Below are 144,179 nucleotides of genomic sequence, written 5' to 3' on the forward strand. Positions count from 1 at the left end.
AATATCAATTAAGTCCATCTGGTCTAATGTGTTATTTAAAGCTTGTGTTTCTTTATTTATTTTTATTTTGGATGATCTGTCCATTAGTGCAAGTGGGGTGTTAAAGTCCCCTACTATTATTGTGTTACTGTCAATTTCCCCTTTTATGGCTGTTAGCCTTTGCCTTATGTATTGAGGTGCTCCTATATTTGGTGCATAAGTATTTACAATTGTTATATTTTCTTCTTGGATTGATCCCTTGATCCTTATGTAGTGTCCTTCTTAGTCTCTTGTTTATTTTCAAGTCTATTTTGTCTGATATGACTATTGCTACTCCAGGTTTCTTTTGATTTCCATTTGCATGGAGTATCATTTTCCATCTCCTCACTTTCAGTCTGTATGTATCCCTAGGTCTAAAGTGGGTCTCTTATAGACAGCATATATATGGGTCTTGTTTTTGTATCCATTAAGCCAGTCTGTGTCTTTTGGTTGGAGCATTTAATCCATTTACATTTATCACTTATCAATATGTATGTTCCTTTTACCATTTTCTTAATTATTTTGGGTTTGTTTTTGTAGGTCTTTTACTTCTCTTGTGTTTCCTGACTAGAGAAGGTCCTTTAGCATTTGTTGTAAAGCTGGTTTGCTGGTGCTGAATTCTCTTAACTTTTGCTTGTCTGTAAAGATTTTAATTTCTCCGTGACATCTGATTGAGATCCTTGCTTGGTAGAGTAATCTTGGTTGAAGTTTATTCCCTTTCATCACTTTAATTATGTCCTGCCACCCCCTTTAGGCTTGCAGAATTTCTTTTTTGTTGTTGTTGTTAACATCTTTATTGGAGTATAATTGCTTTGCAATGGTGTGTTAGTTTCTGCTTTATAACAAATCGAATCAGCTGTACATATACATATATCTCCATATGTCCTCCCTCTTGCATCTCCCTCCCCCCCTCCCTATCCATCCCTCTAGTTGGTCACAAAGCACTGAGCTGATCTCCCTGTGCTCTGTGACTGCTTCCCACTAGCTATCTATTTCACACTTGGTAGTATATATAAGTCTATGCCACTTTTGCACTTCGTCCCAGCTTATCATTCCCCCTCCCCATGTCCTCAGGTCCATTCTCTAATTCTACATCTTTATTTATTTTTCCTGCCCCTAGCTTCTTCAGAACCTTTTTTTTTTAGATTCCATTTATATGTGTTAGCATACGGTATTTGTTTTTCTCTTTCTGACTTACTTCACTCTGTATGACAGACTAGGTCCATCCACCTCACTACAAATAACTCAGTTTCGTTCCTTTTTATGGCTGAGTAATATTCCATTGTATATATGTGTCACATCTTCTTTATCCATTCATCTGTCAATGGACACTTAGGTTGCTTCCATGTCCTGGCTATTGTCAATAGAGGAGACTTGCAGAGTTTCTGCTGAAAGATCAGCTGTTAACTTTATGGGGATTCCCTTGTATGTTATTTGTTGCTTTTCCCTTTTTGCTTTTAATATTTTTTCTTTTTAATTAATTTTTGATAGTTTGAGTAATATGTGTCTGGCATGTTTCTCCTTGGATTTATCCTGTATGGGACTCTTTGTGCTTCCTGGACTCGGGTGGTTATTTCCTTTCCCATGTTAGAGAAGTTTTTGACTATAATCTCTTCAAATATTTTCTCAGACCGTTTCTCTTTCTCTTCTTCTTCTGGGACCCCTATAATTCGAATGTTGGTGCATTTAATGTCGTCCCAGAGGTCTCTGAGACTGTCCTCAATTCTTTTCTTTCTTTTTTCTTTATTCTGCTCTGTGGTAGTTATTTACACTATTTTATCTTCCAGGTCACTTATCTTTTCTTCTGCCTCAGTTACTCTGCTATTGATTCCTTCTATTGTGTTTTTAATTTCATTTATTGTGTTGCTCATCATTGTTTGTTTGCTCTTTAGGTCTTCTAGGTACTTGTTAAACATTTCTTGTATTTTCTCCGTTCTATTTCTGAGATTTGGGTCATCTTTACTATCATTACTCTGAATTCTTTTTCAGGTAGACTGCCTCTTTCCTCTTCATTTTCTTGGTCTGTTAGGTTTGTACCTTGCTCCTTTATCTGCTGCATATTTCTCTGTCTTCTCATTTTGTTTAACTTATTGTGTTTGGGGTCTCCTTTTCACAGGCTGCAACTTTGTAGTTCCCGTTATTTATGGTGTCTGCTCGCAGTGGGTGAAGTTGGTTCAGTGGCTTGTGTAGGCTTTCTGGTGGAGGGGATTGGTGCCTGTGGTCTGAGGGGTGGGGCTGTTTCTTGTCCTGTTGGTCAGCAGGGCTGCATCCAGTAGTGTGTTTTGGGGTGTCTGTGAACTTAGTATGACTTTAAGCAGCCTCTCTGCTAATGGGTGGGGTTGTGTTCCTGTCTTGCTAGTTGTTTGGCATGGGGCATCCAGCACAGGAGCTTGCTGGCCATTGTGTGGAGCTGGGTCTTAGTGTTGAGATGGAGATCTCTGGGAGGACTCTCGCCAAGTGATATTACGTGGGGCTCTGAGGTTTCTGGTGGTCCAATGTCCTGGACTCGGCTCTCCCACCTCAGAGGCGCAGGCCCGACACATGGCTGGAGCACCAAGGCCTTGCCAGCCACACAGCTTGGAAGAAAAGGAAGAAAAGAAAAAAAAAAAGAACAGATAGAAGCCCAAAACAAATAGTAAAAGCAAAACTAAACAGACAAAATCACACAAAGAAAAATACACACACACTCATAAAAAGAAAATCAAACAAAAACAACAATAACAGAAACTAAACAAAGAAAAAACCCCAAACAGACAGAACCCTAGGACAAATGGTAAAAGCAAACCTAAACAGAAAAAATCACACTAAGAAACACACACACACACACTCAAAAAAGAGAAAAAAGGAATAACAATAATAAAAAAAATTTTTTAATAGGAAGATAGCAACCATACCAATAAACAAATCCATCAATGATAACAAGCACTAAAAACTAAACTAAGATAAATATAAAACCAAATATATATCAGACGCAGAAAGCAAATTGCAAGTCTGCAGTTGCTCCCAAAGTCCACTGCCTCAATTTTAGGAACATCTGTTGTCTCTTCAGGTATTCCATAGATACAGGGTTTATCAAGTTGATTGCGAGGATTTAATCCACTGCTCCCGAGGCTGCATGGAGAATTTTCCCTTTCTCTTCTTTGTTCGCACAGCTCCTAAGGTTCCGCTTTGGTTTGGGCCTCACCTCTGCATGTAGGCCACCCCCAGGCATCTGTTCCCCACCCAGACAGGAGGGGGTTAAAACAGTGGCTGATTAGGGCTCTTTTGCTCACTCAGGCCGGGGAGAGGGAGGGGTACGGTAGTCACAATTGGAATGCAGGGGAGCCTGTGGTGGCAGAGGCCAGCATGACATTGCAACAGCCTGAGGTGCAACTTCTCCCGGGGAAGTTGTCCCTGGATCACGGGACCCTGGCAGTGGCAGGCTGCACAGTTTCCCAGGGAGGTGTGGGTAGTGACCTGCGCTTGCACACAGCATTCTTGGTGGCAGCAACAGCAGTGTTAGCGGTCCATGTCCTTCTCTGTGGTCTGAGATGGTGGCCGTGGCTTGCACCCATCTCTGGAGCTCGCTTAGGCAGTGCTCTGCCATCTGTGGGCACATGGAGTAGGAATCCCCTCTCTTCGTGCACCCCAAGACAATGGTCTCTTTCCTCTCCAGCAGGTCCAGAATTTTTCCCAGACTCCCTCCCAGCTAGCTGTGGTGCACTAGCCCCCTTCAGGCTGTGTTCACGCAGCCAACCCCAGTCCTCTCCCTGGGATCTGACCTCTGAAGCCCAAGCCTCAGCTCCCAGCCCCCACCCACCCCTGCGGGTGAGCAGACAAGCCTCTCGGGCTGGTGAGTGCTGGTCGGCACTGATCCTCTGTGCGGGAATCTCTCTGCTTTGCCCTCTGCACCCCTGTTGCTGTGCTGTCTGTCCTCCTTGGCTCTGAAGCTTCCCTCCAGCCCACCCCCATCTCCACCAGTGAAGCGACTTCCTAGTGTGTGGAATATATATATATATATATATATATATATATATATATATATATATATATATATATATACATATACACATACACACACACACACGCACACACACATTTTTAAAGGACTCCACATATAAGAGAGATCATATAGTATTTATCTTTCTTCTCTGGCTTACTTCACTTAGCTTAATGCCCTTGAGGTCCATCCTATCCGTAGAGTTGTCATTTAAGTACTTATGACTGCTTTTGTACTACAATGGCCAGGGTCTGTTTTGCAACAGAGACCGTATGTCCCACTAAGCCTAAAATAAAATCTTTACTATCTGGCCCTTTAAAGTGAAAGTTTGCTGACCTCTGCTCTAGATCTAAATAGTTTAGAAGAAATATAGGGGACAAAAGAACATGTTAAGCAACACCATGGAGATGCAATCAGCAAATTCAAAATGTGGAAAATTCTATAAGATTAACAACTTAATTTCTTAAACAAATAAATGATAGTAAACATTTTTTAAAGGGTGGGAGAGAAAACCTATACCACTTATGAGACATATGAATTTAATGCAATGTGTAGTCCTTTCAGAAAAAAATGATTCAAAAGTCAACTTAAAAATATGTATGTAACAATCAGGGAAATTTAAATACTGACTGTATATTTGATGGAATTACTACTAATTGTTAGTTTGTAATAACAGCATTATTTTTATGTTATTCTTTTTTTTTAATTTTTATTTATTTATTTATGACTGTGTTGGCTCTTCGTTTCTGTGCGAGGGCTTTCTCTAGTTGCGGCAAGTGGGGGCCACTCCTCATCACGGTGCACGGGCCTCTCACTATCGCAGCCTCTCTTGTTGCGGAGCACAGGCTCCAGACGCACAGGCTCAGTAATTGTGGCTCACAGGCCTAGTTGCTCCGCGGCATGTGGGATCTTCCCAGACCGGGGCTCGAACCCGTGTCCCCTGCATTGGCAGGCAGATTCTCAACCACTGTGCCACCAGGGAAGCCCCTATGTTATTCTTTTAAAGAGTCCTTCCCATTATAGGGGTTTGGGAGTAGGGAAAATGGGTATATACAAAGTAAAAATGGACAAGAAATAATAGTTAATTTTGTTATTAACTGTCATCATAGTTACCTATACTGATGGGTAAGTGAGGGTTCATTAAATTAGTCTCTCTACTTTTGCATATTTTTGATATTTTTCTTATTATAAATTTCTATAAGAGCAAGAATTTTTAAGGAAATTATAAAAGTTATTGAGAGACATTAAGAAGACCTAAAAGGAGAGATATGCTAGTTTGTAGGTTGAAAGACTCAATATGGTAAAAATAAAAGTCAGTTTTTCCCAGTTGAGGCCCAGTAGGGCTCACCCCAGGGAATTCAACAGCAACCACCCCCACCTCCACCCCCCAATAGCTTTCCAGCAAGTTTTGTCAGCTTCCCAGTGGGGATTTTTGGTCCCAAGCAGCAGTTCCCTGCTAACCAGACTTATCCTCCTGATTGTGAACAGCTCTGTCTTGGGCAACCCAGAGAACTTCATCACCAACCACTTGGCTGCAACCACACTCTCTCCAGTGAGGTCTGAATCCCAGCCTTGGCTCCAGGAATTCCCTTCCAAGTTCATTTGTTTCCTAAATACTCTTTTTCAGCCTTTGAGTATTCTTTTGAGTTTTCTTTTATGCCCTTTTAGTAGCTAATTCCTAAATAATTTTTTTTAATATTGAATAGTCCATATTCAAATTTCTGTGTGGTTTGTCTCCTGAGTGGGACTGACGCACTAGTAAAATTGAAGTTGTACATGTATAACATATATGACCCTGCAATCACACGTATGTGTGTGTTTGTGTGTGTGAGAGAGACATGCCCACGTGTGGGAAAGTACAAATACAAGAATATCCATAGCAATGTTGTTTAGCATAATCTAAAACTGAAAACAAATACAATTGTTTGTCAACAGGAGACAGATTGGCTGCAGGATGTGAGAGAAAGAGAGGAGTCAAGGATACCTCTAAGGTTTTTAACCTGAACAACTGGAACATAAGAGTTGCCATGTTCTGGGATAGGGAAGTCTGCAAGGGGAACAAATTTTGACATTTGCTGGTAATATCAGAAACCAGTACTAGACTTAAGCTTGAGATGACGATTAGGCATTCAAATGGAGGTGTTAAGTAGGCAGTTGGAAATGCAAGTCTGGATGAGCAGCCTGGGTTACCACTGAACTTATACATTTGGGGGTCCTCAGTGCACAGCGTCCTTAAAGTCAAGAGATTGAGTAACGTCACCAAATGAGTAAGTGTGGACAGAAGGAGAAGGGGGCCAAAGGATGAACATGGGGGCACTCTTCTCAGATGACTGTCATAGTCTTCTCGCTCCCCCTGCTTCAGTGTCATGACCACTCTCCATCCCCACCTCCAAAAGGTCATCTTCTCTCAGCATCCAGAGTGACTCGGATTAGATAACACCATTGTCTGAGTCTCTTCAGTGGTTTCCTGTTGCTCATAAAGTCCAAACTCCTCACCAGGAGTATCTGGCTCCTCCCCATGCCTTCACCTTACTTTATTCTTTCTCTCCTTTGTTCTCTACAGACCAGTTCCTCTATGTAGTGCTGTTTATTCCTCAGATACATGTATCTTTCTCATTTCAGGTCACTTGCACTAGCTGTTCCCTCAGCCTGGAGGGGGAAACCTATCTTTGCAGGGCTGTCTCCTTTTCATTCAAATTTCAGTTCAAAATACCACCTCTTCACAGAATTTCTTCCTGTGCTCACTAGTCACTCTAACAAGTTACTCCGTAGCACTTTTTCACGGCACTGATATTTGACATTATCTTATTTATTCACACATTGACTGTGAATCTCAGCTCCCCCATGGCAGTGACTGGCCGTGTTTACTATTATATATTCCCAGCGCCTCAAAGAGTGATGCCACCTGTAGGCAGTCAATAAATATTTGCTGAATAAGTGAATGAATGACTTATAGGATTTTTACATACTTTTAAGTATCTTTTTTAGCTTCCAAATTCAGGGAGGGAATGCTGGGCTGCCATTTTTCTTTGTCCAGGCTTTATCTTTCTTTATGTCCACCTTTTACTTCTTCACCAACTCCCCTGTGTCACAAAAGCCCAACAGTGCTATAAAGATATTAGAAAGAATATTTTATTCCGCAGCCTGTGAATCAGAGGATTGTGTAAAGAAGTTACTCCAATCTGAATGCCTCGACACAGTGACGCGTTGGAATGTGCCCAGTGACTCCAGAAGGGGACTGACTGACACTCCTCCAGAGCAGTCACGCTCGCGCCTGGAGGCTGTGAGGGCCCCAACCAGGTCCAAAACAGCATCTGCTGCGGTGCCATCATGGGGGAGTTTCTGGAACAGTTCTTCATTTTTGTAGGGCTGCTGGTGTGCCTGGTCCACCTGGTGAAGTGTGTGAGATTCTCCAAATGTATTTGCCTGCACTTCTGGAAAGTTTCGCCAAGGTCTTTCTTGAGGTCAATGGGACAGTGGGCAGGTAAAGAAAGTTTTCCATCTCTTGTTTTTTTGTTGTTCTTGCTTATTATCAGTTAGATCTCAAAAGATATATTGCATCTTTTCCTTGTGAGAGCAAAGATGTAATTCCTTTGGGTTATTTTAATTTGGGGGGCTGGAAAGCATGAATGAAATTAGGATTGTCTGAGAAATGAGACGTGGGGCATCAGGATGGTAATTAGGGAACAATGTGACTCAGTCCTTGCCTGTGTGCTTCTCCTCTCATTCTCACTAGTTGGGTTTTCTTATTTTGGGAGTTTCTGATGATACAAATAATAGATGCTGCAGAAAATTATGTATCCTCTTCTCCAGATTTTCAAAAGCCCAGGGTGCTTTCATTTTCTTAAAGGGTGTTTCAACCTTCTGAAGTCCAATAATTTAAATTCATTTTATTAAAAAAAATTTCTCTGAGCCCTTTCAAGAAGTGAGGGTAATACAAAATCAAGGCAATAAAGATCTCTGTAGAGACATGTTTTTAAAATGGTTATATATGGAATCTGGGTCTGGTTTGTGTCCCAAGTAGATTGATTAATTGCTGCCTCCCCATGGGATTTAGCTCCTGGAACTGCCATGCAGAATTTCAGCTCCATACTGAGTTTAAGGTGAAGGACGTGAGGCTATGGTTTCAGCATCTCCTTGAATGAAATGCTAAGTTTGCATTTCAAAGTTGGTGTTATGTGCTGGTGTCAGTCTATCAATAACCAATATTGTGGTCGGGCTGGCCCTTGTGGTTCTTACTGTGATTGCAAGATTGCAAGATAACCATCAGGACACTTTAAAAAAAAATAAAGGTTTATTACTTTCAGGACCTGGAAATTATGCAGGACACCTGGTGCCACATAGCAAGGTCATGGGCACAAAGAGAGAGAGAGAGAGTGAATGGGCCTGGAGTTCTGCTTTTATTTTATTCTGGGGTGAGGGCCTAGGGTTTCACAGGCACACTCTTTAATGGTGAATTTAAAACATAAGAGCAGGAATTTAAAGCACAGGAAGAGAAAAAAACAAGTGGTCCAAATGGTCAGTTATTGAAATCAATCAAGATTTTTAAAACAAAAGAACCTCATTTGGGGGAGATGGCCTGGCTCTTTACATGATCGTGTGGCCAGCATAGCTTTTATTAGAAATCACCATCTTTAAAGTTGATGCCTCTTTGAAGTTGATGCCTCATTAGCAATCAAAGTCAGGCACTTGTATTACAAAAAAGAAAAAAACAAAAACAAAAACCCAACTGTCAGGTTTTACACTACAGTTGGGCACCAAGAAATCCAATGATTTAAAAAAAAAAGTAAGAATTTGTGTGGCTTTAGAAATACAATGCCAGGCTAAATAGGAAAGATTGTAAACAACCTTATGGGGCTGCCAGATAAAATACAGGATACTCAGTTATATTTGAATTTCAGATAAATAAAGAATAATTTTTGACACCCCCAATATTATGTGGGACATTCTTATACGAAAAAATTATTTGTTGTTTACCTGAAATTCAAGTTTAACTAGGCATCCTGTATCCTTATTTTCCAAAGCTAAAAAAATTGCTATATGAAAATTGTTTGGCATGAAAAAAACGCATTTTTAACTGTTGCTTGTTAATCTGGGGAGAGAGAGAGAGAGAATATGTGTGTGTGAGCACTCCCTCTCAGGGCAGTATGATGTCTCCAGTGAACTTGCTAAGCAGTTTGAACTTGAGTGTTTTGGATCCAAATACTCTGCATCACACAGATCCAAATGCCTGTGCTCTGAGGGGCTTAGAACTCTGCCCATTAGTGTACGGCAAAGCCCTTCTGAGAACACACATTCTAAAAGAAGTGCATATGCGGTCATATGTGGTTGATTTCCTAATTTTGTCACTGGTATTCTTTTTTTTTTTTTTTTTTTTTTTGGCAATGCTGGGTCTTCCTTGCTGCGTGCAGGCTTTCTCTAGTTGCTGCAAGTGGGGGCTACTCTTCGTTGCGGTGTGCGGGCTTCTCATTGTGGTGACTTCTTTTATTGCGGAGCACAGGCTCTAGGCATGCGGGCCTCAGTTGTTGCGGCACGTGGGCTCAGTAGTTGTGGCTCGTGGGCTCTAGAGCGCAGGCTCAGTTGTTGTGGTGCACGGGCTCAGTTGCTCCGCAGCATGTGGTATCTTCCTGGACCAGGGCTCGAACTCGTGTCCCCTGCATTGGCAGGTGGATTCTTAACCACTGCTCCACCAGAGAAGTCCCATCACTGATATTCTTTATAGATTTGTGTCTCCAAAGTCAGAGCCTGGGTTCAAATCCTGTAGTCATCATTTTTAGCAGTGTGGCCTTGATTGGGTTAATAACTTTCTCTCCCTTAGCTTCCTCAAGTATAAACTAAGGAAAATGATGTTCCCTGAATTATAGACTTGTTTTGGATATCAGATGAGACAGTGGCTGTGGGGTTGCCCATCCACATGCTCTTTCTGCATTTCTGTAAGCCAGACACGGAAGAGCTTTATTGGATGTACAATGCCTATTCCACTTTCTCCCTGAATTCCAGCAGCCTCATCGGTCACCCTCACTTAGACAAACTGATGCTTTCACATTCCCACCACCCACCATGAAGAAGCTGCTAGTGGAAGCCCTGATGTTCTGGGGTGTCAGAGCCAGAACCTCATTTCTGGCTTGGAAGCTGTGTTCCGAGGCCTGATCTGGACACTGGGACAGAGGCAGCACTGAAGACTTTGCTACACACCGAGGAGGGGGTGGAGGTGGCCAGGAACCTCAGGAGCCAGCTTCCTCCCCTCTTCTCCCTCCTGTCCATCTCACGCTGTGTAATTTAACTTGTAAATAATAAGGTCTAAGTGACTAAAAAAAAAACCCAAAAATATAGTGCACGGCAAAAAGTAAACACTCAGTAGGTACCAGCCACTTATTGACGTTATCTTGACTATAGTTCAGGCCTTGTACTGGGTGATTTTGAGGATGCCTGTAATGGAGGGGAAGGTGAGGCAGAAGACAACAACCCTGAGCAAAGTAGCTCTACAGAGTAAAACAAGTCATATACGTGGAGTCACTTAAAAGTACCCAAATAAACAAGTGAAATCACTGGTAATTATTAAAATGAGGGTGCTTCTGCCAGTGTGCTGCCTGAAGCTTTTTCAGCTTGGCCTGCTCTCCCTCTCAAGTAAACTAAATGTATACATAGCTTTTGTGCACACTTTTGGAAAGCATGTCCTCCGATTGTTGGTGCAAATGTAAACTGCAGATATGTATATACTGAATTGTACTGTTTTGAAATTGTGACGTTCACACGAATGAAGTTTACCCTAGAGCTCAGTCATTAAATATGTATGTGCTGTTGTCTATAAAAGGACTAGAAGGTCCATCTCATTGTTATCTATTAATCAATAGATCCAGTGAGCACAGGTTCTTTAGGTTCCTTCATGTCATTGCGTCCTCTTTTTGTATTTCTGTGTTCTCCTCTTTGTTAAGTTCTCTATCTTCAATGGGCTTTGATTGCTGCTGTCCTGTGAGAGTGAGGATAGGAAGTGGGGAGAACTCAACTTTTAGTAAGAACCTTGAAATGTCCTTACAGTGATAATTGGGTGTGTGGGTAGAGAGATAATAGCAAACACTGCTTGTCCTTGATGAATTAAGGCTTAGAAATACACTGCTTGTCCTTGATGAATTAAGGCTTAGAAACGTCTAAACCCTTATGGGGTCTGAATAAAATGTTCCCTGGCTAATGTTCTTTGTTTCATTTTGGAACATGTTTTTCATAGCCTCACCAACCCTTCCCCCTCAACCCCATCCAAAAAAAAAGAAAAAAAAAAAGCTTCATTTTGAACATTTAGTGAAGGGAGTCAAGGCTGGAAACTTCACAGTTGAGCGGAGTAGGGCTGGAGAGCAGAAAGGCAGTACTTTAGAATATTGTGTCCTAGAGAGTAGGCCTGCAAGAACATGTAGCCAGCAAGAAAGGGGTTTAAAGATTAATTCTATCCTTTAAAACCATTTCTGCTTTTTGCAGTGATCACTGGAGCAGGAGATGGGATTGGGAAAGCTTATTCATTCGAGGTAAGTTGTGTTCTTGGAGACTTTCTCCTCCCCTTTTATTAAACACATCATAGTCACATGACTCCCACCCCAAACACTAGTTTTCTGATTATAAAAGCAGTGGACATTCCCTTATGAAGGAAACTAATTTTTATAAAAAAGGAAATTTAAAAATCATAATGTCACTGCCTGGCTACCTTTTAAAAAAAATACAATGATATTCAAAGGTGGCAGTATCTCCCCTTAGGAGTTGTTTTAGGAATTTATGGGGGCACTGTTATTTTCTAGGGTAATTGTACCATAAGCATTTATATACTTAAAGCAATAAAAAAATTATAAACTACTTTCCTTTTATTTACCCTTTACATTATAGCTAGGGCATATGTTGATTTAAAAATCATTTGTGTAGGTAGGATATATATATATATATATATATACAACTTTCCCTTCAAGAAGATTAATGGCATTAAAAAATATAATATAAAGAGAGAATCTGATAGGGCTGAGAGTCACTGGAGTGTGATTAGAGTCCTTGAGTGTTTCCTTCCAGGGTTTTTGTTTCTCTGTAGATAGATAGATAGATAGATAGATAGATAGATAGATAGTAGGTAGCTACACTTTTCTAAAAATGTGTTTACAGCATATGTAGTTTTGTATGCCATTATTATTAGTATTATTACAAGTTCGACATTTTCACTAATGAAGTATTGTTTCCTGGAATTCCTATATATTTTCTTTCTTCCTTGTGCCTATCATACTAACCTATAGAACCATGTAAAATACAGTAGAAGAAATAGAATCCTAGAAATTATGAGAATGGCTGTTAAAAATCAACACCTTAAAAACATAATGAAAATCACTTCAGTTATGAAAACTACATTCAACAATAGTGTAGTACTCATGTGTTTTCTTGTTCCTAAAGGCCTATGTCATGAGAGAGGTCAAACTGTCTTCTGTGAAATGAACATTGCAAGGTATATTGGAGATACCTGATAGAAACTTTTGGTTTTCTTTTTAGTTAACAGAGCTGAACCATACCACTTAAAAGCTCCTAGTGTTGGTCTTTTGGGTCTACCCCCCATCCTCCATGCTCTGAAGATAATTCCTTTGGTACTGACATTCTACTTCAACTCTGTTTTTGTTTTTGTTTTTTTCTTCCAGCTAAAGAGTTCATCTTTGCTCTTATCCTAATTTGTATATAGCAACTTTCTGATGATCAGTAATGCCCAACACTCAGTAGATGAGTGGTTATATTTGAGTGTTGAGGTTGGAGAGACCATGTGCCAACCCCTTTCCAAAGCCTTGTATCTTCCATACCCCAAATCAGAAGGAAAGCTTTTCTAGCTATTTGTGTTAAAACTATATCACCTCTTATATAACTGTTTTTTCACCTTAGACCAGTTTTCTGGAAAGGGTCTTATCTTTCATCCACAAGACCCAAGGCCTTACCTCTCAGTTCTCTGGAGAACTCAGGTTATTTCTTCATGATTTTCCAGATTCTTTCCTCAAATTCATGCTGACCTGATATACCTGTGGCCCCCTTGATATCTTAAGACTCAGATACTTTTCTTTCTTCTTAGAGGAGATGCATGTGCGGATTCTCCTTAGCAATTCATTTCCTTACTCTTTCCAAAAGCAATGGCCTGGGGGTCAGGAGCTATGAGTTCCAGTCCTCATTCAGACACTAACTGTCTGCAGATTTTGGACAAGTTATACATCCTTTCTGGGCTTCCAGGTCTTTATGAGCACAAAAGATGTCTCCTAAGAACCTTCAAATTCTAAATTCTATTTCTCTTCTAGACTAATTCTTGCTTTGCTCTTCTTGTAGAATCTTATTCTTTGTTTCCTTTTGTTCTTTTCTAAGGCTGTGTTAAACAATTTTCTGGGATCCCTACCTTTCTTTCATGCAGGATTCCCTCTCTCCCAGAAAGCCTGTTCTTGTCTCCCTGCTAATTGCTGCTTCAAGGAAAGCAGTTCAGAGTCTGGAATGCTATGGATTGTAATGGTTAAGAATTCGAGGTTGGGAATGGATCAGATGTCTGTTCAAACTCTGCCTCCAATATGCTCACTGCAGAATTTCCACATCAATAAACTGGAGGTGATGATAATTCCATCTGGGCTTTTGTAAAAGTTAAATGGGATGAGACAGGCAAAATGCTTTGCATAGAGTAAGCTCTCCAAGTTTAGCCACTATTATTATTGGATATTTAATCTGTGTTTTCTTTCCCATATATTGCTTGTTTTTTCTCTTTTTGAGAAAGAAAATATGTTGTACTTACCCATATTTTTACTCTATTGTTCTTTCTTCTTCCCTGATGTTCCAAGATTTTTTCTTTTGTTATTTCCTGTCTGTTTAGAGAAGTTCCTTTAGTTGTTCTTTTACAGTAGCTCTGCGGGTGACAAATTCTTTTTGCTTTCCTTCATCAGAGACTATAAATCAGAGATTTATAGTTGACAATCCTTTCCTTTCAGCACCTGAAAAATGTTGTGCCACTTCTTTCTCGCCTCTATGATTTCTGATGAGTCTGATGTTATTCAAATCATTTTCCCCTATAGGTAAGGTGTTGTTTCTCTTTCACTGCTTTCAAGATTTTTTTCTTTGTGTTCAGTTTTCAGAAGTTTAGTTATGTTTCTTAGTGTGGGTTTCTTTGGGTTTATCTTGTTTGAGATTCACTCAGTCTCTTGAATCTGTAGGTTTATACCTTTTCACAAATATGGAAATTTTTCATTCATTCTTTCTTCAAATATGCTTTCTGCCTAGCTGCCTAGCCCTCTTCTCTTCTTCTGGGACTCTAATGACACAAATGTAAGACCTTTCTTATAGTCTAGTGGGTCTCTGAGATGCTGTTTATTTTTTTTCAGTGTATTTTTTCTCTGTTTAGATGGGTAATTCCTGTTGTTTTACCTTTAAGTTCATGGATTCTTTCCTTGGTCTCTCCATTCTGCTATTGAGCCCATCCGTTGAGTTTTTAATTTCACTTTCTGTATTTTTCAGTTCTAAAATTTCCATTTCATTTTTCTTTATATCTTCTATTTCTTTGCTGAAATGTCCTATTTTTCATTTATTTTAATTGTGTTTGCTCTCTGAAGCATTTTTACGATAGCTGCTTTAAAATTCTAGTCAGATAATTCTAACATCTGTGTCATATTGATGTTAGCATTTGTCCATTGTTTTTCTCTTACTCAAATTGAGATCATCCCTATTCTTGGTGTGATGAGTTTTTTTTTTAATTGAATCTTGGACATTTTTGGTTTTATGTTATGAGACTCTGGATCATATTTAAATCTTCTGGTTTAGGTCTGTACTGACATTGCTTCAACAGGGGTAGGAGGGGGTGCTTTTTCCTACCAGGTGAGGTAGAAGCCCAGGTTTTCGACTTGGCCTCCTTTGGGGGGTGCTGCCTCCTTGTTACTGCTGGATGGATGTAGGAGTTCTGGCTTCTCATAAGCCACTCTGGATTTATGGGGCAAGAGTGCATCCTTACTGCTCCCCACAAGCAGTACTTGGAGGAGGTGGTCTCACTATCATTGAGGTGATGGTATAAGTCCTGAATCTCCACTAGGCTTCCTCTGTCATTATCCCAGGGGAAGGAAGAGGGGAGAGAGCAGAAGGGGTGCTCTGGCACTGTCAGGTGGAAGTGGAAGTTCAGGTCTCTGCTGACATGGTGGGTGGGGTGGCTGGGATGAAAGTCCCAGCTCCCTGCTCATCCTTCTCTGATGCCAACCAGGCAGGAGGTTAGAGTCCTTGTTAGGACTCAGCCTCACCAGAGTGGAAGTGTCAGCTCCCCACTCAGCCTTTGGAGGCAGGGGTGGCAATGGGAACATAGATTTTTTTTTTTTTTTTGAGTTGTTTGTCTGGAGTACGACAGTTATTGTCTAAAGTTTTCTGCCTTGCGAGGCTGACATTTTTTGGTTCTTTGGTTAGAGAGAGCAGGCTTTTATTGGGACTTTTTATGTCTGCACTGTTGGTGTTTCTGAATATCCAGCTTCTCCAGCAATAAGTCTGGGATATATGAGGCAAAAAGAAAACCCAGGAAACTCACCACCAGTTTCCTCAGGTCTCGAGGCCCATAGCTGATCTTCTCACTATCTTTTGGAGTCTTCTTGTATTTATTTTATGTATTATGTCCAGGTTGCGTGTTTTAGTTGCATTTCATGGTAGAAATAGGGACTTTTACTCCAACTTTCCAGTAGCCTATTCTATATTACATTTTAACCTAATCTGTATTTGTATTTAGAGTGGAAATAGTGACTTTGCCACCTTTTAAAGGAATTTCAAGCATTATTGGAAGCAGGTGAAAAAAATTGTGGAGAGGGATGGGCTGGAGGAGGAAGGACAAGAATGGGCCTGTTCTTCATGCCTCTGAAGCCTATGCTTCACTCTGTATTTCACACCATTTCCATTCTTTTGGCACCTGAATTCAAGCTCTTTCTTTTATTTACTGCCACACAGAAGAAGCCCTGTCTTCCCTGGCATTCCCACCACCTGTTATAGATTAGCAGCAACAAGAACCTTCCTTGACCTAGGCCCTAACACACAGTAGAAGGAAAATGGTCTATTCATCACAGCAGCAGCCATTCTTCTTTAGCACAGTGCCTGGCAGGGAATTCTGGGAGAGGGTGTGCTTCTGGGGCTTAACTCCCTGAAGGGGGTTGGTGGCAAAACCCACGTATGGAGCCTGTCAGCCTGGACATTCTAGAAAGAAGATTGAGCCCTGCTCAAAGGGACAAAGGGAACATGCTGGCCCAGACAACCAAGTGTTCTCCGTGCCCCCCTCCTGGCTCAGACCACTTCACATGAAACCTTTAAAAAGTCTATGGCTCTTGAGAGAAATGGCACAATTCAGGAGAGGCTGGAAGCACACAAGGCAGAGAGCATCCTTTGTGTTGAAAATGCAAATTGTTTTCCATTTAATGGACAATCTCCCCCTCGGGAGGCTGATGAAGTGAATTGTGAGACGAAGGTGCTTAATTCTTTAGCCATCCTTTGATAGATTCCCAGACTGAAAATGAGGGCTGGAGGTGGGGGTGAGGAATTTTCCAGGAGAGAAAGAGAAGACTTCATGATATCACTAGCCTTAAAATGGGACAGTTCTTATTTTTTTTATCTTTTAATTTTCTATTTATTTTTAAAGTTGTAAGATAGACTTTATTTTTTAGAGCAGTTTTAGATTGACCACAAAATCTTGCAGAAGGTACAGCGAGTTCCCATATACCCCTGTCTGCACACACACCCCAGAGTGGGAAGTTTGCTACAGTGAACATACACTGGCATGTCATTATCACCCAGAGTCCATAGTTTACCTTGGGGTTCACTCTTCTTGGTTTAGTTTTTCCGTGGTGGTTGTTTTTCAGAGGAAAGTGTGTTATGGGCCCAGCTGAAGATGAGTTTCTCTTAGGGAACCTGCTTCCCACCTTCTCCTTTGCTCAGTCTGGTCTTAATGAAGCTTTCTTTACCTAGGGTAAGTCAAAATTGACACAAAAGTCTTTGAGACATTTTCTGTGGCTTATTTCTTTTCTAAGCTGTGTTCCAGCCAAAATGTCTGAGTAAACTTCTTTTTATGTCATTTAAAAATATACTAGGAAATCAACTATTTAAAGGAACAACAGATGCAGAATATCACCCCTAATTACATTCTATATATGTCTAGATATTGATTGATTGTCTTTTTACAAAGTGAAACTTCACTATATAGGTTCCAGGCCAGGGGTGGGACTTGTTATAATACTTTATGGCTGAAGATCAGCTGTTAGACTGAATATAATTTACTTTAAAATACTTCAGCATGCATAATATGATACGCACGTGAATCAGTTTTTTATTTTAAACAGCTTGTTGAGATATAATTTATGTACCATAAAATTCACCCGTTTTAAGTGTATGGTACAATGATTTTTAGTAAATTAACCAAGGTGTACACCATCGTCACCATCCAGTTTTAGCACATTTCCATCATCCTAATAAGAACCTAATGAGATCACTTACAACTGGTCACAGTTAATCCCCCATTCCCATCCCTAGTCCTAGGCTGCCACTAATCTTTTCTGAACATTTCATATGAATTCCACCACACAATATGTAGCCTTTTGTGCCTGACTTCCTTCATTTAGCACAGGATTGTTGAGGTTCATCCATGTTGTAGCATGTGTCAGTGGTTCTTTCATTTTTATTGCAGAATAATATTCCATCGTATGGATATACCACAATTTGTTTATTCATTTACTAGCTGATGAATGTTTGGGTTGTTCCCATTTTTTGGCTATATAATATGCTGCTGTGAACATTCTTATATGCTTGTTTTCATGGACATATGTTTCCATTTCTCCTTTTTTTTTGGGCTGCATTGGGTCTTCGTTGCTGTGCATGGGTTTCTCTAGTTGTGGCGAGTAGGGGCTACTCTTTGTTGTGGTGCACAGGCTTCTCATTGCCGTGGCTTCTCTTGTTGGGGACCACGGGCTCTAGGCGCACGGGCTTCAGTAGTTGTGGCACACGGGCTCAGTAGTTGTGGTGCATGGGCTTAATTGCTCCACGGCATGTGGGATCTTCCCAGGGCTCGAACCCATGTCCCCTGCATTGGCAGGCAGATTCTTAACCACTGTGCCATCAGGGAAGTCCCTCCATTTCTCTTGGGTAGATTACCTAGGAATGGAATACACCACCACACCAAGAGGTGGTGTGTGTTGAGTTTCTTCTACTTGCCCCTCGGGATTCACCCTCTGCCCTTCCTCGCCCTGCTGTATGCCCTAGGAGGCTGCCCTGCACCAAGGGCCTCAGATGGCTTCTGGTTTCAGTGGGGTTTGGTGGGGGTTGGGGGATACTGGCAACAGGTAAGAGAGAGAGAGGAGTGTGAGGTTGGGTTCCTTTCTGCTCTCTCCCTGTGGGCTGGCTGTATCCCTCTGCTGAAGGCCGCACCTCTGTCAGGCAGACCTCTCCACCCTCTGGTTCTGGTAACTGTTCATCCTCAACCCTTTCAGGTTCACAGGTGACAACAGCTCTGCCCTTATTAGCTCCAGAATCTCGTGGGTTCTCTACACATTAGTCACACTTTGTAAATCATCCTTTTATTAAACTCTCTTCTAGTTACCCAATTTGAGTGTGCTGTTTTTGCCAGGACCTTGGCTAAATCCAGGTTTTAGTTAATTTTTAAAGATGCTAAATTAGAGTTCATCTATATCTGTGCTTTAGCTAACTTGACTTTCATTAGAGGGTTTGCCCCTTAGCCTAAGAGAGGTTATAAATAATTTTCCTGAGGAAGTGCCTTCCAAGATATGAGGATTAGCTAGAAATATTGTACAGGCACTTCTGCCCTCCTATGAACAAGGATGTAATATCTGTGAGCATCGCAGAGTGGTGTTCTTGGCCTTTAACTGATTTGGCCCCATGTCCTGCTGATAGTGGAGGATTCTGTCACCCTACCAGCTAGAAGTTTGACTGCACCCTGCCCCCAGAACATTATCATATCTACCTGGGATGAGCCTTCACAGAGTGCCTAAGGGACAGAAAGCTGGGACTCCACTGAGCTATAAGAATAGGTTCATGCCTAGGGGTAAAACAGGAATAAAGACACAGACCTACTTGAGAATGGACTTGAGGATATGGAGAGGAGGAAGGGTAAGCTGTGACAAAGCGAAAGAGAGGCATGGACATATATACACTACCAAACGTAAGGTAGATAGATAGTGGGAAGCAGCCGCATAGCACGGGGAGATCAGCTCGGTGCTTTGTGACCGCCTGGAGGGGTGGGATAGGGAGGGTGGGAGGGAGGGAGACTCAAGAGGGAGGGGATTTGGGAACAGGTGTATGTGTATGACTGATTCACTTTGTTATAAAGCAGAAACTAATTAAAAAAAAAAAGAATAGGTTCATGACTATTTTGATGCCAGCTTACTAATGAATGTTTCTGTTGGTAGGATTTGGTCTGAGCCTTGTTTAAATTTTATAACACACCATCTGCTGGCTGGTTGTTGGGGAGGAGATCTGTAGCCAAAATCTATCTCTAATTACTGGAGGCAACAAGAAAACCCAGTGATTATGAACAACCAAACAGGCTTAGGTCAGAGAAAGACATAATATTTAATGCCTCCCAGGGTTCCAGTCATTCAGGGTTCTAGTCAGCTCTGCCCAGTCCTTAGGAGCATGTGCAGCTGCTCTGGTCTGTACAAAAAGCAGCCCAGCTGGCCCCAAGCAGTGCCAGCCCCTCTGGCCTCATCTCAGCCCCAGCTAAGCACCATACAGCCCCATACAGCATCTACTCACTTCACATCCCCAATTCTCTTTTAAAAAGCACTGTTACCTAATTTTCCTGTATTTATTTAGCTTCCTTTAGCTTCTTTTTTAAAATTAAACTTTTAATTTTGAGATAATTGTAGATTCATATGCAGTTGTAAGAAAGAATACAGAGAAATCCCATGTACCCTTTACCCAATCTTGCAAAGCTATTCTACATCACACTCAGGATATCCACATGGATATAGTCAAGATACAGAACATTTCCATCAACGCAAGGATCCCTTGTGTGGCCGTTTTATAAACACCCCCACCCCCTCCTTCCTTCCTTCCTTCCTTCCTTCCTTCCTTTCCTCCTTCTTTCTTTCATTATTTCTTTCTTGACGTATAGTTGATTTACAATGTTGTGTTACTTTCTGCTGTTCAGCAAAATGATTCAGTTATACATATATATACATTATTTTTATATTCTTTTCCATTATGGTTTATTACAGGATATTGTTTCCAGTTTTGGGCAATACTTATAAAGCTTCTATAAACATTTGTATATAAGTTTTGTGTGAACATAAGACTATTTTTTCTGGAATAAATGCTCAGGAGTGCAGTTGCTGGCTGGTGTGATAGTTGCATGTTTAGTTTTTTAAGAAACTGCTAAACTGTTTCCCAGATTGTTTGTACCATTCTCACCAGCACTGTATGTGTGGTCCATTTTCTCCACATCTTCACCAGCATTTGGTGTTGCTATGTTTTATTATAGCCATTCTGAGAGCTGTGTAGTAATATCTCATTGGGGTTTTAATTTGCACTTCCCTGATGGCTAATGATGTTTATGTATACATTTTTAATTCAAAGAAGTGTAAGGAAGAAAACAGCAAAAAGGCCATCATCTCTTTGCCCAGATAATTCCTGTTAAAGATAAAGTAATACAGGCATAAAATTAGAAAACTCAAGCAGCACAGAAAAGCATACAAAGGGAAATAAAGACCTCTCCTCCCTCACCCCTGCCCTTACCTGGCCCTTCTCTGTAAAGGTCACCAGTGTTCACAGTGTCTTGAGATTCCTTTCAGAAAAGGTAAAGGAAAACCATGGCTATATTCATACTTACATGTTGACATGGATGTTGATAGTACAGAGTAACTTCAGCGTAGCAATCCAGAGACTTTCCTGATTAGTGGGTGGCTCCGTCCAGTTCCTTCTGTCTTGCTTCTTGTCTATCTTATAAGCCTTTGTGCTACTCTTCAAGGTTGGAGCTGGGTCATAAGCACATCTGTGTCCTGCAGCCCACTGACAGCACTCAGTCCTATGGCCAGACATAGGGCAAGAAAGGCCAGGAGTGTCATCTAGTCACATGCCCAGAAAGAAGGAAAGTAATTTATAGTCTCCTAGCAGAATTTACACCTGTATGTTTAGTTTTTGCCCACATGAGCACAGATGGGATCCTGCTTCACACAACCATAAACCCTCTTCTAAACTTTGCTTTGTCCATTAAATAATGTAATATGGAGATCTTGCCACAGCAAAGGCATACAGATGGCCTTCATTCTTTTTAATGGTTTCAGGGTTATCCTATCCCAGGGATGTACTATGTCTCTTTTATCGGCCTCTTAGGGATGGGCAGTAGGGTTACTTTTTGTTTTTGTAGTTACAAATAATGTTTCAAGACACACCCTTGAAGATGAACTTACACATATCCAAGTATACATCCCTAACAGTAAGATTGCTGGCTCAATGGGTATGTGCATTTAAATACTGGATACCATTGCCAGATTGTCCTCTATATGATTGAACCAATTTTAACCCATCTTATATTACTATAAATTTTAATACTGATATACATATATATTTAAACATTTTAAAACTTACTTTTTGTCACTTTAACATATATAAACATACATTCTTGGCTATTAATGCCTACAGAATGCTAGAAGCAAAATATATGACTAAAGATTATCTGGTTTAATTTCTCCATATCTGGGCAATTCTAGTGCCACCCCCAATGTCTGGGATGGTATGGATGCTACAAGCTCCAGTGTGACAGGCAAGGTAGTTAGAATGCTTCTCAAGACAGTGCTCCTGTCAGTTACAGGTAATGGCACAGTGTGGCCCCTTGGATTAAAATCCCTTGGCTCAGCCCAACCCAAGAAAAACCAACTGCTTTGCTCTATTCTTGAGTATTATCACACATTTACTGTCAATATATGATGGTGTCTTATGCCATTTCAGCAAGGAAATTCTTCCTAATGTCTAAATTACTCTAGTCTAAATTACTCCAGCTGCACTCTAAGCTTATTCTCTTTCATCTTCCCTTAAATGAAAGCATCAGCTTTTAATTATTTTTATGTTTCCTTGGATTCATTGCTTTGTTCCTTTGTGTCTTCACTTCAACCCTATACTTTCTGAACCAGGCTTTAAGTATCCTAAATTCATTATAGTATGTCATGTTTGTATGTGTGCGCACATGTGTGTGTGTGTGTGTGTGTGTGTGTGTGAGAGAGAGAGAGAGAGAGAGAGAGATGTACCAAATAAGAGTGTACATAATATCTAAGTGTGGTTACAAAAAAAATTAAAATGAGTACCGTATCTCTTATCACCAAGCTTAAGAAATAGGTCATCACCAGTTTCCTTGAAGTTTGTCATATAGGCACATATGTCATGCCTTTGTGTTTCCCCTCCTCACTCCCACAGATGTAAGCACTATCATGAACGTTGTGTTAATAATTTCCTTACTTTAAAAAAGTTGTTACACATGCGTGTATCCCTCAACATTTGGTTGCATCACTTGTTTTGAACTTAATATAAATTGATTCATATGTCTTCATGTAATCTGCTTCTTACTGATCAATATTGTGCTTTTGACATTCATCCATGCTGATGTGTGTAGAACATGGTTCATTCATTTTCAGTATTGTATACTATTCCATTATATAAGTTGACCCAATTTAGTTATCCATAGTAATTTAATTCACAATGGCAACAGATAAACATAGGATATTGGTGGCAGGGACAGCTAAGTTTTCCCTCAAATCCCTATTCTCCCATTGTATAAAGTTGTAGCTAGTAAGTGGCTATCCAGCCAGGGAACTTCCCACACTCCCTTACATATAGCTGGGGCTATGTGACATGTTTCCAATGAAATCAGGCAGAAACGATGTGTGTCATTTCTTGGTCAAGGTGGTTGAGGGAGGGGATATATCTTCTCTACCCTCTTCCGATCCTTGCACTGGCTGGATATCAACAGCCAGGGCAATCTTAGAAACCTAGTGTTGAAGGTGGCAATGCCTTTCTCAGCTGTGGGTCCTGAAGGACTATGTGGAATAGAGTCTGTTATACAAGACAAAAACCAAACTTCATTGCGTGAAGCCACTGAAATTTTGGAGTTATTTGTTACAGCAGCTTAAGTTATCCCAACTAATGCAAACTAACAAGAAATGTCCAAGATTTACATGAAGAAACTTCTAAAAGTTTTAGAAGAATGCATAAGATTTGAATAAATAGCATATTATGGATGAGATAACTGATTACTGCAAAGATGTGACTTTTCACTTAAATATCTCTAATTTCAATATAAAACGTTAAAAAATATAATCTTATCATTTACTTGGAAAATTAAACTAAGAAGATAGCACAAGAACATTTTGAAAGAAAATAATAAATCATAGAGACTTCCTCTGTGAGACACCAGATATCAAAGCCTATTATAAGATTATCAGAAGTGGCACTGGCACAGAAGTTAACAAATAGGCCAGTGGAAGAGAACAGATAGATTAGAGACAGGTCCACTTACATATAAGAACTTGGCATAAGCATTTCACATCAGGAAAAGATGGACAAATAGAAAAATGTTGCCAAGACAATGAGCCACCCATTTTGAAAAAAATAATGCTAGATGATTTCAACCTCACTCTATTCTCAAAAATAAACAACAACAACAAAAATTAAAAAACTACAAGTGTTACAGGAAAATGTATTTATATCCTTGAAGTTAGGGAAAATCATAAAGGAAATTCTAAAAAAAATAAGGAAAATATTCACAAACTTGGTAACATTAAAATTAATATTATGTAATGTATGGAAAAGACACCATAAACAAAGGAGAAAATAATTACTGTATATATAGTAGGCAAATAATTAATACCAAGTATATGTAAAAATAAAGCTCCTACAAACTTATAAGAAAATGACAACCCAACAGTAGAATGGGCAATGGGTATATTCTGGTTATATCCAGACAAAACTATAATTCAGAAAGATACATGTACCTCTATGTTCATAGCAGCACTATTCACAATAGCCAAGACATGGAAACAACCTGAATGTCCATAAACAGATGAATGGATAAAGAAGGTGTGGTACATATATACAATGGAATACTACACAGCCATAAAAAAGAATGAAATAATGCCATTTGCAGCAACATGGATGTGTCTAGAGTTGCAACATACTAAGTGAAGTAAGTCAGAAAATGACAAATATACGATATCACTTGTATGTCTAGAGTTGCAACATACTAAGTGAGGTAAGTCAGAAAATGACAAGTATCATACGATATCACTTGTATGTGGAATTTAAAATATGACACAATGAACCTATCTGTGAAACAGAATCACGGGCATAGAGAACAGACCTGTGGTTGCCAAGGGGGAGGGGGTTAAGAGAGGGATGGATTGGGAGGTTGGGGTTAGCAGATGTATGCTTTTATATACAGAATGGATAAACAAGGTCCTGCTGTATAGTACAGAGAACTATATTCAATATTCTATGGTATGTACCATGTCTTCTTTATCCATTCCTCTGTCAATGGGCATATATACAATGGAATATTACTCAACCATAAAAAAGAACGAAATAGTGCCATTTGCAGCAACATGGATGGACCTAGAGATTGTCATACTGAGTGAAGTAAGTCTGACAGAGAAAGACAAATATCATATGATATCACTTATATGTGGGATCTAAAAAAAACGGTATGAATGGACTTATTACAAAACAGAAATAGAGGACCTCCCTGGTGGCGCAGTGGTTGGGAGTCCGCCTGCCGATGCAGGGGATACGGGTTCGTGCCCCGGTCTGGGAGGATCCCATATGCCGCGGAGCGGCTGGGCCCGTGAGCCATGGCCGCTGGGCCTGCGCATCCGGGGCCTGTGCTCCGCAGCGGGAGAGGCCACAACAGTGAGAGGCCCGCATACCGCAAAAAGAAAAAAAAAAAAAAAAAAAAACAGAAATAGAGTCACAGATGTAGAAAACAAACTTATGGCTACCAGGGGAGAAAGGAGGGTAGGGGGGGATAAATTGGGAAATTGAGATTGACATACACACATTACTATATATATAAGATAGGTAACTAATAACGACCTACTGTATAGCACAGGGAACTCTACTCAATACTCTGTAATGACCTATATGAAAAAAGAATCTAAAAAAATAGTGGATATATGTATATGTATAAATGATTCACTTGCTGTACAGCAGAAACTAACACAACATTGTAAATCAACTATACTCCCATAAAAATTAAAAGAATAAACATACTTGGAAAATTAAAAAAAGAAGATGCACTTAAAGGTTCATTGATGATGGATGAATAAACAAAATGTGGTGTATGCATACAATGCAGTATTATTCAGCCTTGAAAAGGAAGGAAATTCTGACACATGTTACAATGTGGATGAGCCTTGAGGACATTATGCTAAGTGAAATAAACCAGTCACAAAAAGAGAAAAACAAAAAACAAACGAACAAAACATTCTATGATAAGCCATAATGGAAAAGAATATAAAAAGAATTTTTATATATATATATGTATAACTGAATCACTTTGCTGTACAGCAGAAATTAGCACAAAATGCTGTAAATCAACTATACTTCAACAAAAAATTTAATAAAAAAGGGTATATGCTGGTAATTCACATATAAACATACAAAAAAAAATCAGTCCCACTGATAGTTGGAAAAGTGCAAAGCAAAACAGTAAAGAGATGTAATTTCTTGACTTTTAGTTTGAAAAATTTGCTAATATAATATATGGGCCAGAGTGTGGAGAAGTAGAAACTGTATTTTTGATGGTACAGTTTGAAGGGAGGATATTTTGCCAATACTGTGAAAATTTAAAAAGCATGTACCTTTTAACACAGCATTTCACTTCTCCTTGGCTATCTACTCTAGGAATTAATTCACTTGTATATACAAAGAGCAGTATTGAAGGGTTTTCACTGTAGCAATATTAGTAATAGGAAAACTTCAAAACAACTTAAATGCTCACCCAAAAGTGAACTATAGAGCACTATGAGGCAATAAAAATGTGGCTCAGCATGGACTGACATAGAAGTAGATACAATACTTAGAGATAAGACACATCATTAAGTTAAAAAGACAAGATTATAATGCCATTTATAAAGTGTGAAAAGAAAGAAATCCCACAAAACAAACTTCCATTTCTGTATGTACTTATAGACACATGTAGATGCAGAGAGAAAGTTAGAAAGGAGGATCAACACCAAACTAAAGACAGCGGGAGCCTAGCGGTGGTGGGGAAATGGAACCGTGGGTGTGGCTTAGTGACAGCTTTTACAGTGAGAATGTGCTTGTGTATTTAATAGTATAATTTAATAAATCAAAATAGAAAAAGATGTAAATGCTGAGGCTTCAGCTCCAGAGATTCTTAATTGGATGGTTTTGGTGGGAATTGGTGTTTATTTTTGACATCTTCCTGAATGATTCTGATACCACAGGTTTGAATATTGGCTATTGGAGACTATATAGTAAAGTCTTCAATTCAGCTTCTTATGTGTTTTCTATAATATAACTCCTTGTTAAAATCTGGCATAGTGCTTGTTTTGGCAGCATATACACTAAAACTGAAGTGACACAGTGAAGATTAGCATGGGCCCTGTGCGAGGATGACACACAAATTGTGAAACATTCCATAATTGTGAAACATTCCCTATAGGTAAATTTTATGTCATGTGTATTTTACCACAATTTAAAAATATAACAGTTTCATTTAATAAAACCATAGAGAAGGATTTCAATTAACTGGGCCCTTTGTCACTAACTCAAATGTTGTCTGTCTCTATTTTATTTTATTTTTTAAAATTTTTTGGTCTTTTTTTTTAACATCTTTATTGGAGTATAATTGCTTTACAATGCTGTGTTGGTTTCTGCTTTATAACAAAGTGAATCAGTTATACATATACATCTGTTCCCATATCTCTTCCCTCTTGCGTCTCCCTTCCTCCCACCCTCCCTATCCCACCCCTCTAGGTGGTCACAAACCACTGAGCTGATCTCCCTGTGCTATGTGGCTGCTTCCCACTAGCTAGCTATTTTACGTGTCTCTGTTTAAATGAACATTGGTTTTTCCATTTGTCTTCAGGCAAAGCTCTATCTTTTCTCACCTGTAGCATTTTTGGTGTGAGGAGTCTGGGCCTGTCCATGACAACTCAGCACACTGCGTTTACCTGTCTCCTATGCTATGTTCAAGCACACCACTTCTGCACACTGTCGCTCAGCCCCCATGAGTCGAAGCAGTGTCCAATCTGAAGAGAGCTCCTTCTGATCTCAGGGAAGCATCTATTTACCCTCCAGTTTCCTATTCCATTTTCTGTCCTGTTGGGAGCCAGAAAACAGAAAGAAAGGGCTCAGGTCCATGACTGTGCCCAAGTGAATAGAACCACAGGAAGAACGTTCTTGTGAATAGGAAGCAGCTCACAAGTCACTGCAGAAATATTGTTTTTTATTATGGGATGCTACTCTAGACCCTGTTACATAAATTATAGTATAAAATCCTCCAAATTCTGAATTCCACCACACATCTGATCATAGGTGGTTTAGATAGGAGGGCATTCAGATTGTGGATCTGTACAAAAAAGCACTTAGAATAATAGTTCCTGGCACATAATAAACACATGCAAATAAACTACTGTTATGTCACATTTAGCCTGGCCCAGTGTGGCTGTTTTACTCATAACCCAGAAACCTTTGTCACATTCTGCATATTTAAACTCAGGAGAAGCAAGCACATCACCCTGTGACCAACTGAGTGATGCCCCAACTCACCTTTAATGTAACAAGCCTTCCCTGTCTGCTTATCATCTCCTTTTTGGTTTTCCTGTCCCTACCCTCAGTTAGCAAGACAGGGACTCAATGTCGTGCTTATCAGCCGGACACCGGAAAAACTACAGGCCATTGCTGCGGAGATTGGTGAGTGACCCCAAGAAATAAGGGAGATGTTTGTGGAGCCCACCAGCCAAGTCTGCTCCTGTCCTGCCCATAGAGACATCTGTCAGCATCCCTACGTCTGCTCTCTGGAGGCTGGGGTACCAGCCTCCTTAAGGGAGCCCAGTTTACAAAGTTAAGTGCAGGATATAAGTGGCTTTAGTTCACTTCAGTTTAGTTCACCAGGGGCTCTTCAGGCTGCATGAAGCAGGGGCAGACTCACCCCACAAATAGGTCTGCTCTCTTCTTTGGTCTAACGTCTCCATATCTAGAATCAGACCCCCTCATCCAGGGGCCTCAGCTGTCTGATTGCTTCTGCTACTCCCTTCAAAAGCAGGATCTGTGTTTGGGACTTCACTTCCCTATGTCTATGCTGTGCTCCTTGCAGTAGAGTGAGGGACAATGCTTACTGCTAGTTGTTAGATTAAAAAAAAAAGATTTGATCCAGGGCTGCCATGTATGGTTTTGAAAGTTGTACACTATACAACCCCAAGAGACAGCATTTATATTATAAGGCTTTATTATTATGATCCACTCTGACATGTTCTTAGTTAATAATGATCATCATATCCCTTTCTGGGCATTTGCATTTCAATAATAATTACTAATTTAGTAATTGATAAATTCCTTAACTCAAAGGAATGAGTCTTCAACTATGAAGACTCGTGAAGACCATAGCAGGCTATCTGGGGGAGGGCCTTATTTCTCTGGAGAGAATTTGGGCTAAGAGAAGGCCGTGGGAGGTGTGGGGTTGAGCAGTCACAACGAGGAGGCTCAGTGCCCTTGAACCAGTGAATTCTGCTTTTGTTTTCTGTCTGGATATCAGAAATAACTTTGACCCAGGACTAGGACATTCTTCAGTGTTTCCCTTACAGTGCTAAATTGTACTTTTCATCATCCTTTTGAAAAGCAAGTAGTGTCTTTGAACTGCCCCCAAACTTTGCCTTAAGATCACTTGCCCCAGAAATATTGGGTCTAATTCCAGAGCTAAGCAGGCAGCAGTTGGGAGATCTGTCCGTTGCTTTTATATCTAAGAGAGAGCTCCTGCACAGGGCAAGTTCACATAAAACAGTGGAAAGAGGATTGAACTTGGAGGGAGCAGAGTTTGGGTGCCCTTGGTCAAGCTAGTAAGCTTCTCTGAGCCTTAATTTGCTCCTCTGAAAAATGGAGAAAATACCTACTTTACAAGGTTGTTGAGAGGGTTAAAAAATATATTGTGCATGTAAATGTTTTATAAATGCTAAAGTGTTGGACAAATACAAAGGGTTTCTGAGTGTATGTGACGAGGACCTGACACTCACTGAGCAGAGGCATTGCACTTTGCTCTTACAGCCCTTAGTCCAGGGGTCTGAAACTTCAGCATGCACCACAGTCACCCCGAGCACATGTGAAAACAGATCACCAGGCCAACTCCCAGGGTTTCCCGGTTCAGTAGGTCTGGGGTGGAGCCTGAGATTTTGTGTTTCTAACAAGTTCTCAGTGATGCTGATGCTGTGGTCTGTGGACCTTGCTTTGAGAACCACTGCATTAAATCTGTTATAATGTCTTTACTTGTCACTGTAGTGACTTTTAGAATCACACAGAAACCATCATTCACAAATCTTTTAACACATCCCAGCATTTATCCGAGGCTATTTCTTGTTTCTCATTAAGGTGATGGGCTTGTGCTCTTAAGTGTCTGTTCAGGTAGTATAGGAGCATTGGGAGAACATGGGGGATTTGGATTCCTGTTCATTAAAAAATAACTGTTGTCTCTAATGCAGAGTGGACGATAGGAAGTAGTGTGAAGATTATACAAGCAGATTTTACCAAAGATGACATCTATGAGTATATTAAAGAAAAACTTGAAGACTTAGAAATTGGAATTTTAGGTAAATAAATTACAAAATGCAAAGCTTGTTGTAATAAGTCAGTGAAACAATTATCTTAATGATACTTGATTATTCAATAGTAGCTTAAACTTAACCCATGACTGTAAGCTGTAACATTAAACCAAATATTAAAGTTCAGTTCTTCAAGAGGAATTACTGGATTAACAAATTTGTATATGACTTTGGAATGTAGCAAATCTACATATTTCAATCTTCCCAACCATATTTCCTAGTATTAAAATATTTTTTGGGCTCCCCTGGTGGTGCGGTGGTTGAGAGTCCGCCTGCCGATGCAGGGGACACGGGTTCGTGCCCCGGTCCGGGAAGATCCCACATGCCGCGGAGCAGCTGGGCCCGTGAGCCATGGCTGCTGAGCCTGCGCGTCCGGAGCCTGTGCTCCGCAATGGGGAGAGGCCACAACAGTGAGAGGCCCGCGTACCGCAAAAAAAAAAAAAAAATTTCTTTTTCTTTCACTGAACTGATATCGACATTTGGCAGAAAGAGGGAAACTTTGGCCTAAAGGAATTAGTTTAGCAAACAAACATCGCTGCAATTGATCCATGAAATAGTGAGTCAGTGTGGTTATCTGAGGACTGACTTTCTCATTTGGGAAATGAGATACAATTTTTTTCTGAGATAATTTATAGACAATCTGTTTTGTAACCACATCACAATACTGTGTTTGTATTGTACATAGAAAGAAGATTTTGATTTCTAGAATAATTACATTTTTACTAATAAAAGTGTAAAACGTGTTGCAGGAAAACTGGAAATAACAGATGAGCATGTAAAAGAGCTATGAATTTCTTGAAATCCTGACAGCCTGAGATAGCATCTTGGTATATATCCTTCCAGATACATACACACATATTTTCAAAATCAGGATTAAACTTACGTACTGTTTTGCAACATTTAAAAAAAAATCATACATCACTAATGTTCTCCCAGGTTTTTAAAGCTCTGAGCAGTCATAGTTTTGAATGACTCCACTGCATCCCACCACCATGATTCATTTTATGTGCATTATTATAGGACCACAATTTCTTTCTCTCCAATTTCCTCACTGTTATCAAATGATGTTGCAATGAACAACCTTGTATATAAATCTTTTGTACATGTTTCCTTGGAAAACTTCCCAAGAATTCCTGGGTTGAATATGACAATTTTTAAGGCTTTCAATAGACATTTGCCATGGGCTCTTCTGACATCTTTTTGTTTTGCCTCTTTTGGTCAGTCAACAATGTCGGCATGCTTCCGAACCTTCTCCCGCGTCATTTCCTTAACACGCCGGATGACATCCAGGTAGGCCTATACTCTTCTGTGGATGTTTTCCTCTCATGTGGTCCTGAGCCCCCTGGCTGGTTAATCACCAGGGCCGGGAGGGGATAATGGGATTGTATTCTGTATTCCAGGTGGCTGACTGGAGGTCTCCCTTTCTTTTCGCCTGAGTACTTGATACACAGTCAAGGGTACCGCTGTTCATGACTATCTCTAGGATAAGGACATCTTCCCTCTTCTCCACACACCAAAATTTACCTATGCCAGTCTTTCGGGGCTCTGCACTTTGCTTTCTAAGGGGGTAATTCTGCCTGACAAATTCATAGCTTTGTATTCATGGCTTTCTTTGTCTTCCCAGGTAATAAGATTCGTTCCACTTTCAGTGTGATAGAAGCCCCTCGCACAGACTCTGTGGTTGGGGTTGTTGTCAGTTCAGCCAGCTTGACTTGGACCTATGACTGCCCTTGCTGGCCATGAGCAAATTTACTACGCATTTAACAGTCTTCGAAGGCACTATATTTCGACACTTCCCCAGGCCCTGACCTTTGAAGTAATGGGGTTATAACAATTCTGAACAGGCTAGCATGCTTCTACTCCCCGATCCCACAAGTATTCCTAAGGTTCTGTGTAGGTCCCACGTCTACTGCATGGACAAATAATGCCAGATTGCTTGGACCCTGCTGAACATCCTCACGGGCCACACGTCTAACTCCACGGTCCCTGTTTCTGGCACAAGTTGGTGTCTCTCCATTAAGCAGGTTCCGTTCTTGCTTCTCTTTATTTACGTCTGCATTTGTACTTGTCTATGTGTCTGACCCTCTTTTCCTCTCTGTCTGTCTTGGGTGATTCTAGCAGTTTCTTTAACTGCCCTCTGTAGCCCGGAACCTGTATACCTTGTGTTATACAACCATTCACCTTTCTAATCTCTATGCTATTGTCTTCTAGACCACATATACTAACCTCCGTTCCTTCAGCTGGAAATTAACCATCTCCCTTTGAAAAACTGTTTCCCTATTCCTGCCGAAATTTTCAAGGAAACTCTTAATTGACTTCTATTCGAGATCACATTCTTATAGAATCATAGTGTGGATGTCAGATGTTTCCCCGTTCTAGTGCATTCTGAATATCAACTAGGAGCCTGATTTGCAGGCTGAGGCAACCACTCAGACACACACTTTTGCCCGCTTCATGGTTGTTTAGCACTGAATACTTTTCAAGAGAATTTCTCAAATGATCTGACTGATTCATGATTGTGATTATTTATTACAGAGCCTCATCCACTGTAACATCACCTCAGTAGTGAAGGTATGTGATCAATGTATGTGCTCAGTGCATTAAAATGTAGTAGCTGTTGGATTTGGCAACTCAGGAGAATTGGCCCCTTCCCTGTAGATGCAGAATTCTTTAAAATTGAACTGTACTTTAAAATTGAACTGAGAGACCATGTAGTAGCCTTTTAATTGTCTTGTCTGTTTTCATCAAGAAAATACAGTGGATTCACTCTCCCTAGCATCTGAATCCTTTTTCTGCATTCAGTTTTGTCATATGTCAGAACATATTAGGCCTGATGATAATGAAACTTATTCAGGATTCCAAAGCAACTTAAAACAAATTAGTATCTTCTTGTGATTTTAGTCTTTGTAAATAGAGGAAAGCTCACTCAGTTTGGAAAAAGGACAGAGGGTGTGGTTTGGGTTTTATAGACTCTTGTTGTTCAAAAACTATTTGTTGAAGTGAAGTTCAAGTTCATATGTATTCTGATCCCAGATCAGTTACTGGACAGCACTGGGCATGCTATTTAGCCCCTTTGAACTTCAGATTCTTCATCTGCTATTAAAAGAGTATTGAACTAATTGATGTGTCAGGTGCCATTCAGCACTCAGGTCCTTTTATTAGAATTTACTGCATACGCGTTTATAGGCATGAGTACCACAAAGCTATCTTATGCTGTGTCTTTGTGTGAATAAGGAAAAGGGAGACAAATTGTCTGGGCAGACAATTTGGAGAAAGGTGCTGCTTAAGAGTGGACATAGCCCAATGCTTGGTGAGTAGATGATGCTTTTGTGTGAACACAATATTTCCCTTCCCTCTGAATGATGAGAGCCCTCTAAATGGCTTGTGAGTGAACCCTGGGCTTTCAGCCCACACTCACCCCCACAGCTGGGCACCTTGCTCAGTACACAAAATTCACAGCTGTGCCTGGCAGCCCTCATAACCACTCTGGATGGTCCAATGGAACTTCAGCAATGAATCAGATATGACTGATTTCATGGAACTGGGACCCTTATTGGGGAGCAGCAGGGGGCTGTCTCGTCTTCACAGCATGGACTGGCGGGGAGAACTGGTTTCCCAGGGGAAAATAGGTTCCTATCAACATAAAAAGAGGAGATGGACGTTGAACAGACCAAAAAAATTTTTTTTCATGTGGCTGCAGTTGAGCTGACAAAAATTATTTTCATCATTGGTTGTTTTTTTTTTTTGTAAGTATACTAGTATTTTATAGTTTCCTGCTCAGTGTTTATTGGTACATACATTCTTTTTATGCTGAGCAATCAATGGCTTTTTAAAATCCCCAGCTGATGTAATTGAAGGTTTTATATGTTCCACTGTTGTCTGCAGTCTTACCACTAAAATCTTTCACATTAATGGATACATTGATCTTTCAGTCTTGGTCCATTTGATCACAGGGTTTCCCGAATGTATTTGACAACCCTCTGACTCTTTTAGCAGAGAAATGCTTTGATTTTCAAAAAAATTATTTTATACTTTGTAGACACTAACTTCCTTAAGTAACAAAGAAAACAAATTGAAGTTTAGCTTCTAAGTATGCAATGCCCAAGTTGGCCACGCTGGTTGGAAGCATGACTAGTATCACTTAATTATTCCAAAGGAACCATCTGGAAACACTAGAGTTCTCTATCAAGGGCAGAGATGGGAGAATGAGTTTGAGGGCAAAGGGAACGTGGGATAAGAGACTAAATACTGGAACCTTTGAGACAGGGACCCACAAAGTCCAGTGTTGTATCTCTAATTGGGATCATTCACCCAGTCAGGCTTTTGGGAGACTGAGAAATGCTGTCCAACAATGCTCCAAGTATATCCTTAATGAAGTTGGGAGAAGCAAGGAAAGGGTGTTGACATGATCTAGTCCTCATCCATCTCTCACCTCCCTCAAAATCCAGGGTTTCAGAAGGCAGTCCAGTCTAGGAAGCCCTCACCACTCCCACCCCTGCCGCTTCTCCAGAGCAGTGAAAACATTATCTGGAGGCTCCCAGGGATGAGCTTAGGGGCCTTCCTAGGAAATGCAGGGCCCCAGACAGCATGAAAAATTAGGCAAACTTGTCTTCTGGTCCCCAGTGTCCTCTATTTCTCTGCCTCTCCCCATCTGTTTGGATCCTCTTTGTCTCAAACCTGCTCCCAAGACAAGGCCTGATTCCACTCAATTGTACTTTCAAGAACATTTCAGTCCATGGGTTTGCCTCTTTCTTAATTCTTAAAATGGGTGCCTTAAAATTTGACATGAAAAGCTTTCTTAATGAAATATTTAAGCTCCAGAACTGTCAGGGAGGACTTCTTCCAGGGACAGTGGGTTGGGGTGGGGAAGGGATTTTTCAACGCTGTTGTAATTCCAACAGACCAGCAGACATGTTGTGTCTAGGGAGCTACTTCACAGACCACCTGCAGGCTGCCAATGAGGCTGCTGTTGAATTGAAGAGATGTCCTTCTCCATCTCATACCTTGTATGTGAGACACTCATGGACACTTGTTAGGTTTCCTGACAGTCCCCTAATTCTAACTCCTGTGTGAGTTTTGTAATGGCCGAACTACTTTTGCCTCTCTCCCAGAATGAAGGGTATCTGGGGAGCCTCATGTTGGTCCCACAGACATAAGCCAATTTCCATAGTTTTTCATTCCCTTCATTTTCCAGGAAGACTTCAGTTTTATGAAGAAGAAACCAGAGGCCTCTGAACTGTTTGCCATTTGTCTAAGTTGCCTTTTATGGATTCCAACCAATCTCTAGTGTCAAAATTACCTCCAATGAGTGTCAGCAGATTTTCAAGGCCATCTGAGAGGATGAAGCTGTTTCTCCAGTTTCCTCCAGCACCTACTTCCTAAGTCCCCACGGCACATTGCTACGTAGTTCCTTTGTCAGGGCTTAACTTTGCCCTTCTCTTATAGATGACGCAGCTGATTCTGAAACACATGGAATCAAGGTAAGGTCTTTCATTGGAAAAGCCATGGTCTGCCTGGCCTGGCAATCAGCTGACTTGAGGATCAGGGGGATAGGGTTCATCTGCTGCTGCTTTAACAAATGATAAAACTATGATGAAAGGACATGGAGATTATGGTTGGACCAGGCCAGCTTTGCAAGCAGATAAGCATATTTGCAGGTCAAATGTAGCATATACTGGAAGGAGGAAGAGAACAGCAGTTTCAGCAGACATTGTGTTAAAAAAATTAACTCACAGTGAGTATAAAAGAAACTTCAGAAGTTGGCCTGAGACCAAGACCATCTCTTTGTTATTATGCATTTCAGCTCTTATCAGAATGAATACTCCAGTTTTGGGGTAAAAATCACCACCCCATCAGTGTCTCTATTTATTCCATGTTTTAAATCACTCTATTACAATGCCCATTTGGGAGCTGGTTTTTCTCAGGTGGTATTCACTAAAAGCAAATGGTTAATAGTTTTATCTTACCTAGAGAAAGAAGGGGCTTGGCCTTGTATTCCTATTTGCAGTTTCTTGATTTTTCTGGATTGAATCCATCTAGTTGGGAAGGATTAAGGATATTGAATTTCAAAAGGGTAAGTAAGAATCCCAGAGACTTGTGTAGGAGTGCCTGTGTGAGCAGATGATGGACTGTCAGATTCCACCCAAGACAGGATTCTGCATATGACACCTGTCCTGTTGTGGGTCATCTTTATGAGTCAGAAGGGACCTTGAGCTCATGTGGTCACATTTGAGAGAGAAGGATCACTTCCCCCTTGAGTCTTGTCTGAGCTGAGTTGGTTCTCTGCATTTTGGTGGTGGATCTTTGCTGTAGCAGAGCCCCTGTTTCCAGTCACAAGCTCTTGAAGTCAACTGACTGCCGAGTGGCATCACGGTGTGGTGTAGTTCATGACTGAGGTGAAGTTCCACTCACAGTTCTTGAAAGCAGAACACTTAGCACACATGGAAACCTAGAGAGGATGGAAGTTTCCCAGCGTTCACATGAGCCCCTTTATTTTTTTCCTTCTCAAGGTGTAATCAGGCAGCAAAGCAATTGAAACTTTGTTTCTTGCCCTTTAGGCGGAAAGGTCTCATCTTGAACATATCTTCCGGGGCGGCCCTCTTTCCCTGGCCTCTGTACTCCACATATTCGGCTTCCAAGGTGAGTGACAGGTATAGTCCAAGCCTCCTTCTCCTTCTTCCTTTTGTTTTTCCCATTTAGCATTTTCCTTTGGATCATCTGGCAAGGCGATGGACTGATTTGCCTAGAGGCACTCTCTAGCTAGTATCTGGGTGCAAATTGGAAAAAGATGCTGCCCCTGGGCTTATCAGCCTTGCAGCAGCACAGCCAGGCAAGCGCAGCCCCCATGGAATTCCAGCTCCCACTCACTTCCTTGCCTGGGAGCCCTGTGCTCCTCTGGCTAGCAAGTAACATTGTAGTTTCCTTCCATCCCAGAGGCCTCATCAGGTGTCCTCTTGCCCTAGCCATAAAACAAATCTTTGGAACTGTGGGTGCTCTAGACAAGGCAGAGCTTCCCCCGGGAAGGGTATCTATATGCAGTGGCCCTAGGTATGTATTTATTACAAAACTTATGTTCCTTCTCATTGTGGGAGCTCTTCCCAGACCAAGAAATGAAGTTCTAACTCACATCAAGACAAACTGCTGCATTTTAAGGTGAAGAAGATAAGCTCCCTGTGGTGTCCTTTGAAATCTGAGTGAATTGGCTCTGACAGAGAATCAAGTCCTTAGGTGTTTCTCCTTCTTGCTCCAGGCTTTTGTGTGCACATTTTCCAAGGCACTGCAAGCAGAATATAAAGAGAAAGGAATCATTATCCAGGTGAGGTCAACAGTTCTGAGTCCGTGGGAATGGGAACTCTGGACCCCCATGGAGCCTGGGCCACTGCTTCCTGCAGGACAGGCTGTGCATGTGTGACCAGGAGAGGGGGTCTGGCTGACACCATGTGAATTCCTATGACCATAGAGGTGGCAACGGAGCCACCGTGGTTCTGCCTGCTGCTGCCCTCACCATGCTCTGGGTGCTGGAGAAGGAAATGGGGTGGGATGAGTGAGTGCTCAGAAACACTTGCTACCCAATGCTGCATCAGGACAGAAATAGGTTCTTGTCTAAGCATCCTTTACTCTCCGACCTAGAGAGAGGAGACAGGCTCATGTGGGAGGAATTGTGGAGAAGGAACAAAAGAAAACTGGGCACTTGGTCCATGTTGGAAGAGGGGAGAGGGTGCTTCACTTGGGGGCTGTTCATCTGTGATGGAACATAGAGATCTCCACTCTTTGGTTCTTGAGCACTTGGGGAAGAGGCGCTCTGCTCTCCATTTCCCCTACAATGGCAGAGTGGTCATGGAGTTGACCTTGTCCTAACTGTAAACAAAGCTGGGTTGTCACTGCTGTCTGTAGGCTGAGCAATAGGACCTGCTTCCTTCAGCAACACAATTAACTCTAAATGGTTTCTGGAACCTGGAATAAACAGTTTACAGAGGTTTTTGGTTAACTGTTTGGGAAGAAGTTCGATGACATACTATTAGGAGTGAAAAAGGCACACTCAGTTATATTTTTTAAATTACTGCTGCACATACTGATTTTCAATTAAAATACCCAGGTGAGAGTATCTCAGTATAAATTAACCAGCAACAGGATGAAGCTTATTCAACAGGCAGATATGAGTTAATAGTAGGAACTTTGTAAATAACATCATCTTCCCAGCTGTAGTGAGTGATTGTAACAGACTTGTCACTAGACTACAGTCCCATTCTCTGCCCTGCTGAACTAAAGTCTCACCTAAAAGAGACTCTTCCCTTCTATCCATTCTCCAACTCCCAGGTGAGGACGGATTCCTTTTGCAACAGCTCCACCTTATATATGCTAAGTTTTCTGCAGTAAAAAATAATCCCTAGGGCTTCCCTGGTGGCGCAATGGTTGAGAGTCCGCCTGCTGATGCAGGGCACACGGGTTCATGCCCCGGTCCAGGAAGATCCCACATGCCATGGAGCGGCTAGGCCCGTGAGCCATGGCTGCTGAGCCTGCGCGTCCGGAGCCTGTGCTCCGCAACGGGAGAGGCCACAACAGTGAGAGGCCCGCGTACCGAAAAAAAAAAAAAAAAAAAAAACCCTAAAATCTCATTGGCTTAAAACCACAAAGATTTATTTCTCATTCATGCTACACATTCACTGTGAACTGTCAGAGGGGATTAGCTCACTGTAGTGACGCAGGGACCCAGGCTGATGGAGCAGCCGCCATCTTGGATATTGTCAGTTGACATGTCAAAGAAAAAGTGGCAGAAGAGTAGCCCCCATTCGCTGCAACTAGAGAAAGCCTGTGCACAGCAACAAAGACCTAACGGAGCAAAAATAAAGTCACATGTCACTTTTGCTCATACTCATTGGTCAGATCTGGTCACATGGTCCCACCCAACCATAGGGACCCAGGAGGTACAATTCTATCATGTGTCCGGAAGAAAGAAGAACTAGAAATATTTGGTGAACAACACTAAATATTAGTGTTGAGTATCAAGTCTTAGCATCATCTCGATCTTGATAATTGAGGGCTAGAGATGCTGTAGCTGCTAAGTTAGTGGGTTCTGTGGGGCAGAAGGTGTGGGAGGAGGTGAGGAAGGGGGAGGGAGCCCCTTCCCTCATGCAGAAGCCTCGGAGCTGCTCCAAGTCCTGGAAGAGACGCTGTGACATTCTGAAAACCAGCTGGTCTCTCCAAACACGCATGTAATTGGTGCTCAATAAATATTTATAAAATTCCTGAGGAAGTATGTACTGTACTCTTGGGTTTGATTTTCAAATCCCAGTGCTGCCATTTATCATCTGAGTGTTTTGGACAGCCTGCTTAAACTCTGTGAGCTTGTTTCCCCATCTGTAAAAAGAGGTTTATAATAGCTGCTTCTCTGGGTTACTGTGAAGATCTAATGAATAAATAAGTATGCAAATTTAACCAATATTTATTGAGCCCTTGTTTTATACATAAAGGTGTTTTGTCAACCAAAACTCACTGTAAGGATGGAAACACTTTTTATTATTTCCCTATCTGAAAACTGGGTTTGAAAATACAAGCTTCTTATATTTTTCTAAGAATACACTTTGAGATCTTTGGAAGAAAAGTGTTATGCAAATTAATAACTGCATTCATTTCCATGAGAACCAATTAAATTGAATTGACTGACATACATTGGATTAAATTATGAAACAACGTAATTTCAAGTGTGATGAGGAAAAAAAAAGTGATGTGACAAAAATTTCAAAGGTGATGTGAAGAAAAAGAAAACAAGCATGGATATTTTTTCCTTTCCCTAAAGATGCCAAGGCCTCTGTGTCTGGGAATAAAGTAAGAAACACCATTATGAAACCTCATGCCAGGCCACAAGGTGGTGAGACCACCAGTGGAAATATGGTACTGGGTTTTCAGGGTACAGTGTGCTGTTGTTTATTTTTCTTACCATGACAGGAAAGATTATGAGGTATGTGCCACTCCTGGCTCCTAACCGAAGTGTGAAAGTGGGAATCCAAAGTACCTGAAAATGCTCCAATTTGGTTATATGTGTTAGAAATAAACTTCTGTGATAGGGTTGCCAGATAAAACACAGGACATCCAGTTAAATTTGAATTTCAGATAACAAAGAATCTTTTGAGAATAAGTATATCCCCTGCAATACTTGGGATATAATTAAACTGAAAATTTTTCCATTGTTTATCTTCAAATATAACTGGGTGTCCTGCATTTTCACTTTCTAAGTTGGGGAACCGTGCTGTAAGACAGAGCTCCTCATTCACCCTGTGTGCATTTGAACCACTTGGTGTTGTGTGGCTAAGGCCTCATCTTGAGTTAGTTGCCACGTTAAGCCAGAAACTGGCCTTTTTGATTCCCAGCTCTGTGCTCGTTCTATACCTTTAACTGTTCTATTATCATATAGTATCCTGAGACTTTTTAGGGGGAGAACAGAGTTGAAACATGAAGGGATGGTAAAATGGGTATTAGTTTCTCAGGGCTGGGCAGACTGCTCCCGTGTCACGGTCTTTATTTCCCATTGTAGGTGCTCACCCCATATGCTGTTTCAACCCCAATGACGAAGTATCTAAATACCAACATGATAACCAAGACTGCTGATGAGTTTGTTAAAGAATCACTGAATTATGTCACGATTGGAGACGAAACCTGTGGCTGCCTCGCCCATGAAATCTTGGTAATTGATAACTTCTCCTTTCTTGAAGCAAGAGAGGACAGACAAGCAGGGGGCCCTAGCAGGGCTTAGCCAGCTCTTCCTTGCTGTTGGAGCTTTCAGCCATTCTCGGTCACGTAAGGATAGTGATGCCAGAGGTATGCTGCTGAGGGTAATCCAGCCTGTGAAAAGGTGTATCTAGCAAGGGGAAGGAGAAGCTGAAGCGCTGGGTGCCCAGCCTATAGATAACTCTGAAGTTGGCAAATCTCACCCTTGGCTGCCTCACCTCTGCCCTCAGAAAGAAAGGCGGCTCCCAGAGCTTTGTGAAGGTCAGGCCAAAACACAGGGTGCTTCCCTGTAGGGGCTGTCGATGTCCTTGGCCCTCTGTGCCAGTAAATGTTTAACTATCCAGGAAAAAACCAAAAATAAAACAAAACACCTTGATTTGTAGCGTTTGCTGATTTCCATGACTGATGTTAAGCTACCAGTGTGTTGTGACTGCACATGAATTCAGGAGGAGAGCTCACAATTGGCTCTCGTGAGAAAGTACAAGCTGGTTCCTGTACACCACGGACTTCATCAAACATGGAAATAAAGTCTGAAGTATATGGCACAAGGAGTTCTTACCATCCCTGGGCTGCTTTTAGGAAAAAACACAAACATGAAACAAAGGTAGACTTGAGTTTCACACTAATACTGAAAACAAACAAACAGTGTCAGGGTAGTTCTGTTTCCATCATCACCAAAGAATTTTAGACAGATCTTTACCTTCCCTTCATATGTCAACTTTCTCCTCTGCCTCATATGTTTTTCTACCATGGGAATTAGGCTTCTTTATTTCTCTCTTTCTCTCTCTGATGCTAGAGAGATTCATGGGTCACTGCACTAAATCCTCCCAAAGCATTCAGCTGTCTCCTGGGACTCAGTACTGAGACTCTGGCAAGAGATACTGAATTGTCTTAGCTGATTACTTGCTACTTTTACTGTAGAATCTCAACAATGTGAAGAATCACCATTTGAACACACAGTGCAAAGTGGACAAGCAGAAAGAATATAAGATCTTTATTTTGCCTATTGCTGATCTGGTTTTTCTTCAAACCACTACTTGCTGTGTGGCACGAAAACAAATTAGTGGAATGTCTAATGAGTTTAAACTTAGCTTGATCTGATAATCTAAACTGTCCATTTAAGAAATATGCTGTCCATTATTTAGAGAAAAATGTTCAGTCTTGCCTGAGTGTCCCTTCTTCTGGCCTCTCTCACTAAAATGACACTGGGGAGAGTCCCTATGATCTCCTGCTGGTCCTTAAGTGTGTGTGGCTGATGTCCCTAATCTAGCTGATGGTTGCTCACCTTGCTGGTTTATGTCTGTGGGGGGTGTGGGGATAACTCCTTCTGTCCTTTTGGCTAGGCCAATGCATTCCCCAGCTACTGATGGCTGAACACGCCTGAATCTCTGCTACCTCCCTCATCCAGCTAGAGGCCAGCTGTCCATCTGCAGCTTTGGTTCACAGAGGCCCTCTGGCTCTCTACTCTGCATCAGCACCAATTTGAACCTGAGGGATGCTGGAAAACCAAGTCTCAGCACTTACCTCGCCACGCTGAGATAATATTCTGTGGCTGAACTCCAGAAGAGTGGAGGCAATAAACCCTCCTTTGCTGCCATTACTTATTTATCACACTTTCTTATCCTTCATCCCAGGCCCCCAGCCCTCCAGTGTAAGCTCAGAGGACACACATATCAGAGGACACACATCTGGCCACGTCTTCCTCTTTCTCTCTTGTACCTCCCACCATCTTCAGGGCAGAAAATGTACAGGCTTTTTGTATGCTTTCCCAGGGTCACATCTTGTTCATCTCAGAGGGATTTAGGTAGCTCCAGTGGATAAGACATCCTCTCCTCCCCTTAGCAGAACTCTTTACTTTTAGTCCTCCAGGATATTGATGTTTTAAATGGAATCCATTAGCATTTAGGAAATGTTTTCTTCAGACAATAGCATGACTCGCAAGACTATTGTCTTGCTACATACATACTTTAATTCAATTCTAGATGTCGAAAGTTGAATTTTTTTTTTTTTTTTACTTTTCTCTTTGATTTCTTATGTAACAAATGCTAGTCTTTACTGGTAAACAGATGCCAAAAACAGTAGGAAAAAGTCTTTGTGCCTGGTGAAGCAAAAGAGAAAACAAAGGAAAACACATAAATCATTAAAACCATTAAAACCAATTTTGAATTTGCCAGGGTTTAGAAGGATCGTTGAATCTAAAGTTATGGGTAATCGAGTGGAATCAACCAGTAAACAAACAAGCAAGTCTTCCATTTCAAAGAGGTGAGGCAAAGACAGGATGCTCTCTCTACCCTCAAGGAGTTTTGGGGCAGCAGTTGAGGTGGGACTGGAGCCTCTACCTAAGAATCCGTGTGGAACTTGGGGCTTCATAGTTACCTCATTTGATTCTCCTAAACATCTTGTGAGACAGAACATTTGGCTCCCCTTTTACATTGAGGAAACCAAAGCTCAGAGCTGGATCAGATGGCCCAAGACCACCTGGCTGGTAAAGGTGATGCAAGGGTTTAAGTCCATTTTTGCCTGATGCCAAACCTTTTCTGTTTCCTTCTACATGGCGTCTCCAGGTTGGAAGAAGGTAGATAAAGATGGGGATGGGAGAGGGGGCCTTTTAAAACATTTTCTGGGGACCTGGGATTTCAGTTTATTTTATTTATGGCTGACTTCAGTAAGCCAAAACATTTAGTTCAAGACAAAGCTAATGGAAGGGCTTGACTTTGATGTGAAATTAAAAAAGCTCTGTCTGGGAGAAAAATGAAGTTCTTGAAGATGTTGCATTGATTCATAGACTTGGCCAGTGGAAGAAGAGCTCTACTTTGGCTCCCAGGAACCACCTTTAGTTTCCTGCTTTGGGATACCTCAGAGGACTGCAAAAATCTGAAGGTTCAAGCTGCCTACAAGGCTCAGGTTTTCCTCTAGTTGAACTTCTGTTGTTTGTAGGTAGATTGAGGAATGTTGGATTAACCGGATCACACTGTGGACAAAATGATTACTTCTGGGGGCCTGGACCTGCCTTATAGGACACAAGTGTAATTTGAGGGCAAGAACCTTCCAAGGCCTGTACCTCTTGCCTGAAAAGCATTAGGTATTTGTGCCTCAACTTGAGGCTTCCCCTCCTTTTCAAAGCAAATACTCCATGATAATAATTTACACCTTGCTATGACTCATTTCCATTCATTAACTCTTTAAAAGAATTTTTTCTTCCAGTTTTATTGAGATATAATTGACATACAGCATTCTATAAGTTTAAGGTGTACATCAAAATGATGTGACTTACATGAAATGATTACCACAATAAGTTTAGTGAACATTCATCATCTCATATGGATACAAAGTTAAGGAAATAAAAAATTTTTTTTCGTTTGATGAGACCTCTTAGGATTTACTCTCTTAACAACTTTCGTATATAACATACAACAGTGTTAACTGTATTTATCATGTTGTACACTGCTTCCCTAGTACGTTTTTATCTTTTAACTGGAAGTTTGTACCTTTTGACTGCCTTCATTCACTTCCCACTCCCCCAATGACCCACGCCATACCCTCATCTTTGGTAACCACAAATCTGATCTCTTTTTCTATGTGTTTGTTTGTTTGTTTTTGAAGAATAATTGACTTACAATTTTATGTTAGTTCCTGTTACACAACATAGTGATTAGATACTTCTGTACATTTTAACATGATCACCATGATAAGTCTAAATTTGATTTCTCACCCATACAAAGATATTATATAATTATTGACTATATTCCCCACACTGTACATTTCATGCCTGTGACTCAATTGTTTTGCAACTGTAAGTTTGTACCTCTTAATCTCCCTTGTCTATTTCTCTCCTCCCCACACCATCCTCCCCTCTGACAACCACTGTTTGTTCTCTGGATCTATGTTTATGTTTTGTTATGTTTGTTCATTTGTTTTGTTTTTTAGATTCCACATATAAGTGAAATCATACAGTATTTGTCTTCCTGTCTGACTTATTTTACATAGCATAATACCCTTTAGGTCCACCTATATTGCCACAAATAGCAAAATTTCATTCATTTTTATGGCTGGGTAATATTATACATAAATTATTACATATACTAATTATTAATATACAAATTATTACAATTAATTATAAATTATATTATATATATATCACATCTTCTTTATCCATTCATCTATTGATGGGCACTTGGGTTGCTACCATATCTTGGTTACTGTAATGGTACTGCAATGAACATAAGGGTGCATATATCTTTTCAAATTAGTGTTTTCATTTTCTTCAGATAAATACCCAGGAATGGAATGGCTGGATGGTTTGGTAGTTCTATTTTTAATTTTTTGAGGACTCTCCATACTGTTTTCTATAGCATATGAGTGTTCCCATTTCTCCACATCCTTGTCAGCTCTTGTTACTTGTTTTTTTCATAATAGTCATTCTGACAAGTGTGAGCTGCTATCTCATTGTGGTTTTGATTTGCATTTCCCTGATGATTGGTGACGCTGAGCATCTTTTCATGTGCCTGTTGGACATCTGTATGTCTTCTTCGGGAAAATGTCTATTTGAATCCTCTGCCCATTTTTTTCTTTTTAATTTAAAAATTTTTATTTTTTATTAATTAATTTTTTATTGGAGTATAGCTGATTTAAAATGTTGTGTTAGTTTCTGTTGTACAGCAAAGTGAGTCAGTTATACATACACATATATCCACTCTTTTTTAGATCCTATTCCCATATAGATCATTACAGAGTATTGAATAGGGTTCCCTGGGCTATTCAGTAGGTTCTCATTAGTTATCTATTCTATATATAGTAGTGTGTATATGTCAATTCCAATCTCCCAATTTATTCCTCCCCTTATTATTGCCCCTGGTAACCACAAGTTTTTTTTTTTTTACACCTGTGACTCAACTTCTGTTCTGTAAATAGGTTCATTTGTACCATTTCTTTAGATTCCACATATAAGCGATATCCTATGATATTTATCTTTCTCTGACTGACTTCACTCAGTATGACAATCTCTAGGTCCATCCAGGTCACTGCAAATGGCATTATTTCATTCTTTTATATGGCTGAGTAATATTCCATTGTATGTATGTACCACATCTTCTTTATCCATTCCTCTGTTGAGGCATTTAGGTTGCTTCCATGTCCTGGCTTCTGCCCATTTTTAAATCAAGTTGTTTGGTTTTCTGATGTCAAGTTGTATGTGTTCTTTGTGTATTTTGGATGTCAACCCCTTATCAGATAAATCTTTTGGAACTATCTTCTCCCATTCAGTAGGTGACCTTTTTGCTTTGTTGATAGTTTCCTTAGCTATGCAAAACTTTTTAGTTTGATGTAGTCCCATTTGTTTATTTTTTCTTTTGTTTCCCTTGCCTGTGCAAAAGTATTATTAAGACTGATGTCAAAGAGCATATTGCCTATGTTTTCTCCTAGAAATTTTATGGTTTCAGGTCTTACATTTAAGTCTTTAATCCACTTTGAATTTAATTTTGTGCACGATGTGAGAAAGTAGTTCAGTTTGATTCTTTTGCACGTAGTTGTCCAGTTTTCCCAACCCCATTTATTGAAGAGGCTGTCTTTTCTTCATTGTATATTCTTTTCTCCTTTGTTGTAGATTTATTGCACATATAAGTGTCAGTTCATTTCTCAGTTCTCTATTCTGTTCCATTGATCTATGTGTCTGTTTTTGTGACAGTACCATGCTGTTTTGATTATAGTAGCTTTCTAGTATAGTTTGAAATTAGGTAGCATGATACTTCTAGCTTTGTTCTTCTTTTTCAAAATTGTTTTGGCTATTCAAGATCTTTTTTGTTTCCATGAAAATTTTAGAATTATTTGTTCTACTTCTTTGAAAAAATGCCATTGGTATTTTGATAGAGATTGCATTGAATCTGTAGATTGTTTGGGTAGTATGGTCACTTTAACAATGTTAATTCTTCCAATCCATGAGCATGTTATATCTTTCCATCTCTTTGTGTCATCTTCAATTTCTTTCATTAGTGTCCTAGTTTTCTGAGTACAGAAATACCTTAGTTAAAAGGTATTTTATTTATTTTTTTGATGTGATGGTAAATGGGATTGTTTTCCTAATTTATCATTCTGATAGTTTGTTGCTAGTGTATAGAAATAAAAGATTTTTCTTGTATTCTTTTTCATAGTATTTCTGTATATTAATTTTGTATCCTGAAACTTTACTGGATTCATTGATGAGTTCTAGTAGCTTGCTTGGATCTCTTTAGAATTTGCTATGTATAGTATCATGTCATCTGCAAACAGTGATAGTTTTACTTCATCCTTTCCAACTTGGATTCCTTTTGATTCTTTTTCTTATCTGATTGCTGTGGCTAGGACTTCCACTAATATATTGAATAAAAGTGATGAGAATGGACATCCTTTTCTTGTTCTGACCTTAAAGGAAATGCTTTCAGATTTTCCTCATTGAGTATGATGTTAGCTGTGGCCTTGTCATATATGGCCTTTATTATGTTGAGGTATGTTCCCTTTATACCCACTTTGTTGAGAGGTTTTATCATAAATGGATGTTAAATTTTGTCAAAAGCATTTTCCACATCTATTGAGATGATTATATGATTTTATTCTTGAATTTGTTAATATGGTGTATCACATTGATTGATTTGTGGATATTGAACCATCCTAGCATCCCTGGGATAAATCCCATTTGATCATGATTGTATAATCTTTTTAATGTATTGCTGAATTTGCTAATATTTTGTTGAGACATTTTGCATCTATGTTCATCAGTGATATTAGCCTGTAATTTTCTTTTTTGTGCGTGATATCTTTGTCTGGTTTTGGTATCAGAGTGATGCTGGCCTCATAGAATGAGTTTGGAAGTGCTCCCTCCTCTGCAATTTTTTTTGGAATAGTTGGAGAAGGATAGGTGTTAATTCTCTAAATGTTTGGTAGAATTCACTTGTGAAGCCATCTTGTCCTGGACCTTTGTTTATTGGGAGTTTTTATTTTTTAATTAAAAAAATTTTATTGAAGTATAATTGATTTACAATGTTGTATTAATTTCTGGTTTACAGCAAAGTGATTCAGTTTTATACATATGTATTCAGTTTTATATATATATATACATATATATTCTTTTTCATAGTCTTCTCCATTATGGTTTTTCACAAGGTATTGAATATAGTTCCCTGTGCTATATGGTAGGACCTTATTATTTATCTATTTCACATATAGTAGTTTGTATCTGCTAATCCCAAACTTCTAATTTATCTCCCTCCCCCTTGCTATCCCCTTTGGTAACCATAAGTTTGTTTTCTACATCTGTGAGTCTATTTTTATTTTGTAAATAAGTTCATTTTTTTCACTTTTCTATGATTCCACATATAAGTGATATCATATGGTATTTGTCTTTCTCTGTCTGACTTACTTCTCTTAGTAGGATAATCTGTAGGTCCATTCATGTTGCTGAAGATGGCATTATTTCTTTTTTTTTATGGCTGAGTTATACACACACACACACACACACACACACACACACACACCACATCCTCTTTACCTATTCATCTGTCAATAGACATTTAGGTGCTTCCATATCTTGGCTATTGTAAATAGTGATAACTGTGAACATTGGGGTGTATGTATCTTTTCAAATTAAAGTTTTCTCCAGATATATTCCCATGAGTGGAATTGCTGGATCCTAGGGTAACTCTATTTTTAGTTTTTTAAAGACAATCCATACTGTTTTCCATAGTGGCTGCACCAATTTACATTCCTACCCACAGTGTAGGAAGGTTCCCTTTTCTCCACACCCTCTCCAGTATTTATTATCTGTAGTCCTTTTAATGATGGCCATTCTGATTGGTGTGAGGTGATACCTCATTGTAGTTTTGATTTGCATTTCTCTAATAATTAGTGATGTTGAGCATCTTTGGCCATCTGTATATCTTCTTTGGAAAAATGTCTATTTAGGTCTTCTGCCTATTTTTTGATTGGGCTTTTTTTTGTTGTTATTGAGTTATATGAGCTGTTTGTGTATTTTGGAAATAAAGCCCTTATTGGTTGCATTGTTTGCAAATATTTTCTCCCAGTTCATAGGTTGTCTTTTTGTTTTGTTTATGGTTTCCTTTGCTGTGCAAAACCTTATACATTTGATTAGGTCCCATTTATTTATTTTTGCTTTTATTTCTATTGCCTTGGGAGATATTGGGAATTTTTTGATTACTGATTCAACTTCATTATGGAAATTGGTCTGTTTATATTTTCTATTTCTTCCTGGTTCAGTCTTGGGAGATTGTACATTTCTAGTAATTTGTCCAATTCTTCTTGGTTGTTAATTTTATTGGCATATAATTGTTCATAGTAATATCTTACGATCTTTTGTATTTCTGAAGTGTTGGTTGTAACTTTTCCTTTTTCATTTCTGATTTTATTGACTTGGGTTCTCTCTTTTTTTCTTGATGAGTGTGGCTAAAGTTTTATCAATTTTGTTTATCTTTTGAAAGAAACAGATCTTAGTTTCATTGATATTTTCTGTTGGTTTAAAAAAAATTTTAGTCTCTATTTCATTTATGTCTGCTCTGATCTTTATTATTTCTTTCCTTATAGTAACTTTGGGTTTTGGTTGTTCTCTTTTTTCAGTTCCTTAGGTGTAAGGTTAGATTATTTATTTGAGATTTTCCTTGTTTCCTGAGGTAGGCTTGTATCACTATAAACTTCCCCGTTAGAACTGCTTTTGTTGTGTCTCATAGATTATGCATCATTCTGTTTTTGTTTTCATTTGTCTCCAGGCAGTTTTTGATTTCTTCAGTGACCCACTGGTTTTTTAGTGGCATATTGTTTAGCCTCCACGTGTTTGCGTTTCTTGCAGTATTTTCTTGTTGATTACTAGTCTTATAGTGTTGTGGTTGGAAAATACGCTTACTATGACTTCAGTCTTCTTAAATTTCCTGAGACTTGTTTTGTGGCCTAGCATGTAATCTATCCTGAAGAATGTTCCATGTGCAGTTGAAAAGAATGTGTATTTTGCTGCTTTGGGAGGGAATGTTCTATATATACGTATTAAGTTCATCTGTCCTACTGTGTCATTTAAGGCCTGTGTTTCCTTATTGATTTTCTGTCTGGATGGCCTGTCCATTGATGTAAGTGTGTTGTTAAGTTCCCCTACTATTATTGTGTTACTGTCAATTTCTGCCTTTATGTCTGTTAATATTTATGTACATATGTGCTCCTATGTAAGGTGCACATATATTTACAATAGTTATATCTTCTTCTTGGATTGATCTCTTGATTATTATATAATGTTCTACTTTTTCTCTTATTACAGTCTCTGTTTTAAAGTGTATTTTTCCTTTTTTTGTTTTAATTGGAGTATAGTTGTTTTACAACATTGGGTATTTTTTCTGATGTATGTTTTGTACCCTGGCTTTCTTTTGATTTCCATTTGCATGGAATATCTTTTTCCACTCCCTCACTTTCAGTCTGTATGTGTCTTTAATTAATTAATTAATTTGTCTGCACTGTGTGGCTTGTAGGATCCTAGTTCCCCAACCAGGGATTGAACCTAGGCCCGTGGCAGTGAAAGTGCTGAGTCCTAACCACTGGCCCACCAAGGAATTCCGTGTATGTGTCTTTAGATCTGAAGTGAGTCTCTTGTAGGCAGCATATATACTGGGCTTGTTTTTGTATCCATTCAGCCACTCTATGTGTTTTGATTGGAGCATTTAATCCATTTACATTTCAAGTAATTATTGATATGTATGTTCTTTTTGCCATTTTGTTAATTGTAATTGAGCTGTTTTTGTAGTTCTTTATTGTTCCTTCCTACTTCTTTTTCTTGCTTTCCTTGTGATTTGATGACTATCTTTAGTGTTATATTTTGATTCCTTTTTCTTTTGTGTGAACATATCTATTATAGGTTCTTGGCTTGTGGTTACCATGAGGTTTATATATAGCAATCTCTATATATCCATGATTGTTTTAAATTAATGATCTATTAAGTTTGAACACATTTTAACAATCCTGTATTTTTACTCCCCGCCCTTCATATTTACTGTTTTTGACATTATAATTTTCATCTTTTTGTTCTGTTTATCCCTTAACTGCTTATTGTGGATATAGATGATTTTACTACTTTTGTTTTTTAACCTTCCTCCTATCTTTATATTTGGCTTATTTACTACCTTTACTCTATGTTTGACTTTACTGATGAGATTTTTTCCTTTCATACTTTTCATATTTCTATTTGTGGCCTTTTCTTTTCTGCCTAGGGAAGAAGTCCCTTTAACATTTCTTGTAAAGCTGGTTTCATGGTGTTGAACTCTTAGATTTTGCTTGTCTATAAAACCTTTTTACTCACCTTCAAATCTGAATGAAAACCTTGCCAGGTAGAGTATTCTTCATTGTAGGTTTTTCCCTTTCTTCACTTTCAATACACTGTGCCACTCTCTTCTGGCCTGCAGAAAAGTCAGCTGTTAGTCTTTTGGGAGTCCCCTTCTATGTAACTGTTGCCTTTCCTTTGTGGCTTTTAATATTCTCTCTTTATTTTTACTATTTTAATTACCATGTGTCTTGGTGTGGTCCTCTTTGTGTTCATCATGTTTGGGACTCTCTGTGCTTCCTGGACTTGGATATCTGTTTCCTTTCCCAGGTCAGGGAAGTTTTCAGCTCTTATGTCTTCAAATATCTTCTCTGTTCCCTTCTCTTTCTCTTCTCCTGCTGTGACCCTTGTGATGCTAATGTTAGTACTCTTGATGTCACAGAGGTCTCTTAAACTGTTCTCATTTTTAAAAATTCTTTTTTCTTTTTTCTGTTCAGCTTCAGTAATTTCCACTACTATGTCATCCAGTTTGCTGATACATTTTTCTGTATCAGCTAATCTACTGATTCCTTCTACTGTATTTTTATTACAGTCATTGTATTCTTTAGCGCTGTTTGGTTCTTTATATTTTTTAACTCTTTTTAAAAAAACTTCTAACTTCTCACTCATTCATCTTACACCATTCTTCTCCTGAGTTCTTTGAGCACCTTTCTGATCATTACCTTGAACTCTTTATCAGATAGATTGCTTATCTCCACTTCACTTAGTTCTTTTTCTGGGGTTTTATCTTGTTGCTTCATTTGGAACATATTCCTCTGTTGCCTTATTGTGCCTAATTTACTGTTTTTATTTCTATGTATCTGGTAGGATGGTTACATTTCCTGATCTTGGAGAAGTGGTCTTTTGTGGGAGATGTCCTATGTATCCCAGAAGTGTACTCCCCTCTGGTCAACAGAGCTATATGCTCTAGGAGTGCCCCCATGTGGACTGTGCAGGCTCTTCTGTCATGGCGGGCTGATTATTGTGGGTGGTCTGGTAGGCTAGGTTGGCCTCCAGTTCTGTCTTTTGCGGAGGCTACTGGCCACTGGTGGGTGGGACTGGGTCTTTAGGTGGCTGGCTATGGAGCCCCAGGGGGTCCTGGGGCTAGTGCTGGCTCACTGGTGTGTGGGACAGACTTCAGGGTGGCTGGTTACAAGGCTTGGGATCCCGAATCTAGTGTTGACCTACTAGAGGGTGGGGGTGGTTCCTCACATGACTGGCTGCTGAGTCTGTGGTGTCCCAAAGCTGGTGTCAACCCTCTGGTGAGTGGGGCCTGATCCCAGGGCAGCTGTGAGGCCTAAGGTGTCTCAGCACTGGTGTTAGTCTGCTGATGGGTGGGCTAGGTCCTGACATGTCAGGCTGTGGGACTGTCATGTTCTTGGAACTGGTGTCTGTCTGCTGGTAGGTAAGACTGAGTTCTGGGGCTAGTGACATCTCACTGGTGGGCAGAACCAGGTCTTGGGGTCTTTGGCTGCAGGGCCCATGGGTCCTGGAACGGGTGCTGGCTTGCTGGTGTTCAGGGCTGGGGCCCAGGATGTCCTGGAGATAGTGACAGCCCCCTGGTGAGCAGAGCCTGGTTCCAGTGTCTCTGGCTGCAAGGCCCTGGGGGTCCTGGAGTTGGTGTTGGCCTGCTGGTGGGCAGGTTTGGACCTGACAGCTGGCTGTGGGACCTTGGAGGTCCTGGGGCCAGTGCCTGTACCCTGGTGGTTGGGCTTTTGCCCTGGTTCCCAGAGTGTGTGAGATTTTGTGTGTGCCCTTTAAAAGTGGAGTTTCTATATCCTAATGCCCTCTGACTCTACTGAAAATAAGCCTACTGACTTTCAAAGCCAAACGTTCTGGGGCCTCATCTTCCTGGAGCAGGACCCTCAGGCTGGGGAGCCCAATGTGGGGCTCAGACCCCTTGCTCCTTGGGGAGAACCTCTGCACTTGTAATTATCTTCCCATTTGTGGGTCTCCTGCCTAGGGGAATAGGTCTTGACTATACCACATTCCACTCCTCTTACTCATCTCTTTGTGGTTCCTTCTTTATATCTTTCGTTGTAGGAGATCTTTTCTGCTAGACTTCAGGTCTCTCTCATCAGTAGTTGTTCTGTAAATAGTTGTAATTTTGGTGTTCCTGTGAAAGGAGGGGAGCTCAGCATCTTCCTGCTCCACCATCTTGGCCACTCTCCTGTTCATTCACTCTTTTATGCATTCAGGTATTTGCTTAGTGCCTACTATGCCTCAGGCATTGTGCCAGGTGATGGAAAGCATTTCTGATTCTTTTCCTGGAATCTCATTTTAGTAGAATCTTGCTAGAAAGAATATGAAGACACTGGGAGATCAAGCCCCAGAAAGAGAAAGTGCCCACTAAGAGAAAGAAGAAAGGGAGGGTGTTACTATGTACAGAGTCCTCTTAATTTAGAAATACCTCACGACTGTTCTGACAAGTGACTGCTTTGACTGTTCTGACGTCCCTGAGAAAACCCTGTTTGCTGAGAAAATGTCACAAGACATTTAAACTTTAACAACTACTTAAAAGATTTGGGACTTAACTTCAGTCATCAGATACACATTTTTAAAGATGATGAATATAAATTGAGATGTTTTCTTGCAACTTCCTTGCTCTTCTTTTCTCCCAGACACTTATGTTTTTGTCTGTTAAAGGCAAGCATTCTGAGCCTGATCCCATCATGGGCCTTCTACAGCAGCATGTTTCAGAAGATGCTCCTGACTCGCTACATGGACTACCTCAAGCAGAATGCCAACATCAGATAGTCCTGGTGGGCTGATGTGCCACCCAACATTGCTTTCTTCACCAAGTTCTGTGTTGGCCACAGAGGACCCAGGAACAGACCAGTACCTATCACCTCCCTGAAGCTGGAGGGCCCATGTCACAGATCCAGTACTTAAAATTCAACTTTGTTTTGCAATTTTACTCAAGTCTGGAGATCTTTGGGAGAGCTGTGATGTAAAAACATGTGTTGTGCAATGGGGTTTTAATAGTTAGAGAAGGTGAGGGTGTCTATAGGTAAAGCTGGAAAATTTTCTGTATGGGATTATAATATAATGTAGTGAGAAGAAAGCCTCTGATTCTTTGAATATTGGGAACAATTATACCTAAAATCTACTTTTATAGCTGTATTAAAGAAATGTCTGAAATTACTAAACTTTATCAAGACAGCTGTAGTCCTAGGGCACTCACTGGTTCTCAAACTGGCTTCCTCAGAGACCCAGGAAACTGTCTAGGAGAAGGGGTGGGGGCAACAGCTACATCAGGACAGTTTCTGGGGACCCCTCATTTCAACTAATGCAGCACCAGATTTATCTATTTCAATTTTATTTGGGGTTCTATGGAAGACTGTGTTTATAAAAATAAAAACAGAAAATATGTTGCTAAAAGTAGTTTAAAAAACCATTGATCGGGTTTCCCTGGTGGTGCAGTGGTTGAGAGTCTGCCTGCCGATGCAGGGGACACGGGTTCGTGTCCCGGTCCGGGAGGATCGCACATGCCGCAGAGCGGCTGGGCCCGTGAGCCATGGCTGCTGAGCCTGCGTGTCCAGAGCCTCTGCTCTGCAACGGGAGAGGCCACAGCAGTGAGAGGCCCGCGTACCGCAAAAACAAACAAACAAACAAACAGCAACAACAAAAAAAACCATTGCGCTAATACAGGAGTTGGTATCTGTAGAAGTGAGTTTTTACAGGTCTCCGGCCCTTGGGTTGCTGGACTGAGGGCTTTAATTGTTAATGCATATGAGGTGGTGTGTTAGGGAACTACTATCCTTCAACTCTTGAGGGAGTTGGGGGAGGATCATGCCAGCTGGTGACCCTGCATTGTCTGGCACTGGTCAAGAGTGCTTCCCCAAGACATCATCGTGTTCTAGGCACTGCCAGTGCTTGGTGGCATTTATCTTTTCTGAGAATGTCATTTGCATTTATGGTGAGCAAAGATTATGTGCTGCTGCTCCAGTTTTAAAAGGATTCTGGGAGATTTGGTTGGAATTTATGGGACATTTTGATGTTCTGGAGGAAAACAGAGGATAGAACATTTAAAACCTTGGTAAGCTTAGAAAGTGGACTATATTATCATAGCTCTTATTAGACCTTCTCTGAGGAAAAGACTGGGAAAATTTATCCATTTTAAAGTATAGATATCTACTTATATTTTCTCAGTTATGGGTAACAATAACAACTATAATACAGGACGCTTTTATGTACTGATTATTAACCTGGTGTCTTTCAGTCCTAAGCTCCACCTTTTATACTCTGATCTATGGTGATGGTCTGGGGAAGCTTCAAACTCGAGTCCTAAGACATTCACACCAGCTGGCTTTGGGTTAGATTCTGCCTAGGGGAGGCAAATTTGGGAAAGTAAAAGGAGGTAGAAGGGGCTGGGAAATTTCTTCGTGTTTGTACTTCTGTTGCCATCACTCTGGAGAGAGAACAGCTTTAGCCAGACTCAGCACCAATCAAGAAGCAGCCTGTAAGGATCTGAGCACCAGCCCCACAAAGCCCTCTTTAGGTATCTGAGCATTACCATGCAGGGGTCCCCCTCTAAGCATCCAGTTCCCAGAAGCTCCACCTCCTCCTTTTTGTTCCACTAGTCCTGCAGTTACTGATATCTGGGTTACTTAGTATCCTCTTTTTGCTCTTTCAGCCTTTCAACTTTGGTGTTACCAATTCCCTCTCTTAAATTCCCTCTGTTTGAAATACTTAGTGTGCTTTTGTTTCATTTTTGTTTTTTGTGACTGGACGTAACTGAGCCTGGACCTGACATAATCTGTCACATTGATTATCTTGCTCGATCTCTGAAGCAGGCTGGATGGGTGGAATCTCCGTTTTACAATGAAGAGTCAAAAACTCCTTATCAGTCAGTATCCCAAGAGGAAACAAAAGGCATGTTTGAGCAATTAGAGGAATTAATTGCAAATGTGTGGGAAGGGTGTAGGTAAGTCATCAGAGCTAGTGATAGCGGGGTGCTTTTACTACCCCAAGGCCTGAAGGGGCTGGGAAAGGATCAAATACTAGGAGAGAGAGAGAGAGAAAGAGAACTGTGTAAGAAGCACTGCCTCAGAGGAACTGCAACCTTTGTCTGAGAGATGCTGCCAGGCGGTGGCCACTCCATAGAGAGGCAGAGGGGAATTGCGATACTGTGGTTTAGAATGAGAAATATATATTTCATTTTCATTCCCATTCTTTGGAATTTCCTAAGTGATAAGAGCAACAAATGTGTCAATTTTTATTCATAATGAGCCCCTTTCAACTGCACTTGAGTTTAAGTTAATGAGGTGGCTTTTAGAAAGCCCCTAAAGATGACAGTTGGTTGCCAGGGGAACCAATCATGTGATTAGAGTTGGAACTTTTAGCCCCACGCTTCAACCTTTGGGGAGGGAAGAAGGGTGGAGATTGAGTTCAATCACCAATGGCCAATGATTTAATCAATCATGCCTATCATGAAGCCTCCATAAAATAGGAACTATAACTATGGGGCTTAGAGAACTTCTGGGTTAGTGAACATGTGGAGGTGCTGGGAAGGTGTTGTGCCCACAGAGGGCATGGAAGCTCTACACCCCTTCCCACATACTTTAACCTATGCTGCTCTTTCCTCTGGCTGTTCTTGAGTTGTATTCCTTTATACATAAACTGGAAATCTAGTAAGTAAACTGGTTTCCTCAGTTCTGTGAGCCATTCTAGCAAATGACCAAACCTGAGGAGGGGTTGTGGGAACTTCTGATTTACAGCCAGTTGGTCAGAAGCCCAGATAACAGCCTGGACTTGCAATTGACATATGAAGTGGGAGCAGTCTTGAGGGACTGAGCCCTTAACCTGTGGGATCTGATGCTATCTTCAGGTAGATAGTGTCAGAATTGAGTTGAATTGTAGGACATCCAGCAGGTGGCCAAGAATTGCTTGCTGTGGGAAAATCTCCCTGCACAGTTGGTGATCAGAATTACTTGAGAGTAGAGAGAGCGTTGCGTGGAAAAACAGGGGTGTTTTACCTTTACTGGAATGATACCCAAACTTCATTCTCCTGCTGTCTTCTGGGCCTCCTGCTGGTGCCTCCCATTGGTCACATCCAACTGGAAGCTCACTGATGTAAATCATAAGGTTAATCTCCTGAGATACCAAGTTTGGGGTGGGGATGGGGAAGGGTAGAGGCTGGATCTGGAGAAAACAGATGCAACATAAGCCCCACATATTAGGTGATTTGTCCAAGTCGTACCATTAATAGTTGGTAGCACCTGGATTGTGACATTGGGCTTCTTTCTTACCACACTTCACTCTATGTTTCAAAAGGGGTAAAACTTTAAGCCAAAAGAGTAAGTATCTCATTGTGGAATTTATGGTATCAGCAAAGTGGGGGGTATTTTACAGACATTAAAGGCTAATCTACTTAAACGTGAGACAATCATGTTTGCTTGCTGTACCAGTTATTACTGCTGTGTAATAAGTGATGACCAACTTAGTAGCATAAAATGACAACAATTTTCTTGTGCTTACAGATTTTGTGGGTCAGAAAGGGCACAGTGGGAAGGTTTGTTTTGCTCCATGATATCTGGGGGCTCAGCTGGGAAGACTCAATGACTGGAAATAATTCAGCTTCCAGAGCTAGTATCATCTGAAGGGTTGCTTAGTTACGTGTCTGGCAATTGATGGGAGTTGCTGCCTGGGACCCCAGATGGGGCTGCAGGATAGAAACCTACACATGGCTTCTCTAAATGCAGCTTGGTTTTCCTCACAGCATGGTGGCTGGGTTCCAAGAATGAGCATCCCAAAGAAAACTAGGAGGAAGCCATACTGTTTATATGACTTAACCTTGGAAGTCACATGGCATCATTTGAAAGCCCTCCCACATTCAATGGGAGGGAACACAAACCCCACCTCTTGATGGGAGAAGTATCACTTGTAATAGGAAATATTGTGACCATCTCTGGAAAATACAACGAGCCACACTAATTAATCTTGTTTGTCCTGGCCTATATCAATTATGGAGAGTTACTTGGCATTTCAACTATTGATGGAGCAACTTATAAAAGTGTAGATATTGTGTTTCAAAACATTTACTTCAATCCCTGGTACATTTGCCTTTGGGGAAGAACTTCTACAACCAGCAGCTTAGGTGAGAAAAGGAATGCAGTTCAGCTAATAAAACCTGGGGCAGATGTTAGAGATAAAATTTTGGTTGTGTGATATAGGGGTTTTTCCAATGTATTAATCCTGGGTAGATTTGAATGACTGATTATCTAACAAGCTTTTTGAGGGTCTTTAAGAGAGCATTTCCTCAAAGGAAAAGCCCTAAGATGTTGGACTGGATGAAATGAGGGTAGAAAAATTCTGTATTTTAAGATCTTTATTCCCATCACCACTAGCACTAGATAATAACTAACATTTGTTGAGTACTAATAATGTGTCAGGGACTATGTAAGTCCTTCCTATATAATAACTTAGGAAGTAGGTAGGTAATCATATTATTATTGCCTTCATTTTACAGATGAGGAAACTGAAGCACAGAAAAGTTGAGTAACTCATACCGATTCACCTGACCAGTGAGTGACAGAGCTGGGATATGACGTGCGTCCTCTTCCAGCATCTGTAGGCTAAAGCACTATAGTATAGCCCTAACTGTCTGGATAAGGTTCTTTAATTGGGAGTAATGGCAAGGGGTGAACACTATTGCCCCCAACTTTGTATTTTTCACTTTCACATGTCCTGGAGAGAGGGGAAGAATTGGGCTTTGCAACCAGGACCACGTGTCTCGATTTCAACACTGACCATTTTCCAAATTTACCATCATCTGGGAATCATTTGGGAACAGCGAGGCTTGCCAAACTTCACAGAACTTTTGTTTCTGCTGAGGAGTACTGAGCTCTTGTTTCTTGCCTGATTCTCTTCTTTTTGTTTGGAGGTCTTGGGAGCCTGAGGCACAGCATCAGCAGCTGGTCATTCTTCCAGCCTTCCATCTGTATTACCTCCCTGGATGCCAAAGGCGGAAGAATCCCTCTGACAACACTTGGAGCAGGAAAATGAGGTGATTATGGGCTGCTGCTCTGAAAAAGTTGGGAGCTCTTGCTGGGGCAGTTCCCTGAGGTATCATCCATTTCTTGTTCTTGTGGGATGGGAACCAGAACGCCCCACTTCAAAAAGACTTTTTTAGCCAGAGCTTGCCAGAGAAAGCTGAAGACGGTCATCCCAAGGTCAGCATGATTTTAATCATGTTTGTCTGCTTCCAATGCCAAAAAAGATGATTATTCTCATTGTAGTTTATCCACTGTGCTTAGGGCACAGTCTGTTTTAACTTGTGACTGCCCTCTAATGGTCTAGGACAGAGATTGTTGGGTTTTTTCTTTATAATCCTATAGGACTTTTAGAACAGAACTCAATTTGGGGAAAGAAATCTCTCGAATTATTTTTAGTTCTTTTTTTTTTAAATTAAGGTATACTTGACATATAACATAATATTAGTTTCAAGTGTACAACATAATTCGATACATGTATATAAAATGATCAGCACAAAAAGTTTAGTTAACATTCATCATCACACATGTTTACAAAATTTTTTTCTTGTGATGAGAACATTTAAGATCTACCCTCTTGGGCTTCCCTGGTGGCGCAGTGGTTGAGAGTCCGCCTGCCAATGCAGGGAATACGGGTTTGTGCCCCGGTCCGGGAAGATCCCACATGCCGCGGAGCGGCTGGGCCCGTGAGCCATGGCCGCTGAGCCTGCACGTCCAGAGCCTGTGCTCCGCAACGGGAGAGGCCACAACAGTGAGAGGCCCGCGTACCAAAAAAAAAAAAAAAATCTACCCTCTTAACCCCTTTCAAATATACAACACAGTATTGTTACCTTTAGTCACCATGCTGCACATTATATCACCAGGACTTGCTTGTTTCATAACCTTTTGACCACCCTCACCCCCCACCCCCACCCCACACCATGCCTCTGCTAACCATCAGTCTGCTCTCTGTATCTATGAATTTGGGTTTTTTAAAAAGATTCCACATGTACAGGAGATCATACTGTATTTATCTTTTCTGTCTGACTTGTTTGTCTTAGCATAATGCCCTCAAGGTCCAGCCTTCAATTCTTTCTTTTTTTGAGCTACTTTTGTGAGTGTGTGTGTTTGTGTATCTGTGTACGGCATCATCAAGAGAGAAAGAGGAGGAGAGAAGAGGAGAGGAACTGTTTCAGTTTCACACACTCTGACAAGATGGCCAACAATGGGCCAGGCACTTAGCCTCTCCAGTAAAATTACCTCAGCAGTAAAATTAGAAGATTTTATCACATGATCTATAATTTTCAATTCAGCTCTTATAGTCTATGCATCTCAAGTAAGTTTTGCAAATAAACTTTCTTTCTCAATCCTTAAAAAATAATTTTCCTGATTATAAAATACATGTAGTGTAGGAAATATAGAAACTATAGAAGAAAGAGAAGAAAATAAAAACCACCATTTATCCCACCACCCAATATTAGCCATTCTTCATTGATTATGGATTTTCTTTTATAAATTTTCTCTGTGTGTGTGTCTAAGTGCAGATTTTATATTCTGCCTCTCCCCTTAAGATTATAGCATGAGATTTCTTTGTGTTAATCAGTATTCAGAAAATGATTTACAATGGTTACTTAAATGACTCAATATCGTTTATTTTACCATGTTTTTTTTTTTTTTGCCTTGCATTTAGGTATTTTCTTATTTTTAAAATCTTGAAAATAACTTACACCAATATACATCCTTTTTTTTTTTTTTTTTTTGTGATACGCGGGCCTCTCACTGCTGTGGCCTCTCCCGTTGCGGCATGTGGGATCTTCCTGGACCAGGGCATGAACCGGTATCCCCTGCATCAGCAGGCAGACTCTCAACCACTGTGCCACCAGTGAAGCCCCACCAATATACAGCCTTTATATGCATCTTTTTTACAGTTGTTGATATTGATGTTTTGAGTATTTTTATAATGGCTTTTCTAATTCACATACTATACAATTCACCCATTTAAAGCATACACTTTGATTGTTTTTAGTATATTCAAAAAGTTGTGTAGCCATTGGCACAATTAATTTTAGAACAATTTTTTTACATTTCATCACCCCACATAGGAACGCCATGCCCATCAGCCGTCGCTCCCCATTCCACATGCCCCCTCCCCAGCACCACACAACCACTAATCTACTTTCTGTCTCTATGGATTTGCCTGTTTTGGACTTTTAGTATAACTGGAGTCATATAATATGTGGGTTTTTTTATTGGCTTCTTTCACTTAGCATAATGTTTTCAAGGTTTATCCATGTTGTAGCAGATATCAGTACTTCATTACTTTTTAGTGCTGAATAATATTCTATTGTATGAATAATATCACATTTTGTCAGTTGATCCGTTGATGGACATTTAGGTTATTTCTACTTTTTAGCTATTATAAATAATGATACTATGAACGTTTGCATACAAATTTTTGTGTGGACATATATTTTCATTTATCTTGGGTATATACCTAGGAGTGGAATTGCTGGGTGGTGTGGTAACTCTATGTTTGAACTTTTGAGGAACTGCCACACTGTTTTCCAAAGTGGTGATACCATTTTTACATTAGCACCAGCAGTGTATGAGGGTTCCAATTCCTCTACATCCTCACCAGCACTTGTTATTGTCTATCTTTTAAATTATAGCCATCCTAGTGGATATGAAGTGATACCTCACTGTGGTTTTGATTTTCATTTCCTTGGTGGCTAATGATGTTGAGAATATTTCTAAGTCCTTATTGACCATTCATTTTCTTTGGAGAAATATATACTCAGATTGCCCTTTTTTTTAAAATTTAACATCTTTATTGGAGTATAATTGCTTTACAATGGTGTGTTAGTTTCTGCTTTATAACAAAGTGAATCAGTTATACATATACATATATCCCCATATCTCTTCCCTCTTGTGTCTCCCTCCCTCCCACCCACCCTATCCCACCCCTCTAGGTGGACACAAAGCACGGAGCTGATCTCCCTGTGCTATGCGACTGCTTCCCACTAGCTATCTATTTTACATTTGGTAGTGTATATATGTCCATGACACTCTCTCACTTTGTCCCAGCTTACCTTACCCCCTTCCTGTGTCCTCAAGTTCATTCTCTAGTAGGTCTGCGTCTTTACTCCCATCTTGCCCCTAGGTTCTTCATGACCATTTTTTTTTTAGATTCCATACATACGTGTTAGCATACGGTATTTGTTTTTCTCCTTCTGACTTACTTCACTCTATATGACAGACTCTAGGTCCATCCAACTCACTACAAATAACTCAAATTTCGTTTCTTCTAATGGCTGAGTGATATTCCATTGTATTTACGTGCCACATCTTCTTTATCCATTCATCTGTTGATGGACACCTAGGTTGCTTCCATGTCCTGGCTATGGTAAATAAACCTGCAATGAACATTGTGGTACATGACTCTTTTTGAATTATGGTTTTCTCAGGGTACAGCCCCAGTAGTGGGATTGCTGGGTCTTATGGTAGTTCTATTTTTAGTTTTTTAAGGAACCTCCATACTCCTCTCAATAGTGGCTGTATCAATTTACATTCCCACCAACAGTACAAGAGGGTTCCCTTTTCTCCACACCCTCTCCAGCATTTATTGTTTGTAGATATTTTGATGATGGCCATTCTGACTGGTGTGAGATGATATCACATTGTAGTTTTGATCTGCATTTCTCTAATGATTAATGATGTTGAGCATTCTTTCATGTGTTTGCTGGCAATCTGTATATCTTCTTTGGAGAAATGTCTGTTTAGGTCTTCTGCCCATTTTGGGATTGGGTTGTTTGTTTTTTTGATATTGAGCTGCATGAGCTGCTTGTAAATTTTGGAGATTAATCCTTTGTCAGTTGCTTCATTTGCAAATATTTTCTCCCATTCTGAGGGTTGTCTTTTGGTCTTGTTTATGGTTCCCTTTGCTGTACAAAAGCTTTTAAGTTTCATTAGGTCCCATTTGTTTATTTTTGTTTTTATTTCCACTTCTCTAGGAGGTGGGTCAAAAAGGATTTTGCTGTGATTTATGTCATAGAGTGTTCTGCCTATGTTTTCCTCTAAGAGTTTGATAGCGTCTGGCCTTACATTTAGGCATTTAATCCATTTTGAGTTTATTTTTGTGTATGGTGTTAGGCAGTGTTCTAATTTCATTCTTTTACATGAAGCTGCCCAGTTTTCACAGCACCACTTATTAAAGAGGCTGTCTGGGCTTCCCTGGTGGTGCAGTGGTTGAGAGTCCGCCTGTGGATGCAGGGGACATGGGTTCATGTCCTGGTCCGGGAAGATCCCACATGCTGTGGAGTGGCTGGGCCCGTGAGCCATGGCCGCTGAGCCTGCGCATCTGGAGCCTGTGCTCCACAATGGGAGAGGCCACAACAGTGAGAGGCCCGCGTACTGCAAAAAAAAAGAAGAAAAAAAAAAGAGGCTGTCTTTTCTCCATTGTATATTTTACCTCCTTTATCAAAGGTAAGTTGATCATATGTGCGTGGGTTTATCTCTGGGATTTCTATCCTGTTCCATTGATCTATATTTCTGTTTTTGTGCCAGTACCATACTGTCTTGGTTACTGTAGCTTTGTAGTATAGTCTGAAGTCAGGGAGCCTGATTCTTCCAGCTCCGTTTTTCTTTCTCAAGATTGCTTTGGCTATTCGGGGTCTTTTGTGTTTCCATACAAATTGTGAAATTTTTTGTTCTAGTTCTGTGCAAAATGCCAGTGGTAGTTTGATAGGGATTGCATTGAATCTGTAGATTGCTTTGGGTAGTAGAGTAATTTTCACAATATTGATTATTCCAATCCAAGAACATGGTATATCTCTCCATCTGTTGGTATCGTCTTTAATTTCTTTCATTATTGTCTTATAGTTTTCTGCATACAGGTCTTTTGTCTCCCTAGGTAGGTTTATTCCTAGGTATTTTATTCTTTTTGTTACAATGGTAGATGGGAGTGTTTTCTTAATTTCACTATCAGATTTTTCATCATTAGTGTATAGGAATGCAAGAGATTTCTGTGCATTGATTTTGTATCCTGCTACTTTACCAAATTCATTCATTAGCTCTAGTAGCTTTCTGGTAGCATCTTTAGGATTCTCCATGTATAGTATCATGTCATCTGCAAACAGTGACAGCTTTACTTCTTCTTTTCTGACTTGGATTCCTTTTATTTCTTTTTCTTCTCTGATTGCTGTGGCTAAAACTTCCAAAACTATGTTGAATAATAGTGGTGAGAGGGGCAACCTTGTCTTGTTCGTGATCTTAGTGGAAATGGTTTCAGTTGTTCACCATTGAAGACGATGTTGGCTGTGGGTTTGTCATATATGGCCTTTATTATGTTGAGGTAAGTTCCCTCTCTGCCTACTTTCTGGAGGTTTTTTTTTTTATCACAAATGGGTGATGAATTTTGTCAAAAGCTTTCTCTGCATCTATTGAGATGATCATACGGTTTTTCTCCTTCAATTTGTTAATATAGTGTATCACATTGATTGATTTTCATATTTGAAGAATCCTTGCATTCCTGGGATAAACCCCACTTGATCATGGTGTATGATCCTTTTAATGTGGTGTTGGATTCTGTTTGCTAGTATTTTGTTGAGGATTGTTGCATCTATGTTCATCAGAGATATTGGCCTGTAGTTTTCTTTCCTTGTGACATCTTTTTTTTTTTTTTTTTTTCTGTACACGGGCCTCTTGCTGTTGTGGCCTCTCACATTGTGGAGCACAGGCTCTGGACGCACAGGCTCAGTGGCCATGGCTCATGGGCCCAGCCACTCCACGGCATGTGGGATCTTCCTGGACCAGGGCACGAACCCGTATCCCCTGCATCGGCAGGCGGACTCTCAACCACTGCGCCACCAGAGAAGCCCTCCTTGTGACATCTTTGTCTGGTTTTGGTATCAGGGTGATGGTGGCCCCATAGAATTAGTTTGGGAGTGTTTGTCCCTCTGCTATATTTTGGAAGAGTTTGAGAAGAATAGGTGTTAGCTCTTCTCTATATGTTTGATGGAATTTGCCTGTGAAGGCATCTAGTCTTTGGGTTTTGTTTGTTGGAAGATTTTTAATCACAGTTTCAATTTTAGTGCTTGTGATTGGTCTGTTCATATTTTCTATTTCATCCTGGTTCAGTCTCAGAAGGTTGTGTATTTCTAAGAATTTGTCCATTTCTTCCAGGTTGTCCATTTTATTGGCATATAGTTGCTTATAGTAATCTCTCATGATTCTTTGTATTTCTGCAGTATCAGTTGTTACTTCTCCTTTTTCATTTCTAATTCTATTGATTTGAGTCTTCTCCCGTGTTTTTCTTGATGAGTCTGGCTAATTGTTTATCAAGTTTTTTTTTTCTTCTCAAAGAACCAGCTTTTAGTTTTATTGATCTTTGCTATTGTTTCCTTAATTTCTTTTTCATTTATTTGTGATCTGATCTTTATAATTTCTTTCCTTCTGCTAACTTTGGGTTTTTTTGATCTTCTTTCTCTAATTGTTTTAGGTGTAAATTTAGGTTGTTTATTTGAGATGTTTCTTGTTTATTGAGGTAGGATTGTATTGCTATAAACTTCCCTCTTAGAACTGCTTTTGCTGCATCCCATAAGTTTTGGGTCATCGTGTTTTCATTGTCATTTGTTTCTAGGTTTTTTTTTATTTCCTCTTTGATTTCATCAGTGATCTCTTGGTTATTAAGTAGTGTATTGTTTAGCCTCCATGTGTATGTATATTTTACAGATTTTTTCCTGTAACTGATATCTAGTCTCATAGTGTTGTGGTCAGAAAAGATACTTGATCCAATTTCAATTTTCTTAAATTTACCAAGCCTTGATTTGTGAACCAAGATATGATCTATCCTGGAGATTGTTCCATGAGCACTTGAGAAGAAAGTGTATTTTGTTGTTTTGGGATGGAATGTCCTATAAATATCAATTAAGTCCATATTGTTTAATGTATCATTTAAAGATGTGTTTCCTTATTTATTTTCATTTTGGATGATCTGTCCATTGTTGAAGGTGGGGTGTTAAAGTCCCCTAATATGATTGTTTTACTGTCGATTTCCCCTTTTATGCCTGTTAGTATTTGCCTCATGTATTGAGGTGCTCCTATGTTGGGTGCATAAATATTTACATTTGTTATATCTTCTTCTTGGATTGATCCCTTGATCATTATGTAGTGTCCTTCTTTGTCTCTTGTAATAATCTTTGTTTTAAAGTCTATTTTGTGTAATGTGAGAATTGCTACTCCAGGTTTCTTTTGATTTCCATTTGTATGGAATATCTTTTTCCATCCCCTCACTTTCAGTCTGTATGTGTCCCTAGGTCTGAAATGGGCCTCTTGTTGACAGCATATATATGGGTCTTGTTTTTGTATCCATTCAGCCAGTCTATGTCTTTGGTTGGAACATTTAATCCATTTACGTTTAAGGTCATTATTGATATGTATGTTCCTATTACCATTTTAATTATTTTGGGTTTGTTTTTGTTGGTCTTTTCCTTCTATTGTGTCTCCTGTCTAGAGAAGTTCCTTTAGCATTTGTTGTAAAGGTGGTTTGGTGGTGCTGAATTCTCTTAGCTTTTGCTTGTCTGTAAAGATTTTAATTTCTCCATCAAATCTGAATGAGATCCCTGCTGGGTAGAGTATTCTTGAGTGTAGATTTTTCCCTTTTATCTCTTTAAATATGTCCTGCCACTCCCTTCTGGCTTGCAGAGTTTCTGCTGAAATATCAGCTGTTAACCTTATGGGGATTCCCTTTTATGTTATTTGTTGTTTTTCCCTTCCTGTTTTTAATATTTTTTCTTTGTATTTAATTTTTGATAGTTTGATTAGTATGTGTCTTGTCGTGTTTCTCCTTGGATTTATCCTGTATGGGATTTTCTGTGCTTCCTGGACTCGATTAACTATTTCTTTTCCCATATTAGGGAAGTTTTTAACTATAATCTTTTCAAATATTTTCTCAGTCCCTTTCTTTTTCTCTTCTTCTTCTCGGACCCCTATCATTCGAATGTTGGTGTATTTAATGTTGTCCCAGAGGTCTCTGTGACTGTCCTCAATTCTTTTCATTCTTTTTTCTTTATTCTGCTCTGCAATAGTTATTTCCAGTATTTTATCTTCCAGGTCACTTATCTGTTCTTCTCCCTCAGTTATTCTGCTATTCATCCCTTCTAGAGAATTTTTAATTTCATTTATTGCATTGTTCATCATTGTTTGTTTGCTCTTTAGTTCTTCTAGGTGCTTGTTAAACGTTTCTTGTATTTTTTCCATCCTGTTTCCAAGATTTGGATCATGTTTACCATCATTATTCTGAATTCTTTTTCAGGTAGACTGCCTATTTCCTCTTCATTTGTTAGGTCTGGTGTGTTTTTGCCTTGCTCCTTCATCTGCTATGTGTTTCTCTGTCTTCTTGTTTTGCTTAACTTACTGAGTTTTGGGTCTCCTTTTCGCAGGCTCCAGGTTCGTAGTTCTTGGTGTTTTTGGTGTCTACCCTCAGTGGCTAAGGTTGGTTCAGTGGGTTGTGTAGGTTTCCTGGTGGAGGGGACTAGTGCCTGTGCTCTGGTGGATGAGGCTGGATCTTGTCTTTCTGGTGGGCAGGTCCACATCTTGTGGTGTGTTTTGGGGTGTCTGTGACCTTATAATGATTTTAGGCAAACTCTCTGCTAATGGGTGGAGTTGTGTTCCTGTGTTGCTAGTTGTTTGGCATTGGGTGTCCAGCACTGAATCTTGCTGGTCATTGAGTGGAGCTGGGTCTCGGTGTTGAGATGGAGATCTCCTGTAGATTTTCGCCATTTGATATTACATGTAGCTCTGAGGTCTCTAGTGGACCTATGTCCTGAATTTGGCTCTTCCACCTCAGAGGCACAGCCCTGAGACCTGGGTGGAGTACCAAGATCCTGTCATCCACACAGCTCAGAATAAAAGGGAGAAAAAATGAAAGAAAGAATGAAAAAGATAAAATTAAATGAAATAAAGTTATTAAAATAAAAAATAATTATTAAAATAAATTAAAAGTAATGAAAAAGAAAAAAGAAAGAAAGAAGAGAGCAACCAAGCCAAAAAACAAATCCACCAATGATAACAAGTGCTAAAAACTATACTAAGAAAAAGAGAAAGAAAAAAAAAACGGACCGACAGAACCCTCGGACAAATGGTAAAAGCAAAGCTATACAGACAAAATCACACACAGAAGCATACACATACACACTCACAAAAAGAGAAAAAGGGAAGAAAAAATATATATATATATCATTGTTCCCAGAGTCCACCTCCTCAATTTGGGATGATTCATTGTCTATTCAGGTATTCCACAAATGCAGGGTACCTTAAGTTGACTTTGGGGATTTAATCTGCTGCTTCTGAGGCTGCTGGGAGAGATTTCCCTCTCTCTGTTCACACAGCTCCTGGGGTTCAGCTTTGGATTTGGCCCCACCTCTGCATGTAGGTCACCTGAGGGCGTCTCTTCTTCACTCAGACAGGACGGGGTTAAAGGAGCCACTGATTCGGGGGCTCTGGCTCACTCAGGCCGTGGGGGAGGGAGGGGTATGGATGCGGGGTGAGCCTGCAGTGGCAGAGGCCAGCGGGACATTGTACCAGCCTGAGGAACGCTGTGTGTTCTCCCGGGGAAATTGTCCCTGGATCACGGGACCCTGGCACTGGTGGGCTGCACTGGCTCCCATCAGGGGAGGTGTGGTTAGTGACCTGTGCTTGCACACAGGCTTCTTGGTGGCAGCAGCAGCAGCAGCCTTAGCATCTCATGCCCGTTGCTGGGGTCTGAGCCGATAGCTGCGGCTTGCACCAGTCTCTGGAGTTCCTTTAAGTGGCGCTCTTAATCCCCTCTCCTCGTGCCCCAGGAAACAAAGAGGCAAGAAAAAGTCTCTTGCCTTTTTGGCAGTTCCAGACCTTTTCCTGGACTCCCTCCCAGCTAGCTGTGGTGCAGTAGTCCCCTTCAGGCTGTGTCCACGCAGCCAACCCCAGTCCTCTCCCAGGGATCCGACCAAAGCATGAACCTCAATGAGGTTGTCTTTTTTATTCATGTGTGTATAACTGTACTGATTATTTTTTTGAAGTAGGGTTTCTGGAGGAAAAGGTCTAACCATTAAAAGAACTCCTAATGCTTATTTCCAAGTCATTTGTAGAAAAGTTGTATAAATTTATACCTCCATCTTTAGCAGTGGTTCTCAACCGTGGGTGTGATTTTCTCCCCAGGGACTTTTTGCAATATTTGGAGACATTTTTGGTTGCCTGAAGTCAGGGAAGGAGGATACCCCTGCTATATCTCATGAGTAGAAGCCAGGGGTGCTTCTAAGCATCCTAAGCGTGCACAGTATAGCCCCTTCCCTCCACCCAAGACAGAGTTTCCTGGCCCCAAATGTCAATAGTGCTGATGCTGAGGAGCTCTGATTTTTGGTTTATGAGGGTGTCTATCTGATTGTACCCAGGTTCCTGCCAGCTTATTACTACTCTATTTCTAAGGTGTCCAAGACGGTGGCTGAATCTCCAGCCATCACATCCACACTTAGGTAGCAAAATGGAAGAAAGGGATGACAAAAAAGGAATAAGTGTATGCCAGTTTTGTTTTAAGGAATATTCCTAGAAGCTGTCACATGATATATTCTTTTCTTTCTCATGGGCAGACCTTAGTTTCAGGGCCACACTTATCTGCAAGAAAGGCTGGCATTCTGTGTCACCACATGAAAATCTCAAGACTTGTATTACTGTGAAAAAACGGTAACCGAAATGGAGAGACAACAGCAGTCTGTGCACAGTTTTTGCCCTCTTTTTACAGGTAAGGATATGGAAGCTTAGGGACATACATAAATGTCAGACCTGAGATTTGACCCTAGCTCTGTCTGATAACAAAATTCATGTTTTTTTTTCTGTTATATCATATCACCTTTCACTTAAAGTTTTAATGATGTATCAAGAGATGAATCAATTATAAAACAAGGCAGATATTTTTAAAGTGTTAGAATATGGGTCAGAGAACAGTAGGCCCTCAGTTCTGGCTGTGATTTTAAAAGCTCCCCTGTGCCAACCTCATGCCAGTGCTGTGACTCAGCCTTTGGAGAGAGTACATAGGAATCTGTGCAGCAGAGGCCCCCATCTGGGGCAGGGAGTTGGGCAGCTCATCAAAAAAGTTGGTTAAACCTGGGAATCCTGGAGGATAACACATATCTTAAACATTTTAACTTAAAAAATTATTATGGAAAATTCCAAACACACACAAAAGCAATCACAATAGTTTAAGGCACCCTCATTATACTTTTCAACGGTTATCAACATTTTGCTCTTCTTGCTTCATCTATAACTTCATTTTCTTCCCAGCCCCTACTTGAGCTTTAAAATTCCATTTTCTTTAGGTTAAATTTACATAATTAAAATATATAAATCTTAACTGTACAATTTTGAAAATGGCAGGTGTGTGATCCACAATCTTATCAAGATATCAAACATTTTCATTACCCCAGAAAGTTTCCTGAATTCCATCACTGTAGATTAGTTTTGCCTGTGGTAGAATTTTATATAAGTGAAATCATACAGTCTGGGTTCTTTTGTGTCTGGCTTCTTTAACTCAGTATCATGTCTGTGAGGTTCACCCGTGTTATCTCACTCACTCCTTTTTACTTTTGAGTATTATTTCACGTAGGAACTTATCACAATTTGTTTATCCACTCTTCTCTTGACGGACATTTGGCTTTCCAGTTTGGGCTATCATGACAAATGCTGCTATGAACATCTTTGCCTAAGTATTTTTGTGAACATATGTTTTCATTTCTCTTAAGTTTATATCCAGGAGTGAATTTATTGGGTCAAAGGGCTGCCATATTAAACATTTTATTTTAACTTAAAACATATAAAAGTGTATTTCTTTGCCAATCTTTTGATGTAGGGCCAAGTCCTTTCTTTTAAATATGGGTCCACTGATTGGAATTGCAACTTTACTTTCTTACATAAATCACACAATATAATGCGTCAATTACAGCATATATATTTTATTTCTTTAAAGGGAAATGAGAACTTGACATTTAAAAGCAATCTGAATGCAGAATCCTTTTGGAGTTTCAAAATCCCCCCAACGATATTTTACAGTTATCTTGTCCACAACGAATTCTACTGTAGTAATTTTTACTGATTTCCTCTTATTGAGTCTTTTCAAAGCATTAACATATTCATATAATAATTCATAATAATAATAATGCTCTTTCTTTTTATACCAAGATTTTGTTGGTTTATATAATTTTTAATTCAATTGCATAATTATAATAATAAATATAACTGACATAAACAGGTTTGGGAACAACACAATGCGTCTTCATAAGCACTAAACTCAACTGGTAGGAAGAAATGAAAGGGTACATAACAGAGAGGAACTTTATACCTGGTAGTAAATGTTTAGTAAGCATACTCACTGATTTGCAGTCAGTATGTTTTTCAGAGAGAACTAAGAGTACCCGTTTGCTCTGGTTACTATTGCTGTGTAATGAATACCCCAAAACTTAGCATAAAACTATTATGCTTGTGGATTTTGCAGGTTTTGAATTCAGACAGGATATAGTGGAAAAGACTGTATCTGCTTCAAGATGCATGAAGCCTCACCTGGACGGTTTGATGGATGGAAGTGACAGCGTCTAGCAATTGGCTGGGACCTCAGCTGGGGCTGTAAGTTGAAGCCTCCCCATGTGGCTTGAGCTTCCTCACAGCACAGAGATCTTGCTTGGCAACTTAGGGTTTCAACAGTGTCCCAGTGAATTTGTAGAAAATGCATTGTTTTTTGTTTTCGTGTTTTTCGATCTAGTGTAGAGTTACTTTTGTTCATTACAAATAGATGATATTGAACACCTCTTTATGGACTTTTTTGACTATCTATATATCTTCTTTGGTGAAGTGTCTGTTCCAGTCTTTTACCCATTTTCTAATTGGATTTTTTTCTTATTATAGAATCTAGAGAGTTTTCTATGTAGTCTGCGTGCAAGTCTGATATTTGCAGCTGTGACTTGCAACCCCGTTCCCCAAGTCTGTGTCTTGTCTTTTAATCCTCTTAACAGGGTCTTTTGCAGAGCAAGTATTTTTAGTTTTGGTGAAGTCCAATGGATCAAAAAAAAATTCAAAAATGTGAATTGTGCCTTTGGTGTCATATCTAAAACTTTTATGCCTAATCCTAGGTCACAAACATTTTATCCTGTTTTCCTTTAGGAGTTTTGCAGTTTTACATCTCAATTTATGATCTATTTTCAGTTAATTTTTGTATGATGTGTGAAATTTAGGTTGAAATTCGTGTTTTTGCCTATGAATGTCCTATTGTTCAAAAACCATTTGTTGAAAAGACCCTTTTCCATTGAGTTGCTATTGCATCTTTGTCAAAAATAAGTTTACCATCCTTCTGTGGATCTATTTCTGAAAATTCTATTCTGTTTCATTGATTTATGTGTCTATGCCTCTGCCAATACCACATTATCTTTGTTGCTATAGCCATAGTAAGTCTTTTTTTTTTCTTTTATTTTTTTGTCTGTGGCGTGCAGGCTTCTCTCTAGTTGCTTGCAGATTTTTCTCCCCCTAGATGTGGCACGCAGGCTCCAGGTTGTATGGGCTCTGTAGTTTGCGGCACACGGGCTCTCTCCTTGAGGCGCACGAGCTCAGTAGTTGTGGCGTGCGGGCTTAGTTGCCCCGAGGCATGTGGGATCTTAGTTCCCTGACCAGGGATCGAACCCACATCCCCTGCATTGGAAAGTGGATTCTTTACCACTGGACTACCAGGGAAGTCCCCATAGTAAGTCTTAAAATCAGGTAATACTTAAAAAAATCATTTTAGTGATTTAGTTAATTTGCCTTTTCATATAAATTTTAGATTTAGCTTGTCTGTATCTACAAAGAATCCTGTTAGGATTTTTTAATAGGAATTGTGTTAAACTTGTAGATCAGTTTAAGAATTTACATCTTTACTGAGTTGAGTCTTAATAATCTATGAACATGTTATGTCTTTCCAATTATTTAGATCTTCTTTGATTTCTTTCATTACAGTTTTGCAGTTTTCAGCATACAGACCCTGTACAATTTTTTTTTAGATTTATACCTAACTCTCTCCTTTCTCTTTTCCCTCCACCAGTTATAAATGGTATTATGCTTTAATTTGTTTCCAATCATCCATTGCTAGTATAGAGAAATGCAATTAATTTTTGTGTGCTGATCTTGTATCCTGCGGATTTGCTAAAGCCACTTATTGGTACTAATAATGTTTTTGTAGATTCTTTGGTATTTTCTACAAAGACAGTCATGTCATTTGGAAATAACAGTTTTATTTCTTCTTTTCTAGTCTAGTCTAGTATGACTTTCTTTTTCTTGCATTATTGTACTGTCTAGGACTTCTGATACTATACTGAATAGGAGTGATGAAAGCAGACATCCTTGCCTTGTTCCTGATCTTAGGTGGAAACATTCAGTCTTTATCATTAAGTACAATGTTAGCTGTGGGTATATAACATCTCTTCTAATGTCTGCATAATATTCTGGTACATTTAGCCAATGCTTCTTTTGGCATTTAGCTTGTTTTTTATTTTTTGCTATTATAAACAATATTTCAATAAATATTCTTACTGCAAAAGCTTTATGCATTTCATAATTGCACCCTCCTAAATGTCCACACTCTCTATTTTCCTCCTTTTACTATGGATGAAAGGTCCCTGCTCTTATCCAAGACCACTGGTCCTCTGGTTTCCATCCCACCTTTCCTATAATTATCTCCACTCCTTTCTTTACCATCAGTTAATCTCCCACTCCTGGATCACTCTCATCAGTGTACAAACAAGCTCTAGCATATGCCATTAAAAAATATTTCTTCCTTGTCTCTATATCATCCTTTGGCTGCTGCCTGCTCTCTCTGTCCCCTTTCACAGAGCTTCTCAAAAGAGTTTTCCTTTGTCACTGTCTCCACTTCCTCACCTCACATTTTGCCTTCAACCCATTCCAATCAGCCTTTGCTCTCACCTCTCCAATGAGACTATGCTTGTCAAGGACAGTATTGACCCTTATGTTGCTAATCAGTTTCTGGTTCTTATTGTGATTGTCACCCATATACTCTTCTCGGAACACTTTCTTTATGTGACTTCATGACACCACACCCTAGTTTTCTTCTACCACACTGGTTGCTCCAGCACATGTCTGCTAATTAATCCTCCCACCAACCATGGCATCAGGATTGTGTTAATTTAGTAAAATGAACCTGGAAAATTTTCATTTGTTTTTAGCCTACAGAACAGTTTAAAAACCAAAGGCATTTTCAATTCCTCGAAGGTTTGAAAGAACTTGTCTCTGAAACTGTCTGGGCCAGCATATGTTTTTTGGAGATGATTCTTAGCTAATAACACTCAGCTTGTTCTATAACTATTGACTCATCAACATTTTCCTCTTTTTCTTTTGCCCGATTGTTCCTTGCTTGTTCAATAATGACTTAAAGCGTGGACTACTAGATTAGAAGATTTTATTTATTATTTTTACATTTAATAGTCCCTATTCTTTTAATTCTAATTTAATTTATTTCAGATAGGTCTAGAGGATGTTGTTCTATAAGGAGAATGAGGACATTTGTAAGGTTAAGCAGTGAATTTGCCCCACACAGACTGTAGAATTAAGGGAAATAAGACAGTTGAAGCATCTCTGTGGTCTTCTTCTCTCCTCTCCCTCCTGGCACAAGTTGCAGAATTGTTCAAAGTGACCCTAAGACTCTGCTCTGCTTTGCCTGGACAATGAGCTCTCTGGGATCTCTCCTCTCCTGGCAGCAGGTGCTGCATCAAACTTAGTCTCCCACAGGATGCTTAGCCTCTTCCCCTCTACTGGTTGGAATGGCTACAACTTCCCAAGGTCCCTAGGTGTTGGGCAGTTGGCTTTCCCATATAACTCTGGCACCCAAATCCATACTGGTGCCCAAGTGGTTTGCACATCCCTTCGTTGAGCTGGTTCCTCAGGGCAACGAGGTGGGAGACCTTCCCCTGGAATGCAAACCCACACCACGTCTCCAGCAGACAGCGTGGCCCTGGGACCCACCTCATGGGAACAATGCTGCTCTTTCCTATTGAGTTTCCTCAGCGGTATGGGCTCAGTTGTGTCTTCCACATTTCACATGTGGAAGTCTTAATCCCTAGGAACTCAGAATGTGACTAGAGATAAAATCTTTAAAGAGGCGATTAAATTAAAATGAGGCCGTTATGGTAGGTCTTAATCCAGTCTGTCTGCTGTCCTTATAGGAAGAGGAAATTTGGACACACAGAGACCCCAGGGGTACTCACAAAGAGGGAATGACCATGTGAGGACACAGGGAGAAGGTGACCATCTTCAAGCCAAGGAGAGAGGCCTCGGTAGAAAACAAACCTGCTAACACCTTGATCTTGGACTTCTAGCTTCCAGAACTATGAGAAATAAATTTCTGTTGTTTAGTTGCCCAGTAGGTGGTATTTTGTTATGGCAGCTGAGGAGACTAAGACACCCAGTAAAGCCTTTTCCTTAGCCCATAGTATAGGGTGTGTGGAATTTATTCTAACCCTAGTGCTTGACAGGTTGGTAGTGTCTGAAATGGGCCAGATTTGCATGACCTGAACCTAAACTTCTGCCTACTCCCACAGTAATGAAGCAAAACCGCTGATGCATATCAAGAGTTGTCAATAGAAGATGTCAATATTATGAAGGTAGGAGGAATAGCTGAGGGAGAGGGAGCTGCCCCACTAATAGCATCAGTACTTTAAGGCAGCCAGCCCAAAAGGTCTCATATTAAATTTATAGATAAGAAAACTGAAGCAACAGAAGTTAAGCAGACAGCCAACGTTCTACTCTAAGTGTTAGAACCGAGACCGGAATTATTACAGCATGGTCTTGAATATGAAAGTGCTTTACTGAACACTCCCAGTAGGATCACATGTGCATGCTGGGAAGTTTACTATAGCTGAGAAGGATCTAGAAAGATCTAGTCATTACCCGCCCTGCTGGCCAATGGGTGCATGTTCAACAAGACTAAGAGATAATATGGGCAGTGTCCCAACATGAACTAGCTGGGGAAGGATGTTTTATTTCCCAGATGACTTATGGTCATGAACCACTGTGCAGTGAGTATGGGTAGGAGTGTCAATCAGTGGCCAAGGCATGAGTTGATTCCTAAAGAGAAGAAAGGACTTTGTGGCTGAGAATTTCTATTTAAGAGAAAGGCACTGGATGCACCATTATACTTAGATTGTATGTCCCTGGGGTGGTTCAGGATGTGGATAGATGGCGTTTTTGAAAGGTTCACTTTCCCAAACTGCCTTCTACTGTTTCCCTGTTTGGTGTTGCTTGTCAGGGAATGTGACTGTTGATTGTCCCCAGACATTTCTGAGAATTCCTGGGTGTGGACGACGGTGCTGGGTGTCAACGTTGGGATCTGCCCTGTCCTCTTTGGTCCACCTAAATCATTTGTTTCCAAACCTGACTCTGCACTAGAGTCATTAGGACAAGTTGGAAAAGTGAGATTTGCAGGCTCTACTCCTGACTACCCGAATTAGCCTGTCTCTAAGGGGTACAGTCCAGGGATATGACATTTGTTGCTGTTCTTTAAAATAGCTTTATTGAGTTAAAATTGACGTACAATAAACTTGTCATATTCAAAGTGTGTAATTTGAAACTGTCACCACAATCAACCACAACCACCACAATATTGATTGCCACCTGTTAAACTGTTGTTTTAGGCCACCCAGTCTGTGGTATTTTGTTATGGCCACTCTAACAAACTAGGCCCCTCAAATTCCTTGTGCCCTTTGTAATCCACCCCTCCTGCCCCATCCAACCCAGGAAACCATTGATCTGCCTTGTCACTATAGATTAATTTGCATTTCCTAGAAATGTATATAGATGGAATCATACAGTATATATTCTTTTTCAGTCTGGCTTCTTCCACTCAACTATTTTGAAATTCATCCACGTTGCTATGTGTATAGATCATTCGTTTTTGCTGCTGAGTAGTATTCCAGGGATTGACTGTACAACATTTTATTTATTCATTCACCTGTTGATGGGCATTTGGGTTGTTTCCAGTTCGGGGCTATTACAAATGTAGGTGTTATGACCATTTATGTTCAAGTCTCTGTATGGACATATATTTTCATTTCTCTTGGGTAGGCTTGGGTAGCCTAGGTGTAGAGGGGCTGGATCATATGTTAGGTATATGTTTAATTTTTTAAGAAACTGCCAAACTGTTTTCCAAAGTGGCTACACCATTTTATATTCCCACCATCAATGTGTGAAAGGCCAGCCGCTTCACATTCTTGCAGGATCTGAGTTTTTTACTAACCCCTTCTTCCCCCAGCAATTGTGAAGCAGCAGGCCCTCTACCACCCGAGACCATTCTTTGGCCGCTAGATCCAGGCAGTGTTTCTAGGGACCCCATCAGCTGGGAGGAGGCGGGAAGGGTTTGGACATAGAGTGAAGTGTCTCAGGCTGAGACATGATGAAACATCACATTACACACGAGCTGTAAGCTACTCTAAGACCCTGCTATTTTCTCGTCGGACATCTCTAACATCTATGCCAGTAGAAATCCTAACATCAAAGCCTATCTCAAATTCTCTCTCTCTTCTCACTCAGAACCTTCTTATCACTTGACACCTCTTCTATATGATGCCACACAAAAATATAAGGTTTAGAGGTAGGTACGTGTGAATTTTAAATAGTATTTAGTCTCTCATACTCAGTTATCAGCAAAATGAAGATAAGAAGACGTGGCAGTAGGATTGTTGAGAAATAATGCAGCCAGGTGAAGCCTCCAGAACCTGGCTCATCACAGGCAGCCAACAAATGCCATCTCTTTCCTCTTTTCTACTCTAGACATTTATACACTTGGCTTTTTTCCCCTCAAGGGCAGAAACTGAGTCCACTCAACTTTTTTATATACATAAGACTTTGTGTTCCCACAACATGTGCTCCATAAACATGTGCTAGGTGGAGGAATATATCTGAGGAAACTGCCTGGTCTTTCTCTCTTGGCAAGGACATTTTGGGTAACATTCGTTTGGGGGCCATTAGAGTCACCGAATGGGGTCTGCCCTCCTGGGAGTCGCAGTGTCGTGACTCTGACCCTACTCTGGAGGCTTTGTCATCTTGCTGAGTTTCTCTTTTCTTTTTTTCATTCAATCAACAAGTATTTATTGTGTCTAATATATACCTGGCAGTAAGCAAGGCACTGGAGATCCAGTGTAAGTTGTTCTGGAGCTGATGGTCCAATAGAGGAGACAGACAACCAAATCACTACAGAAACTAAGGTAGAATTACAGCTATGACAAGCACCGCAGAGAAGAGGGCCCGGTGCTGTGAAAGTCTCCTGGAGATTTCTGCTAGTCAAGGAGGTTGAGAAGCAGGACTGGGACTAGAGCGAGGCAAGTGAGGCGCCCAGGGTACAGAGTGTAAGGAGTCCCCACTCTCAGTCGTGGCCTCACCGGCCTCTGCTCCAGGTACTTCTTTCACATCTAGTTGGAAGTAAAGGCCAGCCACTGTTTGGACACAGAAGAGCTTGCTGATTCTCTTTATGTGTGTGTGTGTGCGCGGAAAAGATATGGAAAGAATGGGATTTAGAAAAAGTTCTTGATGAATCGAAACCTTTTATCCGCGGTGAATACATGCAAACTGCAAGGGGCCGAGGGTTCAGGTCTGGTTCTGGGGGGCTGAGAAGCTGGGTCTGTCCTCTCACCTCCCTGGCGGGGCTGAGAACGCACCTGGCTGAGCTCTCCGAGGCGCTGGTCCTCTAGGGGGCGCCGGAAGGCAGGCCCGCCCCGCTCCCCGCTATCAAAGCTTCCCCTCTGCCCACCGCGCTTTCTGTTCCCAGGAAGGTGTCTGTCTCTCCGAGGCTCACAGAACTTTCGTGAGGTGCAGCGGAGCCCCATCTTTCACAGTCATGAAGCTTTGCTCTCAGGGTGCCTTTGTAACTCCTGGAACTCAATGAAAATCAAAGTAAAAAGCTTACAACGTTAGCATCCAAGAAAGGGGTGAGGCCTTCACCCTCCGCACCTTCTACCTGAGTCTTGGCCCAAGTCACCCCACTGTTTGGCTCGTGGTCCTGCAGAAAGGCACAAGCATATTTTATGCAAGGTCACACTATTTCTCTGGTCCTAGATGTGGTCTATCTGTAGGCTGGTCAGTGAGGCCAGTGGCCTGGCTCTAAAAGATGAGAGGGGCTAAACACATTTCTCTTTCGGGAGTGTGGGGATTGTACACGGAGAGGCTGAGGATAGTGGCAGCGTTTTGTTATGTGTGAATGTGAATGGGATAGGATACTTTGAACTGAGACACAGCTTCTATAAGCCAGAAGCCAGGAGCACAACAAAGCAGTGAGTCAGGTGGAGGAGGGCCACTTGGCAGAGGCCATGCTGTGGTACAGGCCCCAGTGAAGTGGACTCTCAACAGAGGCTAGGCCTCCACTGTAGCTGAAGGACCGGGTCTGTCCTTGGATTTCACCAGCGCCCACTGCAGTGCTACAGCACAAAACCCCACCCTGTCCAGGAGCCTCATGGAGGTGAGTAGAGAGACCTTACAGCCAAAAGATTCCTGGTGAGCCTGAGAGCTGGAGTTGGAGAAGTGTTTTGTTGAAAATCCCTTTGAAACTGGACAGTTACTATCTTGCTGTGTGTGGGGAGTGGTAAAGCCGATACCAGACACATTACCTTATGTAATCTTTACAACAACACTGTGATGCAAACAGCACAGCTTTAACTTATTTTCCTCCCTTTTCAGAGAACAGAGAATTCCAGCACCTTGTCCAGAGTTCTAGAGCCAGACTTAAGCCTATGGCTTTAAATCCCCATTTGGAATGTTCTTCCCAGCTCCAGGTTGACCAGTTGCCCATACACCAATCTTAGTTGTGATATAAGCAAGCTATGGTTACAGTTTAACTTCCATACCTTAACGAGGCTGAGGCAAGGAGCGAGAGGCCACGGTGGGCATGCTGGCCCCGAGGGTCGTGCCCAGAGCCACCGCACGAGGGCACTGTGTCTCCATGCTAGCGCCCCAGCGGCCGCCTCTCAGAGGCGGCTCACTGGCAGTAGAGACTTCTTCAGCCTCAGCGTTCATTCAATTCTTTCTCAGGATGATTGCAAGGTATTGGAATGGGTTTGATTCATTGGTACATCTTCCAGAAGTTAAAAACAAAACAAAACAAAACACCTCTGGGCTGCATAATGAGGGCCCCCAATTAAAGTGGGGGAGAGCACCATCTTGTGTCTGTTGTGATCATGGAATCTGCTTGCTCTTACTGATCCAGCTGGGGTCTGTCTGTCCAGGGTCCCACCTAGATGTCAAGCTCCAGCTTCTGCTTAAAGCGGGACCAGGCACAGACTTGATAGTGTTTCAATATAACACTTCCCTGGGACAGCTACAATGTAGTCAGCCTGACCTGGAAAACCATTCGTGGTTGATATGGAGAATTTGGTCCCCAGGCAATCAGTCCTCTGTTCTATAGCAAGCAGCGTCAGAGGTCAGTGGCCACTGAGCAGGCTGCAGCATCCACCCAGGCCTGGTGGGCATTGCCCAAAGGCTGGCAAAGGAAAGGTTCTCCCAGGTCCACTCTGCACTGGACTTGATGAGAGAGATGCAGGTTTAGGCCACTGGTTAGTTTTTGTAGCTTATCTTTCTACTAAAAGTGATGTGGGGATTTTGTTCAGTTTCCCGAACAGATCCAAACAGAATGCCATCCCTGTAAATCAGAAGGAGACTCTGGCTGTGACCTCCTGGCCTCTCTGGGAAGGGGTGCCAGCAGTGCCCCCACTCTGGTGGGCACCCCGCTGAAGGGCTGCTCATACCCAGGGGGGAGCACCAGCCGCAGCTTTTGACTTGAAAGAAACTTGCTCTGCTCTGGCTTATGTCGGACAGAGCTCTGGAAGGGCTGGCCTCCTTTCAGCTAGCTGGGCGGCCGGAGGCTGACGAAGATGACCTGCAGGCCTTATCAGCACTTATCTCTCAGTAAAGCCCTTCAGAGCCAGCTTTGTGTGTGTCTGGCACTCTGACAGCTCTGGAGAGCAGGGTGGGGCTTTTGTTCCTTGTTCTTCCCCAGCTGTTGGGAACTTTGCTGACAGCAAAAATCTATCCCATGGGTTCACAGCACAGGCTATGAATATCGACACATTTTCTTTCTGAAAGGTTCTTTAAATTTTTTTTTAAAGTTAATGCACATTTTATTTTTTAACTTACTATTTTGAAATAAGTTTGGGCTTATAAAAAAGTGGAAAAATGATACAATGTGTTCCCTTCACCCAGACCCCCTCAATAATAGCATTTGAGAGTGAGTTGCAGACACGATGCCCCTTTACCTCTCAATGCTTCAGTCTGTATTACCTAAAATTATGACCAATCTAAAGATCAAATCGAGAAGTTAACATTGATACAGTACTATTATTTCATCTACAGACCTTACTCATATTTCCCCCATTGCCCCACTGATGTCCTTTTCTGGATCACACCTTGGGTTAGCTGTTGGGTCTCTAGTTTCCTCTAATCTGGAATAGGTCCTCAATCTGGCTTTATCTTTTATGACCTAGACATTTTTGAAGAATATAGCCCAGTTATTTTGTAGGAAGTCCCTGAATTTGGGCTGCTTGACATCCTTTCATGATTAGACAGGGTGGGATCCCACAGGACTCTACCCAGGGCATCCATCAGGAGGCAGATAAGGTCTGTTTGTGCCATTACTAGAGCAGTTACTTTATCACTTGATTAAGTGGTGTCTGCCAGGTTTCTCCACTATAAAGTTATGTTTTCCCCTTCATAATTAATAAGTATCTTAGGGATATCCTGCTTTTTATATACATTGTACATTTTAGATAATTTGAAAAGGAGAAGGGGGGGAAAACCCCTCACAGGTCCCCACACAGAGATCACCACTATTTTCATGTTGAGTGTTTACTCTTCTTGCTTTCACTGATGTCTCTGCTGCCAATCCTCTAATCCAGCCAGAAGTGGTGGATTCCTGTGGCTGATGAGCTCATGTGCCCTGGCCCGGGACCCTGGTCCCATTCCTCTGTGGGCATTTGGAGACTACCTGAAACAGAGGTGTGATTCTATTGAAGTTTTAGGTCTGGCAGTGGGAAGAGGAGATGTTTTAAGTGGGTGAAGCTTTTTGTTCCTCCAGAACTGGGGCATCCTTCCAGGTGGAGAATGAAGGCAGCCACTCAGGCGACCTGGGCCCTCATCACTTGAGGACTACAGAGGGCTTGGAGTTGGCCTTGTGTCCAGGGGAAGGTAGCCAACAGCGGGTGAGCACTAAGCACAGTGGAAGGTTGGAGCACAGTCCCATGGGGAAATTCGGGACACTCACATTTCAGAATTAGCCAACCCAGGGTGCAAGGGAGCCAGGGGACTGACGTGTCAAACATAAGAGTAACTAACTTAGGATCATTAGTGGAGGTGGCAGGGTTCTATTAATTCCCCAGGCCTTCCTGCCTGCTGTAGGCACATGGCAGGGTGACTTCTAAGGTTCTGGAGGAAAAGACTCAGCCAGAGATGCAGATACTGGCAGTGGGAAGCCAGAGACCCTAGGGATGTGGCTGGGGCAGTGAGATGTATATTGTTTATCAGCACGTCCAGTGATCTCTATGTCCAAAGTATATCCTTGTCCACTCATTTCTCTCTAGTTCAACTGCTCTGAGGGCCACTAGCCTAGCCCAAGGCTCTGTCCCTGCAGTAATCTCTTAATGAGCCTCACTCCCATGGATCATTCTCCACACAGTAGCCAAAATAATGTTTTTGTTTGTTTGTTTGCTTGTTTTTTTGACTGTGCTGCACAGCTTGTGGGATCTTAGTTCCCCAGCCAGGGATCAAACACAGGCCCTTACCATAGGACCCAGCAATCCCACTACTGGGCATATACACAGAGAACACCATAATTCAAAAAGACACATGCTCCCCAATGTTCATTTCAGCACTATTTACAATAACCAGGTCATGGAAGCAACCTAAATGCCCATCCACAGACGAATGGATAAAGAAGATGTGGTACACATATACAATGGAATATTACTCAGCCATAAAAAGGAATGAACTTGGGTCATTTGTAGAGACATGGATGCATCTAGAGACTGTCATACAGAGTGAAGTAAGTCAGAAAGAGAAAAACAAATATCATATATTAACGCATATATGTGGAACCTAGAAAATGGTACAGATGATCTGGTTTGCAGGGCAGAAATTGAGACACGGAAGTAGAGAACAAACATATGGACACCAAGGGGGGAAAGCGGTGGCATGGGTGGTGGTGGTGTGATGAATTTGGAAATTGGCATCAACATGTATACACTAATATGTATAAAATGGGTGACTAATAAGAAAAAAAATAAGAAATAAAAAATAAACATAAACAAACAAACAAAAACACAAGGCCCTGGCAGTGAAAGGCCAGAATCCTAACCACTGGACCGCCAGGGAATTCCCCCAAAATGATTTTCTAAGAATATGGTTCAGACTAGCTATTTCCTTGCTTGAAACCCTCTGCCAGCTTTCCATGGGATCAGGGTGAAGTCCAAGGCTTTGTCCTAGTCTTTTGTCCCTGTATGATCTGCCACATTTGACTGTACTTTCAATGCAAGAAACTTGGGAGTGTTTGGATACCATTGTACAGAGAAGGAAAGGAAATACAAGTTTACTGAACATGTGCTAGTGCCAATCCCCAAGCTGTGTTTTCACATGTATACATCTATTTAATATTGCATCTTGTTCTCCTGCCACACCTCCCTCATTCACCCCCATCCAGGGCACTGGCCTCTTTTATGTTTCTTGGACCTCCTAAACTTGTCCCTACCTCAGGGCCTTTGTACCTGCTTACTGTTCTGCCTGGAGTCCTCCTGCCTTAGATTTTTGCATTCAGGTCTCAGCTAAGAGGTTAGCAAACCTAGCATAGATTCCCTCAGTCGGGGGAAGCGTTAGAGTGATGGGCCAGGAGCTCAGGCTGGGTAGAGAAATCAGTTAACGAGAGGTGAAGGGGCAGGGTATGGAGTACACAGTCGCTTCAGCAGTGGGGAGGTAGAGGGCCCTGAGCTGCAAGGGGACGTCTGGAAGAGACCAGGGAGCCCTGCTTGGTTCTGAGAGGTCGAGGGGTAGTGGTGCCATGGGTGGTTGACTTGAGTGATGGTGAAAATTGTCGGGGTCAAGAAAATAGAGGGACTATGAGCCAGACCTCACGAAGAGAAAATGGTTATTCAGAAAAGAGTGTCAGTATCTTGAAGAAGATAAAATGGTTTTTGATCACCATTAGCCAAGCTGGTCAGATTAGCAGAAAACTCATTAGTTTCCATGGAATGAACTTTGGCCAGATTAATCTTGAGGGTATCATGAATGAGGGGAGCCTTCCAGGTCTTGGGGCACTAAGAGCAGGCTCTGGCAGGTTACTTCAAGAAAGCAGGTGGGTCGATCATTCACGGAGCAGCAGAGGATGCTGGCTGTTGGAAATATAAGGAATGTGGCAGCTTCTCTCATGATTCAGGTGGGAGTGAAAACAGCAGGGGAACAAAGAAAGGGACAGAAGAACCTCCCAAAGCACATCTTTAATTTTTCAGCAATTTTAAATTTCAGGGAATCAAGCTCCCCGTCGACCAGTGTGAATCTGTGTGTTAGGGACAATTCCCTGGTCTAATGCTCTGTTCTTTTTGTGGCTCAGATGTTCTCAGGTCTTGGTGTGGTTGGATGTGGTCCATGTGGCTCTTCTGTAATAGACCTTGTAGGCTCTAAACAAAAGCCTGGAAACTTGACTTTGTTTCTGCTGCCTCTCACTCATGATGCCTTTGTCCTGGTGTGCTTGGTTATTTTTTACTGTGTTACTTTTTGCCCTTAGAAAAGTATCTGTGGGAATTCTTTGAGGCCTAGAATGAGGGAGTTTCATCAGAGACCATCTGTACTTTTCTCTGCCATCTGAGGCCACTCCATCTGGAGCACTTTTTAAAAATTAATTAATTAATTAATTATTTTTTGGCTGTGTTGGGTCTTTGTTGCTGTGTGCGAGCTTTCTTTAGCTGCAGCAAGCAGGGGCTACTCTTTGTTGCAGTGCCCAGGCTTCTCTTGTTGTGGAGCACGGGCTCTAAGAGCATGGGCTTCAGCAGTTGTGGCGCGTGGGCTCAGTAGTTGTGGTGCACTGGCTTAGTTGCTCCGCAGCATGTGGCATCTTCCCGGACCAGGGCTTGAACCCGTGTCCCCTGTATTGGCAGGAGGATTCTTAACCACTGCGCCACCAGGGAAGTCCCTGGAGCACCTTTAACTAAATTCACAGCTTGACGTTTTGCACATTTGGCTGCAAACACTGCTGAGGGCAGGCTTGTTGGTACAACTTCTCCATGATGGTTCTCCCTCCCCTTGCTCTGCTCAGCACAGAGGCAACTTTTCTTTGATGTTTCCTGGGAGAGGAATGGGGCAGCCTCATGGGTCACACTTTTATACTAGACTTCCCACCTTGGGTGGTTCCTAGGTGTCATCTTCTTCCCCAGTGCTTCCTGGGGCTGTAAAAATTGGAGCTCAAATGTGCCAGTTCAGCAAATGCCCCCAAAGCCAAGAGCTTCAAATCACAGCTCTCTCTTGGGTTTCTGGTTTCATTTAGATTTAGCCTGATAATGATCAATTATTTGATGCTTTTAAAAGGTAAAACAGTCTTCAGCATTTTGGGATGTTTTCAGGGTGTCTGTGTGTGTGGGGGGTGGTTTAAATACTAGCCAGCCATAGTACCAGAAGTCTTAGCAATTCCACCTTGAGACCTTCATGCTGTTCACCTTTTACCCCTGGGTCTTGCACTCTATCAGTAGTGTGGGCAGTAGCTATGAAGCAAAATTATGCTGCCCCAAATGGATTTAGCCTTCTACCTTCCACATCTTGATGCCTTTCACGGTAACCCATGAGCTGAGTGATTCCTAAGTGCTCAGCAGTTTGGGGCAACCAATGTGTTGGGCCTGGTAGTTGTGGGAAACAGCTTTCTTTTCCCTCCACCCCCAACCCTGAGATGTTGTAAGTGGCTTGTTTGACACCCAAGGGGCTTCCACTCTAGGGATTTTATACAAAGCTCAAGACAGACAATGTTCTTTTCCTGGGGCATGAGACAGGCTCTAAACAGAGGACTTTATACTCCAAGGTTTTAAACAAAGATTCCGTAAAGCATCTTTCCATCAATCTTACTTTAAAACAGATTTAAAGAACTTACTCAGCTCATCCCCAGAAAGGAGGATTTCATTTTATTATTACTGTTTTGTGCCTGTCACAATTATTCCTGGAGCCATTGGGTGATGATGGGTCCTTAATGTTTTGTATGTTTGTGTGTGTGCATGAGTGTGTCTGTTATAGATAATGGAAGACTCAGAATTTCCCTGTCCATTTGATTTCTCACCATAGTCCCTGGTTAGACAAATTCTTTAGTCTTTGGTAGATGATGAACAAAATTTAGGACTCAGAAGTGCCCTACTAATTACTGAGTGAATTTTGAATGATTCACTTAGCTTTTCTGTAAATTGAGAGGATTAAGACACACCTTTCTGGGTTGTTGTAGGTATAATGAGATAGAGTATGTGGAAGGACTCTGATGCTCTCTGCCCTATGTTGTTGCCATTTTGACTGACTGTATTTCTGCCTGTACCAAGCATCTTCTGTGTTAGGTTCTCTGTTCTAGGTTCAGGGCATTCTGAGCTGAGTGGGAGATTGTTTTATATGTCAGGACACAGGTCAGCCCAGTGTGTTATAAGGCCTTGTAGTGTGGCATGGCTACAGCGTCTTCAAACCATGTAAGGTTTGACAATACAGCTTCTCACAATGATCATTAGACTTCAGGAAAACTCATAGACAATAAGAAGATAATAATACGTTGCATTTGTTTAATATTTTAAAATTTTAATAGTATTGGATTTTAACTCAGTAGATTCTCATATTAGTCCTGAGTGATGGGCAGGGAACTGTATCTCCATTTTACAAGCAAGGAAACTGAAATTCAGAGGAAACCAGGGATTTATGTGACAAGTGATCACCCAGGCCTGTAACTCAAGTTTTAAGTACTTCCCAAGAGAGTGTACCAGTGAACATGCTATCCTGGGTTAGCCCAGCGGTCCAGTGTCATTTCTAACAAGAATATCAGGTATTCTTTGATGAAAGAATGTGATAGTTTTCTTCTGCCATGTTAGCCATGAAAGCTTAATGACCCTTTCACTGTAGTCTCACGGAGTCCATCTTTGGTTCTTCTGAGTTGGTGTAGTTGAGGATGCTGTTCATTACATGGGGTCTCCATGAAAACTCAATGCATGAGCAGTCATTATTCTCCTGACAATGGGCAGAGGCTGATAATTTAACTTTCTCAAGGTAGATTCTGTCATGGTGGGTGCTCATATTTGAATAAGTGAACTAGTTTCCCCATTTGTATTGACTACTAGAAAACTCAAGCCAGTTTTAAGGTCCACCCATCAAGAATGTAGGACTCAGTACATGATAGTATGCGCTCTTATACTGGTTCCACTTTACATGTCTACTCTGGCTTTTCCCTTTTCTTTCCTATACTCTTGTAATGTGTGTTAGTTATAATATTAGTTGTATTATAATGGTTAATTATATTTTATTTCCCCTAATAAACCACCTAAAAAACTTTTAGAAACAAGTTAAAGAATGACTGCCTAAATAAAGAAATAAATAGGGTTAGAATATGTGGTACAAGACATAGATGTTAGAAGAATTTGAGAACAAATGTTATTATGAGCTGAACCAGTCACTGAATACTTCATGAGGACAGTGATATTTGAGGTCAAATTAATTCAATAAATATGGAAGTGATACCAAGTGAAGAAAGCAATGTGACCAAAAGAATGAAGTTGGGAATGGGTGTGGCATTTGCTTAGAGTTAAAAGTCTGTATGACTAGATAGTGGGAAACAAGAGTGGGTATATAAGTGGGGCCAGTCGATGGATAAAAGCTGTGTAGAGAACTTGAATTTGATTTTAAAAACAAAGGTGTCTTATTAGACATGGTGAATTTGGCCATATGCGTTTATCTCCTATCCCTTCAAAAAACTCACCAAGGTGACAAAAAAGGAAATACAACCTACAAGGGTCAACATAAGAGCAGAAGAGAGATTTGGGGAAACCTTTGAAAGACAGAGACCTGCTAGAGAAGTAATAACAGACAGAGCAGGACCCAAAATATCCATTCTAAGCGTCAGCAGAGGGGAGACAGGTGAGAAGAGAGCTTACTTATCACCCAGAATCTGTCAGGTCTCAAAGGCATCAGGAACTGTTGTGGAAGGTGAGAAGCCAAAAGCTAAGGGTTGATAGAGGTCTGGATGAAGTTGCCCATACACCCAGCACATATGGAGGCTTATTTGTAGAGACATTGAGCCAGATCATCTCTGGGGTAGAAGACACCAGGCACAGCAGAGAAGAGAAGAAGGGGCAGATGTGGGTTGAAAATGGGAGGATATGGTGAAAGTCTTCATACGGAGAGGTGGGAGCTCCAGATTTCTTAACCTTCTTTGTTCTCAGAACATGAGAAAACAGACACACACCACTCGCTCTGGCCGATCACAGGCAAGAGACTAAAGGAGCCTTCTCTTAGGAAACCAAATGGCCTCAGACAAAAGAGCTCCCAATACTGACATGAAGGATTGCCATCAAAAACGTGGGCTTGTCACCTAATGACCCAAAGGGAGCTCCACCAGTTGAGATGCTCTGGCCTCACAAAAAGCTTTCAGTCAGATTTTAACACCTAAGTTTTAAATATAAGCAAATAGCCCTGGATCATCAGACATTTAAGGAATATCGCTGACATAACAGAGGCAGAATCAAGGAACCTAGAGGAAAGAGAGAAAATGCACAGGACACAAGAAAACTTAAGAAAAAACCCACCAAAAATCCTAAGAAAAAAGTAATACAATATGTCATAAACCAAGTATAGGACTCTTTTTAAAAGAAACAATACAAAAACCAGACAATAAGAAGAACTTCTGAAACTTAACCAAAAAAGCAAAAATATTAATAGAAAAGTTAAACTAGAAAATAAATGTCCCAAAAGGAAGAACAAAGAAACAGAGGTGGAAAAAAAGAAGATAAAATATAAGAAACTTAGGAGGATCCATCAATGGTGTTAAAAAAATGAAGAAGACAAAGATGGAACCTGAAAAAGAAGAAATAAAAAATAAAAAGACATTTTATCAGAATTTATGGATGAATCTCTAGAGCTACACTGTCCAATATGGTTACTGTTAACCACCAAGGCTAAGTAAATTAAAATTCATTGAAATGAAATAAAATTAGGATTTCTGTTCCTCTTTCACACTGGCAACATTTTGAGTGCTCAATGGCCCTGTGTGGCTAATGGCTGCCCTATTGGACAGTACAGGTTTCCATCACTGTGGTAAGTTGTATCAGATGGTGCTGCTCTAGACTAGGCATCCAGCTCAATGAATGAGAAAACACTTACTCTATGTTTTATTGCATAATTTCCTCTAACTCCAGGGATAGAGATAATATATGAGGCCCTCTGAGGGCGAAGGCCCCTTCTGGCTGCTGATTTACCTAGCCCCATCTGACCACACCAGCCACAGGAGAGGGAAGTGTGAAAGCTCTTTTCCCTGGCTTAGTTACATCCTCTCATAAAAGGCTTCACATTTAAGGATAAAAGGAGCTCAGAGCTCACCCAACCCTCTCTAGGGGCCAGGCAATACTGATGAGCATGTGACATACCTCGTGCTGTTTTTCTGTCATTCTAAGCCCAAGAAGTTGGTTTTTCTGTGCTCATTTTCATTAAAAGAGAAGGAAAATTAAGTAACCTGCCCGAGGTCACACAGCTAGGCCTTCTGCTTCTAGGATCTTCTACCCTAACCATTGGACTCAACTGCTGCCTGTAGGCTGTGTCTTGGGGTGGAGGTGGAGGCGTGTCTTTTTTTTTTTTTTTTTTTTTTTCGGTACGCGGGTCTCTCACCGCTGTGGCCTCTCCCGTCGTGGAGCACAGCCGCTGGACGCACAGGCCCAGTGGCCATGGCTCATGGGCCCAGCTGCTCCGTGGCACATGGGATCCTCCCGGACCGGGGCACAAACCCTCATCCCCTGCATCGGCAGGCGGACTCCCAACCACTGTGCCACCAGGGAAGCCCCAGAGGGGTGTCTTTGATTTGACCTTTGACTTATTACAAGTCAAAGTGAGGGGTGAGGGGGATAAGAGCATAATAAAAGCAGAAGCCTCAAAAGCAATGACCCTTCCCCATGCATAAATGTCAGACTTGTAGTTCTAGAGCATTTAAGGAAAGATTTCCCTAGTAATGCCTCAAGACACAAACTACAGGTTGTACCTAATCCAAGTGACTCCCCAAACCAGGTCCTATCATAGGGGTGCCTCCTACTGGCCCCACTCGTGGTTCTGTCCCTCAGCAAAGCAAATGAGGGCCCTGAGGGAGAGTGGGGACCCTGAGGGAGGGGTAGAAATGATGACTCCTGCTTTAAACTCACAAAACCTCACTGCTTTCACTACCAAGGGTGCAGAGGGAAGAATTAAGGCCTGAGACCCCTTTCAGTAAAATCTACAAAGGAGGCCCCAGCTGTGGCATCTTAATGTGGGATACAGCAATACAGCAAGCCTTGTGGGAGGCTTCGACTTTTTAAAACCTGTCTGTACCTGTTCTGGTACTTGCCCTGAGTATTTCAGAAGTTCCTTCCTTCTCTTTCCCTTCATTTATTTGTGCTTCAGTCCAAGGTGTTTCACAGTGTGGTGATAGTGCACACTTTTTCTTTACAATATACTCCTTTTTATATGCTTATTAACTCATTTCAAAGACAGCATTCGATTTTGATATTGGTACATTTTTTTTCTGCTATAAAATTGAGGCTTATTCATGGGCAAACTAACAAGACTACAGGAGCAGTTCCAAGTTGAGGAGGCAGGAGGGGGTGTGGGGTTGTGTCTGGGGTGAGGATGGGAGTGGGAGGGCACACGATGGCCTCAGATGCCGATACTGGGAGGGGAGGAAAGGAAAAAGAGAGAAAAAAAGAAAAAAACAAGAAAGAAGAAAAAGATTGTGCTGCCAGATGATAGTTTTGTGGCAAGGCAAACATCTCCCTACTCTAGAGCCACTTGCCACTCGTATGGGCCATCCTTGCCTCTGTCACAGAATGCTGTCATTGGGGGTGGAGACGTCCTAGGTATCCTGGGCTGGCATCTGAAACACATTGTAAGAACCCTGTCCTTGTGGCAGAGGGAGTTTTGCCATTTGACACACGTAACCATATGTGTTTGTGTAAACAGCACGAGTGCCCCCAATTCATGTGACTTTCACCTGTGAGAAGCGCACAGTTGTTAGCTGAACACTAAACCAGATGCGGGGTTTTCAGAGCCTCTTTTAGATGGGGGTGAGCCCACTCTTTTGTTAACTGACAACACAATGGAAAATGTGAAGTTCAGTTCTGAGAGCCAACTCGGGCATCTCAAGGGAACAGCTCATGAGAAAGATGTTTGGCCTTTTAGCAGCCAAACTGGAAATGTCCTGGTAACCAAATAGGAAGCATCCTGGCTGCAGGCAAGTCTCTGTGTTCTCAGCCAGGGCTCTGGGGTATGCAGGTAATCCTCACACCAGAAAGACACACCGATAAGCTTGGAACTGATTCAGAGGAGCAGAATTCTTTTTCTTCATTAACCAAAATAGACACTATTGTTAAAGTTTGATTTTTACCAATCCATTGCCAGAAAGATTAGATCACACACCAAGATGAAAGTTTTGGAGATATAGCCAGATGACAAAAAAAGCTTGCAGGTGTGTAAGGCAGAGAGATGTTTAAATAACCCACTAGTACATTTTGTCCAACCCCCTCTCCTTGCCCTAAATTGCCATCTCATACCCTTACACCACGATACCATTTGTGGGGAGATTTGAGACTATTTTGTCTGGGTCTACAACTTTTATTTATTTCTGTCACAAACACAATGCTTCTTAAGCGACCGTCTTGTGGTTCCAGGCCTGGTGCTCTTCTAAGTTGCGAAAACCTAATGTGCAATTGGCTTTAATTAAATCGCCTCCTCCAGTTTTCCCTCTAAATTTTGTTGCTGCAGAGGAATTTTTCCCACTGCCAATTGAAACTTCTGATACCTCACAGGTGTGTGAAGGGCATGGTGGTGGTGTGGGCTAGAGAGCGTATCAGGATACACTAGGTTTTGCTGTACAAACAGACCCCAACTCTCAGTGGTTTAAAAAACCCACATCATAGGGCTTCCCTGGTGGCGCAGTGGTTGAGAATCTGCCTGCCAATGTAGGGGACACGGGTTCGAGCCCTGGTCTGGGAAGATCCCACATGCCGCGGAGCAACTGGGCCCGTAAGCCACAACTACTGAGCCTGCGCGTCTGGAGCCTGTGCTCCGCAACAAGAGAGGCCGCCATGGTGTGAGGCCAATGCACCGCGATGAAGAGTGGCCTCCGCTCACCGCAACTAGAGAAAGCCCTCACACAGAAACGAAGACCCAACATAGCCATAAAAACACAAATAAATTAATTTAAAAAAACCCCACATCATAGCGTTATTATGGGTTGACTGCCATTTGACTCCATGTTAGCTGCACTCTGGGATTCAGGCTTAAGGATCATCTGTGTCTGGAACTTGCCAGTGTGGCAGAAGGAGAAGAGATACAATCAACCACATATGGCTTAGAATGCTTCTGCCTGGAGCCAGCACATTTCATTTCTGCCTGCATTTCATTGACCAAAGAGGGTCACTTGGCCATTCTTGCATTCTATGGGAAGGGAATACCTAACTCTTCCTGGAGGAGGGTCACTGTAGGGGAAACCAGAATACTCCATGGAGCCAGCAGGGGCTGGTACTGAAAAGGGGCTTTCTGTCCTTTCTTGGTCTGAGGCCTGAAATTACTGTGTATCTAGGTATATACATTTTCAGGAAAAGCCTAAAGTTGATTATTCCATTGCAGGAGGCGCCCTGCAAACCTGACATTACTGTTCCCTGAAGGATCATTTGGAGCAGGGGTAATGTGTGAAGAACATTTTCTTTCAGTTCCACCATTGTCGTTGAAGCTGAGCCACTCGTAAAAGTCCCAGCTCAGGCCTAGGCCTGCTCAGCCTGGGCCAAGCCACACTCTCCTCCCAGCCCTGGAGAGCCTGCCTGCATACCCTGGGTGGCCCAGCCCTCTGGAGGCACCTCCCTCAGGAGAGCAGGGCCCCTCCATCCCATCTGGACCCCAGAGCACAACCGTCTTGGCCGAGGCTGCCCAGAGTGTCTGTCAAACTCAAGAATATTCTTTTAATACTGAATTACCATGTAGGGCTGGCAGGGTTCCCTCTGCCTGACAGATGGGGAACACATGCCTCGGGCAGCCCAGCTCTCCACATCAATCTCTCTCTGCTGGCTTTCAGCACATCCTTTCAGCCAAAGCCTCTTTCTAGCTAGCTCACGATTGTAATGCAGAGTCTCTTCTGAGGGCTGGGCGTGGGGTGGGGCAGGAGGGTGGAGAGGTTTTTTTGGAGGAGGGGTAGGAAGTTTGGGTGCTGCTATCGGATACTGTTAGGTAGATAATCAGATTTTCCTCTGGCCAGATCTGGCTGGTTGTCTGCTGATTGGCCACTGTAACAGCTCCTGTGTGGGCAGAAGGGCCTGGAAATCATGCCAGCAACTGGGAACCATTTTGGGTTTGTAAGATCAGACCCTTCCCATTATCACTAGGCTTTTCTTGTACTTTGGATTTCAAAATCAATCTTTTTTCACATCCCTTTAAGAAGCTTCGAGCATGTTGGAAAAGACAGCTTGTAACATTTCTCAATGATTGGGTAAGAGAGAGGGGGATTTCTGTGAGCCTGTTCAGTAGGGCAGTAGAGCAGCAAGCTCAGTTGTGGGCAGGGCATCTGGATAAGGTCCTAGCGTCTGAGCCCCCAAGCTGTTCCCACTCATTCCCATGGCCAGAAGGACCATCTGCACTAGCAACTTCCAGGTAACTATCTCCAGGTCAGACGTTTCCACAGAACTCCAGCTCCACTCTTGCATGGCTAACTGCCTTCAGGATGTCTCCATTTGGATGTCTCATGAGCATCTCAAACTTCCCATATTGAAAACCAAAGTCATGATTTTTATCTTGAAACTCGTTTCTCCACCAGTTTTCATGATCTCAGTAAAGCTTGCCACCTTCTTCCTCTGCTCAAGGCTGAAACCTGAGAGTCAGTCTCGGTTTCCTCCTTTTCTCTCCTCAACCTACCTTACCCTTCACACATCTGTTCCACCAGTGAATGCTTTCCAATCTGCCTCCAAGATATATCTTGAGTCTATTCACTTCTCTTTACCTTCATGGTTGCCAGTCATGTGAGCCTCCATCCCTTCACCTCAGACCATTACAATAGTCCTCACTTCTGCTCTTGTCCCATCCCCACCCTGTCCAGGTTTATTTTCCATGCAGTAGCCATTGGGATCTTCCAACATGAACTAGGCCATTTCAGCATTGGTCTAGGAGCCCTTAGAATGACTGAAGAGGCAACCCTTCTCTGTGGCATGCACGACCTGGTCCTTGGCTCTCATCTCCACCCCATGTTGAGCTGCTGACCCCCCCCCACCCTTTTTTTATATAACTTTCCAACAATGCTGGCTTCTTGCAGTTTGTTGCTCTTGCCCAAACTCTGTCTGGCCCCAGGGATTTTGCACATACTTTCTCTAGTGCCTGGAATGCTCTTGCTAGCTCTCCACTTGATCAACTCTTTTTGGCCATTTAAGTCTTAGCTCAAAAGTTTGTCACTTGGGAGAGGCAGCCAAGATGACAGAGTAGAAGGACCCTAAGCTCACCTCCTCTCAAGAGCACACCAAACTCACAACAATCTGCAGAACAACCATCATTAAAAAGACTGAAACCTACCAGAAAAGATCTTCTACAACTAAAGACATGAAGAAGGAACCACAAGACTGGTATGAGGGGTGGACTCATGATATAATGAAATCCCATACTCCCCCAAGTGGGTGACCCACAAACTGGGGAATAAATATATTACAGAGTTTCTCCCAAAGGAGTGAGAGTTCTGAGACCCACGTCAGGCCCCCAGGCTGGGAGTACAGCATCAGGAAGAGGAGACCCCAGAGCATTTGGCTTTGAGGGCCAGTAGAATCGATTTCAGGAGCTCAACAGGACTGGGGAAAATAGAGACTCCACTCTTAAAGGTTGCATACAAAATCTCACATGCACTAGGACCAAGGACAAAAAGCAGTAATTTGATAGGAGCTTGGGCCAGACATAGCTACTGGTCTTGGAGTGTTTCCTGGGGAGGTGGGGAGTGGCTCTGGCTCACCCTGGGGACATAGACACTGATGACATATATCAGGGAGCATTCATCTGTGTGAGCTCTCCTGGAGGCTCACATCTTGACACCAAGACCTGTAGGCTCCAGTACTGGGATGCCAAACAACAAATTGGGCAGGGACACAGCACTACCCATCAGCAGACAGACTGTCTAAAGATTTCCTGAGCCCACAGCTACCTCTAGACATGTCCCTAAACACGGCCTTGCCCATCAGAGGGCCAAGACCCAGCTCCACCGACCAGGGGGCAGGCACTGGCTCCTCCTGCCAGGATGCCTGCAAAAGCCTCTAGACCAGTCTCACCCACCAGGTGGCAGACACCAGAAGCAAGAAAACTACAGTCTCACAGTCTGCAGACTGAGTCCGCAAAGGCAGGCCAGACTCTACCCTGGGATCAGCTGGCCCCTGGCTCTTGGGTGATGAGAGGGGAGTGCACTGCTGGGACACATAGAACATTTCCTACAGAAGGCCAATCCTCCAAGGTTGAGAAACGTAACTAACCTACCTGATATGTAAAAATGCAAAGAGCAATTTAGACAAAATGAGGCAACAGAGGAATATGTTTCAGATGAAGGAACAAGATAAAACCCTAGAAGAAGAACTAAGTGATGTGGAGATAGGCAATCTACCTGAGAAGGAGTTCAGAGTAATGATCATAAAGATGATCAAAGAACTCAGGAGGAGAACGAATGTACAGAGGGAGAAATTAGAAATTTTTAACAATGAATTAGCAAATATAAAAAACAATCAAACAGAGTTGAAGAATACAACTGAAATGAAAAATGAAAAATACACTACAAGGAATCAATAATAGACTAAGTGAGGCAGAAGAATGAAGCAGTGAGCTGGAAGACAGAGTAGTGGAAATCACTGTTGCCCAACAGAAAAAAGAAAAAAGAATGAGAAGAAATGAGGACAGTTTAAGAGACCTCTGGGACACCATTGAGCACACTAATATTTGCATTGTAGGGGTCCCAGCAGGAGAACAGAGAGAGAAAGGGCCTGAGAAAATATTTGAGGAGGTAATAGCTGAAAAGTTAGCTAACCTGGGAAAGGAAGCAGTCACCCAAGTCCAGGAAGTGCAGAGTCCCATACAAGATTAACCCAAAGGGGAACACACTGAGACACATTGCAATCAAAATGACAAAAATTAAAGATAAAAAAGAGAATTAAAGATAAACAGAGAATACTAAATCAACAAGGGAAAAGCAAAAAGTAACATACAAGGGAACTCCCAAATGGCTATCACATGATTTTTTTAGCAGAAACTCTGCAGGCCAGAAGGGAGTGGCAAGATATATTTAAAGTGAGGAGGAGATTGGGCGGTTGGTGCAGCAGATGCTGAATGACTTTGGGCCATAGTGCTACATTGCCAACCTGGGCCATGGACTTTACCCTGACAGGGACCCAGAACATGTGGGAGCCTTTGTGGATGCTGTGCACAAACACGTACGCCTGCTTCGACAGAAAGAGAAAAACCTGTAACCAAGAATACTCTACCCAATGAGGCTCTTGTTCAGATTTGATGGAGAAATCGAAAGCTTTACAGACAAGCAAAAAAAAAAAAAAAAAAAAAAAAAAAAGGAAAAAAGAAAAAAAGCTAAAACTATTCAGCACCTCCAAACCAGCTTTACAACAAATGCTAAAAGAACTTCTATAGGTGGAAAAGAAAAGGCCACAACTAGAAACAAGAAAATTACAAAATGAAAAAGCTCACTGGTAAAGGCAAGCATACAATAAAGGTAGGAAATCATCCACACACTAAGCTAGTAGGGAGGCTAAAAGACAAAAGTAGTAAAATAATTTGTATCCACAATAAGCAGTTAAGGGATACTCAGAACATTTAGATGTAAAATATGATATGAAAAACAGTAGTCATGAGGTTAGGAGAGTACAAAGGCAGGGTATCTAAAATGAATTTGAAATTAAGAGATTAGCAACTTAAAAAAGTATATATATATATATATATACATAGAGAGAGAGAGAGAGACAGAGAGAGACAGAGAGAGAGAGAGAGGGACTGCTATACAAAAACCTCATGGTAACTGCAAACCAAAAATCTGTGATAGATATACACACAAAAAATAAAAAGGAATCCAAACATAACACTAAAGATAGTCATCAAATCACAAGGGAAGAGAATAAAAGAAGAAAGAGGGGAAAAAGACCTACAAAAAAAGTGTAAAACAATTAATAAAATGACAATAAGAACATACATATCGATAATTACCTTAAATGTAAATAGAATAAATGCTCCAACCAAAAGACATAGACTGGCTGAATGGATACAAAAACAAGACCTGTATGTATGCTGCCTACAAGAGAGTCACTTCAGATCTAGAGACACAAACATACTGAAAGTGAGGGAATGGAAAAAGTTATTCCACACAAATGGAAATCAAAAGAAAGCTGGAGTAGCAATACTCATATCAGATAAAATAGACTTTAAAATAAAGACTGTTACAGGAGACAAAGAAGCACACTACATAATGATCAAAAGATCAATCCAAGAAGATGATATAAAAATTGTAAATGTGTATGTGCCCAACATAGGAGCAACTCAATATACAAGGCAAATGTTAACAGACATAAAAGGAGATATGGACAGTAACACAATAATTGTGGGGGACTTTAACACCCCACTTACATTAATGGGCAGATCATCCAGACAGAAAATCAATAAGGAAACACAGGCCTTAAATGACACATTAGACCAGATGGACTTAATTGATATTTATAGAGCAATCCATCCAAAAGCAGCAGAATACACATTCTTGTCAAGTGCACATGGAACATTCTCCAGGATAGATCACATGCTGGGCCACAAAACAAGCCTTGGTAAATTTAAGAAAACTGAAATCATATGAAGCATCTTTACTGACCTCAATGCTATGAGACTAGAAATCAATTACAAGGAAAAAACTGCAAATCCACAAACATGTGGAGGTTAAACAATATTCTACTAAACAACCAATGGATCACTGAAGAAATCAAAGAGGAAATAAAAAAATACCTAGAGACAAATGAAAACATGATGATCCAAAACTTATGGGATGCAGCAAAAGCAGTTCTAAGAGGGAAGTTTATAGAGATACAAGCTTACTTCAGGAAACAAGAAAAACCTCAAATAAACAACCCTATCTTACACCTAAAGCAACTAGAGAAAGAGTCTAACAAAACCCAAAGTTAGTAGAAGGAAAGAAATCATAAAGAGCAGAGCAGAAATAAATGAAATAGAAATGAAAAAAAATAGAAAAGATCAATGAAACTAAAAAGCTGGTTCTTTGAAAAGATAAACAAAACTGATAAACCTTTAGCCAGACTCATCAAGAAAAAAGAGAGAGGGCCCAAATCAATAAACTTTGAAATGAAACAGGAGAAGTTACAACTGACACCACAGAAATAAAAAAGGTCATAAGAGGCTACTATGATCAACTACACGCCAATAAAATGGAAAACCTAGAAGAAATGGACAAATTCTTAGAGAGGTACAATCTCCCAAGACTGAACCAGGAAGAAATAGAAAATGTAAACAGATCAATTACCAGTACTGAAATTGAATCAGTAATTTTAAAACATCCAACAAACAAAAGTCCAGGACCAGATGGCTTCACAGGTGAATTCTACCAAACATTTAGAGAAGAGTTACTACCTATCCTTCTGAAACTATTCCCAAAAATTGCAGAGGAACTCATTCTATGAGGCCACCATCACCCTGATACCAAAACCAGTCAAAGATGTAACAAAAATATTTGTGAATCAATCAATGTGATACACTGCATTAACAAATTGAAAAATAAAAACCATATGATCACCTCAATAGATGCAGAAAAAGCTTTTGATAAAATTCAACATCCAGTTATGATAAAAACCCTTCAGAAAGTGGACATCACAGAGAGAAAATACCTGAACATAATAAAGGCCATATATGACAAACCCACAGCTAATATAACACTCAGTGGTGAAAAGCTGAAAGCATTTCCTCTAAGATCAGGAATAAGACAAGTATGCCCACTCTCACCACTTTTATTCAACATAGTTTTGGAAATCCTAGTCACAGGAATCAAAGAAGAAAAAGAAATAAAAGGAATCCAGATTGGAAAAGAAGAAGTAAAACTGTCACTATTTGCAGATGACATGATTCTATATACAGAAAATCCTAAAGACATTACCAGAAAACTATTAGATCTCATCAATGAATTCAGTAAAGTTGCTGGATACAAAATTAATATACAGAAATCTGTTGTATTTCTGTACACTAACAACAAAATATCAGAAAGAGAAATTAAGGAAACAATCCCATTTACCATCACATCAAAAAGAATAAAATACCTCAGAATAAACCTACCTAAGGAGGCAAAAGACCTGTACTCTGAAAACTATGACACTGATGAAAGAAATTGAAGATGACACAAACAGATGGAAAGATATATGTGTTCTTGGACTGGAAGAATCAATATTGTTAAAATAACCATATTATGCAAGACAATCTACAGAGTCAATGCAATCCCTATCAAATGGTATTTTTCACAGAACTAGAATAAAACATCTTAAAATTTGTATGGAAATACAAAAGACTCCAAGTTGCCAAGACAACCTTGAGAAAGAGGAACAGAGCCAGAGGAATCATGCTCCCTGACTTCAGACTTTACTACAAAGCTACAATAATCAAAACAGTATGGTTCTGGCACAAAAACAGACCTGTAGATCAATGGAACAAGATAGAAAGCCCAGAAATAAACTCATGTACTTACGGTCAATTAATCTATGACAAAGGAGGCAAGAATATACAAAGGAAAAAAGTTTCTTCAATAAGTGGTGCTGGGAAAACTGAATAGCTACATGTAAAAAAATAAAATTAGAATTTCTCTAACAGCGTATACAAAAATAAACTCAAAATGGATTAAAGACCTTAGTGTAAGACCGGATACTGTAAAACTCCTAGAGGAAAACATAGGCAGTACACTTTTTGACATAAATTGCAGAAATACTTTTTTGGATCTTTCTCCTAGAGTAATAGAAATAAAAAATAAAGAAATGGGACCTAATTAAACTTAAAAGCTTTTGCACTGCAAAGGAAACCATAAACAAAACAAAAAGGTAATATATGGGCTGGGAGAAAACATTTGCAAATGATGCTACAAACAAGAGATCAATTTCCAAAATATACAAACAACTCATACAGCTTAATATCAAAAAAACAAACAACCTAATCAGAAAATGGGCAGAAGACCTAAATAGATATTTCTCCAAAGAAGACATACAGATTGCCAACAGGCTCACGGAAAGATGATCAATATTGCTAACTACTAGAAAAATGCAAACCAAAACTACAGTGAGGTATCACCTCACACCAGTCAGAATGGCCATCAATAAAATGTCTACAAATAATAAATGCTGGAGAGGGTGTGGAGAAAAGGGAACCCTCCTACACTGTTGGTGGGAATGTAAATTGGTACAACCACTATGGAGAACAGTATGGGGTTTTATAAAAAAGCTAAAAATAGTTATCATATGATCCTGTAATCCAACTCCTGGGGGCATATATATGGAGGAAACTCTAATTTGAAAAGATACACATGCCCCTATGTTCATAGCAGCACAATTTATAATAGCCAAGACATGGAAGCAACCTAAATGTCCATCGACAGATGAATAGATAAATATGTGGTATATATATCTACAATGGAATATTAGTCAGCCATAAAAAGAATGAAATATTGCCATTTGCAGCAACATGGATGGACCTAGAGAATATCATACTAAGTGAAGTCAGACAAAAACAAATACCATATGATATCACTTGTATGTGGAATCTAAATAAAATGAAACAATTGAACTTATTTACGAAACAGAAATAGACTCACAGACATAGAAGACAAACTTATGGTTACCAAAGGGGATAGTGGTGGGGAGGGAGATAAATTAGGAATTTGGGATTAACATATATACACTACTATATATGAAATAGATAACCAACAAGGACCTATATTTTATAGCACAGGGAACTATATTTGATATCTTGTAAAAACCTATAATGGAAAATGATCTGAAAAAGAATAGATACTTATATATGTATAAATGAATCACTTTGTTGAGCACTTAAAACCAACCCAACATTGTAAATTAACTCTACTTCAATTTTAAAAATGGCTAATAAAAAATATAAAAGCTGGTACAAGGTAATATTGGATTAGTTACCAGATAAATGGCACATAAAATAAATGGTCAGGGGTCAAAGAGGAGAGAGGTCATTTAAAAAAAAAAGTTTGTATTTTGAGGGAGATATAGAGATGACTCTGGAAAGGGTGATTGGAGGCTAAGTGCCAGGCAAGTATTTATAGAAAGGCTGCATACTGGAGGTGGCCTGGCTAAAGTGGCCCTATTAAGTATTAGCAGGGCATGTTAGATTGCAGACATAGTCCAGGCCAGTGGACCAGTTTGAATGGTGATGCAGTAATCCAGGTGAGAGTTTAAAAAGAGCCTGACTGGGGAGGTGGCCTAACTTCAGCAGAGTAACAGGGGACTAATTGCGGGTAGGTGGTGGGTATTGGTCCATCTGTGATTGCTGACAAAAAATTATCTGAGAACCTGTGTCTGAGGTAAAGGGAAACTCTTGTACTAATTGGTTTTCTTTTCTGAATCCCTCACTGAACAACCACCCTGGGGTCCGTGGGGTGGCTGGCATTTCCCATTTATATGATTCTAAGGGATCATTTTGCATCTATGGTTCTTGTTGGCTGCACAGCCTGCCTTGCCTGGGATTTGGGGTAAATTACCATTGCTTAAGTTAAGCAACTCTGGTGTCTTGCACATGTGCTTGAAGAAAAGGAATCTTCAAGGGTGGAAAGTGGCCAAGTCCCCTGCAAGGAAGGGCTGCAAGATTCCCATGAATATTGTTTGGGACACCCATTGGACAATTCAGGGAGCCTGCGTTCCCAGGGGCACCCTTGGTGAAACATCCTGGGACCATCTGTCTGACACTGCAGCCAAATAAAAAGCTTCCAGAAATCGTGTGCATCATTGCTTACCAAAAATAGTAATGGTGGGAAGAAAACCTAAGGCAAGGACCAGCCCTCCTTCGTGTGCTTTTGCACACCATGTATTTAAAGTCTGTTTCCATGTTGTTGATTGACACTGAATTTTGCATTTAGTGATTTCCCTCATTGTAAAGGCTTGTCTCAACTCAGTGCATTGACTGCCCTTTGTGTCCGTGGTTTGCCCACTGTCTGGATGAGTAACAAGCTACTCCAGGTTAGTGCAGAGGCAAAAGTCTTACTTATTTTCTCCCTTAGCTTGAATCAATTTACTAAGGAGAGAGTTTCACTACTTTATAATTCTTCATTCACTCTTGAGCATGCAAAGCCATGTTTAGTGGGAAATGAAAAGAAAATGATAGTTTTGAGGACTAGACCTGAGGCCTCTAACAAGAGATAGAGATATAGGGATGGACAAGGAGTCCCCGGCCGCTGTCTGGATCATAATCCACTTAAATGGTTATAGAAATGCAGAGTTTAGGGCATTTTAACTCTTATGATGCTTAGACATGAAAAGAAACCACAATTAGATACTATGAAAAAACTAGGCACAGTGGTACTTTCTACAGATAATTTTTGTAGACAGTGAATGAGTTATTATTCCAGAGGACATGCTCAAACCCTGAGTAAATTCACATTTGAGCAGATCATTTTATTTTATATAATGCAAGCTAAGATTTGCCCCCAAGAAGATCAAAGGAAGGAGGCTGGGGTTGATCCATTTGTGGCATCATACTCTCTCATCTTGTGGCTCATTCTGTTGAGATTTGGAGATAATGTGGGGGATGTAGGGTTTTGAATGAGATTTACTTTGTAGATTCCACCCCCCCAACACACACACACACATACACACATTTTAACCTTTGTATGAAGCTCAGAAAATATTCATGAGTTTTTTCAAGGGCTTAAAATATTTTATCTATACTTTTCCTCTATCTCTATTTTTTTAATTGAAGTATAATTGATTTAATAGGTAATAAGTATAATATAAAAAATGCACTGTTTAAAAGGGTATACAATGAAGAGCTCTCCTAACCCTGTACCCTAATCAACCTCTGTTATCAGTTGCTTTTATCTCCTCCAAGAGATGACCCCCACACAGACATATGTGCGTGTGTGTGTGAATATATGTGTCTCTATATGTGCTAAAGAATGTAGCTAGTAGCATGCTATAGCCACTGTTCTGCGCTTTTCATTGTTTACCTAAACATATTTCTTTGGGATTGAAATTGAACTATTAAATAAATGAGCCCAACTAGGAAACTCTCTTCTGTGAACTACGTTACTAGTAGTAGCTAGTAAGGGCGTGGTTTACTCTGCATGTTACATATTTCAGTTGCTGAAGGCAAAGAACTGTTATGTGCATATTTCCCAACTTTCTTTTAGCTTTTTTCTTCAGCTTCTGTTATTACCTTCCATGTTCTTGTGTTTTTCAATGTCTCTCATCTTTCCTTCTTTTTGCTCCCATGGCTATTTGGCTTCTCCCTCTTTCTCTCTTGCATACACTCTATCTTTATTTCAGCTTGGCCCCCTAAAAGCTGTTCTTGCTCCCTCTGACATGTTCTCATTTCTTTCTGGTGATCTTCCTTCTCCGTAAAGATTTAGTCCAGCTTTGCATGAGGCAGCCCCTTCATGTCAGTGATTGACACAAGATGCTCTTTTTGGCAACTGAAGGTCTTTCCTTTTGGTAAAATATATTAATCCAAGAGGGTTCTGCTTGGAACTGATGTTGTTTCTGGTGTGTAGCGAAAGGTTGCTCATCCTTGCAGCTTTCCAGCTGTGTGGAGCGGAAAGAGGTTGAAATGACTTATCCAGCATGTCAGAAAGGGAGTTAGCGATTGAGAACAGTATTTGTCACCATCCTGTCCCCCTTATGCCAACAACAAGCAATGGTCTGTGAGAGACAGAGAGACAGAGAGAAGGGAAAAGCAAATAGAGGAGGAAAAAGCAGGGAAGATGAGAGACGCTGAAAAAACATGAGAAAATGGATGCTAGTAATAGAAGGAAGCTTCTGCAGGAAGGTCCAGCAGGCAGGAAGAGGTCGCTGCAAGTGGAGATGACTCAGCATACTCCACGTTTAGGCCTTGAGCAGAAAGGATTTGCCCTCACTGTCCTTGCAGACAAGTGGAGGAGGCCGGCTGGTGGAAAGTGGCACAAGTGGGAGAAGCAGGACCCTGGGGTGGGAGGAAAGTCGGAGGGGGTGATTCCATAGTATTGAAGACAGGGCACTGTACTTGCTGCTCTACTCAGGATCTTCCAGAAGGCAAGAGGTGCTGGGTGGATGTGGATACTTCTTCTCCCCTTGGGTGTAGCCAGGAGAGAAGCCAAGGTGTTCCACAGAAGTGGTTTGGGCACAACATTCAGGCTTTGCTCAAAGGTCTCCTCCTCACTAAGGTATCCCCTAACCACCCTGCTCCCCACACCAATATTCCTGACCCAGTCACACCCACTCAGCATTGTTTTTCTCCTTAGCACTTGTTACCTGCTAACATGCTATTTTCCTTGCTATTTTATTTTATTTTGTAGAACTTTTCATTTTCCCCCATTAGAATATAAACTCCACCAGGGCAAAGCTTTTAGTCTGTTTTAGTCTTTTTTTTTTTTTCTAATTCCCATTTTGTTCACTGCAGCACCCTAGTGCTCAGGACATGGCCCGCACAGAGCAGGTACTCATTAAGCATTTGTTGAATGAATGAACAGACAGTTAATATGAGGACACTTTGCGATATAACCAGGGCAGGGACGGCATATTCCCCTAGCAAAATTATGCCAGGCTTATTATGACGTAAGAAATATGGCTAACATCACATTAATGAAGGAGCATGAATCTCTAGTACAGATTAGAAAGGAGCATCTTAAGAATGAAATCAATCCTCCCTGAAGCATGACATGTTTGCTTTTGGAAGTTTTGAGAGCAAACCAGCTGCAACTGAATGGAAGCTGCTGGCCATTCCCCTGGGCTTTTTCCCCTACCCAGAGCTGTATCCGAGGTGCCTCAAGGCCTGGGACTTCCTCACCGTAAGGGAGGGATGACTCTTCTCAGGGAAGAAGAGAGAATGGGGCAGGGAGTGGGGAACAGCTCAGAAGTTCTGCCTTCCTCCCAGGAGTGAAGCTTAAGGGGGCGACCCCCACCTGATCACACCCACTGTACTCACCACTCCTGTGTGGCCTTGGGCAAAAGCCTTCTTGAGAGCAGACTTCCTCAGAGGAAAGCATTCTGGGTCACAAGTTTGATTTTCTCATCTTCCTCCCAGACCCATGACAGTCTTCATATTCTGTTTACTTCGGGCACTGCAGCCTCCTCAGTCATGCTCAACCTCCAAGGCTCCAAGCCTTCTCTCCCCCACACTCTGGGGGGCTCTTGGTCTGGGATGATCTGATCCTCCCACATCCCCAGTCCCCTCCGAATGCTGTCCTGGCATCTGGCCTTTGGGGGTGCCAGCTTACCACAGAGTGCTGGGTGTCACACTTGCTGTGCTGGGGCAGCTTTTCTCCTGTATTCTGGGCCCTCAGGGCAAGAGGTGGAGCTTGTGGCCTCCTAATTCCCTGTTTCTGCCTCTCCGATGTCTCTGTCCCTCTTCCTGCCAAAATCCCTGCTGCTTTGAAGATCAAGCCTCGCAGTTATGTCTCCTCTGGCTCCTCCTTACAGTGATGTTGGGATTCCTGGTACTGGCCTTCTGGTTCCTCCTGCGTACAGATGGGGGCCCGTAATCTTCTCTTTCACCTCAGCTCATGCTCTTTCTCAGGGACTTCAATATCCACATAGATGACTCATCTGACCCCTTGGCTATTTGTCCTGACACTTCACTGCTAATGAGCCTTTCTTTACCTCCACTTTAACCATCCACTCCCAAGGTCACACCCTGGGGTCTTGTCCTTTGCAGAAGCTGTTTTGTCCAAATCTCGTTTTCAAACTTCCCATTCTCTGACAAGCATTCCCTATTGTTCTAGTCTTCTTGCTGCTAAAATATCTCCTTCTCACAAGACTTCTAATCCATCACACCATATACTTTCTACCTAAAGTCTGCTCACAGGCTTTACTTAACTCACTACCCACTTAGATTTCATGGTTATATGTGTAGTCATTCCCTTGCTCTGTGATAGCATCCCTTTGGAATGCTCTGAGAGACAGATTGTATTTTTCAATCCAAATAGCCCTTCCACATGCTCTCCTGTAATGTGACCTTGTCATTGCCAGTTGAGAGCTGGAATCTAATTCCTTGCCCTTGAATCTAGACTGGCTCATAACTTGATTGTAACTGAAAGGCTGCAGTAGAAATACTGAGTAAATTCCAAAAGTAGCTTAGAAATGGCCATGCAGCTGCCCCATGGTTCTTTTGGGATCCTCACTTTGAGGAAGCCAGCCAACCAAATAAGGAGTCCAATTACCCTAAAACCTCCATGCTGGAAAGACCATCTATGGCTCTTGAGTCAGCAGTCCCTGTAGACCCAGCCTTCCAGATATCCCCACCAAGATGCCAGACATTTGAGTGAAGTGGTCATGGATGCTCCAGACCAGCCTATTTGCCAGCTGAGTACCACTGAGTGACCTCTGTCATGCCCTGAGGAGCAGAAGAATCATCCATCTGAGCCCTGCTTGAATTCCTGACTGTGAAACACAAAAAAATGATTGTCCTTTTAAGCCACTAGGCTTTGCAAGATTTTTCATGCAGTAATTATAACAAGCTTGAAAACTGCAGGCTTGGTTAAACCCAATCATATGCCTCCTGTGTTCCTATACCTGAGCCACTGGAGAAAATTACAAAGTAGGGATGATTGGCTTCACTTTAAGCATCATATGGACACCATGTTTCACCATGCTCCCAAGCTCTAGTGAGCTTGTCCCTCCCAGAGCCATCAGTTCCATACATTCCTTCTTGCTTCAAATCTCTTCCACTTCCTTCTTCTTCCCCAAATCATCAGGGGAGAGATGTCAAAGAGGCAGCTGGATATATGAGTCTGGAGTTTAGGGGAAGGGTTGGGGATAGAGATAAAAATTTGAGAGTCATCAGGGTATAAGTGACATTTGAAATTACAAAACTGGATGATATCACCAGACGAGAGAGTGGATGGGTAAGAGAAGGGAGTCCAGCTCTCCAACATTTAGAGATCCAGTAGAGGAGGTCAGCAAAATGGACTGAGAAAGATGGCCACAGGGGTTAGAGTAAAACTAAGAGAGGGTAGTGTCCTAAAGATGGAGAGACGAGAACTTTTTCACAAGGCAAGTCCCGAGTAGGTGAAAAGAGATAAGGGAAAGAATGGAAATGGAGGGATTGGTCTTTGACATCTGGAGCTTCCTCCATGGCCATGGGAAGTGACAGGGAGGTGTGTACAGATGCTTCTGGATTCTAGATTAGATGGTGGGAAGGTGAGAGCGCTCCCAACTCATCTGTTTAATTTCTGTGAAAGGATCCATGTTTAATAGAAATTTCAGCCCTAATATGTTTAAAACACAATTCCTTCCTCACCTCCAGTCCCTCTCCTACCTCAGCCTTTCTCAGCTTAGTTAATGGTACCACCATCCACCCAGCTGCTTTGACTAGAAGCACTTGTTTCCTCACTCTCACTCACACCACTTATTCAATCCAACAGCAAGTCCTTCTGGCTCTATCATACAAATATGCCTCACATCTGATCCCTCCCCACTGTTTCTGTCACCCTTGTTCAAGCCTCCCTTGTCTATCACCTGATTACTGCTCTTGCTTATCTCTCTTCCTTCTCCAAATCCATTATCCACAGTTCTCTTAAAAGGGAGAAATTTAAAAACCATAAATCATATTTAACAGCCTCCACTTAAAACCCTCCAGTGGTTTCCATCACACAAAATAAAATCCCAACTCCATGGGCATGAATAGGCATTGGTTTTAGATTTGGTAAATAGATGACTCAGCAGGAGAAGTAGGAGGCTGAGACCCTGATAATCACCTCCCCAGAATGGATAGGTCTTAAAATCCAGGTTACAATTGGAGTTGTTTTTGAAGTTGTGGCTATAGTTTAGGGCTGTTCCAGCCACATGAATGAGGTCTTGTAAGACAATGGGACAGGCTCACACTGAGAAAATAGTCCTATGGCCTAGTAGTAAGGCTATCACCTACCTTCTCCCATCATCAGGCCTATGTGCTCACCAGCATAGGCCACGGAGTCTCTGGCAGGATAAACTATATTTAAATTTCAAAATGTAGGCTCCCCACTAGGCTTCCACTGATACCACCCTAGCTGGGGAGTGTTGCCTTGTTACTGCTCTCCACATAGCCTCCACTGACCATTGGGGCCATGACCTTGTAACTGCTGAGCGGTGGTGAAAGCCCTGACTCTCCACTGGGCCTCCAGATACTACCCCAGTGAGGAGGGTTACTGCCGGTGGGGGCTGAAGTCTAGGTTCCCCACATGGTTTCCACTGACAGGGTAGATGGTATGGGGGTGTAGGAGAGGGGCTTGTTACAACCCAGTAGGTTGAAAGTCTGGGCTCCCCTCTTGGCCTTGTCTGACAACCCCCTGGTGACAAGGTTGGGCACCTTGTTACAGTTTGGTGGGGATGGAAGTCTAGGCTATTCAGCCTTAGCTGGCAGAGGTGTTAGGGGGTCTCGGTTTTTTCTGTGGTGTTGGCTGGAGGAGAGCCATTGTTGTCTAAAAGTTCTGTCTTTGTGGGCTGCCCCTTCTGTCCTTTGACTAAAGACAGAAGACTTGCAGATTGTTTTTGTATATGCCCATTAGCATTTTTGGATTGGAAAAAAATGCAGATATCCACTACAAAATTAAAAACTTGCTGATGATGGAGGCAGAAGCTCAGACACTGACATTTTCAAAATAGTTTTAACCCTTACCTAAAGGTATTGAAAAAGAAGTATATTAGAGGCCCTGAAAGATACTTAAGTATAAGAACAGAAGACTGTCCTAATTATCCATGGGTATTCAGAAAGTTTTGATGAATTTGATGTGCAGGGTATCTACACAACAGGGCTCCCAGCTTGCGATCATGGCAGTAGGATTCTGACCACAGATTAATTTTGAGAGGAGCAAGACTGTAAAAGGAAACTTCCAAGGACCTTTCAGGGATGTCTTAGAGTAAGTTGTTGTGCTGCTGGGCAAGTGATGCTCAAAGAAGAGGGCACTGAGTTTAGCAGCAGTTCTAAAATTTTAAAAACATGTATGAAAATCAAAAAACAAAAAACACCACCAGTTATATGCTAAGGCAGTTGCCCAATTCCACCAACCGCGTTTTGCCTCAGAATATTCCAACCACACTCCTGTTACCTATTAAGCCTCTGTGTCCTCAAGACACAGAGGATACTCCCTCAACAGAGAAGCCTCTGCATGGCTGTGGTCTCCCAGTCATTCCCCAAGTAAGCACTTCTTTCTTGAGTTCGCAGCTGGCTGTCCAGTTGTTGAAGCTTCACTTGGGGATTATAAGTATTTCTTTTTATAGGCTCAGACTGTTGGGTGGTACGAACTCTTTGCCTCACCAAATCATATGAACCTTTTTAGCTTTAATTTTTAAAATTAGATAAGTGGAAATCCTCGAGTCAAGAAATTGACAGTAAATATAATATATTTTCCCCACCCTGAGGATGAATTCTGGGAGGCTGGCTATTTAAAGATAGATTTTGGGGTCTTTGGAGCTGTCAACATGAACCTGTTATTTAAAGACAATCTCTTCTGATTGGACTTGAAATTTTTAATGGACCTTAAATTTTACTAAGGCTATTTGTCCAGTTGTGCCTAAAACCTACTGGACTAATCCCAGGTAGCAATCATGGCAATTCCAGGATGATGGTCCAAGTGCCCACCTTCTAGCAGGTCCAGTAGCAATGTTCTCAAGGGGACTTAGTCTAGCCAAGGAGGTAGGACCTCATCATATAAAAATCTGAATGACAATAAAAGATTTAAATAATTTGAAACCAATGGGTGCCACATGATTAATCAAACAATGACTTGTACATATCATGCTTAGCAGAAAGGACAGAACTCTTTCCCGTCCTGAGGGGTTGGAGTTTGAGCTAGTTCAGGGAGAAAACAAAGGTGGGATTTGGAAATGTGGAATAGCCAGAGGAGTCAGCCCTAGGTATGCAGGAGGCATATTCCCAGCAGGGGCAAAAACATAGATGTTGGGACCCACATGGGGCCTTCTCAGGCAGTGAGAAGACCAGTCTAGCTTGGGCAAAGGGTCAGCTAAACTGAGCGAAGGAGAGAAGATTTTTATCAGTGTAGGATGGGGGCTTGGTTGTGAAAGGCTTTGAAAATCAGGTTAATAATCAGTTGATACTTATTGATCACATCCCAGGTGCCACAAAATATTCTAAGACTTTTACATGTGTTTTAATTCTCCTACTATTATTATTGTTATTGTCAACACCAATGTATAGCTGAGAAAACTGAAAAACAGGGAAGTTAAATGACTTTCCTAGTTGGAGTAAGTGTGAGGAACAGGTGTGAACAGAATCCAGCTCTGCTCTACTGCCTCTTGTTACCACTGAGCAGTTTAACCAGCCCTCTTGGCGATAGGGACCCATTGACCAATTTGGTGCACAGGTTCTCAGCAAAGGCCAGATTCACTATTAGATTACGGTGCATATTCACCTTGGAGTGCTATTGGATGCCCAGACTTCTCCTGGGACTGCATTTGCATCTTGTTCCTGTGGGACCACCGAAAGGCATTACCAAATCGCTCGGATATCTGAGTCCAGGCATCGCAGGAAGGGTGAGATGGGATGACCAATTCCCTACAAGTGATTTTGGAGGTGGAGGGCTCTGATCCATTTGTGCAGAATCTCACATTGAGCCCAAAGGAGACTGTGTCCTGCCATTGGAGTTGAGAAGTCAGTCAGGGGAATACAATTCATTTATTCTTTCCTTTATTCACTCAACCACTACTAGTTAAGTGCTGTCCAAGTGTCAGGAACTGAGCTGGGTGTAACAAATATAGGCAATCCAGTCTTATGTAGATTAACATTAATTAATGAGATAATCTTAGATGTCTGCGTGAAGTCAATAGAGTAGAGTGATGAATAAGGAATAAAATAGCTGATGGGGAAAGGCCTGAATTCATGACATGTGGGATGGACCTAAAAGATTCAAAGTGGACAGCCATGTGAAGAGTGGGAGGAAGACATTCTCAGCAGAGGCAACAGAAAGTACAAAGACCCTGAGGGGAGAATGACCTTGGGGAGGTGGAGAAAAGAAAGGCCAGTGTGACTGGAGAGGACAATGGAGGAAGAGCTTGAAGAGAAATGAAGGCTTGGAGAAGTGGCAGGTTCAGGCCAGCTAGGGCCTTTAGAGTCTGCAGTAAGGAGTTTAAATTTTATTCTGTGTGTGATGGGAAGTCACTGAAGTTAATAAAGAAGACTCATTTCATTAACATGTGTCTGGAGAGGTTTGAACAAGTTTTGTCAAATTGCCCTTCTGAAGAAGAGCCTGGCCCAGGTCACTGGTGACACATACCTGCTGTTACAGTTAATGGTTGGGTGGGAGGTGAGCACACTCCCATGAGACGTCCTCTAAGGTGGGAGAGAGGGTGGGTAGTCCTGGACTCTCTAGGTACTGAGAAGACCAGAGAAACCAGAATTCTGAGGAAGCAGCTCTCAGGAATAGCAGAAGAGGCCTCCTGTAGGTTTTGGGCATACCTCACATAGAGAGGTGGGATCTGTGTCCCTGTCCCTTGAATCTTGGCATGTTTGTGACTGTTTTGGCCAATAGAATGTGGTAGAGCGATGCTATGAGACTTCTGAAGCTGGGTCATAAAAAGAAATACATAAAAAATGTTCTTGGAGGCCTGAGCTGTCATGCAGGGAGTCCAGCTTTCTTTAGTTCCAGCCCACAGGGGCCATACGGTGACAGTCTCAGGTGAGTCCAGCCTTCCAATCATCCCTGCCAAGGTGCAGGGCATGACAGTAAAGCTGTCTGCCAGCTGAATACCATTGAGTGACCTTCGTGGCTGCGTTATGAGACTGAAGAATCGATCTTCTGAGCCCTGCACAAATTCCTGGCAATAAAACCTTACCCATAAAATCATGTGATGCAATAAAATGGTTGTTGTTGTAAGCCACTAAGACTTGGGATAGTTGGTTAAGGAGCAGTAGTGAGGATCGTATGAGGACAAGAAAGAAGAGCCAGACCTTGGGGTGCCAGGCATTCAGTCTGCAGAAGGCCGGGTTCTTCAACCATGGCTGACATGTGGGTTTTACCAGTCCCCAGGGGAGGCCAGAGACATGCCCAATGTCCAGTGGCTATTCAGGAGGGACCTCATACACATCTTTTTAAGGATCATTTCCTCAGGGACTTGCCATGAAAACACAGCTCACTGTGTTTAAAAAATCCTCAGCTACCTTTGGAGGCTAATGTCTTAGGCCACAAATCAAAAACAGCAGACTACTAACTCCAGAGCTGCTGAAAGACCTCAGTTCTGGCTTCTGTGTCATCTTGGTTTTGAGAACTGAATCCATTCTGAGACAAATATGGGCATTGTTTCCAAATAAAAGAAATCAAGATTCATAGTCTTTCTTCATAATTAAAGTTTCTGAAAAGAAAAACTGTGTTGGTCTCAGGTCTCTGGGTTGGTAGGGTCACCTCTGGTTTGGCTTCTTTTCTGTGTGTCACAAAATGAATTTATAAATGAGTGCTTAAGAAAACCCCAAAACAAAAGAGAAAAACTTCTTTGGAAAAATGATAGTGAGAATGGAGCTTTCTTGCTCTGGAGCAAACTTCTTATGAGGATTCCATGTGGCTATCCCTAGTTGCAATGTGAATTGGGTTTTCTTTATTTCATTTATGTTTTATAAATGGCTCTTATTGGCCACGGGGCCTTATGCTCATTTCCAAAGGTGAGGAGCCTGAGGACAAAGGCAGGATGACTGACTTAAAGTCAGAGGTAAACTGTGTCCACACAGTTCTTCCCCCGGTAATTGGTTAAGAACCACAGGAGATATAATTCATCCCGTCTCAGACCCTGAGTTCTATAGTCACTGTAGGTCACTCCACCATATTTCTAACAAGAATGAGGTAGTACCAACAGGTAAAAACTAACAATGGGAATGCAGATTTCTACTCTGTAGAAGTCATTGACTATACTTTGGTCTTTTTACATTTAATCTCTCTTGCACACTATTTCTTACTGTTGAATACTTTTGAGAACATATTTCAGTTATGTCTATTAAATTAGCTTTTCAAGAACATTCATATATATATATATATATATATATATATATATATACACACACACACACATATGTGCATGTATTCCTATCTAATTTTTATCTAAATTTTATGTTGTTCACCGATTCTAACTTGGAATCATTTATTTAATAGTTAATCATTTATTTAATAGCAAGTGTCTACACTATGAGGATTCTTTGTAATTAAAAAAGATGAAACTAATAACACGGGTTTCCTATTTCTTGAGTCCATACTTATCATACTCCCTTAGGGGATTACAGTTATTATCAACATGTGGATGCAAATAGTTTTAATGTAGGCAGAACATCTTAGTTAAAAGAATAATTCTAGACACTGAAAAACAGAAAAATCAACAGAATGTTAATTGTTCTTATGTACTGAGACTTAAATTGTTAATCTTCTTGTGATTCATATAATTCCATGAATCAGAAACCCAAACTCAGAGATGGAAATCTAATTTACAAAATGTTCTTCTTTAAGGATTTTATATGAGGAGATAATGGATCTTTCCTCTTTCCTGCAAAAACTTAATGAAACAAAAACTTAAATTAAAAATACTAAGTATTTGAAAATCAGTTTACTTAGAACAGTTGTGCTGAGAGTTAACACACATCCTGAGTAATTTGCCTTCATTTTCATGTTTTAATATTTTGGTTCTCTGGGTCACAATTGTGAGAATCCATCCTTTTTTCATTTGCCTTCCCATTCCTGATGCTCCATCACAATGCCACTACCTTGTACACAGTCTCACCAGAAATGCAGTATTTGATGTACCTTTTTATGAAGCCACCTGGAACCTGCTTTTGCAGAAGGGTCAGCATTCCCTTCCCTGGACAGGCGAAGCTGCTGCACGTAAAGGTTAAACATATTGGACAGATTCAGCCAGGCTGCTGCCTCCTAAGCTCCGCATGTTGTTTCGTTTATTATATTTCTCTTTACTGCCTCTGTGCTGGCAATATAGTTAGGTTATAAAATTAGAGTGCGGTCACCACGTCCGGTTTCCCAGATTTCCATGTCATCTTGGGAAGCCCCAAAGTTCCTCATCGGTGCCACTGGGTGTTTTCATCTGTCTTATTGAAGGTTGTGGAGATTGACAGAGCATAATTTTTCAAAAATGGGGACAGGGAAGCAAAGCTAAAGTTGATATTTTGGAGCAAACTTGTGCCTCGTATGAAATAAAGATTAGTTATTCAAAGCAAATTCGCCACCTTGAAGGCCCTTCTCTTGCATGAGGTTGCAGGCAGCCCCGGGAACCCCCAGCAAAGTCCACACAGAAAGAGCCCACGACCAGCGGGGTGACCACCCACAGAACCCAGGGGAGTGCCAGTCTGCTGGCCGCCCCGAGAGCGCGTGCGCGGGAAGCTCAGGTTCCGGAAGGGTGGCCAACCATCTCTGTCCCAGCACAGCCTCCCCAAGCCTTCAGCTAACCTGCCGGTCGTTTGACTTTTGTCTCCACTGCCACTCCTTTCTAAGCGACAAGGAGTGGCTCTCTTTGAAGAGGGGAAACTCAAGGAGGTCTAAACACAAAAACTATCCTCAGAGAAGTTTTCTTTGCTTTCTTTCTTCTAAAGCACGGAATCGATTTAAAAAGGAAAAGGAAAAACAAACAAGCAAACACTCCCCGTGCCCCTGCAAATATTCTCGCGAGACACACAATCTAAAAAATATATGTTTTATTGCGAGGAAAATAGCTAATGGTATTGATAACTACCTTTGGATGAGGCCTACCTGTATTTGATCTCCTGTGATTTTTACAACCACTCCATGAGGTAGGAACTGCAATATCCCCACGCTACACAGAAGAGGATCTGGACCTACTCACCCAAAGTACACAGCTGCTGACTCCAGCCTGGGTCTGGCTGACCCTGGAGCTCACGCCCATGACCCTCAAGCAGTATTTTGCCCTTGAACTTAATGCTCCTGGCTGGGCGACCATAGCTGCCTCCAGGGAGGAGCTCCCCCAGGGCAGTGGTTCTTAATGGGGAGCGAGTTTACCCCCTAGGGGACATTTGGCAACATCTGGAGACATTTTTGATTGCTGAAACTTGCAACTGGCCAGGGATGCAACTCGACATCCCATACTTCAAAGGATAGCTTCCACAACAAAGAATTATCTGGCTGAAAATGTCAAGTGTCCAGGTGGAGAAACCCTGCCATAGATGCTTCCTTCTATTTTGTGACATTTAAGTTTAATGTGGTTTACTATGTTGTGAATAACTGGAAAGAGAGGAAACTGTAGGGTGAAAATGAAACTGTTCCTATAAATCGTCACCCATGGCAATATCAGCCCGTGCCTTTATGCGCAAAATGATTCAGAAATCACACCAAAGCCACAATATTTTCTCCTTAAAACTTGGGCAAGATGTGCACACCTATGAGACTCAGTGTAATGGACAATTGATGGTTGCTGTCCTGCTATTGTTGAATCCATTCTTTCCTCCCTCTTTGGCACAGCTGCATCTGTATCTCTAGGGGATTCTGAAGAGCCAATGTCACCCCAGATCCTGGGGTGGAGATTGTTGCTGAGAGGTGGGCATGTGACCAAAGCAGAGAGAACATCTGGCTGTTTTCTGGGAATCCTGGGACAGAGCTCTCCTCCTAAGGGTGATTGGAGTGAGAGTCGGAGGTCAGGAACAGCTCTGGCCATTTTTCTACCATGAGGGAAGTTCTGGCACGGGTGACAGTCCTGTAGCTGGCTGGTACCCGTGGTAACCAGTGGCTCATCTTTGTCAGTGGCAGCCTGCTTCCTTCTCAACCTCCAAGCCTTCGCTTAAGCAGTTCCCTCCGCCTGGAATAGCCTCCCAGGGCTGTTTCCTGACCTCCTTCAAAGCTCAGCCCCATAGCTTCTCCTCGATGAAGGCTTCCTTGAATACTCTAAATCTGAGTCTGTTTATTGACTGTGAGAGATGAGTTATGTTGTGTATTTTCATGATCTACCCAAATAGATTATAAGCCCCTGGAAGGCAGGCTTGTGTCCTATATTTCTCTATATTCTGTGCTTATTGTCTAACAGGCCTGAGGGCTGCAGACAGAGAGCCACACAGGCTGTGTGACTTGAGGTCCCATTTTGCCTGGCTTTGTTTGGAAGATGAGAACAGACAGGTGGTTGGGGGAGACAGGCTTTGTGATGCTACACTTCTAAGTCCCCTCTGCCAACCTGGGACCCACACGTTTGTGTGATTCTCACGTCCTCAAATGGGTCTTGCCAGCTCAGCCTATTACCTCTGTCCTCTTTTCTGCTCCCTCCTTTATGATCATTTCTTATGCTTCATCCACTCCCCCACTTCTCAGCTAGGGAACAGCCAGCTAGTTTTTCACTTCCTGTGCCTCTTTTCCTCACCTGAACCTGGCTTATAGGGAAGTTATGAGGCTTAATGGAGCCGTCCCATGCACTGTGTGTACTCATTGAATAGTAGGTGTTATGAAGAGCCACAGGGTGGGTGAATGCAGAGGAAGAAAGGGAAACAAGCAGTTTTATCAGCTACTTATGCAGTTTGTCAGAGTTGGGGGTGTCTTTTTTTTTTCTTCAATTTTCTATTTTATTAAAGTAGAGTTAACAAGTTTTGAGTTTTCTACCTAGGAAAAGACTGGTCAACTTTGGCTGCTTCATAAAAAAGTTATCATTCAAAAAAACAAATAAAAATCCATAGTTGCCTTTGTGACTTAAAAGAAACAAACAACTATTTTAAAAGTTACCAAAACTCCAACCATATCTGAGACCATTATAAATTTCAAACAGTAGACTTACCACACATATTACATTTTCAAATTCTAACATAGCAAAACATAAACACATAATTTGGCTACATCTAATTATTTCAGAAAAGTTCAAAAAGTAACAAAGTTATGACTATAAAACTTCGGTAGTTTTTTTCTTTACAAAGTAAAAAACCTTAAATTTTTTATAAAGGAACACAAAACAATCCTTAAATTTCTTATAAATAGCTCTCAAGACATATATTACCCATCTGCTGCAAGCTTTCTTTACATGACAGAATTTCCCAGGATACTTCACCACAAAGGATTATTTTAAAGAATTCTTCCAACATTTTACTCACATAAATATGATTAAACACCTGCAGAAGTAGATGTGGATAAATGCATTCTTTTTTTTTAACATCTTTATTGGAGTATAATTGCTTTACAATGGTGTGTTAGTTTCTGCTGTATAACAATGTGAATCAGCTATACATATACATATATCCCCATATCTCCTCCTTCTTTGATCTCCCTCACACCTTACCTATCCCACCCCTCTAGGTGGGCACAAAACACTGAGCTGATCTCCCTGTGCTATGTGGCTGCATCCCACTAGCTATCTATTTTGCATTTGGTAGTGTATATGAGTCCATAACACTCTCTCACTTCATCCCAGCATACCCTTCCCTCTCCCTGTGTCCTCAAGTTCATTCTCTACATCTGCGACTTTATTTCTGTCCTGTCCCTAGGTTATTCAGAACAATTTTTTTTAAGATTCCGTATATATGTGTTAGCATATGGTATTTGTTTTCCTCTTTATGACTCACTTCACTCTGTATGACAGATTCTAGGTCCATCTACCTCACTACAAATAACTCAGTTTCATTTCTTTTTATGACTGAGTAATATTCCATTGCATATATGGGCCACATTTTCTTTATCCATTCATCTGTCTGTGGACACTTAGGTTGCTTCCATGTCCTGGCTATTGTAAAGAGAGCTGCAGCGAACGTTGTGATACATGACTCCTTTTGAATTATGGTTTTCTCATGGAATATGCCCAGTAGTGGGATTGCTGGGGCATATGGTAGTTCTATTTTTAGTTTTTTAAGGAACCTCCATACTGTTCTCCATAGTGACTGTATCAATTTACATTCCCATCCAACAGTACAAGAGGGTTCCCTTTTCTCCACACCCTCTCCGGCATTTATTGTTTCTAGATTTTTTGATGATGGCCAATCTGACTGGTGTGAAGTGATACCTAATTGTAGTTTTGAGTTGCATTTCTCTAATGATTAGTGATGTTGAGCATCCTTTCATGTGTTTGTTGGCTATATGGTATATCTTTGGAGAAATGTCTATTTAGGTCTTCCACCCATTTTTGGATTGGGATTTTTTTTTTTTTTTTTTGATATTGAGCTGCATGAGCTGCTTGAAAATTTTGGAGTTAAATCCTTTGTCAGTTGTTTCATTTGCAAATATTTTCTCCCATTCTGAGGGTTGTCTTTTCATCTTGTTTATGGTTTCCTTTGCTGTTCAAAAGCTTAGAAGTTTCATTATATCCCATTTGTTTATTTTTGTTTTTATTTCCACTTCTCTAGGAGGTGGGTCAAAAAGGATCTTGCTGTGATTTATGTCATAGAGTGTCCTGCCTATGTTATCCTCTAAGAATTTGATAGTGTCTGACCTTACATTTAGCTCTTTAATAATCTATTTTGAGTTTATTTTTGTATATGGTGTTAGGGAGTGTTCTAATTTCATCCTTTTATATGTAGTTGTCCAGTTTTCCCAGCACCACATATTGAAGAAGTTGTCTCTTCTCCATTGTATGTTCTTGCCTCCTTTATGAAAGACATGGTGACCATATGTGCATGGGTTTACCTCTGGAGTTTCTATCCTGTTCAATTGATCTATATTCTGGTTGTTGTGCCAGTACCATACTGCTCTGATTACTGTAGCTTTGTAGTATAGTCTGAAGTCAGGGAGCCTGATTCCTGCAGCTCCGTTTTTCCTTCTCAAGATTGCTTTGGCTATTTGGGGTCTTTTGTGTTTCCATACAAATTGTGCAGTTTTTTGTTCCAGTTCTGTGAATAATGCCAGTGGTAGTTTGTTAGGGATTGCATTGAATCTGTAGATTGTTTTGGGTAGTATAGTCATTTTCACAATGTTGATTCTTCCAATACAAGAACATGGTATGTCTCTCCATCTGTTTGTATAATCTTAAATTTCTTTCACCAGAGTCTTATAGTTTTCTGCATACAGGTTTTTTGTCTCCTTATGTAAGTTTATTCCTAAGTGTTTTATTCTTTTTGTTGCAATGGTCAATGGGAGTGTTTCCTTAATTTCTCTTTCAGATTTTTTGCTGTTACTGTGTACGAACGCAAGAGATTTCTGTGCATTAATTTTGTATCCTGCTACTTTACCAAATTCATTGATTAGCTCAGGTAGTTTTCTGGTAGCATCTTTAGGATTCTCTATGTATAGTATCACGTCATCTGCAAACAGTGAAGCTATACTTCTTCTTTTCTGATTTGGATTCCTTTGATTTCTTTTTCTTCTCTGATTGCTGTGACTAAAACTTCCACAACTCTGTTGAATAATAGTGGTGAGAGTCGACAACCTTGTCTTGTTCCTGATCTTAGAAAAAATGGTTTCAGTTTTTCACCATTGAGAATGATGTTGGCTGTAGATTTGTCATATATAGCCTTTATTATATTGAGGTAAGTTCTCTCTGTGCCTACTTTCTGGAGGGTTTTTTATCATAAATTGGTGCTGAATTTTGTCAAAAGCTTTTTCTGCATCTATTGAGATGATCATAGGATTTTGCTCCTTCAGTTTGTTAGTATGGTTTATCACATTGATTGATTTGCATATGTTGAAAAATCCTTGCATTCCTGTGATAAACCCCATTTGATCATGGTGTATGATCCTTTTAATGCGGTGTTGGATTCTGTTTGCTAGTATTTTGTTGAGGATTTTTGCATCCATGTTCATCAGTGATATTGGCATGTAGTTTTCTTTCTTTATGACATCTTTATCTGGTTTTGGTATCAGAGTGATGGTGGCCTTGTAGAATGAGTTTGGGAGTGTTCCTCCCTCTGCTAAATTTTGGAAGAGTTTGAGAAGGATAGATGTTAACTCTTCTCCAAATGTTTGATGGAACTCACCTGTGAAGCCGTCTGGTCCTGGGCTTTTGTTTGTTGGAAGATTTTTAATCATAGTCTCCATTCCAGTGCTTGTGATTGGTCTGTTTATATTTTCTATTTCTTCCTGGTTCGGTCTCAGAAGGTTGTGCATTTCTAAGAATTTGTCTATTTCTTCCAGGTTGTCCATTTTATTGGCATATAGTTGCTTGTAGTAATCTCTCATGATCCTTTGTATTTCTGCAGTGTCAGTTGTTACTTCCTTCTCATTTCTAATTCTATTGATTTGAGTCTTCCCCCTTTTTTTTTGATGAATCTTGCTGATGGTTTATCAATTTTGTTTATCTTCTAAAGAGCCAGCTTTTAGTTTTATTGATCTTTGCTGTTGTTTCCTTCATTTCTTTTTCATTTATTTCTGATCTGAATTTTATGATTTCTTTCCTTCTGCTGACCATGGGTTTTTTGTTCTTCTTTCTCTTATTGCTTTAGGTGTAAGGTTAGATTTTTTCTTTGAGATGTTTCTTGTTTCTTGAAGTAGGATTGTATTACTATAAACTTCCCTCTTAGAACTGCTTTTGCTGCATCCCATAGGTTTTGGGTCATCGTGTTTTCATTGTCATTTGTTTCTAGGTATTTTTTGATTTCTTCTTTGAGTTCTTCAGTGAACCCTTGGTTATTCAGTAGTGTATTGTTTAACCTCCATGCTTTTTATTTTTTACAGATTTTTTCCTGTAATTGATATCTAGTCTCATAGTGTTGTTGTTGGAAAAGATACTTGATACGATTTCAATTTTCTTAAATTTACCAAGGCTTGATTTGTGACACAAGATATGATCTATCCTGGAGAATCTTCCATAAGCACTTGAGAAGAAAGTGTATTCTGTTGTTTTTGGATGGAATGTCCTATAAATATCAATTAAGTCCATCTTGCTTAATGTACCATTAAAATATTGGGCTTCCTTATTTATTTTCATTTAAGATGATCTGTCCATTGGTGAAAGTGGGGTGTTGAAGTCCCCTACTATGAGTGTGTTACTGTCGATTTCCCCTTTTATGGCTGTTAGCATGAATTTGCCTTAAGTATTGAGGTGCTCCTATGTTGGGTGCATAAATATTTACAGTTGTTATATCTTCTTCTTGGATTGATCCCTTGATTGTTATGTAGTGTCCTTCTTTGTCTATTGTAATAGTCTTTATTTTAAAGTCTATTTTGTCTGATATGAGAATTGCTACTCCAGGTTTCTTTTGATTTTCATTTGCATGGAATATCTTTTTCCATCCCCTTACTTTCAGTCTGTATGTGTCCCTAGGTCTGAAGTGGGTCTCTTGTAGACAGCATATATATGGTCTTGTTTTTTAATCCATTCAGCCAGTCTGTGTCTTTTGGTGAGAGCATGTAATCCATTTACATTTAAGGTAATTATTGATATGTATGTTCCTATTCCCATTTTCTTAATTGTTTTGTGTTTGTTATTGTAGGTCTTTTCCTTATCTTGTGTTTCTTGCTAGAGAAGTTCCTTTAGCATTTGTTGTAAATCTGGTTTGGTAGTGCTGAACTCTCTCAGTTTTTGCTTGTCTGTAAAGGTTTTAATTTCTCCATGAAACCTGAATGAGATCCTTGCTGGGTAGAGTAATCTTGGTTGTAGGTTTTTCTCCTTTATCACTTTAAATATTTCCTGCCACTCCCTTCTGGCTTGCAGAGTTTCTGCTGAAATATCAGCTGTTAATCTTCTGGGGATTCCCTTGTGTGTTATTTGTTGTTTTTCCCTTGCTGCTTTTTGTTGTTGTTGTTGTTGTTGTACATGGGCCTCCCACTGTTGTGGCCTCTCCCGTTGCGGAGCACAGGCTCCGGACACGCAGGCTCAGCGGCCATGGCTCACGGGCCCAGCCGCTCTGCGCCATGTGGGATCTTCCCGGACCGGGGCACGAAACCGCGTCCCCTTCATTGGCAGGCGGACTCTCAACCCCTGCGCCACCAGGGAAGCCCTCCCTTGCTGCTTTTAATATGTTTTCTTTGTATTTAATTGTTGATAGTTTGATTAATATGTGTCTCGGAGTGTTTCTCCTTGGATTTATCCTGTATGCTTCCTGGACCTGATTAACTATTTCCTTTCCCATATTAGAGAAGTTTTCAACTATAATCTCTTCAAACATTTTCTCAGTTCCTTTCTTTTTCTCTTCTTCTGGGACCCCTATAATTCGAATGTTGGTGCATTTAATGTTGTCCCAGAGGTCTCTGAGACTGTCCTCAGTTCTTTTCATTCTTTTTTCTTTAGTCTGCTCTGCAGTAGTTATTTCCACTATTTTATCTTCCAGGTCACTTATCCGTTCTTCTGCCTCAGTTATTCTGCTATCGATCCCTTCTAGAGTATTTTTAATTTCATTTATTGTGTTGTTCATCATTGCTTGTTTCCTCTTTAGCTCTTCTAGGCCCTTGTTAAATGTTTCTTGCATTTTCTCTGTTCTATTTCCAAGATTTTGGATCATATTGACTATAATTATTCTGAATTCTTTTTCAGGTAGACTGCCTATTTCCTCTTCATTTGTTAGATCTGGTGTGTTTTTACCTTGCTCCTTCATCTGCTGTGTGTTTTTCTGTCTTCTCATTTTGCTTATCTTACTGTGTTTGGGGTCTCCTTTTTGCAGGCTACAGGTTCATAGTTCCCGTTGTTTTTGCTGTCTTTCCCCAGTGGCTAAGGTTGGTTCAGTGTGTTGTGTAGGCTTCTTGGTGGAGGGGACTAGTGCCTGGATTGTGGTGGATGAGGCTGGATCTTGTCTTTCTGGTGGGAAGGTCCACGTCCGGTGGTGTGTTTTGGGGTGTCTGTGGCCTTATTATGATTTTAGGCAGCCTCTGTGCTAATGGGTGGGGTTGTGTTCCTGTCTTGCTAGTTGTTTGGCATAGGGTGTCCCGCACTGTAGCTTGCTGGTTGTTGATTGGAGCTTGGTCTTGGCGTTGAGATGGAGATCTCTGGGAGATTTTCGCCGTTTGATATTACATGGAGCTGGGAGGTCTCTTGTGGGCCAGTGTCCTGAAGTTGGCTCTCCCACGTCAGAGGCACAGCACTGACTCCTGGCTGGAGCACCAAGAGCCTTTCATCCACACGGCTCAGAATAAAAGGGAGAAAAAAAGAAAGAAAGAAAGAAAGAAAGAAAGGTGATAAAATAAAATAAAATAAAGTAAGGTAAAATAAAATAACGTTATTAAAATATAAAATAATTATTAAGAAAAAAATTTTTTAAGTAAAAAAACCCCCAAAAAACAGAAACGGACGGACAGAACCCTGGACAAATGGTGAAAACAAAGCTATACAGACAAAATCTCACACAGAAGCATATACATACATGTTCACAAGAAGAGGAAAAGTGGAAAAAATAATATATCTTGCTCCCAAAGTCCACCTCCTCAATTTGGGATGATTCGTTGTCTATTCAGGTATTCCACAGATGCAGGGTACATCAAGTTGATTGTGGAGATTTAATCCGCTGCTCCTGAGGCTGCTGGGAGGGATTTCCCTTTCTCTTCTTTGTTGGCACATCTCCCGGGGTTCAGCTTTGGATTTGGCCTTGCCTCTGCGTGTAGGTCGCCTGAGGGCATCTGTTCTTTGCTCAGACGGGACACGGTTCAAGGAGCAGCTGATTCGGGGGCTCTGACTCACTCAGGCCGGGGGGAAGGAGGGGTACGGATGCGGGGCGAGCCTGCGGCGGCAGAGGCCGGCATGACGTCGCACTAGCCTGAGGCTCTCCGTGCGTCTCCCGGGGATGTTGTCCCTGGATCACGGGACCCTGGCAGTGGCAGGTTGCAGAAGCTCCCGGGAGGGGAGGTGTGGATAGTGACCTGTGCTCGCACACAGGCTTCTTGGTGGCGGCAGCAGCAGCCTTAGCGTCTCATGCCCGTCTGTGGGGTCCGCGCTGATAGTCACGGCTCACGCCTGTCTCTGGAGCTCCTTTAAGCAGCGCCCTTAATCCCCTCTCTTCGCAAACCAGGAAACAAAGAGGGAAGAAAAAGTCTCTTGCCTCTTCGGCAGCTCCAGACTTTTTCCCAGACTCCCTCCCGGCCAGCCGTGGCGCACTAGCCCCCTTCAGGCTGTGTTCACGCCGCCAACCCCAGTCCTCTCCCTGCGATCCCACCGAAGCCCGAGCCTCACCTTCCAGCCCTGATCCGTCCTGGCGGGTGAGCAGACAAGCCTCTCGGGCTGGTGAGTGCAGGTCGGCACCGATCCTCTGTGCCGGAATCTCTCCGCTTTGCCCTCCGCACCCCTGTGGCTGCGCTCTCCTCCGTGGCTCCAAAGCTTCCCCCTCTGCCACCCGCAGTCTCTGCCCGCGAAGGGGCTTCCAAGTGTGTGGAAACCTTTCCTCCTTCACAGCTCCCTCCCACTGGTGCAGGTCCGTCCCTATTCTTTTGTCTCTGTTTTTTCTTTTATCTTTTGCCCTACCCAGGTACGTGGGGGAGTTTCTTGCCTTTTGGGAGGTCTGAGGTCTTCTGTCAGCGTTCAGTAGGTGTTCTGTAGGAGTTGTTCCACGTGTAGATGTATTTCTGATGTATCTGTGGGGAGGGAGGTGATCTCCGCGTCTTACTCTTCCGTCATCTTCCTCAACTCCCAGGTACGATGATTCCAGCCCGTGGTCCCCAGGACTGTCGCGGCTTTGGCCGCCGGGGGCCCTCCAGAGCCGGCAGCCTCAGTGAGGCCGCCCTCCCCTCGGGCTCCGGGGCAGTTCTGTGACGGCGGAGGGAAGAGACCCCGAGCCGGGAGTTCCAGCTCTGTGGAAATGCGGGCTCGGTTCTCCAGATATATTTTTAGGGTTAGAAAAAAATATAGCACTCACCTAGCCTTGTTTTAATGCCCTCCTTTCCCTCTCCCAATTTTCCCCTGCCTCTAGCAGGTTCTGAAGTTTTGGATTTGATCCCAGTATCCCATGTTTTATCCTCTTTCCTTCATATACCATTGAGATGTCCAGAAGTCTGAAAATATTAGTGTTCAAAGCACATCTCCCATCCTGTCTCTTGTAGCTGGAAGTTACCCCATGGGTCTGTGTTGAACCATGTATCCCAGTTAGGGATTTGAAAAGATGGTCATCGTATCCACTGGACCCTGCACTCACTCCCAGTGACTCTGGGAAATGGTGAGGGGAGGAGGTGGTGGGAGGAGGTGATACCACCAGCTGGTACAAGGAGAGGCCTGAGGCTGAGCTGCAGTCAGTCCATAAGCCTCTCCAATATCAGTGTGGCAAACGTGCGGCTTCTCCTCTCCTTTTCTACACACCCCTTGGGATGCGCCTAAGTTTTATTTTCCCAGGAAGGCTTTTTATAACCTGATTATAACCTGATTATAACGTGATTGACTGCATATAATTGTGTGAGTGTGTCTGTGTGTGTACGTAGTATGTACGTGTGTGTAGGTGCACACACACAATGGCCTCACCCATGGCTTTGGAAGAATGATGCCACCACTATGGAGTCCAGTGCTCATGGGTGGGATGGAGAACTCTGGATGGATTTTCAGGACACCTGTGTTCTACTTAGTTCCTCCTTTGCCATCAACTTGTTTTGTGCAAATCACTGTGTCACCTCCAGTATCCTCTTTGATAAAGTTCAGAAGCTGGTCAAAATTATATCTGTGGCTCTTTCCTCTTGAAAACTTTAAAAGGGGCTATTTACAAAGATGTGGGCACACTGTAGGGAAACCACAAGGCATAGTGCAGGACTGAGCCTGGTAATGGAGACCTGATGTAAGAGGCTAGGACCTGGTACAAGAAACTAGAGTGCTAAAGAGGGGCCCTTCCTGACAGGAGGCTACAGCTGTGGGGAGTAGACAGCCTGAAGCAACCCCATTGAGGGAAGGGGAGAAGGTGAGAATATATGCCAAAGCTCACTCTCTTCCCTCCTGCCAGTCCCTCTGGGGCTCCCCATTACCCAAACCCAACAGGAACTCTAAATCTTGTGTTGCCACAGGTCAGCCTCCAATGGAAGAGGCGCAGTGGAAGGGCTTGTGCCCAGCGGGCCTGTCACTTACTATCTATAAGTCCACTGGGAACTCAAGGTTGTTTTAGCTTCCTCACCAGACTCTGCTCACCGCCCTCCCACCCTTTTTTTTTTCCTATCCAGAATAAAGAAGATCTGACTTCAGCCAAATAAATCAATTTTAAGGTCCTCACTTTTGTATCCTCCTATATGCATGTACTCCTGTTAATAATCCACAGCTAATCAGGCTTCAGAATGTATTGATTCTGCATCTCATCCCTCGTTTTGGTCCCCACACCTAGGCCCCTAACTCAGATTCCCCTGACCTCTTCCTTTTACTGTGGCAAGAGCCTCCTAATTAACTTTTTTGATTCTGCTTCTGGAATCAAATTCTAAAGGCAGAACTCTAATCCTTTTCCTGTTCAAAACTGTTCCATGGGCCCTCTTGTCTGAGACTATCATCTGAAGTCCTGAGCATGGCCTCTGATATCCTATGATCTGGATTAGATTCCTCCTTTCAGTCTTATCCTTGGGCCCCCCTTTATGGCCCTGTGTTCCTGCAAACCAAGCTGTCTTGCAGCCAGTCCTGTCTCCATGAGGATAATCCCCAGTTATGGAGCACGTAGTGTGTGTCGGGAGTTCTCCTAGGTACCTCACCTACACCATTTCACTTATTCCTCACAGACATCCAATTAACAGTCCCCTCCTGCTGCCTAAATATAACAAATTTAACACAAGAATTTATAGGGAGCTCAGAAGTTTAGAAAGGGAAATCCCAGGTGCTAGAAGCAAAGCCAAAGTGGTGAGCAGGATCTAAATTCTGGGTCAATGAGAGGACTGGAACCAAGAATGCTCCATAGTGGGGAGGGCTTTAGGTCCAGGCAGGGTTGGGAGCTGGAAGCGAGCCCCCTGCACAAAGCCAGACATCTCTAAGGATTGTCCTCCACCACTAGAGAAAAACTCTATTCCCTGGCTGAGGGCTGTGACAAGGAAAGGTTGCTCATTCAAGACGGGGGAGTAAAAGGAACCTTTGGCAAAAATTTAAATTCCAGTCTGCCCCTGCCTGTCCTGTTGGGCGTCCACATTATTCATGCACTGTGGGAATCCTGAGCCCCTAAGTTAATATAAAATGTAGGCTAGACATGCACAACTGCATCATGTTTTTAACAGAAGCAGTCGTTCTCCTACTGAAAAATTCTTTCTGAAGATGATCCCTCACAAGAAACTTCCAGTTGCAGCAGAAAACAAGCACTCAGTGAAATAGTGTACAGAGGCAACCCCTAAAGATTTCACTCCCTAACAATGCAAATAGTAGGACATTTTGAGCACCTGGCTTAGGGAGATGAGAGCAGTAACGATCCTGAATAAGGCAAAACTGAGGTTTTTATTTAAAAATCACAGAAAAATTTAGAAAAAGAACCAAATAAAAATTCCAGAAATGAAAAAATGTGGTATTCATATAAGGATAAGGATTAAACAGGAGGCCAATCTCAGTTGTGAGGTAATAAATTAGAAGGCAGATCTGGGAAAATCATTTAAACCTCACAATAGCACTTCAAGGTAGGCGATTGTTTTTCCTTGTTAACACAGGAAGAGTTAAGAAACTTCATCAGGAGAGCCTGTCTTTGAACTCAGATCCGTCTTATCCAGCAATATGCTGGGGCTGGTTTGTACCACCTGTGAGAGCCCTTTGTATGTATCTCTTCCCAACTCCACTTTCAGTGACATAACCTTAGTAGCTTGAAATTGACCATGGTGAGAGTATTTATGCCACAGAAATTGCCAAATACTACAATTGGGGCTTTTTTTTTCCTTAGAGAGTCTGTGGTTAAACATTTACCAGCATACCACTGGTCTGACCCGTGCTCACACTTTAAATTGGGAATCACAAGGTAATCTCCCACAGGGGACTCACGGGACACATAAAGGATGAGGTTGGCTGAGTGGGCTCACAGTGTGGGCTGTGTGACCTTTCTAAAGTGAGCAACTGCTGCAAAGCTTTTGGTATTATGTGGGCTGTGGACCCAGTGTTAACATCTTCTGATTTCTTTAAAAGCAGCTGCAAAATCCAGAATTTTACGTGAAATCTCAATTTTATTTATTTATTTATTAGCATGATCTTTTAAAAATATATTTTATTGATTGATTGATTGATTGATTGATTGTCGGGTCTTAGTTGAGGCATGTGGGATATTTCATTGCAGCACGCAGACTCTTCGTTTCGGTGCGCGGGCTTCTCTCTAGTTGTGGCACGTGGGCTCCAGAGTGTGTGGCCTCAGTAGTTTCAGCACGGGTTTAGTTGCCCCGCGGAATGTGGGATCTTAGTTTCCTGACCAGGCACCAGGGAAGTCCCTGAAATCTCAATTTTTAAATGCTGGCAACAGATTCGAAACATTTTTAAAACATTGCTCAGGTCAAAAAATAAAATAAAACCCACATCTGCTGACTGAATTTGGCCATGGGCTGCCAGTTTGTAATATCTAGTTTTAACCAATAAACTCCATTGCTTTGTGTTATTGTTCCTTTCTCTAAACGCCCTCCTATTTGTCAAAATCCAGCTTAAATGACAGCTTCTCCATGTTTCATCCCTGAGCCGTCCATCTAAAAGTCGTCTTCTGAACACTAAAAAGATGGTTCTGAACACATAAGTATTTTCTTTAAGGGAAATGTATGTGTTATAAGTATTTTCCCTTAAAGAAAATAGTTATGTGTTTGATATTATTTGTGCACACATTTTTCTTCTCTGGTAGTTTGTAACTTCCCTGAAGATCAAGATCTATGTCTTGGTCATCTTTGTTTCCCTGGAAATGTTCAGCTAGTCTCTTGTATATAGTAGACATTCAGTAAGTATTCGGTAAAATTTAAAACCGGAAAATCAGTACATGTTTATTTGAATCACATTTTATACTTGCCTTCAGAATTGTGACTTGTGTGTTTAACCAGGAAGACTAGGAATTTAGATAGGAAATTTCAAAGCCATTTTGATAGCACAGAGGATGGTTATCATTCCTAGTTTTATGAGACATGCTCACGGGAAACTTTTATTTTCCTGTCTGTGTTGATGCACGTGAATGGGTGTTTCTGCATTAAGCTCTGTGATTCAAAGAGAGGACTTACCATAGTCATGGTTGACTGAGATGTTAAAATATAGAGCATTTTCCTATTTAATTAAACTTTTTTCCTTAATCAAAATGAAACTTATTAAGACCAAAAACATAATGTTTACTAATATTTGTACTTAAAAGAATTTTCAAGGCTTTTAAATTTTAAAGTATAATGTATTACAGAGCAAAATTGAAAGGAATACAAGTACTTTGGTGCAAAACTCAAATTAAAATTTGAGAGTTACTACTTTCCCCCTTCACTTCCCTATGTTGTTTAAAATAAAGACTTTTTAGTTCTTTCACTTTCAATGCAATAGATTCATAAAGCTTGCAGCTCTTCATCTCTTAAAGTTCCCTTGGGATCTTCAAATGTCTTTAGATAATCTTTCCTTGACTGCTTGCTGCTAATTTTAGAAAAGAACTAATTAGTTATCTCTAAGTTCCAAGAATTACAAGGGTTCCTTTTCTTTCCTAGCTATATACCCTCTGTTTCCTTCTATAGTATTGTTTTCTAAGCAGGAAAAATAGAGCCTCCTGCTCTCAACTGGTTTCTGTTTTCTGTTAAAGAGCTTATAATTAGGAAAACCTCAACCTTATCAGTACTCTATGTTAAAAATAGATTTAAACAAAATAGTAAAATGATATTAAAAGCAGAGCCAAAATTTTTCTCTTCCCATTAATGCTTAACTTTATTATTTGCATCCTTTGGGACAAGGTGGTAAAAATGAAAGTATAGGCTGGTCATTCTTTTCAAACTTACTCACAAGTGTATTTTAAACATTGGGTCTACTGTGAGCTATTACACAATTTTTTAAATTGTAAAAATTTAGTCTGAAAATGGCATAGAAATAATCTATAAGTGTTGTTTAAATATAGGTTGACTTTTCTTCTCATAGTTCAGAAGTTTTTCACTCTGCTAGCCACTCAACTTATCCTATTTCTAAAGCTTTGGAGAGTCACGTGCATTGTGCACAATTTTGTAAAAATAGGTAATGCATTCATTCAACAAATATATGTTGAGGATCTGCTCTGTGCAGGCACTAGCTACACAAGGATGAACGAAACAGACAGGCCTAGGCCCTACCCTGTGCTTTCAACAGCGTGTGGCCATGCAGGGACTGAGCCTACAATGTGGACACTCACTACCACATTCTAACTTCAATTGTTAAATAGCTTTGAGGTATAATGCATTTGCTTTCAATTGCCAGTGAGAGCTGATTGCCATCACAGCCAAGACCTAAGTTATTAAAGTTTGACAGGAAACTTCATCATCAGTGTCAGTTCACCCTGTTGGCTGAGGTCCCCAGTCTCTGCTCTTTACCCATTATTTTCTGCTGCACGATATTGGACTGATCATCCATAAAACAAACAGACAAACACTGGGTGTGTGTGTTGGAGGCAAACCTGTCACCCCAATGGGGATGATTACCTTTTGCCTTTGCTCCTCTTAGGTAAGCACCTTGAACTAGAAGTTTGGGAAGTTTCCTTCATCAAGGCTGGAATTAATTATTTTTTAAAAATGTAAGCTAAATGATGAATTTTGTTGTCATTTATGTCATTATTGCCCACCCCCTCATGTACCTTCTCACTATTTAATATTGTCTTTCAGGACAGTCATTGTGTATACATAGCTCCAGAAAGTCAGACTGCAGTTGGGGAGGGACAGCCTTAGATGAACTGAATCCCATCCCCTCCTTTGACTGCTAAGGGATCTGAGGCTCAGACAGGTGAAATGGATTCCCAAGGGCACAACGCTGGTCATGGAGCAGGATCCTACCTCTTGGTCTACATAAGAAGAATGATGCTCTCAATATCCCGATCCCATATTTTATGGTTCCTTATCATGTTACTGTATTACAGTTATAGTTGTAGAATATTAACTTCACTATGCAATATGTTTACCAAATATGAAAGTTTCAGGTTTTATTCCATGAAGGACACTTTTCTGCTCAGCTCGTGACTGGTTTTGAGTTGGCTTATCTTAATGGACAATGCTAGCCATTTGAGCATTAACCAAAAGAGGTATTCTGTTTACAGCAGTTGATTTTTCAGAGATCAAAGGAAAAGGGAAAACAAAAGGAGCTTGGAGTTAGGACATATTGTTTCTCACCTATGATCTGTGAGATAGCTGATCTAGGGCCATTACATCTCTTGCTTTTGTTCCACTGAGGAAATAGTGGTCACATGGCTTACAGGAAGTGGCTGGAAGTAGAACTGCCCAGATTCTGGGAAAGGGAATTTGTATATACCAGATGGGTAATAAGTCAGTTCTTCTCCTACCTATTAAGTTGAACCACATGAAATTGTCCATATTGCAGCACTTTTGATCTACAAAAATGGTAATTTTTTATGACTTAATCTAATACAATTTTTTTTCTCCTTTCCCTTCTTATCCTTCCAAGCCCTTGCATGTATTTTTCCTCGGCCTGGTGTAGGATCAGTTCTTTGACTTACTATCAAACTTGCACTTATTCTCTCCTCTTGTCATTAAAGACTTTCAGGCTCAGATTTGTTCCTTGAAAGGCACAACTGGATTCAACCTAGGTTGAACTGGTTAGAAAATCAATAGCTCAGTGCTATTTCATCACTGGAAATGGTTCAGCCCAATAATTGGGGTCAATATGGTTAGTATAAACATATCTTGAGAGAAGATGCATCTCTCTTCATGCCTGGGCATGTGGAGACATGGCATCTCTGTCTTATTACCCAGAAGAATATTATGGTTGGATCTCTGCCACCCATAGGTCTGAATGGGGCACCCTATGTTTCATCAGAAAAACAGGATGCCTAGTTGTACGCATCAGGTAAACAAACTTCTGTGTAATTAATGAGCATCAAGCCAACTGTTGGGAGGATTATTGGTCATGGAGAGGCAGAAAATCCTACCACAGTCATGTGAGTGTTCAGTTCTTAGGATAAATCTCAAAATCTCAGTTGACTGCCTCAGTCCCTTCATCCTTAGAATAAAGGAGCTAAGGAAACTTGCCTAAAATCAGAAATGAATGCAAAGTTGTATGTGAAGACCCATAAGGCCTTGTAATGGAACTAGTTCTTGGTTGTAGAAATAGAACAGTAGGATGACAATTCTGGATAAGTACTCAGGGTCAACTAGCATTGGGAAAGGGAAAGCCAGGATGGATTGAAAAGTTACTGGATGCTCTTGCTTTTTTTTTATTGAAGTATAGTTGATTTACAATATTGTGTTAATTTCAGGTCTACAGCAGAGTGATTCAGATATAAGCATATATATTTTTTCAGATTCTTTTCCATTACCGGTTATTACAGCATATTGAATATAGTTCCCTGTGCTACACAGTAAATACTTGTTTATCTGTTTTATATATAGTGGTGTGTATCTCTTAATCTCATATTCCTAATTTATCTCTCCCCCCTCCCACCCTTTCCCCTTTGGTAACCATAAGTTTGTTTTCTATGGCTGTGAGTCTGTTTCTGTCTTGTAGATAAATTCATTTTTATTATTTTTTAGATTCCACATATAAGTGATATCATATAATATTTGTCTTTCGCTGTCCAACTTACTTCCCTTAGTATGATATTCTCTAGGTCCATCCATGTTGCTGCAATTGGCAATATTTCATTCTTCTTATGGCTGAGTTATATATATATATCATATATATATATGATATATACATATGATATATATATATATACCAAATCTTTATCCATTTATCTGTTGATGGACACTTAGTTTGCTTCCATTTCTTGGCTACTGTAAATAGTGCTGCTATGAACATTGGGGTGCATGTATTTTTTCGAATTAGAGTTTTCTTTTTATTCTGGATATATACCCAGGATTGCTGGGTCATATGGTAGCTCCTATTTTTAGTTTTTTAAGGAAACTCCATACTGTTTTCCATAGTGACTACACCAATTTATATTCCCACCAACAGTGTAGCAGGGTACCCTTTTCTCCATACCCTCTCCAGCATTTACTATTTGTAGACTTTTTCATGATAACCATTCTGACTGGTGTGAGGTGATACCTCATTGTAGTTTTGATTTGCATTTCTCTAATAATTAGTGGTGATGCTGAGCATCTTTTCACGTGTCTGTTGGCTATCTGTATGTCTTCCTTGGAGAAATGTCTATTGAGGTCTTCTGCCCATTTTTTGATTAGGTTGTTTGTTTTTTTGATATTGAGTTGTATGAGCTGTTGTATATTTTGGAAATTAAGCCCTTGTCAGTTGCATTGTTTGCAAGTATTTTCTCCTATTCCATAGGTCATCTTTTCATTTTGCCGATGGTTTGCTTTGCTGTGCATTAGGTCCCATTTGCTTATTTTTGCTTTTATTTCTTTTGCCTTAGGAGACTGATCTAAGAAAATATTGCTATGATTTATGTCAGAGAATGTTTTGCCTATGTTCTCCTCTAGGAGTTTTATGGGGTCATATCTTATACTTAAGTCTTTAAACTATTTTGAGTTTATTTTTAATATGGTGTGAGGGAATGTTCTAATTTCATTGATTTACATGTAGCTGTCCAGCTTTCCCAACACCAGTTGCTGAAGAGACTGTCCTTTCTCCATTCTTGCCTCTTTGGTCAAAGATTAATTAACCATAGGTGCGTGAGTTTATTTCTGGGCTGCCTATTCTGTTCCATTGATCCATATGTCTGTTTGTGTACTAGTACCATGTTGTTTAGATTACTGGAGCTCTGAAGTCTGGGGGGGTTATGCCTCCGGATTTATTATTTTTCCAGATTGCTTTGGCAATTCTGGGTCTTTTGTGTTTCCATGTAAAGTTTAGGATTATTGGTTCTAGTTTTGTGAAAAATATCATGGGGAATTTGATAGGAATTGCATTAAATCTATAGATTGCTTTGGGTAGTATGGCCATTTTAACAACATTAATTGTCCCAATCCAAGAGCATGGAATATCTTTGCATTTCTTTGAATCATCTTCAATTTCCTTTATCAATGTTTTATAGTTCTCAGTGTATAGGTCTTTCACCTCCTTGGTTAGGTTTACTCCTAGGTTTTTTTGTTTGTTTGTTTTTTGTTTTTGGATGCAATTTTAAATGGGATTTTTCTTTTTTTTAACATTTTCTTTTGATAATTCATTGTTAGTGTAAAGAAATGCAACAGATTTCTGATATCCTTGATGCTCTTGTTTTTCTTTTAGGCACTGAATAGATTTGATAAATAAAACCTGGCCCTATGGAAATGTCTACCTTGGCTGTGGTTGGACCAATGATCTTTAAGATTCTTCCTAAGTTCTAGAAACTCTGCAAAGCAACCCAAAGCACTCAGCCTTCTCCACCTTTCAGTGTCAGAAACACAATCCAAGACACTACCTTTTCATGAAACCAGCACATATTTATTGAGGACCTGGTATGCACCAAGTCTTATTCTATGCCAGTGGATATCAAATGTGGTCTCCAGACAAGCAGAATTAGCATTACCCAGAAACTTGTGAGAAACCCAAACTCTCAGGCTCACCCATGACCTGCTGGACTGGAAGCCCTGGGAGTGGTGCCCAGTGTCTGTGTCCTAACAAGCCTTTCAGGTGATTCTGGAGCAACCCAAAAGATGCAGAAGGACTTTTCTGGGCGTGGGACATCCCCAAGCTAGCAACACTGTTGGGCATGGCTTCAGTGGCTTTGTTCCTGTGTAGTAAAGATCATAAAATGTGCCTGACAAACTGCTGCTTAGAAAAAATTCTTTAAGGTTGCCATCCAATGAAAAGGAGGCCACATTGATGAAACAAAGAATTTATGTTTTGGTGAAATGTCACCATTTCCTCTGAAGCTAGGCCACATATTAGGAAATTCTGGAATTGTTTAGCTCTGATGTAATGTTACAATTTTGCTGTGAACAACTTTGAGCCTTGATGAAGATTTTCCCTCTTTCCCTTGGTTCTTAACCATAGCCTGTAATGGAGTTTTGATACTAGAAAATAATACTCCTTGTCATTGCCTCCACCTAAAAACTGAGGGTATAGCTGAAAAACTCTTCTATCAGTGCTATTAAAAAAGCATGGCCAGTTACGTTTTGGGTTTCCTCCCTCCCTCTCTTCCTCTCTTCCTTCCTTCCTTCCTTCTTTCCTTCCTTCCTTCATTTTATATCAACAATTTTAAATCTGTTGAGATGTCTCTATCCTCCAGCGCTCATCTAAATACCTGTTTCTTTTATAGAAAAGAAACAATAAAGGAATAAGTTTGTTGTATAAACATTCATCATAGTGAAGGAAACTTTATAGATACTTGCTTTCCACGTCTTCACAAGATGTGCCTTCTGACTATTCCCCTTTGCATGTAGGACACCAAGGTTTGGAGAGGTAGACTGACCTGTCCAGGATCCAGTTGATAAATGGCAGTGGAATTGTAGTCAATATGTTGCCCAGAATTTCTGCCTTCTAACCTCATGTGTGCCCACTAGGTAACATATGTGATACGCCATAGTTTCACATTTTGCTTGTTTTCATTTGCATCCAAGTAGAACTGGGTCTGAAGACACTCCGAGGTAAGCCAGGTTTATTGCTGACCCCACCCCTTTACCCTCTTGGTGCTGCCTCCTATTCCATCTCTTCAGAGTCACCATCAAATATGCTGCTAGAGGAGGCTCTGAAGGTGTGCCCTGACACATTCATGGCATGGAAGAAAGCTCCGGTAGTAGAATTTCAAGTGTCAGTAGTCAGATAGGGCACTGGGGGCTCCAGGCCATCCTTCTTAGAATTGGGTGGACCTGGTAGACCAGCAGGACCTTTGTGCCTGAGCTTCCACCAATGACTGGGACCTGAAGTTCCACTCCAAGTGATGAGGGCAGCATGTGTCTCATGCTTCCTTTCTGGGAAATATCAACTGCCCTTATTCTAGCAATTGAAATAACTATTGCCCTTCTTCAAACCTTTTAAAGTTAAAGATTTGACAAAAAAGAAATTTCTCTCCTAATAGATGAGTGGCATATAATTGCCCAATAGGAGATACTTCATATACTGAACTTGATTCTCTTTGAAAAATAGAATTTATCTAGGTAGAGCACAGAGAGAATTTTTAGGGCAGTGAAATTATCTGTATGATAGTATAATGATGGATACATGTCAGTAATGTCTATCAAATTACATCTGTCAAAACCCATAGAAGGTAACAAATTCAGAGTGAACCCTAGTGTAAAGTATAGACTTTGGGTGATAATCATGTGTCACTGTAGGTTCATCATTGTAACAAATGTACCACTCTGGTGTGATATGTTGTTAGTGGGGGCAGGCTCTGCATGTCTGGGGACACAGGGGGTATATGAGAAATCTCTTTACCTTTTGCTCAGTTTTGCTGTGAACCTGAAACTGCTCGAAAAATAATCTATTTAAAAAGTTGAATTTATCCTTAGAGTATGGAAACATGATTTTTAAGACAAACCTTTTCCCCTTCAGTCTGTGTAGCACACATCACCCTGCAGTTGAGAAATTATTAGAGCAATCTGGATATCAGTCAGATATCATTTTTAAAAACATAGCTGATTTAGTGGGTAAAGGATAAGTGAAATAGATAAGAAGAAAAGGCCAGTCAGACTGACCCATCTAACTCTGCACATGTCCATTTAGCTAAGTTGAGGAAGCTTTAGAAAAATGAAAAACAAAAGCAAACACCCAACCCTCCCTCAACTTTGCAATAAGAAAAAAATCTGGTCAGCAATTTCTTATTCAAGGCATTGATGATCTGTCAGAAAGAAAGTAATCGTATAGGACATGCTAGAAAAAAGGGAAGATAATAAAAGGCTTGTTTTATTTCATCCCGTTTCAATGAGGTTTAAGGTTTCCAAAACCGCCTACTTTTTCACAGGCAGACCTGTAGGGTTTAGACTCCTGATCTGAATTACCGACGGTCCACACCCCCTCCCCTGCACACAGCCCCGGGCCCAGTGCTCCCCCCACCCCCGTCCCCCTGCTGCTCCCAATGCAGCCCTGTGGCTGCAATCGAAGGCTATTTCCATCTGGTTCTTTGAGAAATAGTCTTGTTTGTTGTCTTTTCAGTGACAAGAATGTCACTGTTTGTTCAACCCCCTTTTTCCCTTCTGCGGGAGACAGGCTAACATTTTTTTCTTCTTCTTTAAAAAAATGTTATCTGCTTTTCTTTATCAGCGTCGAGAAGAATGAAAACTCTGAAGGCAAAATAAAGGGAGACTTAAAACCGGGAAGAGAAAGGCGCGCCCGCGGAGGAGGGAGCCTGCCTCGGGCCACTGCAGCGGCTCGGCGTCACCCACATTCCTGGGCCGCCGCGACGCCCCAACACAGCTTGTCGTTTCCTCCGACGGAGGCCGGCCGTGAAAGCCTCCCGGCGACGTGGGTGGGCTGCTGTGAAGACGCAGCGTCTCGTCCCATTCAGGAACTGCCCCGGGCCTGGCCCCGGGGAAGGCGGGCTGCGTGTTGTTTAAGTAAATAGACTGGTCGGAGGCCGGGCTGGCCGGGCCCCCACCCTCCCTCGCCGGCCCTGACCGGGAAGGGCCACCGGCGGGAGCCACCGCCGCCACCCACCGCGCAGGCGGGACCGCGGGCCTTCCCTGGACTTTCCAGTAAACAGAGAAGCTCTATCTTTGTCCCGTGCCACAGGGAGGCACTTGGGCCTGTTCATCTTGTGTTTTCAGATGTTCCCTTGGGTCCTCTTCCTGGCCCATCTACTGCCCCAGACACTTCCCAGCGGCCAGTTAGCATCTTCTGTGCGGAAGCGGGAGTCCAGGGCGGCTCAAAGGGTGGTCCTGGGACGGCAGCGCGGCCTCAGCTGGAAGCCTGTCAGGAATGCAGTTCTCAGGCCCTGTTCCGGTACCTGCTGAATCAGAAACTCCGGAAAGGGGGCGCAGCCGACTTTTCTACAACTTCTCCAGGTGATTCCATGCACACCCAAGCGTGTGAAGCAAGGAGCCTGGCTGCTGGCTGACCCCGAGCAGGGCTTCTATCTGTTCTGTGCGGCTGGGTCCCCAGGCCCTGGAAGGCTGTCCAGCCTTGAACAGGTGCTCAATGCGCGTTTTACAGATGAACAGGTGATGCATGGGGTAGGGCCAGCTAACGGATTAGGATGGGTGTTTTCCTCTTTTCCTTCCCACAAGTTCACCTCTGCCCCTGCCCCACGCAGCCTATCTATCTCAGCTGAGGGCCCAGGGTTTGTTACTGGGTTTTGCCATCCACTTGTCTTTTTGAGGGGATTAAGCACAGACGAGTTCAGGGATGGAGGGATGGGAGGGCTGTGGGACAGAGAAAACGTCTCTTCCAGGACTGCCTCCGAAATCTTACCTCCCCACAAATTTCCTTCATATTGCTGAGCTTACACACACACAGACATGGCTCCCCTCCACTCTGTCTCAAAGCAGATAGATATAGATATAGATTTTTTTTTTTTTTTTTTTGCAGTACGCGGGCCTCTCACTGTTGTGGCCTCTCCTGTTGCGGAGCACAGGCTCCGGACGCGCAGGCCCAGCGGCCATGGCTCACGGGCCCAGCTGCTCCGCGGCATGTGGGATCTTCCCGGACCCGGGCACGAACCCATGTCCCCTGCATCGGCAGGCGGACTCTCAACCACTGAGCCACCAGGGAAGCCCGATATAGATATTTTAAATGGAAAGTACTGCAGAAGTCCCTGACCATGTACAGTCAAGCATTCAGGTTGGCCCAGTTCACCTGATTACCACTTAGTGCCTGAAGACACCTGGACAGGATCCCCTTCAATGCCCTCCTTCTCCTGCCAAGTCTGATCCCGTGCAAGGCTGCCCCTGATAAGTACTGAGCACCTACTATGTGTCAAACAGTGGGGGTAGATGTCTGTGGTCAACAAAATAGAGTCAGAGCCTATGCTCATGGCATTTCCATTTCATATTAAGGAACATAGATAATTAAATAATTTCAATAAAATACAATGTTACAAGTGTTAGGAAAGTGTTATTTAAGATCCTTTTAACTACATACCATCTTGTGACATCTCTTGTTATCTTGATCTGTTATTATTTAGCTATTTCACTGATTTAGCATGTTTACTTCTTTCTAGCTGGATATTAAGTTTCTGGAGGATAAGAACAATGTCTTACATGCTTTTTCTCTTCTGCAGTTCTTAGCCCGGTAAGCTTGGTATACACCAGTGGTTCTAGCTTGGGCGATATTGCTGGGGCAACGTCTGGAGACATTTTTGGTTGTTACAACTTGCACAAGTCGGGGGCAAGGTCCTACTGACATCTAGTGGGTGGAGGTTCAGGATGCTGCTAACATCCTTGTGCACGGGATACTCAAACTTCTCATCGTCAAGAACCTTTCATCACACCAGTCTGGCTGAGGCCTCAGATGGAGCCACACTGGTTGATTCAGGCTGAACCTGGAGAGAGATATATATATCTCCTGGACCTTGTGTGCTAACATACAGTGCACGGGACAGCTCCCGCCCCCAACACAGGATCACCCAGCCCCAGATGTCAACAGTGAGAGGCTGAGAAGCCCTGGCCTAGAAAGACCCTTTGTGTTCTCCCCACAGCATCCTCTTCCTAACAAGCCAGTGCCTGGTAAACCAGAGGAGCTACAACAGCTCAGCATGACTGCAGGACTCTCCTCCTGCCTTCTTGTCCACCAGTCAGCACGGCTCCTCCTCTGCCTGCCAGACACCTCTGCTTGTCATTCCCTGTCCTTGTTTGTGACAATAAAATCTGACCTGACTTATGCAGATGGAGACATGGACGCACGCCTCATTTTCTTTAGCCTTTGAGACCAGATTTTTAGATACCAGATTCCGAGGTCCTCATTATTCTGATTATAATTCAGGTCATCAGTACTTAAGGTGTGTCCAGGGGCTCCAGGTCCAGCCTGCATCAGCCCGTGTGGCTCCGTCTGAGGCCTCAGCCAGACTTGTGTAACGGAAGGGTCTTGACGATGAGAAGTTTGAAAACCACACTGGCTCTAACTTGGCTCTTTGAAAGTGGCAGAGTACGGATGTTCCTGGAATGGTGATAAGTAACTGCTACTCATATGACTGGTGTACCCCACTAGGATGATTCTATGGGGCAAAGATCAAAACTGGAAATTTCGTGGTTTTTTAGCCCCCCGGCATTGAAGTAATTAAAATGGGAAGTCGTGTTTTAAGGCTGCATCAACTTTGATTCTGGTCGCCAGTGTGATGCTGAGAAGGAACAAACCTGAAAGACCGAGCAGGGCATGCTGGCTTTGTAACCATTGCTTCATGCAGCTCATGAGACTTGGTCTTTGATCAGGAAGTTGCACCCGAAACACCTGCTCACTCCCTTTGTGGGAGTCCTGCCCAAGGAAGTGTCCAAATGCAGTTGGTTCACACATCAGGCTAGAATGTTCAGTATTTTGTTTAATGAAGGGCAAATGCTGGCCTTCACTGGGATGGGTGCATCTCTGCAGGAATTATTGGCCCTCCTGGGGTGGGGAGTGGCAGTGGCAGGGAGGAATATGGTAGGCTGGTGGCTGAGAAGAGACCAGAGGGAGATAGTCCAATACAAAAACACAGTCACTGGTGTTTGGGAGTTGTGAGGGGTAATATCTAATGCCTATCCCCCCCTTTTACCTTGTAAATTCTCAAGGTTGCTAGTTAACATCATTAAGCGTGACCATCTCCTTCTATTATGGCTTAGAGAAGAGCCTGGCCCTGCGGTTGGGCTGAGTGACATTCTGGAACAGCAAGGCAGTAATAAGAGGGCTAGGGGAGAGTGGGAGGGCTGCTATCTGCAGAAATGCCCAGGAAAGGATATTCTTGTCATTCCTCAGGAAAGGCACTCAGATTACAACAATTTGAACATTAGTGGGGAAGGGCAAACTTGAATTGCTAGGAAGCTCAGTGACATCTGTAATACAGGTGTTTTCAGACATGCAAGAGTTTTAATATCTGAAGATTGTGTTGAGAAACAGACCCGGGGGGATGAGGTATGCCTGCTGCCTTGGGGAAAAGCAGCTTGAGGCCATCAGCACTGTCTGGGCTTCACCTGGCTAGGCCAGTGGTTCCCTAATAGGGTGATTTTGCTTCCCAGGGGACATTGGGTAACGTCTGGAGACGCACTTGTTTGTCACAGATGGGGAGGCGGGTGCTACTGGCATCTAGCGGGTAGAAGCCAGGGATGTTGCTAGATTTCCTGCAGTCCACAGGAAAGCTGCATGACAAAGAATTATCCAGCCTAAAATGTCAATGGTACTGCTGTTGAGCAACCCTGGACTAGAACAGGGAGAGAGAGAAGCTTCTTGAGAAAGACTTGAAGACAAGGTTCATGTGGGAGAGCCAGGATGGTGCAGGAGGTCTGCGCGAGATTCCATTCCGCTGAGGAAAGCATTGCAGACACAAGCCACCCGAGTCTGCTTGATATGTGCTGGCCTGTGTCCTACTCTGCAAATTTAGCATCAGGGGAGAGCTAAATCCTAGAATATTTTCATGCATGTGTGATTCTGAGCCAGTCTCTCCCAGCCAAGTCTTTTGAAGGAGGATTGGATGATTTTCTGTACTGAAGGGAAGTGAAAATCCTCACTACTTCCTTGAGGGACCTGGAAGAATACCTTAGCTGGAACGCTGCCAGACTCCTGCTGAGTGTGGCTGGATCTAGAGGCCTTAAGGATCAGTCCTTCCTTTGCCAGAAACATCATATTCAAAGCACAAAATAGCTCTGTCAGTGCCCCTAGTGGTGTGTTGCAGTGATAGCCAGGGACAAAGTGGATTGGCCTTTACTCAGGCTGTTCCAGAGGTCCAGCCTTCCAGCCACTAGAACTGAATTCAGAGGGGAGAGTTCAAGGGGAAGGCAGATGGGAGAATGCCTCAGAAAGGGAGGGCTGGTCTAGATGAGCAAGGGAAAGACCAGGGGGGCCTCCTCCGAGGGAGGTGCCTTCTTCTATGTCTAGTCTGCCTCAGCATCTTTAGACGGCCTTGCCCACCCTATCCAGAGTCTCCTGAGATTCCCAGCCAACAAGGAGGTTTTTCTGTGCGAGCTCATTGGTGGGGCATCTGTGGACACGCTCTACCTAATCCCTTTAATCCTGCCATGAGACATGAGCACAAACACCAGCAACACAAGTTGGCACCTTCTTATGAATAGTTGCATAGGACTCAGTACCAAGCACACGTGGAGCAGCAAGGTGACAACTATTAATTTGATTTATCTGCATTTGAAAGAGCAAAGGTCTTTGGAAATAAATGTGCTCAATTTGACCTCAGTTCTGAAGGACTTCTAATGATCATTTCATTTTTCTGAGCCTTGGATTTCTTATCTACAGAATTGTTAGAGGATTGAAAGAATCCATGTGACACAGTTAGTACATTATCTGGTCCAGAGTAGGTACAATAGGGAAGCTGCTTTTATTATTGCTGTTATTATTTCCCAGGATTAATTCAAGGCTGGGGAAGCCTGAACTGATACAATATTTTTGCAGCTGGTCAATAGGGTCCATGTAGTTAGTTACTGTTCCTTAACCACAGCTGCCTTAAAGCTTCTTAAGATTTTGGTAGTACTTTTTATATCTAATATAAGTAGAGGTGGATTAATCAACACATAAATTCAACTATTGCCTAAAATAAAATAAGATAGTTTCTTTAATAAGTACTTGAAAATAAATTCTCTTTGAAAAAGAAGGTACACTAAAACTCATACTCCTAAATATAGTAACATCACCTGAATCAAGGTGTTGCCAAAATTTTTGTCACATGGTAAATGGCTCAGTGAATTATTTAAGATGTTATCACCATAGGTTGGTACCTAGAAAGGTAAGTTTATCATTATACTTTTATATTTTAAAGTTTAGTTTTCCAAACCTTTTATTAATTTTGCATTACTTATCTTGTGATTCTGTATTTGAATAAGATGGATGTGTGTGTGTGTGTGTGTGTGTGTGTGTGTGTGTGTGTGTGTAGGAAGATAGCTGGGAAAAGTCTCACCCATTTAAATAATCTCTTAGGGTAACTTTTCTAAAAGTTAGTAATAAAACCCTTTTAGATTTAGGACCCAGTAATTGGAAACTTTAAATTCAGTGTTGACGTAAAGAAACTCAACATTATCTTTGGTTATTTTTGGTTTCTAAAAATGTCCACACATATGTTCTCTTATTCACTAACACCTATATCTATATATTAATTCTTTAATATTTTAATTTTAATATTGAGTACATTCCAGATACCCAGGTTAGATAGGCATTGTGGGGAATACAATGTGTGGGACAAAGTCCCTTTATTCCAGGAGTGTAAAAGAAATGAGAGAAAATTCTCCTCCCCAATTTCTCCTTGAAAGTTAAATGTGGAAAGAGATTGTTAGTTCTCCAAATACCCATTCTCATCTTGCCAGTGGGATATGTTCAAAGTAGAGGGTGAAGCCTTTAAAAGGAAAGAATGTGTCCTCCCTTCCCCCTTCCCCATTCTGATGGGGATGCAGTGGTGGTGAGCCATCATAGAGAGCGGGGCAGAGCAACAACATGGAAAGAGCCTGGGTCCCACACTGTGGGGTGTTGTGTCAGCCCAGGGTGCACGTGCTCAGACAATTCTTGAAAGAGAAATAAACTTGTATCTTAAGTCATTGCTTTAATCTCTGTTCTGGCAGTGGAACCCATCTGCTAATTACCATGGGAAGGGACAGGGCCTGAATGAGCATTACACCTGGTGACAGAGTTAGCAGTCAGAGGAGATTTTATGGAGAATTCACACTCGACTTGGTTTCTGATGCTAGAATTTGCAGGAGGAGAAAACAGAGGTCACTTCAAATGGTTCAAAGAATGATGCCTATTTGGGGATGACAAGGAGGTCAGGCCAGCTGGAAGGAATGCGGTTACGGAAGGAAGGCCTGTGTGCATGTGGTATGGACACGATTTGGGAAACCTGGAATTCCCAGTGCAGAATTTCAAAATTTATCCTAGAAACAACAAGAAACACTGGAGTTTTGGAAGCAAGTTGGAAAACATCTCTGGAGCTGGCAATTTTACCGGTGGAAAGAGATCAACTAAAGACTGTTAAGCGTTTTCTAACTGTGTTTCACAGAAGCTCCAAGGCTCTGCAGAACCTTCTGA

The 144,179-nt window shown here is 41.5% G+C and overlaps 1 protein-coding gene across 1 annotated transcript; it reads left to right on the forward strand.

Annotated features, from left to right (window-relative positions):
• Positions 1 to 7,327: 7,327 nt before the first annotated feature.
• On the forward strand, positions 7,328 to 54,097 carry HSD17B3 (hydroxysteroid 17-beta dehydrogenase 3; the record flags this gene model as incomplete). The annotated part of the gene is made up of 11 exons (XM_082611179.1): positions 7,328 to 7,481; positions 11,468 to 11,514; positions 27,844 to 27,919; positions 29,698 to 29,805; positions 31,040 to 31,107; positions 32,353 to 32,388; positions 35,263 to 35,297; positions 36,375 to 36,456; positions 37,067 to 37,132; positions 40,349 to 40,498; positions 53,507 to 54,097. 11 exons carry the CDS (start codon positions 7,328 to 7,330, stop codon positions 53,615 to 53,617), a joined length of 933 nt encoding a protein of 310 aa, XP_082467305.1. The 3' UTR covers positions 53,618 to 54,097.
• Positions 54,098 to 144,179: the final 90,082 nt, after the last annotated feature.

The sequence above is a fragment of the Mesoplodon mirus genome (genome assembly GCF_964341445.2).
Source record: "Mesoplodon mirus genome assembly, chromosome: 1".
Classification (NCBI taxonomy): Eukaryota; Metazoa; Chordata; class Mammalia; order Artiodactyla; family Ziphiidae; genus Mesoplodon; species Mesoplodon mirus.